Genomic DNA, 118,214 nt, shown 5'->3' with positions numbered 1-118,214 from the left:
ACAGATGGTCACGTTTATTTGTTCCTGGAAAATACAGTAGTCATTGTCAGGCCACATGCACCTATATACTCAATTGGTGCACAAAATCCTATGCTGAAACGTTGCAGGGCAGCACCCTTCTATAAGGTCTTATATTCTTTGATGTTACCACCGTTCTCCTACAATTTTTTAACTTATTCCCGATTTTGCCGTTTAATGGATTCATTAGTGCTATGATCAATTGAATATGATATTTTTGCAAATTACAATCAGATAACACTGATGTTTTCCAGCTTTGCAGTACTAATGATATGGAGGGAGCCTACAGACCACGGAATGGAACGTTTCATCGCCGCCGGTTCATCGCCAGTCCATTTCATCGCCGGCCGTTTCATCGACAGTTAGTCAGTCAGTTGATCTTGTATTATGAGAGATGACACGACACGACGTTAAATTCACTTCAAAACTTATGACAAATAAATAGATAAAAAATATTATATTAATTTACTGTTCTATTTCTACTTCCCCTAAATTTGATACTAAACAGTATTAAATTTGTAGTGATAAATTATATTTTATATTGTAAAAGTTTAAAAGTCTAATAAAAGATTAAGTATGGCAACGGGAATGGTCATATCTCGCATTTCCTAGAATTTCTAATTAATACTAAAAATAAATAATAAATGTAACTGTCGAAAATTGGTCAAAAATTCGGAAATGTATCAGTTAGCGACTGGCGATGAACCGGCGGCATCGAAACGGCCGGCGATGAACTGGCGGCATCGAAACGGCGGCGATGAAACGTCCTAGACCCTACAGACCATGTTATAGATTGTTACTTTTGTCTCAACCAGATTCAGAGCATTCGACCGAAGTCCAAGCATAATGTGCAGCATTCCAATTTACCATCAGCTATCCGTCCCGTCGAATATAGCAAAAATCTTTATATCCCAAAACCACCAAAGACTCAGTAAAGATGAAGAAGAACCTGAAAGTGTCGAGGTTGACTTAGTTCGAGATTTAAAAATAGCTAAATCACAGTCGGAACTTATCGCGTCAAGATTAAGAGGATGGAATATCCTTGAAGATAAAAAGAGTACTCGAAGTTAGTCCGGCCCTGAAATAAGAACACATACGGAAAGAATCGATTAAAGCCCTTGCTCTCCCAATGGCTTGCACGTTAACACAGTTTGTAGATAAAAATAAGTATTACTTTGCAGTGCGGCCGGTAGATGTTCTTAAGCGAATAGGGTTGTTTAGCGATCCAGAAGAAATCATTTTGTAAAATATAGTTCTTAAATTATTATTATATATATTTCCTGACTATTAAATTAGAGAATTAATTATAAGAAAATGCTTTTTTTATTTATGTCGAATAAATGATTTTAAAGAAATAAGTTTTTTATTCAAATAAGCATACAGCTCGCAAAGGCAAAACACATATGAAATGAATAGAAATCTGCTGAAAAGCAAGACTCTACCCGTTGATTGATAAATATACCCCTATATTTATCAATCAACGCTCTACCATTGATAGCTCACCTCGTGGTAACCGAAAGACGTATCAACAACTAGATGGCGCTTCTGGAAAACGTATCGAGATTTCTCTTTATGACTTGCGAGTAGGTAGGATCAGTAGTGTCAGGGCCGAACTTACCCTATAGGTGTATTATCTGTGACAAGTTATAGCGGAATTCTATATAAAAAAAGACTCATATTTTAGATAAAATGGTCTCTGTAACGCATAAGTGTGTTTACTACCCACTAACCTAGACGTGTTACGTATGGGATGGAAACAATGACGATTAACAAGAAAGAGGAGGATAGCCTTCTGAAATTTGAAAGAAAAATAAGAACGATACTGGGTCACAATGTAACAAGAGAAGGAGAAATAACAATGAAAACAAATGCCGAAATTGAAGAACAATCCAAGGAAGAAAATATAGTCAGATAATTAAAATCTCTACGCTTATAATGGATAGGACATATACAGATACGCCCATATGTTCTAAGGAGTAACTAACTGGACGCCATTATGGCCCAGGTATAGAGGAAGACCTAAAAGAAGATGGCTGCATGATGTAGAAGAAGATAAAAGAGCAATTAATGTTTTTAATTTTATTGCAATCTATTTTATACAAAATAATAAACAATACATATGAGTGTTACGAAAGTGACACAATCAGTATTTACCCAGTGGTGAATACCCAAAAGAGTACAATAATAATTGAATTACATAATACAGTTATTAATAATTAATTAAATTAATTTGAATAGTATAATAGTAATAAGTTTGAATGATTAGTTAGTGTTGAGGTCAAGAATGTCTGTTCTGTAGGGGTGTCGGAAGATTGGTGACCAATATGTTTGGGTGAGCAATGAATGTTGAAGACTGGAAAGTTCAGTGCAAGGGCAGCAAGAAATAAAAAAGTCACAACACCAGCAAAGACACACAGCAAGCTATAAATGACAGAGAAATAATCCACCTCTACCAAGAATAGGATTTTGAACGCCATGGCGTTGGCTATAATCCCTAGGGATTGCAATACTTTATGAATGAATGAATACAGCTCGAATGACCATTTGGAAAAGATGTTCAAAAACTTTTGTTAGCGAGACAGGAACAAGGTGGCTATAGTCCTTTTCATGACCATTTTTCAGTGCGTAACAGTTTTTCGATTTCTCTCTAACGCATTAAATTGTATGTGACAGAAAATGCACGTCTGTGATTACCGACATTTATAACATTTATTCTAGTTGTCGATAGATGGCGTCATAATCAAAAAAGAATTATTTATTAAATAAAATAATAATATCAATATAATCTGTACAATTTATAAGACTATACAAATCAAAGAAAATACAATTTTATAAATGCAATAGACACAATTGATTTGTTTTTATTCCAAATTGAAAATAAAATGTGACAACTGTCAGATTTAACTAAAATGTCATGTTAGAATAAATGTGTATTATCACGGACTTACCTTTTTTTCCATAATTTGTGACGCACTGAAAAATGGTCATGAAAAGGAGAATAGCAGGTCTATTTAATATAATTATGGAAGTTGGAAAAATGCCAGACGAATGGAGAAGCAGTATACTGGTACCTGTTTACAAAAACAAGGGAGATTTACAACAATGTACAAACTACAGGACTATAAAACTGCTTAGCCACACCATGAAAATATGGGAAAGAGTAATTGATAGACGGATACGTGAAGAGACCGAAATATCCGAGAATCAATTTGGCTTTATGCAGGGCAGATCCAGAGCCTATTTTACTTTAAATCAGGCCCGAGGCACTACTTAATTTTCGGGACCCTAACAAAAATTTATATAAATGGTAATAATAATAATAACTTTTTTAAATGTATTAATCATTTAATAGAAATATAGTTGCACCAAAAATTTAAATTTTTAAGATTGCAATTTTTAATTAATAAAATTTTTAATATTTAATATTGCAATAAATAAAATTTATATTTCAATAATTAAACATTGTTTGAAGTGCAAAACTACGGTGGAGTTTCTCTATACTATGTATAGCATATAAAGTCCTCACGTAAGTATATTATAAACCAGCGGCTCCAACCACTAGCAGAAAATATTATTGGAGCGTTTCAGACGGGGAAGATCGACAATATGGACCAAATATTTACAGTTAAGCAGATCTTTAGCAAATCATGAGAATACGACATTGATGTTCACAACGTGTTTGTAGACGTCAAACGGGTATACGACTTAGTCGAAAGGAAGAGACTATACTTTGGCTGAATTCGCAATACCACACAAGCTAATTAGGCTCATTAAAGATACAATGGATTTAACTCAGGCATGTGTATGAGCACAAAACCACCTGACAGACTTTTTCAAAATCTCGCAGCGATTGAAGCAAGGAGATGGGCTGGCCCCAACATTGTTTAATCTGGCACTGGAGTATGCGGTTAGGCAAATGCAGACTGGACGAGGAAACCTACTGACAGGTAGACCTACTGACATTAATATTAGGAGTAGAACATCAACAGGAGCACAGGAAACATACGCAGAGTTAAAAACGCAAACGAAAAGGCTAGGAAATTAACACAGAAAAAAACAAAAATAATGATACAGACGAGAAGAAATATAGTCCCACAAAACATTATACATGAAGATGACATTGAAACGGTTGGAAAGTTTGCATACCTGAGAAGAGAAATATATGCCGATGGATTAGAAGATAGAGAAATGCGGAGGAGAATAATACAGGAAAACAGACCTTTTTTTGCCCTATCCCATATATTTCGGTTTAAAAGTGTCCACCGAAATACAAGGATGAGAATCTATAAAACCTTAATTCGACCAATAGCGTGATATGGCAGTGAAGCATGGGTTTTGAAAGAGAACTCCAAAAACAAACTCGACACATTCGAAGGTAAAGTACTGAGGAGAAAACTAGGATCTGTGAATACGATACAACAACCAGCTTTATCAACTTTATAAGGAAACACCCCTGTCAAACTTCATCAGAATATAAAGGTTGCAATGGGCCGGACATGTGATAAGAATGGGAGAGGTTAGGCTACCAAAAAGAGCACTGAACGCTTGGATGCAGGGAAAGAGACCGGTTGGAAAGCAAAGAAAGCGCTGGGAAGACACAGTAAGCAGCGATGCACAAGCATTTTTAGGAGTCCATGTATGGAGAGGAGCAGCGACAGATAAACAAGGCTGGAGGCGAAAAATAAAGGAGGCCAAGGCTCAATTTGGACTGTAGTGCCGTAGAAGAAGAAGAACAGGATGGGAGGACGAACTTCCTTTTTGCACACTGTTGTGGGTTGTAAAATATGATAATATTGCATCCTTTTGTGCATGCCGTTCCTGTTCTCTTGATTTTTGGTTTTTATCGTTTTTCACTGCCACTTAAATGTTTGTAACTCATGATAATAACGAAACGATTACTTAGTTAAGAAAAATAAGTGTTCAAAGAAATTTAATAAAACGACTAGGTACTGATTAAGTAATAGATTAGTAATGATTAATGAATTGGGCAGGTCACATAGCGCGACTGAAAGACTCACGATGGACCAGAAAACTAATTGACTGGCGCCCAAGAGAAGACAAACGCAGCAGAGGACGACCACCAACACGCTGGATGGACGACATTAAACGAATATCCAAGAAATGGCAACAAGAAGCACAGAACCGTGAAGAGTGGCGAAGAATGGGAGAGACCTATGTCCAGCAGTGGACAGAAGAGGTTGTATGATGATGATGATGATGATTAATGAATAGATTAGTTGAGCTAACTTAAAAAGAACAGGACTGAAAACTAATACAAGCAAGCAATACTTTATCTTTGCAAAAGACGGCATCTAACATCAAACTATATATTAAATTTAAAAGTGCATTTTGAATAAATATTATGACAAATACGTGACTATACCTCTTTTGTAAATCGTATCTCTTGTTAATATTTCGGAGGGGTGTATAAATTTTGCTTATTTTTAAAATGCCGACAAGGCAATATGCCTACTCTTATTGCAGTTTTATGATAAGAATGGTTAATGGTTTATGAATATAACTCTAACCAAATTTGTTATCCTTTCCTATTCGGAAAATTAAATAATTTTGAAAATTTAATTTGTTTTTGCAATAAAAATATTCTTTTGGTGATCTTTTCGGACCCCATTAAAATGCGGGCCCGAGGCAGGAGCCTCATGGGCCTAGTGGTAAAATAGGCCCTGGGCAGATCAACAACAGATGCAATTTTCATTGTAAGGCAACTGATGGAAAAATACAGAAATAAAGAGACCAACGCTCATATGGTATTCATTGATCTTGAGAAAGCATATGATAGAGTTCCTCGAGAGGTTCTGTGGTGGGCACTCAATAAGAAAGGAGTCCCTGGCGAATATGTAAAGATTGTGAGAGATATGTATGAGGGAGTAACAACTAGTGTTAGGACAGATGTGGAGAGACTGATAAATTTCAGGTGAAAGTAGGATTGCACCAAGGCTCGGTGCTTAGTCCTTATTTATTCTCATTAGTTTTGGACCACATAGCAGCGAAACTACAGAGTAGTATTCCATGGTGCCTAATGTATGCTGATGATGTAGTGTTAATAGGAAATGGTGAAAGAGATTTAGAACAAAAACTGGAACAGTGGAGACAAGCTTTGGAGGAAAAAGGTTTAAAACTCAGTAGGACAAAAACAGAGTATTATATTTGGAATGTTCATTTAAAGATGGAGTTACTACAAATAAAATGGTATCTTTGGATGGTGAAATGATTGTGAAAAGTAATAGTTTTAAGTACCTAGGATCGGTATTACAGAGTAATTTAGAAATAGATGAAGATGCATGCAGTAGAATTAGGGCTGGATGGATGAAGTGGAAAGAAGCGAGTGGTGTGTTGTGTGACAGAAAAACTCCAATGAAGCTGAAGGGAAAATTCTATAAAACAGCCATGAGACCGGCTATGATACACGGAAATGTTGGGCAGTGAAAAAGAAAGAGGAACAACGAATGCGTGTGGCGGAAATGAGAATGCTTAGATGGATGAGTGGAGTGACAAAGAAGGATAAAATTAAAAATGAGTATATTAGGGGAAGTCTAGGTGTGGCACCAATTGATGCCAAAATGAGAGAGCCTAGGTTAAGATGGTTTGGTCATGTTCAACGTAGAGACGTTAATCACCCAATACGAAGAATGGCTGAAGTGCAGATTCCTGGAAGGAGTAGGAGAGGAAGACCAAAGAAGACCTGGGGGAGACGATAAGGCAGGACATGTTGGTAAAGGGGATTAACATTGATATGACCCAAGAGAAAATTGTGTGGAGAAATTCAATTAGGGAAGCCGACCCCGCATAGGGATAAGGCAAAGAGAATGATGATGATGATGTTCAAAAACTTTTGAACCGTTACTTAAAGATGATGCTGCTACCGTTCCCTTAAAGTTTTTTAACTTATTCCTGATTTCGCCGTTTATTGGATTCATTGGTGCAAAGATCAAGCGAGTATGGTGTTTTTGCAAATTATAACTCATCAGATAATACTGATGTTTCAAGCTTTGTAGTACTAATGATATGCAGGGAGCCTACAGACCATGTTATAGATTGTTACTATTGTCTCCCCAAGATTCAGCTCATTGGACCGAAGTCCAAGCATAAACTAGCCAAATCACAGTCAGAACTTCTAGCGTCAAGGTTACGAGGATGGTATATCTCCTCGAAGATAAGAACAGTCTATATAATCGTTCAAAAAATTTGAGAAAAATCTTGGTCTGCAATATTTTGCCGTCAACTAACCGCAAAACCAATCAGTGGTTGGGTTTAAATTGAAGACTACATACTTAAAACTATTATACGAGATAATGGGTCTATTGAACAAAAAGAAGTATTTGCTTTGACTTCCTCGTATTTAGGTATTTACTTAATAGTAATTAAATAAAGCATTAAGAAAATGACTTTATTCAATTACTATTAAGTAATTAGGTGCTTAAATACTTGTAAGTAAAATCAAATACTTCTTTTTATTCAATAGACCCAATGCAGACGAATATGGATGTAACTATCTGGGAGCAGTATGTCCCTACTCGAAATAGCACTTGCATCAGTCTTGGGCTGCAATAGCCTACGGGAAAATATCCCATTTTAAGTTTTACGCGCGATGAAGCCATACAGTGGGCTGTGTGTTGACTCTCTATATAATAGTCGACACGGAATTGTCTTGGTCTCGAGACTAAAGTCAGCGATTCTCCCATGCCGATCTCTAGACCGCATGTGATATCAAATAGACAATGTCTTGAAACTAATCTCGAGATTTATATGTGGACAGTTAGGCGTTAGTATTATATTATTAAACTATAATGGAAACATGGATAGTGTAAACTAGATACTTTTTCCCTTTAATTGTTGACACCCTTTTGTAAAAAATGTAGCATATTTTTAACAAAATATCTGTTAAACTTTACTTTGGTATGAATTAGCCTAAAAATTGAATATTCAAAAATACAAGACAAAAAAGGTTTCGGCTCTATGAATGTGTGAATAAACCAACCCAGACACTCTTTCCCCTCAATCACAATGGTGGGGAACATTGATTTTTCAAAATACCAAAAGGCTAGGCTCTTTTAAGGGGATGGGTACGTATTTTCGGCTGCAATGCTATTCAAATGGGGATTCATTTTTTTCGAATCCTGAGAAAACTAATAAGTATTTTTGAAAAATTTAAACGCAGAATGAAAGATTACGTTATTAGTGAGGGCCGAAAGTCCCTGAGAACTTCTATGTTGAGTCCGCAAATCTTTACCAGTGCGTCATCATTTAAAGCATACGAAATAAGTCGAAAATTGAAATTTACTAAACGCAACAGCAAGTGACAGTAAGTGACTTGCTGTTGCGTTTAGTAAATTTTAATTTCCGACTTATCGTCGACTTATTTTGTATACTTTAAATGATGACGCACGGGTAAAGATTCGCGGACTGAACTGTAATGTTTATTTTAATAAGTTACAGAAATGAAAAACTAAGAGAAAATTTAGTGTGATTTTTAATTTCAAATATCTCATCCAAAATAAACTTTTTATTTATTCTAAGGGACTTTCCGCCCTCGGTAATAATTTAGTCTTTCATTCTGCGTTTAAATTTTTTAAAAGTATTTAAGTATTAGTTTTTTCAGGATTCGAAAAAAAATGGACCCATGTCGGACCATGTCCGTGCGGTAATATTTTCCAAATCTATCTTTGTCTTACAACGCACTCAGCCAAATAGAATATTGTCAGTCAGTGACAATCAGTGACAATTTTAAATATTTGACATGGCATCGGGAATATTTTGAGTTGTTGATTAGATAATATTGATATATAGTGTATTTGATAAATAATTGATTTAAGACGTGAACTTAATAAAACGTTATTTTTTATTGTGTATTATTTCTGGAAGATCCAAGCAGAGAATACATCAGGATAATATATTCTGTGATCCAAGTATTTTGTTGTTAAAGATGTTCAACATTGTAAGCGTTCCATAGTAACAATATATATATTGTTATGATCTGCTTCTTATTATTTTTATATTAATTATTATTTATTTGATTATTTATTTAATTGTCGCAAATCATACATAAAAATGAATAAAAAAAATCTCAGGGTGCCTTTTTATAATATCAAGAAAATGTCTAAATTATCTTACGTTATACTTATCTTCTCTCGTGGGTTCAGTATCTCTTAGTTGATCCTAATCGGGATAAAATAGGGAAAAGAAATAAAGCCAAATATAAAATAAACATACAGAATTGTCTTTTATTTATCAAAATCGATACTCTAAAATCTATCAAATCTAAAACCTGTGGACACAGATGTCCGAATGAAATTTCTACCATTTAAATTTATTCTAGTTAAAAAAATATTTATCGGTTTGTTCCCGATGACTTTGGTACAACAAAATAAACAAAACCAAGTTATGTATTCGCAAGATTAGCTATACTCCCTATTTACTTTCTGAAATATTGGAATTTTAATTCCTACGCTTTTTACTCAAAATTTTAGTTTCCGAACATAAAAATATCTTTCACATAAGTTGACTGACCTTTTGTTTCAAACACTCTGATGTCTTCTCGTGACCCAAAAACAGCTCTCCCTCGTTGACTATGTTAAAGGCTCTCCGTTCATATATCAAAGCCCTCTCCGTTCTCCAGCTTCAAAACTATCAGCATACCAGTACCAATTCTCCAACAAGCCGGGCCTCTTTTGACACGTACTCGATTCAAACAAAACTCCAAAAATTCTCTGCTCTCCTTCTCACAATAATACAGAATCAAAGAGGTATTTCGTCTCAATTTGATCTGTCTCTCGTTCCACTTTTCAGCACTATTCTCCACTATCAAACAACCACTGGTACTTGCTAACTATCTATTCACGAAAACGTCGAACTGCTTCTCAGCGATGCCAAAAACATAATGCCTTCTTTTTCAAACTCACTCAATCATTCAATCCACTTTTCCCCTTCCAAGTTGCCAAGAATCAGAAACATCGACTTTTCCATTCGACAAACAAACAGTCATTTTCAAAATTATTCCGACCATCTTAATTACTTTCGGGGAACTATACAACATTTACTCGTGTTGAAACAAAGATATTAAAATTCCAAACTTTCTTTTAAACCACTTTCCCAGAAAGTGATAATTACATCTACCTGTGGATTCTACAGTTCCCGTAGTAAACAATCTTTTTCCATTATAAACCTAAATACATCGTTATTTTCACTTTAATTATTCACAAAAGTCTTTAATGGTTCATCGGAAAGCTCATTAAAAAAAGAAATCCACTTACATCCAAACTAAATTCTAATAAATATTTACAGATCAATATACAGGGTGTATCAAATTTATGTGCCCGCGTTATTAAAAAAAAAATTTAATTTAGTTTTTATTTTGCCTTTGATCGATAAAATTGAAAACACAATAATATATTATTAAAAAATCACTTTAACACTTTTCCTCTTTTCTCGATTGAGTATTAGTTTTTGTTGTACATATAAATTATTACAATTACTGAATACATAGTTAGTAAAAAAATTATCATCACATTTATTAACTGAATTAATAATTTGCAATTATACAAATAACAGTTATCCAAGGACATTCAATATCCATCTCTTTAAGTTAATGATGACATTTTCAAGTAGAATGACATTCTAGTAATGTTTACATATCCATACCAGCTTGAATTTTACTACAGGTAATTTTTCGTAAGACAGAAAAAGTAGGGATAGCTGTAAAATATTTGCGAGTTATGTACCGATGGCCTTAAGTTCAACTGGAGTTATTCTAAAACAATAACTAAGATATATTCTGTCATTAATAATAAAAATATGTTGTCGTTAAATACTGGTTTAAAGTCTGGCTCCTAGCTATCCAATGCCATCAATACCAAGAGAGAAAAAAGTACTGTTTTACGCCCAAAATGTGATGGTACACGCATTTTCTGAAAGTATTTTTAAGGGTTGGTTCTGGTACAATAAATAAGCAGTCTCCCTCCTTTTTTTCTACCATCATAGGTAATTGGCTTTAAGTATTTTTTGAAGACTTTCGGCCGAATAGGACAAACCGCCGTTTTCGCCTAGGCATCTAAAATAAAATTTCAAAATTTAGTAGGTATGTATTAGATTCCTATTACTATTAATTCTATTAAATTACTTAAAATAATACTTTTCACACTCTATTCATTTAATGGTACGGAATGTCCTAATGGTACGGAAGCCCAAGCGAAGATTTTGTGCGTTACAGGGCGTGCGTGCAACTCTTAATACAGGGCGTTGGGGACAGTCCGTAGAAATAAATATACTTATCCTTAAAAAACTCGAAAACGTCAAACGAAAGGTAAGTTAAATACATAAAGAACATTGTAGATTTAAAAAATCTGACGAAGTGGGGCTTCAGGAAATTGGTGAGTCACAAAGTTTCACAAAAAAGCGAATATTTCGCGAAATGAACATCAGATCGAAAAACTGAAAAATGCGTCTTCAATATTTTTCAAAAATCTATGGTACGATACCAAACATGACCATCGCGGGGGGGGGGGGGTTACTTTAAAATTTTAAATAAGAACCCCGCAATATTTCTCGAAATGAACATCAGATCGAAAAACTAAAAAATCCGTGTTCAATATTTTTCAAAAATCTATCGAATGACACCAAACACAACCCCTCACGGAGGCGGGGTAGGGGAGTTACTTTAAAATATTACCAATCTTATAGATAGGAAACCTGATTTTTTTATTGCAGATTTGGATTCCTTACGTAAAAATAATAAGTAACTTTTATCACAGACATTTTTTCGAATTATGGATAGATGGCGTTATATAATCGAAAAAAAAACACGATTTTTTTAAATGGAACATTAAATTAAAAAATCGAAAACTTAACTTTTTTTGAAAAAATTAGAATATCTAGGACACATAATGAGAAATCAAGAACGTTATGGCCTTCTCCAACTGATTCTCCAAGGGAACGTAAATGGTAAAAGGACAGGAAAGAAGATGCATTTTCTAGATTCAAAATTTATGAAAGTGGTATAACTATAATTGTGGTTCCGCGCTGCGGTGAACAAAGTCAATCTAGCCATGATGATCGCCAACATCCAGAACCAGAACGGATAGGCACTTTAAGCAGAAGACCACGGTATTTAGGAAAAAATTAATCGATTTTTAAATACAGCACCAATCGGCTTATTGCAACAGTTTGCATTGTGTTAGGTATGACGTCAGAAAAAAAGCCTACAATAGAAAAATGAGTGGAAATGCATAATAGGGAACTTGCATAAATTTTTAAATATTAAAATGATATTAAAAAACATAATGTAACATGATCTTAAAACGCTTTCATGCGAAAAAAACAAATATTTTTAACCCGTACGCTAATTACGACGCTTTGAAAATGCTATAAAATTCAAATATCTTAGGAGGCTCTTGAACGTCCTTCTATTGGTCCGACGTCACGGGCCACGGGCTAGCAGTCGGAAACAACGCGATTAGGGTAGGTATCACGGGTATATTACATTTTAATCGTCTTTAATGGAAAATTCCTAGGTATTATTTATGTTCATCTTATATATTGTAATAAGTAGTTCCCCAATCAGCTTAGTTTTAAACTGAAATTGATAAAGTTGAGTGCTATTTTGTAAAGAGTTTAAAACGCATAATATGACGGATGAGGGTAAGTCTGACAACTTACCTACCGTTGATGTCTTCATGGTGGCAACTTTTATAAAAAGTAGTGAAAGCTATTCTATTGGAGAAATGCGAGGTGTCAAGGCAAATAAGTAAGAGTTATTAATAAGCATGTTTAAACCGTTTATAACAATAGTTTGGTACCATTATGTTATAGTATACGGTTTACCCCGTGGGTTTGATCTACCTACCTCTAATCGAAGGATTTCGTATATCCTGGAAAAGATTACGGTGTAATTTGCATTATAATAAAGATTATATTTTATTGTAATGTTTATTAGTACCTACTGGAGCCTTTCATTATTGTGTTCAAAGCCTTCTGAGAAAAGATTATGGTGATTCGCAGACGTACCGATAGAACATGTACATAGCCAACAAAATCCTTCTTTACAAAGTTAATAATACGCATAAATAAGAACAATCATTATTGTAATTTTACAAGTTATTATCTTTATCATCTCAGCTTATACTTACACCGCATCCCTCGGTAGACCGCAAGCTATAGTAGAAACCCGACTGTAGATCGCATACTATAGTAGCACCAATATTTTTTAGTTACTCTTACTTTTATTTCTAAAAGCTTTGTTTATTTTTAAGTTACTTGTTTCTTCTTTGTTCTTCAACACAAGAAACGACAAAAGTAATTTCATAAAAAAGAACTTTTTGATACATGTCAACAGAGATAAAAAGTTAATATTTTGCCTCTCACAGAAAAAATCATTTTTGCCACAGAATAAAACAAGATATTTCAACTATATTATTTATCTATGGGCAAACTCCATTAAAATGCAATAGTCCACCGAACGAGCAAACGATACGAGTGGCCTATGACGTCAGACCCATCTCTTGCTTTTGAAGTTGTTTGAAACGGAAATTTTAGGCGCAGAACTTTGATCAGATGTTGTACGTACACTATTCATTGTTAAGACGTAATATTTTGAATATAACATTTTAAAACATAAATTAACAATTTTATGCAAAAAAATTTTTTAGTGCAAGTTCCCTATTGCATTTATAGTGCATAACATCCATTAAAATGTGCGTAAACATGCCAAAATCAGTATATTAGCCAGATTTTGTTACTGGGGGGTTTTGAGGTCGCTGAACATGAATACGCAATCAGGACCGATCTCTGGAGCACCTGGTGCCCAGGGTTACTGCTAAGCCACGTCATTTAGAGTTTCGAAGGTTTTGTCACTTAATCGATGTAGACAGATTACTCGATGGTCTCTCGCTGAACACGAATACGTCATTAGGACCGACACCTGGATCACCTGGTTCCCAGGGTCACTGCTAAGGTACGTCATCTTTTAGAGTTTCGAGGGTTTTCGGCACTAAAATGATGCAAACAGATTACTCGGAGGTTTTTGGGGTTGCTGACCATGAATATGACAGCAGAAGCGACCCTCGAAGCACCCAGTGCCAGGGATGAGTGATATGCCCGTTATCCTCCGGAATTTCGAGGCTTTCCGACACTCAATTAGTACAAATAGATTACTAGGGGATTTTTGGGGTTGCTCCATCCTCCTAGATTACTAGGGGATTTTTGGGGTTATCCATCAGAACCGTAACCGACCTCCGAGAACCTTCGAAATACCAGAAGATGACGTGCATATCAATCATTCTGAGCACTGGGTACTCCGAGGGTCAGTTTTGATGTCATATTCGCGTTCAGCAAACCCAAAAACCTCCGAGTAATCTATTTGTATCAATGTAGTGCCGAAATCACTCGAAACTCCAAGATGATGTGCCTCATGGGCACCAGGTGCTCCAAGGGTCGGATTTGATGACGTATTCGTGTTTAGCGATCCCATCAACCTCCGAGTAATCTGTTTGCATGAATTTAGTGCCGAAAACCCTCAAAACTCCAGGTGGGCAATCTGGGCCCTCCTGTAGCAATCTGGGACCAAATGTTTCTAGGGTCGGTTCTGATTGCGTATTCGCCCTGGTCCCTGGTCGTGAGCGAATGGATGCTTACTATGCTCTCTAATAAAACAATAAGCATAAATGTACAAGACCTTTCGGTTGGAGGCATAGACAGGGACGATGCTGTCATCACTCCTCTAGAACATAGTTCTAGACTACACACTTTGGTTGACCAACTCAGCAGCAACGGGTTGTAGGTACACAATAGTCTATGCAGACGACATAGCTATCCTGCAAAGCGGTAAGTTTGAGAACATACTATGAAAGAGATTACAAGTTGCTTTCAGACTAATAGAAAAAGGTGTAAGAAAAATTTACAATCTACAAATCCTAAGATAGAGATAGTCGGTCTTCTTCACCAGACACTGAAGGATATAAGACAGAAAAAATCGCGTTTTTTGCACTGAATTGTTAATAATTATAAAACGGCGCTGAACTCTAGGCAGAAAACAGGCAGGTTTTCTTTCTATAGGTTTATAATAATTACACATGTTGTCAGATACCTGGATAATTAAGTGTTCCGAACATGGTCTATTCTTTGCTTACATCCTTGGAGTAAATCTGATTTACATTGTACATAAATTCCACAAATATTTGTAACCGATGATTTTGCGATCAACCGTTTCGTGATTGGCACTTGCAAAAAAAACATACAATTTCCTTAAATACACACATTAAGATTTACCAGAGGAAATGAATATTACAAATTGCGTCTCAACCGATTACAACGTCCATGCAGCAATTTTCCAAATAATGCACATCCTTTTCAATTGTCATCTTGGATTTTTAATTTGTTATTACTCACGGTGAAGCAAGTAAGTCAGTATGAAAATATTATTTTTGGTAGGCTTTTTGATTGCAACAGTAACAGCCGAAGAAAAATATACTAGCAAATACGATTCTATCGATTATCATTCGATATTGGCTAGCGAGAGGTTGTTGAAACATTATTATGATTGTTTGATGGATGCAGGACCGTGTACACCCGATGGAAAAGAATTGAAAAGTAAGTTTTTTTCTTCTTTTTATTTTATATAAGCAGTAGGCACTGCCTGTTTTTCTTCAACGGTGCCTTTCATTATGTCCCTAAATTGTCATTCCATCTTTTCGTTGGGCGTCCTATACTTCTTGTCCCTAGCTTTTCTTACTACTGATTCAGATATTCTGCTTATGTGTTGATTCCACTCTTCTTTTCTGGTCTTTACCCAGATATTTATATTGTCTACCACACATGTGCGTCTGATTTCCTCACTTCTTACCTTGTCCTGTAGTCCTTTTCCGGCAATCCTTCTTAAGATCTTCATTTCGTTGGTCTCCAGATGTCTTTACGTTTTGCTTGTATCTGGTCTTGTTTCGGCAGTGTAAGTCATAACTGGTCTAATAACTGACATATATATTGTTTCCACTCTTAGGTGTTTGTTTTTCCAAATTATGTCGTTTAGGCATCCGGCCGTTCTACTGGTAAACCAGTGCAGATAGCTCTAAAATGGACCAAAAAAATAAAAAATTAATAGCAAGATGAGACCAATTCCAAATGAAAGTACACATATTAGATAACATGTGGAACATTTTTTACCAAATCTGGATGAGGGGAACATGGGTTGGGGGAGCGTTTTTAGGGGTGAAAACGGTTAATTACGATTTGCGGCAAAACGGCACATGCTTTCGAAAAAAGTTAAATCGCAAAGTTGTAGGCAATAAAAAGATCTACAACTTTTGTAAATAAACATTTTTCACATAACCTCAAAGTATCCGAGAAAATTAGAAAATTCGATGTTTTTGATTTTATTTTTTTTTCTCACTGAAAAAAAAATTTTTTTTTACCAAATATGGTGCAAACTTACCTCTTTCTGTCCCAAACACGCTGTAATTTTTCTGTATAAAAATATTTTTTAAAACTCTTGTTTTTTATGTTTAAGGGAAAATTTTTCAATTGAAAAATCTCCCGAAATTTTTTTAGCTTTTTTAAAGAAGTTGGCATTTTTTTTGTTTATTGAAACCTCTATTTGCTGATGGTGTAAAAAATATATACGTTTCTGTGGAAAATTTTGTCACAAAAGGCAAAAATCGGAAATTTATTTTCAACCTCTCACCATTTTCAGATTCTCAGACGTAATATAAGTTGCATAGCGAGCAGGAACCAACGAACCTCTGTTAAAAATTTACTACACTAATGCCGTTGTCTGTGATTTTTAATTTTGTGAATAAATTATAGTTAAAAAAATTAAAAAACACGCTTTTAAAGCACTAACAATTTAAAAATAAAATATTACTAGCTTTAATTTTAAAAGTTATTTTTAAATTTTTAGTGCTTTAAAAGCGTGTTTTTTATTTTTTTTAAACTATATTTTTTTTAAAGTCGGCCTACTTACCTATAAGCTACATTTTTTAAAACTCTTTTCTCATGAATCAAATTAAAAGTCGCAACAACTTTTTTAACGAAAAAGTTTATTTAATACAAAAGAAAGTAATTATTATAATTTTAATGGCCAATTTTTCATCAATTAATTAAGTTTTTGTTTCTTTGATGGCATTTCTTCATCACATTCGATAATGCTTATTGATTCTGCAGTTTCCTCTATGCAGCTTTCCGCAGCTATGCAACTTACATTACGTCTGAGAATCTGAAAATGGTGAGAGGTTGAAAATAAATTTCCGATTTTTGCCTTTTGTGACAAAATTTTCCACAGAAACGTATATATTTTTTTACACCATCAGCAAATAGAGGTTTCAATAAACAAAAAAAATGCCAACTTCTTTAAAAAAGCTAAAAAAATTTCGGGAGATTTTTCAATTGAAAAAATGCTTACATTTTCCCTTAAACATAAAAAACAAGAGTTTTAAATAATATTTTTATACAAAAAAATTACACCGTGTTTGGGACATAAAGAGGTAAGTTTCCACCATATTTGGTAAAAAAAAAATTTTTTTTCAGTGAGAAAAAAAAATAAAATCAAAAACATCGAATTTTCCAATTTTCTCGGATATTTTGAGGTTATGTAAAAAATGCTTATTTATAAAAGTTGTAGATATTCTTATAGCCTACAACTTTGCGATTTAACTTTTTTCGATAGGATGTGCCGTTTTGCCGCAAATCGTAATTAACCGTTTTCACCCCTAAAAGCGCTCCCCCAACCAATGTTCCCCTCATCCAGATTTGGTGAAAAATGTTCCACATGTTATCTAATATATGTACTTTCATTTGGAATTGGTCTCATCCTGCTATTAATTTTTTATTGTTTTTTTGCTATTTGCACTGGTCTATGGCTTTAATTATTTGGTCTTTTTCCTCTTCTTCGACAAGCGCGGATCCAGGGAGGGGGCCATGGCCCCCTCCGAGAAAAAAAAACTATAAATTTAAATATTTGTAGTTCAAAAGTTTTTAGTTTAAAACACATATACATATATATACAAAACAGGGGATAAATGTATCTTTTGGACTAGAATTGAACAAAAGCAGTAACGGAAGCTTCAATAATGACATAGGATGTTGTGTAAATCAAAATGTTGCATCAAAATCGTATCAATTTTTATACTCTGTACACACAAATAAAAAAGAAATGAAGCTTTACTTCGGTCAACAGGTTTCTTCACCAGGTTTTTGGGGTCACCAGGTTTTTTTCAGGTCAAATTTTTCTAATGACAAATATGATCATAATAAAGATAATGACAGCCAAAAGCCTTGTCACGAAACCTTTAACATCTTTCGCCAAACTAATGCGGTCATACAATCCCATGAAAAAACATCAGAATACATGGAGTGCGTTCAGGTTGAGCTATATTTTCTACAAAGTTATCGCAACCCGCAAAAGTCAGTCATTAACCAGATAGACTCTCAGAGGTCTAAACAGATACAACAAAATAGAGAAAGACTAAAGACTATGACCATTAGTAGTGTTCTTAGGTCGACAAAATATTGCTCTAACAGGCCATGGTGTAGATGGCCTTCTGCTTCTAGACTAAGATGCTGGATCTAGCATTGATGGGAATTGTGAAGGTTTAAAATCGCATCAGGAGATAAGACTCTTGAACAACACCAATCCACAGTATCTTCCCGAGCAACATACCCGTAGCAGCAGTAAAAATTAATTGATCAACATGATGTGATGAAAAAATAATTGAACAAAAATAATGAATCATTTGACGAAATGACCGACGTATCTCACGTGAAATAGCTTTCTCTAAATGTAAGATACATACACAATATCAACATTCGTCAAGATTTTTCAAGTCCATTGACGCTATGAGAACGTAAACATAATTAGTGAAAATCAAGAAAGAGGGGAAGAACAAGGCAGAGAAGGCGAGAAGCATTGGGAAAAATAGTATTAAACTTGTTGAAAGAACTGCACTTGGATCTGAAGAAATGCACTAGGAGTCGCGGTACTGACTTTAATAATACTTTAATAAAGATAAGTTTTGAATGACTTTATGGCAATTAAAAGTGTGTGAAAAGTGCCTTAAAACTCACAAATGTATCCCTAATTTTTAAAAATTACCCCCAGACCACCCGGTACCCCCTCACAAAAAAAGTTCATGGCCCCTCCCGAAAATTGGTCCTGGATCCGCCCTTGTTCTTCGATATTGTTGTCGGCGGATAGATTAATTCCCAGGTATATGTACACACACCCAAACTTATATGGAATCATCTGATATTTCTTACAATTCCGTGCGAATTTAAAAAACGAACACATGAAGTTAAACAATATTTATTTTAAAGCAATTTAGTAACAAATACATAACAATTAAATAAAACAATAAAGTATTTAACAAATAAATTGAAAGTAGTTATTTTAAAGTCAATAGCATACAAAATTTCAATGTAAAACGAATAATGTTTAAATTGTTTTTATTTATTTTTTTTTTGTATTTTGTGGTAGTCAGTGTTATCACCTCTAGTCCTTATGCAAGCTTCAGTTTGCGTGGGCACGCTCCTAATCAAATTATCAACATTTTGTTGTGGTAGGTTGCTTCATCCTTTAAAAGCAGCTTGTACTAGTCGTGCGGTGTTTTGTGGATTATCCCGGCGAGCTCTAATTTTTCTTTTAAGCATATCCCACAAATACTCTATAGGATTAAACTCGGGTGAGCAAGCAGGCCACCCCAAACAAGGGATACCTTTTGCTTCAATGGTGTCTGTAGTCACTCTAATGGTATGTCTTCATTTTCTTCTTCATGTGCTGTGCTCGATTATCGAACGTTGGCTATCAAATTAGCTATAGCAATTTTGTTAACGGCAGCTCGGAAAAGGAATGCAGAGGATCTGTTATACCATTCTCTCAGGTTTTTAAGCCATGACGTTCTTCTTCGACCTGGCCCTCTTCTTCCGTCTACCTTGCCTTGTATTATTAAATGGAGTATATTATATCTCTCTGGGTGTCGCATAACATGGCCAAAATATTCAAGTTTTCGATTTTTAACTGTTCTGACGACTTCTGTGACTTTTCCCATCCGGTGCAAAACAACTTCGTTACGAACTCTATCCACCCAACATATTCGTAGGATTCTTCGGTATACCCAAATTTGAAAGGCTTCCAATTTCTTGAGAAGAGTATCTGTTAAAGTCCAACCTTCGACACCGTACAAAAGAGTAGAGAACACATAACATCTCACTAATCTAATTTTAAGATTCAAAGTAATGTTGTTTCCACATAAAAGTTTCTTTATCTTAAAGAATACAGCTCTGGCCTTCTCTATACGTATTCTAATTTCTTTGCTCATGTCCCAGTTCTCATTTAGATTACAACCAAGGTAGGTGATACTGTTAGTTCTCTCTAATTGTTCACCATAAGCTGTTACTACTTCCGGTTGTATTGGCGTCTTACTGACAACCATCACCTTGGTCTTTGCGGTGTTTAGCTTGAGTCCATATTCATCACACGTTGTGGTAATCCTATTAATCAGATGTTGAAGTTCTTCATAATTGCTCGCAATTAACACCGTGCCATCCGCATATCTCAAATTATTAATATTGACGCCATTCATTTTGATACCACATTGAGCATTATCCACTGCTTTATTGAAAACAAACTCAGAATAAATGTTAAATATTAGTGGGGACAAAATGCAGCCCTGCCTTACTCCTCTTCGTATTTGAAGTTCTTCAGACGTGTCCCAGCCAATCCTGATGTTTGCACGTTGATGCCAGTAAAGATTTTTGATAATGCGTAGGTCTTTATCATCAATACCCACTTTCTGAAGAATAGCAATCATTTCCGTATGTTTTACCCGATCAAAGGCCTTCTCAAAGTCAATGAAACACATATAAACCGGATGTCCGACATCTCTGCATCTCTGTACCATAACCTGAATACTAAACAGTGCTTCTCTGGTCCCAAGGTTATTGCGGAATCCAAACTGTGTATCACCAAGCTGTTCTTCTATTTTTTGGTACATCCTAGAGTGCAAAATTCGTAGAAATATCTTTAAAACATGACTCATCAAGCTAATGGTTCGGTAGTCACTACATCTTTTCGCGTTTGCTTTTTTAGGTATCGTCACAAAAGTCGACAGCAGCCAATCCGTTGGTATATAGCCAGTTTGATAAACTTTATTAAAAAGATGAAGCAGAGATCTTTTACCTGAATTTTCGAAGAGCTTTATTATTTCATTTGGTATTTCGTCTGGTCCCGTCGCTTTTCCGGTCTTTGCTAATCTTATTGCTTGTTCAATTTCGTCCATAGTTATGTCAGGTCCTGTAACTACTTCGTTAATTTCAAGCTCGGGCCTTTCATCATTAAACAGTTCCTCAATGTATTCTTTCCATCTGTCTATTTTATCCAAATCAGTGATAATCAGTTTTCCGTCTCTATCAACGATGTTATTTGCATGTTTTTTGTTCTGACCGGTGAGTTCTTTTATTTTTTTATACATATTAAAATGAATCATGTTTTCTCTGCAACTATTCAATTTCTAAACATTTTTTTTCAAAGTGTGTTTCTTTTGCCGCTCGTATTTTAGTCCTTGTCTCTTTATTAATCCGCCACCTGCCACGTGGCTTTGCAAGGCGCCAACTGCCACGTGGGGTGCTCACAGCACCCCTTAAAAATTTTCTGTGATCTACTTGTTTAAAAAATAAAATAATGTGTCGAGTAACACAAGAATATAAAAAAAACATGTTTTATTAACTTATTAGCCACTAATATGTTATAAAAGTTAAAAAATAAAATGAAAAAGATGTTATAAGCAAATTAGCAAGTACCAAGCCACAATAAATGAAGTCAAGTAAAATATCTAAAAAAATTAAGATTTAGTGAGTGTAGAGTCTATATTAATAATTTAAATCAGTTATTTCAATAAAAAAATGTAAATTTGACCTGTTTATCAAAAATACAAAAAAAAAAAAATTAAAACTTAAAGTGCCAGATAATGACACAACAATTCGACTTTAGAGCTATAAGTTCAGAATGACACTAAATAAACACTTCAAACACTAACACATCTATGCTATATAATATTATAGAAAGCTACTATGACGCACAGCTCGGTTACCAAACTTGAAATACCAAATATTTGATAAAAATTTGTTATGGGGTGCTGGCAGCACCCCACGTGGCAGGTGGCGGGTTAATGCGGTTATACATTTCGATGTTTTGATTCTTAAATTTGCGTCTTTTTTCCATCAAATTCAAAATCTCATCGTTCATCCACTGTTGCTTCTTTTGATTTTTCTCTTTGAAATTTGGAGTTGAGTTGCTTATAATCGTTTTGATTTGGTTCCAATGATCCTCGATGGATTCTTGTTGTTCACTATTCTCAAAATTGCTCTCTAAATTGTTTGAAATCCCCTGACTGTTGTTTCTAATAAAATCGGTATCCAGTTTGTTAGAGGATCGTTGTTGTTTTATCCGTTTAAGTTTTAATTTTATTTCGGCTAACAATAGATTGTGATCAGATGGCACATCGGCGCCAGGATAGGTTTTTACAGACTTTACTGCATTTCTGTAACGCTCACTGATGGTTATGTAGTCTACATGGTATGTAGAGGTCCATTATTATGCAAAAAAATTACATTTTCTCCTGTTACACCTCTCCAGAGCCTGACTACAGGTTATCAACATACCTGTGAGCAGTTAAAGTTGATTGGATGAAAATTAAAGGAGTTTTTTTACGGATCACAATTCCTCTCCAGAACATTACATTTCCCCTTGTATATTTGTGAACAGATCTGACAGTTTTCGTTCTTGTTTGTCTTCCTCGACCTCTGAGTACACTATTTCATGGGTCATCTGATTTTCCATCTGATTACATTAAATCTTGACTGTTTTTAATAATAGCATATTTTGTCAATTCCCAATGTTCCAGTTTTGGTGGTGAAGACACCAATTTAGGCGATCAATCTTCCGCTGCCTGGATAACTCGGGAACCCATAACTGTCTCCTGCTGTATACTTCTTGGTACGAGCTCTTCTTCTTATCGTTTCAACTGAAACAGTGCAAAAAAAAACAGGTGCTTCAACTGAAACAGTGCTTTCAAAAGCTGCCTTTGGAGCTGCAGGTGAGAAATGGTTGGATGTCTTCCAGCTAATTGGACAACTAAATGATCGTGGAGAGCCGTTATTACTTTTGGCGACTTTCCCTTATTTTATTTTTGAGCTTTCCTATTATTACGCCTAGCTCTGCAGCTATGTCCATCTGAGAACATTACTTTCTCCACAATACCAATAATCTTTCCTCATTGTAAGTTTTATAATCCCACATGAGGCATATTTTCGTTTTCGGACGCAAAAGTTAGTTTATTTATTTTCGTTCAACTTGCAACTCAAGCAAATAATCTATACCGTACCGGGCTGTACTATCCGATTGTCTTATATATTTGTTTATTTTCAATAAAAACCTTTAATCTTCGCAACAATAACAAGTTTTTTCAAAAGAAATAAATATTACTTTGAAATACATGGTGATTCCATATAAGTTTGGGTGTGTGTAAGTCATTGCTTGTTGTATAATTTGATTGTCTAACTCCAATTTGCATCTTATTGGCTCTTTGGCTATAACTAAGCTTTTTGTTTTTTGGGCTAATATTTTCATATTCATTTCTTTTGCGTTAATGTTGAATTTGTGCAGTAATCTTTGTAGGTCGTCTTCGCACTCTGCTACTAACACGGTGTCATCAGCATCACTAATTTCCAGCGGCGGCTCGTGGGTCAATCTTCAGGGGGGTCATTTTGGTTTGAAAACTTCAAACTGTTGATTTTTTAAAGTATTTAAAAGATCTTTTAGCATTTATATTTTAGATAAAAAATACAGACTTAGATAAAACTCAATACTATTTACCCTAGTTTTCCGAAAATTAAATTTGTCTTTTTTTAGAGTAAATCTTTTAAAAAATATAGGAAAAATGGTATGAACAGGTTATTGACTGATATATAGATAGGAATATTTATAGTATAATAAATTGTAAATTTATTAAAACGAAACTTACTTTAAATATTTTTATATTTTAAGTCAATTCTTCTATCCTTTAGTTCTGCAAAATAGTCTATGACCTTCTCATTGAAATTTGGAATGCTCTTGACAAGCGTTTTCTCGATGCTCAGCATAGACAAGGCACTAAGTCTAGGTTGTCCCATCGTATTACGCAGGAATGTTTTTACTCTTTTTAAAGTAGAAAAACATCTCTCACTTTCCACGGTTGTCATAGGGAGTGTGCACAAAATATTTAATAACTTCACTGCTTCAGAAAATGTTTCAGACAAATTCATGTTAATAAAAAGCTGAAGTATGGCTACTGCACCAGCACTATTGCGAAAATCCTCACGACAATATAAGACTTCAAGTTCCGATTTTAGTTTGGAAATATTCACTGTGGGATAATTAGCCGTCACCATTTTTAAAATATTTTGCGGAAAGTTGGTAGTGTATGCTTCAAATTTCTCTATGTAGAATAACTGTGAAATCATGAGATGATCATTGAAACTAAACCTGTGATTTATTTCAGATATAATAATATCACAAATTTCAAGTGCAGTTCGTCGCTTTGGATCCTCTGCAGTAGTTTTTCTTTTTTTTGCTGTTGATGTGCTTGGTACTTCTGATTCCAAAATAGTATTTCTAATTATTTGGATATTGTTGTTAAAAGACAGGATACAATTTTTGACAGATATAACATCAATGTCTCGCATTTGCAATTGTTTAAACAATATATCAACATGGGGCATTATTTTATGGAAAAAATTTAACCAAAATAAAAAATGCTCATCTTCCAAATGTCTTTTTAAACCAGTTGCTTGATTTATATTGTTACCATCTTGCTCCTCATCAATAATTTCCTCTAAGCAAGATTTTAAATCATCTTTATAAGTGTATACAATTTCAACACATTTTGTATTGAAAGCCCATCGAGTAGGCGCAGCTTTAGGTAGCCACTAACTAAACGTGAGGCCGTCGACTCTACTAGAGGTATACGACGGAAAGGTCACTCCCACTCTCGCCCACGAAATTGCTATCTGCCGTCTCTTTTCTATTTTACATGCATTTGTCCATAAGCCATAAGAACTGTATATAGACAATTTAAAATACGGCCCAGCCACGGGCTTGTGTATAGCGCGAGGCGCGACGTTATTATATCTATTATATTTGTTTTGCCAATGCAGACTGTGAGAGAGAATTTTATATTTCAGAGTGAAGTTTTAGATAAAAGATATTTTTAATAAAATTGGTATTTTTATGAGATTATTTTAGGGGGGTCATTGACCAATTGACCCTAAGGAGGAGCCGCGCTTGCTAATTTCACCTTACACTAGGAGCCTTGGATGTCTCATATTTCGCACCTCTGGTAATGTGGCCTAAATATTCCAGCCTTCTTGTTTTGATGTTCTTTATGACCTCGCAATCCTTCTGTTTCCTTTTTAACAATTCGGCATTTTTTGTAATTCGTTGGATCCATGCTATTTTCAAAATCCTTCTAAAGCATCACATCTCAAATGCTTCCAAATTCTTTATATTATTTACTTTTTGTGTCCAGCTTTCTATTCCATACAACAAAGTCGAGAACGCGTAGCATCTTAAAGCAAGAAACCCATTATGAACGGCCAGCACGGCACAGCACAGGCCGGCCCGTCCAAAAACCCATTTGTAACGACCAGCGCGGCACGGCACCGGAAAAATGATCATTTGCCATAAATGATAATGTAGTTTTATTAATTAAATATATACAGAGAGGGGCTAAATTATCGAATAAATTCATTTTCTCTAAAATGGACGGCTTTGGAAGAAAATACCAAAACAGGTCGATTTTTACTTTTAAATTACAATTTTTTGGCATATACAGTGGAACCTCGATTATCCGTCACCTCTGTTAACCGTCAGGGTCCATTAAGTTATATTGTATACACAAGTAAAAATTGAGTCATCAATTCATTTTGTTTGAGCATTGAGATAAGCCAAACGAAATTCATTGAAATGTACACGTGCAGTTATGCCATCACCGCATTTTTTTATGTAAATAATTTTTGTTCTTATTCAGGGCTCTGGATTAAATTTCAATTTAAATAGGTAATGATAAATGATACCATACTTTTAGAGTTCTATTTTTAGAATCGCAAGCCGAAAATAAAAATGTACATCACACAAATTATTAGTTAATATCTGTGTGTCACCATAACAGTATGATTTTTATTTTTTTAATGTTCTGTTAACCGTCTTCTCGATTATCCGTCATACCCTTGGTCCGGTGCCCTGACGGATAATCGAGGTTCCACTGTATTTCATACTAGAGACGTCATTCATCTGAGCTTAATGATGTAATCGATGATTTTTTTAAATGGGAATAGGGGTTGTGTGGCATCTCATTTGAAAGGGTGTTCAATCCTCTATTCAGTAATATAAACAATAACATCATTATTTATACAGGGTGGCCAAAACAATAATTTTTAAATTACATTAATTGACGCAAAAAGAAGAATGTATGTAATTTATTTAACTCAAAATACATTGTACTGCTGTCAGTAAATAGAAAAAAATGTTTATTTCACAAATAAACATTCCGTTTCACTTAAATTAAATCACAAACAGCCTCCCACCTACCTCTTGACAGTTTGAACATTTAATTTAAGCGAAAAGCAATGTTTTTTTGCCAAATAAACATTTTTTTCTATTTTCTGACATCATTAGAAAGTATTTTGAGTTAAATAAATTGCATACATTCTTCTTTTTTCGTCAATTAATTTAATTAAAAAAGTATTTTTTGGCCACAAATGAGATGCCACACGACCCATATTCCCATTTAAAATAATCATAGATTACGTCATCACGCTCAGATGGATGATAATGTCACTAGTATGAAATATATGCCAAAAAATTGTAATTTAAAAATAAAAATCGACGTGTTTCGGGATTTTTCTCCAAAGCCGTCCATTTTAGAGAAAATGAATTTATTCCATAATTTAGCCCATCTCTATATACGAGAAAAATGTTATGTATTGTTTTAATTTTATTTTAGAAACGCATCATGTCATCTATGATATATTTTAAAAATTATCGTAAAATAAAAGTTTTTAAAAGACATAAACTACACAAATGAATATGCATCATGTTAAAAAAACGAATTCATGGTTAAAAGATAATGTACGTACCTGTCCATTGATCAAAATGTTCGGATATTTGTACCCATGCATTGTCCTTTTTCTTGCTATCGTGATAACCTGGGTCCGATGCATCATACAAAAATGGGTATTCTCTGACACTCTCAATTAAAAGTTCGTCCATATTATTTCAAAAGAAACAACGCGCTTTCAATTAAAAAATCAACAATATAATATTTTATAACAATTATGACACACTGGCGCCGACTGGCCGTTCGACTCCAACGGATTTTATTCTACTCGGAGAATTTCGGCCGTTCCGTTTGCGTGCTGGCCTGTGCCGGGCCGGGCTGGCTGCTCATAATGGGTTACGTTGCATTTAAAACTATACAAATGAATTTGGACTGTCCTGTGCCGTGCTGGCTGTTCATAATGGGTTTCTTGCTTAAGGCTCTTTCAGCTCCAGAGAAAGGTCTCGATTAACAAATATTTTTTTCATTTTTATGAATGCTTGCATTGCAATCTCTGTGTCATGATTTCTCTACCTTGGCCATTATTTTCATTTATCCAGGTTCCTAGATATTTGCAGTTTTTCACTGTTTTTACTTTTTTCCCTCGATATCTAGCCTAGAAATAATCATGAACTTTTCATTTGTAGTCCATATTTTATACTGACTTGATGTAATCTATTTACTAATCATTGCAGTGCTTCTAGACTGTCTGCAAAAATAGCGATGTCGTCTGCGAATCTTATGTTGTTCAAGATGTTTCCGTTTATTGATATACCTACCCTGTTCTTCTTCTGATATTGCTTCCTTAAAAATAGTTTCGCTGTACAGATTCAATAACAATGGCGACAACACGCAACATCAGTAACATCTCTTTTGATTTCTATAGTTTCTGTTTCGAAATTTTCGATTCTAACTTGTGCTTTTTGATTTCAGTAGGTACAGATTGACAATAACCGAATAACCCATATATCTCGACTGGCTATGAGTATCTGTTCCTGTCTCGCTCTTTCTAGCGTCTCCTTTTTCTTGATTATATGCGTAATTAGGTCGACAGTAACATCATTGGATTCTTTGTTCTGCAATGCTTTTTGTATCAAATTGTTGGGCGTTATCGCTTCTAACCTTGATACTAGCTTGTTCCGTTCTCTTTGAAAAGTAGTGCAGGCAAAAATGTTGTGTTCTGGGTCGTCTAGGATGCAACAATCTATACACAAAAATAATTTGTGGTCTTCTTTATTTTGTACGTGTACGACCTAAAGGAGCCATGACCGGTGAGAAATGGCGTCAAAAATATTAATTTAGTCTTCTGAACCTGCATTTGGACCACGTTACCGCATCAGGGATTAATATTTTCGTCTATTGAGCCTTCGCAGTTTGTACCTCCCATTCATTTTGCCATATTTGGAGCATATGTGATCTTACATCGAATCTTATTTCTGGTAGATGGCCGTTTTCTCTGTGATATAGTACGTATTTCTCTTTCTTTGGCTAGTAGGTGAATGGGGAGTGTGCCCGTTATGGTTATGACCTGTAGGGCAGTCGTAGAAGTGGTCCGGTACACGCTTGCTACCTTTAGTAGGAGCTTTGTTTGTGCCATTGTAAGCAGTTCTTTTCTATTTAGCCATTCTCAAGGCTTCGTACCATATGGGGGCGCCGTATAGGAGGGGAGAATGTACCTACAACCTGAAGGTACATTCTTCTCTTGAGGGATCTTGGGCCGCCAATATTTGGCATAATTTTTATTAATGATGCGGTTCTCTCTTCTGCTCTATGGACTACTTTCATTAAGTGCTTTGTGAATCTTAGACCTGTATCTAGTTGGATGCCTATTATGTTACTACCTGTTACTCTATCCTGTTACTACCTGTTACAAAATTCAGATTTGGACGCGCTCTAGAGTCTTTTAAGATCACAATGTCTGTTTTTTTTTGTCTTGTTTCACCATCCACCTGTTAACTTTTCTGCAGCTTCTGTTGACTAGCCTTTCTAGGTCGAAGTTGTTGTTATATATTGAATGAGTAGTGCTAGATCGTCTAGATATTATGAGACGTGAGAGATTTTGCACATCCTACTTTCGTTTGAAAATAGCGCACTTTTCCAATTTCCTATGTTCCAGGTTTGGTGTTGAAGACACCAATTCACGTGATCAACCTTGTGTTGCCTGGTTAACTCGGGATCCCGTAACTTTCTCCTGTTTTATAGTCCTTGGGCACGGGAACTCCTCTTCTTATCGTTTCAACTAATATATTTATACCTATAGCTTCCAAAAGCTTCAGGTTTCAAATACATAGTGATTCCATATAAATTTGGTTGAGTGTAGATATATGGGCAGACTATTATGGGAAAACCGATGATTACTGCTGAACCTGCATAGGTATTCACGTTGTTTATTTGTGTTTGTATGCAAATTGCGTTGCCTATATTGAAGCATATACAGTGAGCACGTAAAGGTTGGAATTAATTCATTTTCTCAAGAATGGACGATTTTGGAAAAAAATACCGAAACAGGTCAATTTTTGTTTTTAAATTACGACTTTTTGGCGTATATATCATACTAGTGACGTCACCCATCTGGGCGTGATGACGTCATCGATGATTTTTTTAAATGAGAATAGGGGTCGTGTGATAGCTTATTTGAAAGTTAATTCAATTCTCTATTCAGTAGTATAAACAATAGGTACCATAATTATTTATACAGGGTGTCCAAGAAAAATTGATTTAATTAAATTTATTGACATTGACATAAAAAGAAGAATGTATGTAAATTATTTAGTTCAAAATACATTTTACTGCTCTCAGAAAACAGAAAAAAATGTTTATTTGAAAAATAATCGTCGCGTTTCGTTTAAATTAAACGTTGGGTGGCTGCATTAATATTGAATTTAAGCAAAAAGCAATATATATTTGTTAAATAAACATTTTTTCTGTTTTCTGAGAGCAGTAAAATGTATTTTTAATTAAATAAATTACATACATTCTTCTTTTTATGTCAATATATTTAATCCAAAAATTTTTTTGGACGCCCTGTATAAATAATATTATCTACTAAATAGAGAATTGAATTACCTTTCAAATGATCTATCACACGACCCCTATTGTCATTTAAAAAAATAATTGATGACGTCATTGATTTTTTTCCAAAATCGTCCATTCTCGAGAGAATGAATTTATTCCAACCTTTACGTGCTCTCTGTATAATAGTTAAAACATGTTATTAATTAATTACTAAAATACAATGTAAACAAAGCTAATAACGATTGAGACTATTTTTATAGACAACGCAATTTGCACACAAAATCAAATAAACAACGTGCATGTAGGGGAGACTGGGTAACAGTGAGATATGGGTAACAGTGAGACACTTGAAATATTTTCCCTCCTTTTCGCCACGTGGAGATATTATTACTTATGCATGCCTGCTGTATTTACTGGTTACTGATTACTAATATGTTCGGCGGCCGTGCAGTTTCAGTTTAGGATTTATCGTGATAAAGTGTGTTTGGTGGGCACTAAGTAAAATAATACAGGGATTTTGAGAATTTTTTATAAAAGCATGTTAATTATTAAGATTTTTCTAGTATTACTATGACATTGTGTGTAGATTAGTAAACATGATGCCACAGTTTAGCAATGCAAACTAAGTTTTATAATAACAAAAATAATATTTTTTAAATTTTATCGCAAATGGGTAACAGTGAGACGGGGTACATTGAGACATGTCTCACTGTTACGCAGATGTTATAAAAAATTACATTTTGTATTTTTTTCTAAAATTTGTAGTAAAAGGCATTAAGATGATATTGCCAAGGCCAGTTTGTTAACGTCATACTAAACGGCAATTTTTTTTTTCATTAGAGACAAATTTCAATTTAATAAATGTACGTTATTTCCGATCCCTATTTTTTTAATAAATAAGTACTTTGTAACTTGAATTTGTTTTTTTATTTGTTTTATTTTTCATATAAATAAATATTTTGTAATTTAAATGTTTTTTTATGTTTTCTTTCCTATAAATATTATACTGTCTCACTGTTACCCATGCATGGGTAACACTGAGACAAATGACAACTTGACTTTATGTGTCGAATACAAACTAAACAAACCGAACTATTTTCAAATTTGACTTTTTATTGTATAATGAACACATGTGAGAATACAATCCTGAAGAAATTTTGTTTATACATGTCACAGTAGTGGGCTTATGGTTAAATGAAAAAAAAGTGTCTCACTGTTACCCAGTCTCCCCTACTTTAATTAGGTTAAATTGCATTAGGTTAAATACCTGCTAATCATCGGGTTTTCCCACAGTGGCCTATAAATTATACAGACATTAAAAATGATGGTAGCTACCAAGCGGTGATTTTTGCAGTTACTCGAGCGCGTCAGATTATCACATGGGGAGCAACCTTGTACCCTGTAAATGTACCCTATAAATATACCTTGTAGCTCTTAATACAGGCGAGTTCGTTAAGGGGGGTCCGAAAAAAAATATATCCTTAGAAAAACTCGAAATCGTTAGATTAAGATAAGGTAAGTTAAGTACGACAGGCAAAACAGTGCATATTTCAAAAATATGACGATTTGAGCGGGGCGTAAGGAAATGAGCGAATCACAAATTTTCACACAAAAAAGCGAATATTTAGCGAAATGAACGTCAGATCGAAAAACTAAAAAATACGCCGAAAAATACATATTTTTCAAAAATCTATCGAATGATATCAAACACGACCCCCACGGAGAAGGGTGGGGAGTAAATTTAAAATTTTAAATACGAACCCCGCGATATTTCGCGAAATGAACTTCAGGTCGAAAACTGCCAAATACACGTATTCAATATTTTTACAAAATCTATCGAATGGCAACAAACACGACCCCCCACGGAGGTGGGGTGGGGGTTACTTTAAAATGTTAAATAGAAGCCCCCAATTTTTATTGCAGATTTGGATTCTTAACGTAAAAATAAGCAGCTTCTATTTGATACATTTTTTCGAATTATGTATAGACGGCGCTATAATCGGAAAAAACGATTGTTGGAAATGGAAAATTAAATTAAAAAATGGAAAGTCCCCCACTGTATGGAAAACTTAACTGAACTTTTTTTGGTTTTGGGACCTACTCTTCACAACCCAATTGGTCCCCATAACGCTCGAGTAACTGCAAATTTAGCATACTTTCCTCCCCTACTATGAGAGAAGATGCGTAAATAATCATCAAATAATTTTGAGACTGATCGGTAGATAAGGAAAATAGGTGGAGGTGTCGTAAAGCTCGCAACAATTATTACTGTTCTCTTCTTCTTCTTCTTTACGTGCCATCTCCGCGACAAAAGTTGACAATCATCAATTATCTAAAATTCTTTGTATATCTGTAATATTTTCTGCTATTAGTTCTGTATCATCAGCATATCTAATTTCACATATGGGTTGGTCATTTATTTTTATGACTGCTACTTCATCTTCTAATGTTTTTTTTAATATTTCCTCTGAGTATGCATTTAACAGAGATGGCGAAAACGACAAAACACAACTCCGCCTAACACCTCTTTTGATTTTTATTTTATTAGTTTTTAAATTATTTATTCTTATGGCAGCTTGTTTATATATATATATATATATATATATATATATATACATATATATATATATATATATATATATATATATATATATATATATATATATCAAACAAATGAAATAGAGAATGTGGAAAAATCCCCTTACGAATAACTCACACATCCACTATTTCTGTATATATTATTACACACACTATATTATTCGTAAGGGGATTTTTCCACATTCTCTATTTCATTTGTTTGATTTCGTACGAGTGGTCGTTAAACCAGTACCTGTGGATCTTTTGATCACTGAGTGTGTTTTAAAGATCTACATCTTTTGTTTTTTCATATATATATATATAAAATGAATAATTTTGGGGAATGCAGTCAATGTGTTTTGGGCTGATTAAAAGAGAAACACTTTGAACTTTTGTCGAGCTTTCGGACAATTTATTTCCTTTATCAAGACAATCTAAAAATACAAATGTTTAAATTTAGATGAAAACTAGAAAAATAACAACTTACTGCTCGTGGTTTACAAAATAACTAACATACTTATTAAAAACATAAAAATTCTTTCTAAAAAATATAAATTGTAAACGTAAATTAATTTTGAAATATGTCAAAAGGACATTAATCAAATGTAGTTAGACTACTTTAATAACTCGATAGATTGGGAAAGAAGTTAGCTAACAGTGTATAAAATAATGATATAAAGATATAAGCAAATTTGAAGTTATAATTATTAGTAAAAAAAACTGATAGTAATGTAAAACAAGTTGATTTAGAATGTTATAAATATTTTTCTTTTGATACTATTTAGTGAAATTTTAAAAATTAATAAGATCAAATTGTTTATAAAATGCATAAATTAGTAATATCAGATCTCAAAATTAAAGTCAAAGTTAGTAAATTACAGTCAAAGTTAGTTAGTCAAAGCCAAAATGTTATTATAAATAATGCTTAGATTATTGATATCAGATCTCTTATTAATACAATTTGATTTTTTTATCCAAACCATTTCTTTAAATTCTCTTTTACGTAAATTTACTTCTCTTTCCAAAATTGTTGCTTCTTGAAAAATGAAAACATGATCCTTATTAATAACATGCTCTGCCAATGCACAAGAAGGGATATTTCTCTTGATATCACTTTTATGAGACGTTAGTCTAAGAGATAGGTTACGTGAAGTTTGTCCGATGTAACATTTACCACAAGTACTACAAGGTATGGAGTAAATAACATTAGAACTCTCCATAATTTTTAGCGGAGTCTTAGTTCTGGTATAAAGACTGTTCAAAGTTTTGACATTTTTAGTAGGTATTATTATATATATATATATATATATATATATATATATATATATATATATATATATATATATTATTATAGCTACATTCATTACCTTTCACATCATCCTTATAAAATGAAAATTAACTTGATCTTAGGTCTAAAAAACAGAATATGTAAACTATCACATAGGGATTTTATTAATAGTGACCTCACAAAATTAAGAGAAATTTTACTAGAAAATGGATATCCTAGGGGTTTATTAAATAAATTAATTTTTAGCACTAATTATAATAGAACACTGCAGGCAGATATCAATGAACAAGGAACAGAGATAGAAAGTATACCTACCTTATCTTATTTTTCTTTACCATATCTACCATCTTTAACACCAAAATTAATTAAGTTATTTAAACAAAACAAAAACATTAAAATTGCTAAACTTCACTTAACCTATCTCTTAGACTAACGTCTCATAAAAGTGATATCAAGAGAAATATCCCTTCTTGTGCATTGGCAGAGCATGTTATTAATAAGGATCATGTTTTCATTTTTCAAGAAGCAACAATTTTGGAAAGAGAAGTAAATTTACGTAAAAGAGAATTTAAAGAAATGGTTTGGATAAAAAAATCAAATTGTATTAATAAGAGATCTGATATCAATAATCTAAGCATTATTTATAATAACATTTTGGCTTTGACTAACTAACTTTGACTGTAATTTACTAACTTTGACTTTAATTTTGAGATCTGATATTACTAATTTATGCATTTTATAAACAATTTGATCTTATTAATTTTTAAAATTTCACTAAATAGTATCAAAAGAAAAATATTTATAACATTCTAAATCAACTTGTTTTACATTACTATCAGTTTTTTTTTACTAATAATTATAACTTCAAATTTGCTTATATCTTTATATCATTATTTTATACACTGTTAGCTAACTTCTTTCCCAATCTATCGAGTTATTAAAGTAGTCTAACTACATTTGATTAATGTCCTTTTGACATATTTCAAAATTAATTTACGTTTACAATTTATATTTTTTAGAAAGAATTTTTATGTTTTTAATAAGTATGTTAGTTATTTTGTAAACCACGAGCAGTAAGTTGTTATTTTTCTAGTTTTCATCTAAATTTAAACATTTGTATTTTTAGATTGTCTTGATAAAGGAAATAAATTGTCCGAAAGCTCGACAAAAGTTCAAAGTGTTTCTCTTTTAATCAGCCCAAAACACATTGACTGCATTCCCCAAAATTATTCATTTTGTATTATTAACAGTCACTACATATTAATAATTATATATATATATATATATATATATATATATATATATATATATATATATATATATATATATATATATATTTAAAAACATAAGATGTAGATCTTTGAAACACACTCAGTGAACCAAAGATCCAAGGTTATTGGTTTAACGACCACTCGTACGAAATCAAACAGATGAAATAGAGAATGTGGAAAAATCCCCTTACGAACAATTCACACATCCACCATTTCGGGCTGGGAAAAATTTTTCGAATAGAATCAAAGATCCAAACACCAGTTCTTAGAAATGTGTTTCGCCCTCTTCAACCTCTCTGGGCTCGTCGGTAAAGACAAGAGGTTGAATATCTTTAGACACATTCTAATCAAAAAACAACATTCGAGACCTAGACATAGAAGGTGCGTAAGTCTACGGCAAATCCGACAATGACACATTTTCCACATTCTCTATTTCATCTGTTTGATTTCGTACGAGTGGTCGTTAAACCAATAACCTTGGATCTTTGGTTCACTGAGTGTGTTTCAAAGATCTACATCTTATGTTTTTAAACATATATTTTACTTACTTTAAGTAATTAGGGAATTAAAACTTGAGACTGTCATTGTCGGATTTGCCGTAGACTTACGCACCTTCTATGTCTAGGTCTCGAATGTTGTTTTTTGATTAGAATGTGTCTAAAGATATTCAACCTCTTGTCTTTACCGACGAGCCCAGAGAGGTTGAAGAGGGCGAAACACATTTCTAAGAACTGGTGTTTGGATCTTTGATTCTATTCGAAAAATTTTTCCCAGCCCGAAATGGTGGATGTGTGAATTGTTCGTAAGGGGATTTTTCCACATTCTCTATTTCATCTGTTTGATTTCGTACGAGTGGTCGTTAAACCAATAACCTTGGATCTTTGGTTCACTGAGTGTGTTTCAAAGATCTACATCTTATGTTTTTAAACATATATTTTACTTACTTTAAGTAATTAGGGAATTAAAACTTGAGACTGTCATTGTCGGATTTGCCGTAGACTTACGCACCTTCTATGTCTAGGTCTCGAATGTTGTTTTTTGATTAGAATGTGTCTAAAGATATTCAACCTCTTGTCTTTACCGACGAGCCCAGAGAGGTTGAAGAGGGCGAAACACATTTCTAAGAACTGGTGTTTGGATCTTTGATTCTATTCGAAAAATTTTTCCCAGCCCGAAATGGTGGATGTGTGAATTGTTCGTAAGGGGATTTTTCCACATTCTCTATTTCATCTGTTTTATATATATATATATATATATATATATATATATATATATATATATATATATATATATATATATATATATATGTATAAATAGGCTAATACTCGTAAAGTGAATGCGAATTTAGTTGGAAATATATAAAATGATGAAGGGTCATCATTCCATACATTTCTGTGCAACTATATACACCGGTGTTTCGGCCTGTTTGGGCTTCGTCAGTATAGTGTAGCAAGTTAAAAAAGTTGTTTGTTAACTTTTAAAAGGATTACTACAGGAGCAAGGTTACCAATTTTGGTCAGGTTGTTAGAAGACCCGCAGTCGCAAGGCTACAACTAACATTGCCAAGGAGGTAAAGCTACCTGAGGAAATGAAAAGCCATAACATTATTAAATAAAATGATGTTGGATAATCGAGTACAAATATAAAAATAAATAAGCAAAATCATTGGCTAATACTCGTAAAGTGAATGCGAATTTAGTTGGAAATATATAAAATGATGAAGGGTCATCATTCCATACATCTTCTAACAACCTGACCAAAATTGGTAACCTTGCTCCTGTAGTAATCCTTTTACAAGTTAACAAACAACTTTTTTAACTTGCTACACTATACTGACGAAGCCCAAATAGGCCGAAACACCGATGTATATAGTTGCACAGAAATGTATGGAATGATGACCCTTCATCATTTTATATATTTCCAACTAAATTCGCATTCACTTTACGAGTATTAGCCAATGATTTTGCTTATTTATTTTTATATTTGTACTCGATTATCCAACATCATTTTATTTAATAATGTTATGGCTTTTCATTTCCTCAGGTAGCTTTACCTCCTTGGCAATGTTAGTTGTAGCCTTGCGACTGCGGGTCTTCTAACAACCTGACCAAAATTGGTAACCTTGCTCCTGTAGTAATCCTTTTACAAGTTAACAAACAACTTTTTTAACTTGCTACACTATACTGACGAAGCCCAAATAGGCCGAAACACCGGTGTATATAGTTGCACAGAAATGTATGGAATGATGACCCTTCATCATTTTATATATTTCCAACTAAATTCGCATTCACTTTACGAGTATTAGCCAATGATTTTGCTTATTTATTTTTATATTTGTACTCGATTATCCAACATCATTATATATATATATATATATATATATATATATATATATATATATATAATGTTCTTGAACTCCTAAGTGGAGCATAGAGCTTCAGTGAAAACGCGCCATCGGGTTCTATTTTGCGCTAGGGCCTTCACCTCATTCCAAGACTTTCCTTGACTTCTTATCTCGTCCATGATGGATCTTCTCCAAGTTTGTGCTGGGCGACCTCTTTTTCTCTTTCCTTGGGGATTCCACTCTAGGGCATTTTTTGCAATACTGGAACTATGTTTTCGGAGTGTGTGACCTATCCACCCCCACTTTCTGTATTTTATTTCATTTTCTACCCTCTTTTGTTGGGTCAGGTGTAGCAGATCTTCGTTTCTGATGGTGTTTGGCCAGAAAATACGAACAATTCTTCGTAGACATTTGTTAACAAAGACCTGCAATTTGTCTGTAAGGTATTTTGTCACTTTCCAGGTTTCACATCCATAGAGTAGAACAGACATAACATTTGACTGGAATATTCGGATCTTTGTCCTTGTAGTATATTCTCCAGACCTCCAAACAGGGTTAAGCATGCTGAAAGCTTGTTGAGCTTTTCGTATCCTCATACGAATATCGTCTTCTTGTTCATAATACAGATTATTTATTATTCTTATATCCCGAGTGTCGATGTTCTTTGTTCACAGTAGTTTTATTAACGGATTATGTAATGTTTCACCGTATCGAATGCCTTGTTATAATCTAGGAAGCAGACATAGATGTCCTGGTTTACATCTGAACATCTCTGTATTAGCACATTCGTTGCATATAATGCTTCTCTGGTTCCTTGAGCATTTCTAAATCGGAACTGAGTTTGTCCAATGTCTTGTTCTAAATTTTTTATATAGGTATTCTACTACTAAATATTTTAAACAATACCTAAAAGATTAATATTTTCAAATATTTGAATAAAGCTTTTGAAACATTTGTTAGTAATATTTTATTCATATTTTATTTATTTGACGTTACAAGGTATGTACTCCTCTAATTGTACTCTAATTGTTCCAATAGTGGTAGTGTCCAAAAATCGATTTATTTTTATAATTCTGCTTAAATGAACAGTTTGGTTTTGTTTCGATGTATATTAAGCCAGATCATCCATTTCATAAGTCCATATTTGGAATAGTTTCATATTTTTTTGCTAATTTTTTGCTAATTTATTATCACAAAAACAAATTTTTTGCTCCACCCCTAACCGAGAAACAATGGTTGATGTAGCTTAATATTATGTCACATCATCGATAGCCATATCTCGCGAACCTAAAGAGCTGGAAAATCGTACGACGCGGCATATTTTTTTGCTAATTTATTGCTGTCGATCTGCATATGCAACATACCCCAAAACCACCCCTGCTTCCCTTACAGCTAAACAACACCCCCAAAAAACAACGAAAAATCTTGAAAAATGATTTTTGTGATATAGTTGACGGTTGATATTTAATTGCTAATTTTTTGCTGTCATTAGCCGTAAAAAACAAATTTTTTGCTCCACCCCTAACCGAGAAACAATGGTTGATGTAGCTTAATATTATGTCACATCATCGATAGCCATATCTTACGAACCAAAAGAGCTAGAAAATCGTACGACGCGGCATATTTTTTGCTAATTTATTGCTGTCGATCTGCATAATATGCAACATACCCCAAAACCACCCCTGCTTCCCTTACAGCTAAACAACACCCCCCAAAAAACAACGAAAAATCCTAAAAAATGATTCTCATGATATGGTTGACAGTTGATGTTCAATAACAAATTTTTTTCTATGATAAGTTCTATCGATCCAAAGCTTATTTTAAATGGTTTTTAATGATACTTATGCACGTATTATAAAAATTGAGTTATCCATCGCATTTTTTCGGTATGTCAAAAAAAAGTGTTTCATTTTTTGTTTATTACATTTTCTGTTATATCTCGAAAACTGCTCGATGGATTTTAATGATCCTCATCTCTTTTTATTTTGTTAAACGTGCAAAAATATGAATTTTTCATTTTACCATATCAATGTATATCGAACCATATCTCCGAGATTTATCGATCGATTTTTGACTATTATTAAATATAAGTCACTTCGATACCACTCCGGCTACACTCATAAGAAAAGTAGTTAAGTACCGATCTTAGAAAAAGCGTTCTTGAACGAAGAAAGGCTGTTTTCTAGAGCCAAGAGTAAAATAAATTACAACCAAGAATTTTTTTTCAATACATTCTTATGAAGAATAAGTTCTTGGCTATAGTTTATTTTACTCTTTGCTGTAGAAAACAGCCTTTCTTCGTTCAAGAACGCTTTTTCTAAGATCGGATAGCTATACTTTTTTTATAAATGTATGAAAACTCTTTCATGGTCCCCCGGACTAAAATGAATCAGCTATCAAATAATTATTTATTTTTCTTGAAAGTGATTCTTAGAAGTTTCTTTAATAACTGCATCAAATGCCGCGCCGCTATTTTATGTTTACAATGCTTAACGATGTATAAGTATATCCATGTACTAATGTACATAATGTTTATTTATGTGTAATTCAATCCCATAATTAGTCTAAAAGTGTTTTATTAAAATATTTCACTCCGACGCGATTTATAAGGGCAGTTCAATATCTCATTTACCGGTAATCAATTTAAATTATAAATAACACGCCTCAATGTTTCAAACCTATTTGAACAACCCCCGTACTTCGTAGAAGAGATATGGAAGAAACAGACAATTAACGTACATCCCATCAAATATTTATTAATTGGACATTGATGTTATTTAAAATCATCAATAATTTACATGCTGCTTGGAAATTTGTTATCGCTCGGACTGTCGATGGGTGTGTATTACATGTCATGTAGAGATAGAAACGCTGTTTAGAAGAAGTCTTGAGTCATACCAGTGCTCTTACAGCTAAATATTTGCGCTGATTGACTTCGGATATTCAATCAACGATATTTGTTTAGTATTTTACAATATAAATATGGCCTGCAATATGGCCTCTTGGCGACCATTTGAAAATGAGGAAAATATTAACCCAGAATCGAGTTGTGTTGAAAGCAGTTTAGAGTTTAAAAACAAAGACCTACATGTGCATTGTCAACGTTGTTTTCAACATATACGAGTGCTTAAAAAAAGAAAATGATCAAAACTCCGATAGAACTATTCTAAATAAAATAAGTGAACTTACCAAACTATCAGCATCGACAATTTATCGTATAAGGGAAGGAAACGTTATAAATCACGGTTTAAAACGAATACGAACGAATCAAAAATTCAGAAAAATAGACGATGTCGATAAAAATATTCGAAAGACTGTGTATAATTTCTACAAGGAAAACAAGGTGCCTACATTACATATGATCCAATATGCACTAATAGAATATCCTAGTTACTATGCTTACAAATGTTTAGCAACATTGCGAAACATTTTGATAGACTGTGGGTTTAGATATAAGAAAATAAATGACAGAATGGTAATAATGGAGTGGCAGCGAATAGTCCAACTTAGGCAGAAATATTTACGCAAAATCAAAGAATATCGACAGTCTAACAGATTAATAATATATCTAGACGAGACCTGGTTTGACACACATGACGTCGTTAAGTATGGTTGGGTATAGATAACTCTCAGAGCTGCAGTTTAAATACACCATGTTCAAGGGGGAAACGTATAATAATCTTGCATGCAGGTAGTGAACAGGGATTTGTACGAAATGCATTGTTACTGTCTGCCAAAAACATCAACGAATCATCTGCCGATTATCATGAAGACATGACCGCAAAAGTCCACAAAAAGATTAAGTCCACAGCCGTATTTTGATCCAAGAAAAACGAAGTTTACAGAAACCAAAAATGCAAACGGTTTAAGACGGCAAACATTTAGGATTTTTAATTATTTATTAAAAGTGCTCTTCAGATGTTAGGGTAGCAGGGGACGTTTTGGGGTATGTTGCCTATGTAGATCGACAGCATGTGACATAATATTAAGCTACATCAACCATTGTTTCTCGGTTAGGGGTGGAGCAAAAAATTTGTTTTTTACGGCTAATGACAGCAAAAAATTAGCAATTAAATATCAACCGTCAACTATATCACAAAAATCATTTTTCAAGATTTTTCGTTGTTTTTTGGGGGTGTTGTTTAGCTGTAAGGGAAGCAGGGGTGGTTTTGGGGTATGTTGCATATGCAGATCGACAGCAATAAATTAGCAAAAAAATATGCCGCGTCGTACGATTTTCTAGCTCTTTAGGTTCGGGAGATATGGCTATTTTGTTTCGATTCAGAGCAGATCATATAGCCCCTCTGATGATCGCTGGAGAGAGTGAAACGTACATGCTGAGCAACATGAGAGCCAACGATCGGCAAGCGGTCTCGACACCTTAAGAAGAAGAGAAGAACCGAAATCAAACATAAGCTGGCTTTCACTTTCAATTTGTTTTACTTTAAACACATCCAAGTTCAAAACGAATATATTATATATTAATGTATAAGTAGATATTGAGATCTTTAAAACACGCTCGAAATACAGGGTGATTTATTAGTACGGTAAAGCTTAATAGCTCTGCTATAGTAATAGATAGCAATAAAAGTTAATAACAAAAATTTTAGCCACCTTTGAGCTTCACATTGCAAAATTAGTTACAATTTTACAGGGTGTTCGATAACACAGTGGCAGACCTAACTTATGTTTTTTTAAATGGAACACCCTATATTTTATTTTATATTCGAAATGCTGTTAACTTCTCCATCACAAAAATATAAAGGTTTGTAATGTTATACAGGGTATTTACAAAGGTATAACCAATTTTGTATGAAAATCGTAACAAGTTCAACTCCCTGTATAAATAAAAATAAGCAAAACAACAATGGTTTATTAATGACATATTTTTTAACGTATTGTCAAAATTTTCAAGAATGGTCGATATTGCTAATTTTCTTTATAGATATCAAATACTCTTCTTCTTAAAGTGCCGAGACCGCTTGTCGATCGTTGGCTCTCATGTTGCCCAGCATATTAACAATCATTGTCTTATTTACAGCCGCACGAAATAGTTCAGTGCTAGTTTTCCCAAACCATTGGCGTAGGGTTTTAAGCCAAGAAGTTGTACGGCGGCCCACACTTCTTTTACCCATTATTTTACCTAGCATGACAAGGTGAAGTATGTCATATTTTTCTGGGTGACGCATTATATAAACAAAGTATTCCAATTTGCGCCTTTTAACCGTGTTCACTACTTCGCAACTTTTATTCAAACGTTGCAAAACCCTTTCGTTTGTGACTCTTTCTACCCAACTGATCTTCAGAATACGGCGGTAGACCCACATCTCAAATGCTTCTAGGTTTTTTAAAAGCGATTCTGTCAGGGTCCATGCTTCAACCCCGTAAAGTAGTACTGGGCATATATAACATTCTTATGCGAAGTTCCAAATTTAGATCATGACTGCACAGGATTTTCCTAAATTTCATAAAACTTGTTCTTGCTTTGGCAATTCTACTTTTTATTTCTGTACTAGGGTTCCAGCTTTCATTAATATGAGTACCCAGATATACAAGATTACTTACTCGTTCAATTGAGTCATTACCGATTGTTACGTTATAGTTATTATTATTTACGGCTGCCTGTTTACTAATAACCATAAACTTTGTTTTTCTTGCGTTGACTTTGAGTCCATATATCGCGCAGAATGCCACCATTCGGTTCAATAACACTTGAAGATGTTCAATTGATCCAGTCAGCAACAAGGTGTCATCTGCGTATCTGATATTGTTCATAAGCATACCATTAATGAGTATTCCCTCTTTTGCGTTCTCCAACACTTCATTTAAGATTGTTTCAGCGTAAAGATTAAACAACATTGGTGACAATATACAGCCTTGTCGAACTCCACGCTTCATTTTTACTTCTTCAGAGCACTGATTCGCAACCCTAACACATGCAGCCTGGCTCCAATACAAATTTGCGATTATTCTAATGTCCCTACAGTCCAGACCGATAGTTTTGAGAATATGTAGCATTTTCTCATGGCGAACTTTATCAAAGGCCTTTTCAAAATCAATCGCGCACATGAAAACGTCATGATTTACATCTCTGCATCTTTGAATTAAAACTTGGGTTGCGAATAGTGCATCACGCGTTCCAAGGTCACAGCGAAAACCGAATTGAGTACTTGAGATTCTTATATATCAAATACAGGGTGAGTCAAAACGCAAGTACATTATTTTCTCAGTAATTTTAAATGGAACACCCTGTATTTTATATCACTATTGAAAAGTACCATTACCGTACTTTAATTTTTAGATAACATTCCCTATGTCTAAATTTATTAGTTTTCGAGATATTTTCATTTTTCAATGGACCAGTAGCGTGGCCACTCAAATCACCAGAATTTAATAAGCTGGACTGATTTTTTTGGGGTTACGTTAATAATGAAGTTTATAAAATACCTCCAACAACAAGGGATGAGATGAAAAATAGAATACAAAGTGTATTTCGATGTGTTAATTTACAAATGCCCCGTAGAGTAAGTAGCTCATTCAATGATCGTTTTTAGGCGTACATAAATGTGTTAGGAGATAATTTTGAACACCTTATGTAATTAAATATTAAAAATATTTTATTAAAAGTAGCTTCTAATTTTTTCAAACATGTTTTTTGCAAAATGTATTACTGATAAATTATGTTTTGTTCTTTATTTGTTACATTGTTACATTTACATACAAAAGTAGTGTTTGTCTTCACAAAATATTGTATTTTGTGTTTATGTGTTTTTTTGTAAAATTTGTTACTAATTTTCTTTGTTTATTTGTTGCATTTACATAAAAAGACAGTTTTTAATTGTTTCAAAAATGTTGCATGTAGTGGTTGTGTTTTTGTTTGTAAAATGTATTACTAATAAATTATTTTTATGTTTATTTGCTACAGTGTTAGATTGATTACCGGATTGATAATCGGTAATCTTCAATTGTCAATTCAGTCATGGCTTACTTAAAATTTAGATAAATTTAAACACCTAAAATAACTTGCTCTAAAAAATGAAAATATCTCGAAAACTAATAAATTTGGGCATAGGGAATGTTATATAAAAATTAAAGTACGTTAATGTTACTTTTCAATAATGATATAAAATACAGGGTGTTCTATTTAACATTACTGAAAAAATAATGTACTTGCGTTTTGACTCCTGTATTTGATATAAAGAAAATTAGCAATATCAATAATTCTTAAAAATTTTGACAATAAATAAAAAATATGGCATTAATAAACCATTGCTGTTGTGCTTATTTTTATTTATACATGGAGTTGAACTTGTTACGATTTTCATACAAAATTGGTTATAACTTTGTAAATACCCTGTATAACACAACAAACCGTTATATTTTTGTGATGGAGAAGTTAACAGGATTTTGAATTTAAAATCAAATATAGGGTGTTCCATTTAAAAAAAAACATAAGTTTGGTCTGCCATTGTGTTATCGAACACCCTGTAACATTGTAACTAATTTTGTAATGTGAAGCTCAAAGGTGGCTAACATTTTTGTTATTAACTTTTATTGTATACTATAGCGGAGCTATTGAGCTTTACCCTACTAATCAATCACCCTGTAAAGCAAGTGTTTTAAAGACCAGTTATCCACTAATACATTACGCTATTTTTCTTATTGGTACACTTTGAAATCATGTATTATTACCACAAAAAAATTAAAATAAGAGCTAATAATGTAAAATGGTTGAGTTTGTGATGTAGGTATATCAGTTTACCTTTCGTTGTTATGGAAATGAGAAAAATAAAAATTAAATTAAAATCTGTCACATTCTTTACAATGTCAACATTGATTACTTAAATAGTAAAGCAGAATCGCGGCTAATACTGCAAAAATCGGAAGACGCTTATAAAAAAGGATACAAGTTCATTAAATAGATGGAAAAGCAAAAGGTAATAGATACAAATAAACGAGTTGTGCTTTCTTACAGGCGGAGGGGGCGGTCCGCCCCGGGTGTCACCCTTTCGGGGGTGACACCCGAGAGACCCGCTCACAAAAGAATGAATCGTTAATTTGTAACTCTACCCACTTTATAATCAAAATACAATTTGATATTATTTTGTAAACACACGAAACCGAGAAAAGTCGAGGTAAAAGAGGCATTTCTTTGATTTTTCCGTTAAAAGGGAAAAAGCAGTTGTTGATCTAAATAACGAAATTCTCAAGATGCTTGAAATTGATGATTGAATCTTGATATATGAAGTGCCGTTCACAGGGATACAATAATGCAGCTGTGAAGAGCGGCGTACATGGAGGAATACAAGCTATTATTAAGGGCGTAGGCGCAAAATTTCGCGCAAATTTGTTTTAAATGTTTTAAAAAACATTTTGTTTCGAGTCCTGAGAAAACGAATAAGTATTTTTGGAAAATTTACACGCAGAATGAAAGATTGCATTATTTCCCGGGGCCGAAAGTCCCTGAAAACTTCTATAATGTTTATTTTAATAAGTTACAGGGGTGAAAAAAAAAAGAGAAAATTTAGTGTGATTTTTAATTTTAAATATCTCATTCAAAAGAAACTTTTTGGTTATTTCGAGAGACTTTCGGCCCTAGGTACCTAATAATGTAATCTTTGATTATGTGTTTAAATTTTTCAAAAATACTTATTAGTTTTCTCAGGATTCGAAAAAAATGAATTCATTTAAAACACATTGGCGCGAAAATTTGCGCCTAGACCCTTAAAGCAAAAAACAAAAAGAACATTTTCGTTGGATGTATTGATCATTATACCAATGATTTTTTTGGCCAGCACTCTTTTGCGAACAATACATCCTGAGTAACTTTTTTCAGAACTGTAGAGGAAATTTTTAATTTTTTTTCTGCTTCCACTAGCTGCTGGGATGGGAAGTGCTTATTAAACACAGCAAAGCATCTGTTAAACGACTTTCTACAACGCGTTTTAGTACTCACTATGCTGCAGTTAAAGTGTTGGGAGAACATTTTGATAGTTTTATTGCTGCAATTGAGGAACTATGTCATCAAAAAGAAAATTCAGACACCAGAAGTGCATATAGACATATCCTATTGATGCCCGACGTATGTAACTTCACATTTCTTTGTCATCTTTTCTTTTGGAATGATATTCTAAGAGAAACCAGTTTTTGTCAGAGTGAATTTCAAAGTAAAGGCATAACCGTTGGTCAATCTGCGACCAAAATAGGTGGACTTTACATTGAAGAAAAATGTGAGAATATTATAGATGAAGCAATAGGTGTTGCCACGAAAAAATATGAGAACGACGACATTCCCACCGAAAAACGAATTCGACGTCAAAAAACGAATGGATGGTGACCTAACTACCGATACAGGACTGACACTTCGAGTCGTACTTCAACAGGATATGTTGGACTGTTTTGACCTATTCAATTTTGAACCCGAAACCTGATCAAAGTCTATTCATAATGTGGCTTCATTGTTCAATGTTGTGCAGACACACACTTTGCTTTTCACGAACAGTTAGCAATTGAAGTTAGCTGTTTCAACATTTTTTGACTTTACCATGAAGAGGTATCAGAAGCAGAGCTTGTGCTAGAAATATCAAGGCTCAGAAGACATTTACAAGCGACCATTATCACAGCATCTAAATGGTTAGTTGTAGACTTTTTAAGATTCATTGTGGAGTGGGTTTTCATGGAATATCTCCCAAACTTAATGGTCGCATTAAAATTAATATAACCATTTGTGTATCGGTTACTTCATGTAAGAGATGTTTTAGTAAGCTAAAATTAATCAAGAAATACTTGCGAGCAAAACTGGCGCAAACAAGGCTAAATAACCTCGGTTTATTAACTATAATTCTTAATTTTTTCATTATTCAAAACATACGTTTATCGTATTTTCGTTGATTTTAACAATCTTTAGATATTTTTAGGATTTGGGGTGACACCATGGATTACCGCCCCGGGTGTCACCCATGCTAGCTACGCCACTGCTTTCGTACCTTCAGAAAAATGTCGGAAAAGTACAAGCCATAGAGAAATAAAAAGAAGAGAGTGGTTAAAGGATAGGCAATAACTGGCACAATCTTTCTGCGCAGGTAAGTAGCACATAGGGGCGCTGCTGTTTCTGAAACTAAAATTTACCCATGGTACAATAAAGTATTTTGATTGTACCGTGAAGAAAATTTACATTTTTGACAATTGACATTGACTTGTTTTTATTTCTCTATGGTACAAGCCATTGACTATGTGGGCTATCCATTCGAAATTACAAATTATGAGGAAAACAAAGGGGTCGCTTTAAAATCGTTTGTGAAGACAATTAGCAAGAAGAATGACGTGACCAAGAAAGCGTATGTATTCAAGGAAGTCGATTGCATTACGTATTGCACCGGGCATTACGAATTTATTTTTGAAGGTGGTAGCCATTTGCGGTATCTGTGTCTCTTGCAGAATTGTGAATTGTGCGATTTACGCTTAGCCACAAGACATTAAGGAAGAAGGAAGCGTATTACTTATTACTATCCGACCATCTAATACTGTGATGGCTCACATTTTACAGTTACTGATAGCGATGAAATTAATTATGTGCGTTTGGTGAAGCAGAATTTATTATTGCATCCCAAAAATGTAAGTACAGATCGAGTTTGTTTACGGTATGATAAAGGGAAGTGCACTAATCAAGTAGTTAATATTAATACATCTGGATCATGTTCCTTGCAAATTGCACGTTATCTAAAATTGGACGATCCTGAGAAATACACGGGGCATGCGTTTCGACGTATCCACGTCCACTACAATTATGGCGAACAATGGCATGGCAATAGATCAAATACAACGACAAGTAGGATGGAAATCGGCAGCTGTGGCAACTGCTTACGTTGAAGAGAGTATTACCAATAAGAAGATTGTTTCAAACATTATTGGGAGAGCCATTAATGGAAGTACAACCTCATTGGCTTCCGAGAAAGCCAGTAGTATTAATTTGAACAGTATTTCCTCTAATTTAAAAAACGAAAGTAAAAACAATACCAACTGTACTTTTCAAGAAAGAAAAGAGAAAAGTTCCAGATACAAAATTCATTATTAAAATAATAATAAATAATTATTTAAATCTGAAAACTTTTCTTATTGGAACTCCATTCTGGTAACATCCTGAATTTCTGACTTTTACAATTTATCAATTTGCCCTATAGATAAAAGTGAAAATGAAATGACCTGTGACCTGCTTTTTCCTGTTTCCTTTCGATTCAGAGACGATGCACAATCTCCAGACAGCTGTCTCTGTCTTACGATGTCCTTAGTGGACGTCTTTCTGTCTTTTGTACTTTTTACATTCATTTAAAAGATTAACATTTTCAAATATTTGAATAAAGCTTTTGAAACATTTGTTAGTAATATTTTATTCATATTTATTTGACTTTACAAGGTATGCACTCCTGTCAGGTGAGATCAATATTTAAAACTGTTGATGTTACCATGGTAACTTTAAAACACGCGCGTTTTTGAAAGTTGGATTTAAACACGCTGAGGCGTACTTTAAATAAGCTAAATGGGGTATCAATAAAAAAAATTGTTTTAGGTGTTATATCGGATGCATTGGAAACGGAATGTACAAAATGCACAGAAAAACAAAAAGACGGAGCGAAAGAAGTAATCGAATATATGGTTAAGAATAAAGTTGACTGGTGGAAAAATTTGATGAATAAATACGATCCTGATGGAATTTACAAGGAAAAATATCAAGATGAATGGAGAAAGCTGGGCTATCCATTCTAAAGATATGTAATTTAGACCAGGGCAAATCTGTACAAATATTTGTACATTTGGATGTTGAGAAGTGACTCATATTTTTTTGAAGAAATTGCTTGAAAATAACTCATATAATAATATTTGAGTTTTCCTTCCACTGAAAAAGGTCCGGAACATTGTTTAAATAATCAAAATGTGAAAAAATGAAGGAAAAATTAGTTTTTTTCTTCGTTTTTTGATTATAACTTGAAAAGTCCGTATTTCCATGAAAAGTTGCACTGACATAAAAGTTGCGTAATTAAATTTCCTATAATATAGGATTGCTTAAATTTTTAAAAATTGTCACCCTTGTTGCAAAATAGCAATAATAGCGAAAAACCATAAAAAAACAAGTATTCGCATTTTACGTTTTTCAACCATTTATGCTACACTATGCTACACTTAGGACCTTTATATTTCACTCAGAAAAACTTGATGATACAATAAAACAACACTGTAAATTTCATTCACATCGGTTAAATAGATTTTGCAAAATAAATATTGCAATCCAGCTTTTGCAAAAAAATTGTATTTTTTCAAAATATTGCAGGACTAAAAGCAAAGCAGACAGCAAATTAAATTTATTTTAACTTATTGAATAATAAAGTATCTTTCATTTGCAATTTGCATAATTAAAATCGGTTAACTACCACGGCGTCAGGAATTTTTTTAAATAAACATGAATTTTTGGTGCTACGCGCAGGCTGGCGGATACATTTGCTCTGATTGGGCATTCCAATGACCTTTGATAATGATTGATAAATTTTAATTTTTAGTACATTTCGATATAAATAAATAATTTTTTTATTGCAAAGTAAAAACACATACTCTGTCCTTTGAAATAATACTTTTTTTAGCAAAAACTTTCTTTGTTCATATATTTTAACTTAGAGAATAAAAGTTTACTTTTAAACATAGACAATTGTTTAAACAATATTTCACAAACAATAATCAAATTAGTTTGATTGTTGTGGAATTAAAACACAACATACAACAAGATACAACAAGATATAGAGTAAGAAAATAATATATTAGATAAAGATTGGTAGAAATTTTGGTGGAAATCAATTTGTGTGAATCGAACATTTTCCAAATAGAATATACAATTTTTCATTACAATGCTACAATATTTGTTACACTTAAGTAGGTACCTGTTGCTTTTATAAATTATTTAAAAAGTCACTACAAGTATCAACTACTTTTGTCTCTGTTCTCAAAACAATAAAAACTAAAACACGAACTTAACCATCATTAACAACAACACATTTGTTTGTCTACAGCCGCAATATTCGATAATTTTTGACAGGTCATTGAAATGCCCAATCAGAGCAAACGTATCCGCTGTCCTTCGCGTAGCACCAAAAATTAATTTTTATTTAAAAAAAAATTCCTGACGCCGTGGTAGTTAACTGATTTTAATTTTGCAAATTGCAAATGAAAGGTACAGCATTCTTCTGTATGTAAAAAAAAATAACTTGCCATCTGCTTTATTTTCAGTCCTGCAACATTTTGAGAAAATGCATTTTTTGGGAAAGCTGAATTGCAAAATTTATTTTGCAAAATAAATTTTGCAAAATCTATTAAACCGATCTTAATGAAATTTACAGTATTGTTTTATTATAAAGTTTTTATGGATGAAAGTTAAAGATCGCAATTGTAACATAAATGGTTGAAAAACGTAAAATACGAATACTTGTTTTTATGTTTTTTTTGCAATTATTACTATTTTGCAACAAGGGTGACAATTTTTTAAAGTTTCACCCAATCCTATATTGTAGGAAATTTAATTACGCAACTTTTATGTCAGTCCAACTTTTCTCGAAAATGAATACTTTTAAATTTATAATCAAAAAACGAAGAAAAAATCGACTTTCCCTTCATTTTTTGACATTTTGATTATTTAAACAATTTTCCGGAGCTTTTTGAGTGGAAGGATAACTTAATTATTATTATATGAGTTAATTCCAAGCCAAGCAATTTCTGCAAAAAATATGACTCACCTCTCAACGTCCATCTAAAAACAGATGCGCTCTGGACTAATTGTAATAAAGTTGGAACGTGAGGTTTATGTATTATTTTTTATTGTGTGGGGTTGCTCAAATTAATGTAATTCTTATGTAATATACTTAATCTAATAAAAGTCTTGGGAAAATTATAGCAAATAGTAGAAATTTATTAAAGTATTTCTAAAGTATGTAAAAGAAAAATTTCACACTACTATTCCGGATAGTGTTTTGAAGCTGTTTCTTTGTTGGAGCTTATGCAATTTACTATTTTATTGGGAAATAAGCCACAATTTAAGTTAAAAATGAAATTTATTGACGTTTCGACTTCCACTTCGGAAGCCGCTATCGAAATTGTTTATAACTTTTAAAAAATTCCAGAGGCCGCCCAAATAGTCCAATTTCAACGTGGAATGAAGTAAACACTTCTGTTGTATGTATGTAGGTATATGAATTATTTCGTATACCTACATACAACAGAAGTGTTTACTTCATTCCACGTTGTTTTAAAGAAGGTATACAGCCAACTACAGGGTTTGCCCTCTTTAAAGTTTTAGTCCAATTTCAATTCTGTAAAGTATAAAGTATGTTAGATATATGTATAGTATACGAAATTCATAGTTATTCTGGTTTATCATAATTATTATGGTTATTATTGCGACGTAAATTGTTAATTAACAATTTAATTGTTGCCAAACTATTTGTTCAATTTCCACCGGCTTCTGGAAATATAATCTATACCAAAAAAGCTTTCATAGTTATTTAATTATTGATAAATAATTACTTAAACTTTTAGTTGAAAATTAAACATTTTGTTGAGAAATCCCGAATTTTCCGAGGAAATTTTTCGTCGAAGCAAATCGGGAAAAATATGCCTCTATGCAGAATTTAACTACGGTGAATTTTTATTAGGGTGTTTTGGTGTAAGGTTAAAATATTCGGAGTTATAGAGCATCATCATCATCATTCTCTTTGCCTTATCCCTATGCGAGGTCGGCTAACCTAATTGCATTTCTGCACACCATTCTAGCTTGGGTCATATCAATGTTAATCCCCTTTACCAACATGTCCTGCCTTATCGTCTTCCCCCAGGCCTTCTTTGGTCTTCCTATCCTACTCCTTCCAGGAATCTGCACTTCAGCTATTCTTCGTATTGGGTGATTAATACATATCTCGACGTTGAACATGACCAAACCATCTTAACCTATGCTCTCTCATTTTGGCATCAATTGGTGCCACACCTAGACTTCCTCTAATATACTCATTCCTAATTTTATCCTTCTTTGTCACTCAACTCATCCATCTAAGCATTCTCATTTCCGCCACATGCATTTGTTGTTCCTCTTTCTTTTTCACTGCCAAACATTCAGTTCCGTACATCATAGCCGGTCTTATTGCTATTTTATAGAATTTTCCCTTCAGCTTCATTGGAATTTTTCTGTCACACCACAACACACCACTCGCTTCATTCCACTTCATCCATACAGCCCTAATTCTACTGCATGCATCTCCATCTCTTTCTCCATTACTCTGTAATACCGATCCCAGGTACTTAAAACTATTGCTTTTTACAATCAGTTCACCATCCAAAGATACCATTTTATTTGTAGTAACTCCATCTTTAAATGAACACTCCAAATACTCTCTTTTTGTCCTACTAAGTTTTAAACCTTTTCCTCCAGAGCTTGCCTCCACTGTTCCAGTTTTTGTTCGAAGTCTCTTTCACTATTTCCTACTAACACGACACATCAGCAGCATACATTAAGCACCATGGAATGTTACCCTGTAGTTTCGCTGTTATCTGGTCCAAAAATAATGAGAATAAATACGGACTAAGTACCGAGCCTTGGTGCAATTCTACTTTCACATGAAATTTATCAGTCTCTCCCACACCTGTCCTAACACTAGTCGTTACTCCATCATACATATCCCTCACAATCTTTACATATTCACCAGGGACTCCTTTCTTATTGAGTGCCCACCACAGAATCTCTCGAGAAACTCTATCATATGCTTTCTCAAGATCAATGAATACCATATGAGCGTTTATTTCTTTACTCCTGTATTTTCCATCAACTGCCTTATAATGAAAATTGCATCTGTTGTTGATCTATTGTTGTATATCTCCCTTGTTTTTGTAAATAGGTACTAGTATACTGCTTCTCCATTCGTCTGGCATTTGTCCAACTTCCATAATTCTATTAAATAGACCTGCTAGCCACCTTGTTCCTGTCTCTCACAATGCTCTCCATACTTCCCCAGGAATATCATCTGGTCCTACCGCTTTTCCTTTCTTTATTTTTTGAAGCGCTTCCCCGTTTGTTAATTGTGACCATTGCTGCTACTGTCTCCGTTGACTCTACAGGCTGTCTGTCAAATGCTTCATTTAATAAGCTGTCAAAGTACTTTCTCCATATCTTTTTGACATCCCTTTCGTGAACTAGTATTTTATTATTTTCATCTCGGATACATCTAATCTGATTATTATTAAATTCGGAGTTATAGAGCAATAATTGAACAAAAACACGAGTTTGGGGCGGCATTTTGTTTATAAAAAATAGCACACTATCTACTGACTTTGCATACCTATATTATTAATGTATACAATCATAAGATACGATTCCAGCAATAAAATTGCTGGTATATACCTATTTTTTCCTTGTATTTTGCTAATTTGCCCAGAGTATAAAGGAGCTTGGCCACCCCTGAATAATATATTAATTTAAAAGGTATGTTTAATATATAAAAACGTTCAACCTTCATGTCGATTCTAATAATTTAGAAACCTAAATCGGCGCAATGCAACAATTTGTATGCAGATCATACCACCTTGAGTAATAAGTATAAGAAATGATGTACTATTAGTTGTCATTTGATTATTTACGTCATAGTAATCGCAGAAGGTGAGACTATATAAGTACCACTTTAAGAAATAATAGTTCTAAATGAATGTTAGTGGTAGGTACTTCTAAATCTAAGTGATAAAAGATAAAGGATTGAAAATGGGATATCTGTCGTTAATTTTCTTACTTGCTGTCGCATCTTGCGGTGCTTTAGCCCAAACATATAACACAAGATATGATAACATTGATATTGATCAAATTTTGTCCAACAAAAGGGTATTAGACAATTATATAAAATGCATATTGGATGATGAAACCAGAAGGTGTTCACCAGAAGGGCGAGAGTTTAAAAGTAAGTTTATTTTTATTTATTTAATCACTTAAAAAACCCATTCGTACCTAGGTACCCTACCTTTCGGTGTTGGGCTATTCTGCCGTGATAAGGCCAAAAGCAGTAAGTGCCAAAATAATGATTTTGAGTTATTTGTAATTTAAGATTTTTTTTCACACAATTTATTATTTCTTTAATTTTAAGCAGAAAAACTTTAAAAAACATTAAAAAATATGCATTAATTTTTGACAAATCAAACAATTGTGTTACTTGTTTTTTGGCTGAAAATTCAGCAGTTACTGCTTTTTGTCCTAATAATGAAGTTGTTTTCTTAAGCAAAAATGTAGAATTGTCAGCTTTATTTAAATATCGGTTTTAAAAATAAAACAAAAATGCAGAATAAAGCGGTAGTGTAATCAAATGTAATTCACATTAGAAAAAGAAAATAGTTATTTTTCTAACAAGTGCAGAAAGTCATACATTTCCGCACGCGACTGCAGTTTGCCGAACGACGCGAAGCGGGAGTTCGGCAAGCAGTCGAGTGCGGAAAAGAGACTTTCTGCAAGAGTTAGGAACAATATTTTTTCTACGAGTCTTTAAAAAATGACCAAATCTTAATCAATTAATTTAATTAATACGAAAATACATACACAAATTAATTCTTTGACAAGGTTGTCAAAACCAAACTTTCAATATAATTAGTTAGCATGACGACGATCTTGGTTTCCATGACGATGATTTAAAACGACCCAAAAAATAATTTTATTTCATCGAATAATCAGTAGTAATTGCACAAGAGCTCTGAAATTATTGAATTTTTCCCGAGTGACACTTTGACAGTTTTAATTTCACGAGCCGAACGCGAGTGAAATTATGTCAAAGTGTCACGAGAGCAAAAATTCTATATTAATTTCAGAGATCGTGTGCAATTTGTTGCGATTATTTCATGAATAAACAGGGTTGGCATAGAATTTCCCCATCTTATAAAACCCAGCGGGTTTTTTCGGGTTTTTTCAATTGATAAAACCCACTATTATTTTTTTGTTTTTTCAAAAATAGCAAATTTTCAGTTGAATGAACGTCATATTTATTTCTGAATAAAAACAAAAACTAGCATAAATACCATGAAGTAAGTAGTAGGTGAATACAAAACGAGAGAAACTGAAACTAAACTAATAAAACACTTATTTTAAACATGGTATATAGACAAATAAAAAAATAAACAAGTTTCTTGTTAAACAAAGCATCAGCAAAGCATATTAGTTATCAGAAAAATCAAAATCTGTATTTTTGTCACATTCCCAATTCCCATTCGTTATTCGTTAGACTCGGTCGAGGACGAGGACTCGGTTCTTAAATGATTATATATTTTTACCAAGTTTGCAGCTCTATCGGCACCTAATCTGTTGCGAAGCTTAGTCCATATTAATCCATATGAAGAAAAAATCCGCTCAATAGATGCAGATGAAGCTGGACATGAGAAGAAAGATAACATATAAATACAAAATTCATATGGTATTTTATTTGTTTTTTTATTTTTTATTGATATCAGCTTCCACCATTTCTTTGTAGAGAATTTTTTTTTAATATTTTTAATAATAAAAGTAAATAAATTTTAAGTTCACTCAAATTACTCAAATTCGATTACTGCCATCGACCACTTACATTCAATCTTGGTTAATTTGATTAATCGCGGCAGGTAAAGTAAAATTCTTCTTTCAGTACAATAAAGTGTTACTTTACTGCCGCAAATGAGGACAAATGAGTACAATAATGAATGACTTTAGTGACGGTTGGCGATAAAAACTTTTAAATGGAAAGTTGTAGTAAATTAAAAAAACCTACAGTTTGAGCTATGCCAAGTTTAATTTTGCTGCTAAAGGTCCAAAATAGCCGTTTTTTGCAACTGCATTATTTATTGTAAAAATAACTTTTTTATTATTTAAGGCTTTAAAATAAAGACCTTTCAATTCCAAACATAAAAAAAATTGTAAAGCCCGATTGCTGAACTTGTTGCTTAGATATTATAAATTGTTTATCTCGAGAGGTCAAACGTCGAAGGCTATAACTTTTTGAAAAAAAAAATCGTAGAGAGTTAATCCAAGATCCACTCTCCTTCTAAATATGTGCTTATATTTTCATATTCTGATGTAGTATAGTATAGTTGATCCAAAAGATGGCATAACCCAGACATCCAAAGTGAAAGTTATCCTTCAACACCAAATTGTTCTATATGGTCCACACAATGTCCAGAAAAAAGTCACACCATTTTGAGCGTCGGGTTTGGGGGGGGGGAGAGGGGGGAGAAATCGGTAAATTCGTAGTTTTTTAAGTTTTTCGCCAATATTTCTAAAACTATGCGGTTTACCATGAACAACCTTCTATACAAAATTGTTCTACATTAAATTTGAAATAAAAAAGGCCCTATGCATAATCTTTCTAAAATGAATGGTTCCAAAGTTACGGAGGTAGTATAGTATAACTGGTCCAAAAAAAGGCCTAACCCAAACATCCAAAGTAAAAGTTTTCCTCTAACACCAAAATGTTCTATATGGTCCACATATTGTTCAGTAAAAAGTTACACCATTTTGAGCGTCCGGATTGGGAGGGAGACGGGAGAGAAGCCGGTAGATTAGTAGTTTTTTTACGTTTTTCGTCAATATTTCTATAACTATTCTCTAGCGTAAACAATGTTATATACAAAAATGTTCTACATGAAATTTAAAACAAAAAATGTTCTATACATAATTGTTCTAAAATCAACGGTTCCAGAGTTACGGATGGTGAAAAGTCGAGGTTTTCGATACTTTTTATATTTTTTGGGCAATATTTATGATATAACTATACCAAAAACCCAGACATCCAAAGTGAAAGTTATCCTCCAACACCAAATTGTTCTATATGGTCCACATAATGTTCAGAAAAAAGTCACACCATTTTGAGAGTCGGGTTTGGGGGGGAAGAGGGGGGAGAAATCGGTAAATATAAAAAGTATCGAAAACCTCCAATTTTCACCCTCCGGAACTCTGGAACCGTTGATTTTATAACAATAGGGATGTTCACAAAAAATTAAAAAGTCATTTCAAACATGTAAAACGATTAAGAAACACCCTAGGAATAATTGTCCAAAATTTCAACAAAATTGAAAAAGCCTTTCTATAAAAAATGTTTATTAGAAATCTAGCATTATTTTAAATTTCAAGAACGCTTCTCTATTGGCCTGACGTCACTAGTTGCATATCCCAAGCGCGCGCCATTCTCATAGTGTTACTGTTTACGTGTTTGACGTTTCAGGTCATTTTATTTTGTTCTCTTCTTGTTTTATCAGGGTTAAAGTGGAGTTTTATAGTGAATTTGTTTAGTTTAAAGTGGATAGACTGTTTGTAAGGACATATTTTGGGTTTTACAAAAATAAACAAATAAAATGGAAGAAGGTTTTCAGAAAGCCGATTCGTATAAACTACCGACTGTAGTGTAGATGTAACAATGGTGTATGATTTATTGGCATCTTGTAAAAAAATAAATCTACCACAGCTTTACTGAGTGTATATTCCATATAATTTTCCATGTCTTCTTTAAGCTAAAAAAATAAATGCTTAATACTCCACAAAAAAAAATAGAGAAAGTTGTATGCATGCATTGTACGCATGCATATTGTATACATACATTGGCTGGTTATTACTTTACCTTGGTTAGGTGTATTAAAAATATTTTTATTCTTCTTCGTGTGCCTTGTCCGTTGTGGACGTTGGCTATCATCATGGCAATTTTAATTTCATTTGAGGCGTTTCTGAATAACTCGATCGATTTTTGTCCAAATCATTGGCGTAAGTTTTTAAGTCATGAGTGTCTTTTCTTCCGGGTCCGCGTTTGCCTCTGTTTTACCTTGTGTTATCAGTTGGAGTATACGATATTTATCATGCCTCATGATATGACCGAAATATTTAAGATTTCGTTTCTTAATTGTAAAAGAGATTTCTTTTTGTTTTCCCATTCGACGCAATACCTGTACGTTGGTGTGGGTCGCCCAGGATATTTTGCTTAGAATGGCCCAAAAAATCGCTGTTATGTGATTAAGTTCTTTGTCTATAACAATCTTATCGACATCCGGATCGACTGTTACCCAAAAAATTCGTGTTCTACGGGTAAAAATACATAAAAAAACTTGAATTAGTCCATCTGAATTAAGGAGGCCGTTGTACCCCCACTGGCGACAGGACTATTAGGAATAGATAGTTGAAATTGTCTATTATTATATAAGAAAAAGTTTACAATTCTACATCCCCTCCATTTTACAAAAATTGGGAAATACGGGATGAAAAATATTTTCTTGGGGGTGAAAAAATATACGTTCAAAATAAGTCCGAAATTGGATAAAGTGACCAATTCTAAGTAACTTTTGTTCACTAAGTTAATACTTTTCGAGTTATTTGCGAGTGAATACGTTAATTTTTAATAAAAAATAAAACATGCTTTTGGGCGGTTTTTCGCAGATAACTCAAAAAGTAAGTATTTTAGCGAAAAATATATTCTTAGAAAAATAGTAGAAGCAGAGTTGTAGCTAATGAAAAGTAGGTTATTCTTCGTCAAATTCCAAATTGAATATTTCAATATGAAATAACCCAAAAACGGAGCATTTTACGGGGAAAATTCATTACAACTTTTTTAAAGTGTTTAAAAGAATGTTTATTTTTGTTTTTTTTTTTTAACTTCTAAGAATCCAACATTAAAAGTAAGTGAGTTGCGCTCAAAATATTGTTGGTCCTTTTTATTTTTTGGTAAAAAAATCGCGAAAATCACCCTCTAATTAGCTTCTCAAATAAAATTAATCGTCACCGCTTCACAAGTTACTTTACTTATGTATTCTTTATATTATGTATAAGTTTCATTTGTTCAAAGTGCTCATTTTTGAAAAAAATTGGGTTTAGAATAAAACATTTTTTTGTTAATTTTGAAAAAAATGGAATTTTTATGGAATTATCTTAAAAAATTATTACTAATACCAAAAATCTCAGAGTAATAAAATGTACGTTTTGCTTTTCTGAATATTTTTGATTTTTTGTTTTCTTGGACAAAAATTAGTTATGCTATGGCTGTTCAAAATTTGCCCAAACTCGCGATTAATTACTCGTTCAAGCCATGTAACTACAGCTTTTTCAAAAATAAGCACTTTAAACTGATGAAACTTACAGATCATATAAATAATACATAAGCAAAGTAACTTGTCAAGTGGTAATGATAAAATTTATTTGTGGTGCTAATTAGGGGGTGATTTTCGCGATTTTTTTACCAAAAAATAAAAGGGACCAACAATATTTTGAGCGTAACTCACTTACCTTTAATGTTAGAAGTTTTTTTAAAAAACATAAATAAACCTGTTTTTAAACACTTTAAAAAAGCTGACATGAATTTTCCCCGAAAATTGCTCCGTTTTTGAGTTATTTCACATTGAAATATTCCATTTGGAATCTGACGAAGCATAACCTACTCTTCATTAGCTACAACTCTGCTTCTACTGGGTCTACAGACCTCATGCATAACCATTTTTTCAATTTTTTATAAGCTATATTTTTGCTAAGAATATTTTTTTCGATAAAATACTTTCTTTTTGAGTTATCTCCGAAAAACCGTCCAAAAACATGTTTTTTTTTTGTTAAAAATGAATATATTCATTCGCAAATAACTCGAAAAGTATTGACTTAGTGAAAAAACTCTATGGATCAAAAGTTGTTTAGAATTAGTCATTTTATCCAATTCCGGTCTTATTTTGAATGTATATTTTCCACCTTCGAGAGGGGGTATTTTGTAAAATGGAGGGGATGTAGAATTGTAAACTTTTCTTATATAATAATAGACAACTTCGACTACCTATTCCTAAATTTTCATCCTTCCTTTATTTTTTTTGGGGTAAGATTGTTCTTTAATCGGGCTATTTATTTATAACAATTAAGAAATTATTTCATGTCAATCCGCTTGGATTGTACAGGATGTTCAGAAACTCTCCTGAAAAACGAAGACCGGAGATTCCTCAGATAATTTTGAGACAGTTTAACCCATTTCACGTAGTCCGAAAATGCTTCCTACAGAAGCTAGAGCTCTTTGAAGATGGCACCTTGTAATTAGGTTTGTTTAAATACCCCCAGGACACTTCTACGCAGTGACGGACCTACGGAGAGGGAAATGGGGATATTTCCCCCTAAGAAGGTCCAAAATTATAGAAAAAAATTTGTTGAAAATAAAAATATATTAGTTGAGATGAAACTTAAAACACAGTCAGACAAATTCAATCTAATAAAACCGCTAGTTAGGAAAATAAAGGGTCAAATTAATTAGATCATAGTGATGCATGAACTTAATGCATGTAAGATGTTATTTATGTGAACAGCCGTAGCGCAGCGGCATGATACTCTCCTCGTGTGTAGTGTACATCGACACTAATTACTTGAAACAGAGTTAAGGATGTAATTGGCACCGGAACAATCCAAAAGGATCTCCTTGGCAAAAATGCCATACGATACGATATTGTTATTATTGTCTTTTATGTAGTTTAGGTGTTATCTTTTTATGTTTTTTGGTTGGTGTTCTATCAATTGCGAATTTCTAGTACGGGCCATAGGCGTCCATTTCGAGTAGGCCAACGATTTTTTTATTTCATATTTTAGTTTTTAATCATCTGGATTATTAAATTGTGATGTATTTTAGTACCTACTAAAAGGTCCTCTTGCTTGAAGTCAGTAGGTACACCGTTTTCTAGAAAAATCGATTTGAAAATTTTTCGTTTTTGAATTTGAAAGATATTTAAAGAGATATTAAAAAAAGAACAGTGTATTTTACCGACCAAAAGCAAGAGTAACTTTTAGTACTAAAACAGGTACCTCATAATTCATTTAGTGTCAAAAATGCTTAAAAATTAAAGACAATATACACTCACCGGCAGAGAAAACGGGCACCCCAAAAAATGGGTCATTTTTAATGTCTTGTATTTCCTAAACCTGATGTCCGATTTAAGTAATTTTTTTAATATGTTATAGCCTTATTCTTTATCAATATCGCTGTAATAATATTGTTGCTAGACAGGTACATTGTCATTGTATACAGGGTGTACGAATCAAACTGTGTTTTTTTCTCAAACTTTGGAACACCCTGTGGAATGTTCTAGCTTTTATAAAATACTGAAATTATAACCAAACTATAGCCTCAGGTTTTCTTAGGATTCTGTTTTTTGATTCATTCGCTTATGTTGGATAATAAAAAAGTTAAGCACTTTAACAACTACCCCTGTTTTTCGTTAATACAGGGTGTTTTTAAATAAGTACGGCAAACTTTAAGGGGTCATTCTGCATGATAAAATAATGACAGTTTGCTTTATAAACGTATGTCCGCAAATGCTTCGTTTCCGAGATAGGGGGTGTTGAAATTGTTCTTACAAACTGACATTTATTTCTCTAAAGCGGTTTGTGATATGCAAATGAAATTTGGTAGATTTTAAGAGGTAGTTATTGCGCATTTTTTGGCATACAATTAAGAATTTTATATTCACCATTGGCGTGCATACGGGTATAAATATTTTAGATATATCCCGTATGCACGCCAATGGTGAATATAAAATTCTCAATTGTATGCCAAAAAATGCGCAATAACTAGCTCTTAAAATCTACCAAATTTCATTTGCATATCGCAAACCGTTTTAGAGCAATAAATAAATCGTCAGTTTGTAAGAACAATTTCAACACCCCCTATCTCAGAAACGAAGTATTTGCGGGCATAAGTTTATAAAGCAAACTGTCATTATTTTATCATGCAGAATTACCCCTTAAAGCTTGCCGTACTTATTGAAAAACACCCTGTATTGACGAAAAACAGGGGTAGTTGTTAAAGTGCCTAACTTTTTTATTATCCAACATAAGCGAATGAATAAAAAAACAGAATGTTAAGAAAATCTGTGGCTATAGTTGGGTTTTAATTTTAGTATTTTATAAAAGCTAGAACATTCCACAGGGTGTTCCAAAGTTTGAGAAAAAAACACAGTTTGATTCGTACACCCTGTATACAATGACAATGTACCTGTCTAGCAACAATATTATTACAGCGATATTGATAAAGAATAAGGCTATAACATATTAAAAAAATTACTTAAATCGGACATCAGGTTTAGGAAATACAAGACATTAAAAATGACCCATTTTTTGGTGTGCCCGTTTTCTCTGCCGGTGAGTGTATTATGTGATAAAATACCCAAGACGCATATGACCGGTAAGTACTAGAAATTCGCAATTGATGAAATCGATTCATCTTTGGACGATAAATAAACGTACCACTATTCGTTTTTCTAAATGTAAATATTTTTTAATTTTTTTTCAAATTGATTTTTCTAGTAAACTTTTTTGTCCTACCGACTTAAAACAAGAGTATCTTTTAGTACTAGAATACCTCACCATTAAAAACGTTATGCGTTAAAATAACCGTTCCCACATAACAATGATGTTCGCATCATGTTCAAAGCATATACTACCAACATTCGACAGAGTATAATCTTTTTAGTACATGCGTAGTACAAGCATAGCATTTACCATAAAAAACATTTTAAATTTCATGTTCTTTGCATATACTTTAAAGAATATTCTCGTGCCGAATATACTGAAGGTATATTCCACTTCTTGGAATATACCTTCATGGAATATAATTTAAAAGTATGTGCTTAATATATACTTGTACGTATGTACTTTTAAAATATCTTAAAAATAATATGTATGTATAGGAAGAATAATGTTAGCCTTATAGATTATCAGCTTATTATTTTTAGAATAATTTAAAATATTTAAATTTATGTATGTAGGTATCTCGGACGAATTCATTTCTTAAAATTGTTTTAATTGTAGGTATGGTATAAAAATTTAAAAATTAATTTGTATGAAAAAAAATTCGTTTTCATAATTGAAATGAATTTACCATTTTCATTTTATCATGAGTATTTTTACATTGTTGGAATTTATTAGATACATTCAATTTTTATAAAAGAATACACCATAACCAGATCGTAAAAGATCGGAATAATGCAAACGGAATAACGGAAATGACCCTTCTCATTCTACCTGAATAGGAATTAACAAAGGTTTTATGAAAATGAAAACTCAAACACAAACACTAAACAGACACAGGGCACAGTGCACGGGCATTTTTATTTGTATCCAATCTATACTTGATGCTGTGTTAGGAGGAAGACGAACGACAAAGTAGACTAGGAACTAGGACTAGGAACATACATAATCTCTTTATTTTGTTTGTGGTACTTGAAAATATTAAATTCAATTTGGTAACTCAACATTACTTAAATAGTACTAATAGTAGGTAAGTACACAATATATAAATTTTAGTTATAGTGTAGTTTCAATAAATATTATATAATATTCATATCTTCTAGGTATTATATTTATATATTCAGCATGTTTATTCTGATATGCACATAATACCTAAATTGTATATACTTACCTACAGTAGGAAAAATGAAAGAATACCCATGAACGAACATATAAAACACGCTGTATTTTCCTGTCACCGTGTCACAAAAAAAATTGGCCAGCGCAAGTACATGTAATAATTATTGTTACATGTACTTGCACTGGACAATTTTCTTTGTGACACGGTGACATGAAAATACAGCGTGTTTTATATGTTCGTTCATGGGTATTCTTTCATTTTTCCGACTGTATATAATATTTATATGAATAACAAAAATTTATATGTACCTACTTACTTTTTAAGTAATATTGTAAAATGTACTAATTACATTCTCGTATGCAATTTGAATATGTAAATATGATAGTTGGTAGAACCTAGGATGAGATTATGTGATGCTGAAAACATATTTCTCAGCAATATAGCACTTGCTTGGAATATTTTTAAAAGTATATTCTTCCCACATGCTAAAAAGATGTGCGATAGTATATTCTAAGTATATAAATAGAAGGTTTATAGCACTTGCTTGGAATGTTTTAAAAAGTATATTCTTGGTATATACTGAAAAGAAGTGCGGTAGTACATTCTAAGTATATACATAGAACGTTTAAGTACTGTAATGTAGTATATACTAAGCATCTGCTCTGCACATTCGTAATGGTAATTACGCATAATCTCAGTATATACTTTTTCTGAAAAGTATGTTCTATGAATCTACTAAGAACATGAAATTATGTGGGTTATTACAAGACGCCATCTTTCAAGAGCTCAATCTCCTTTAGGAAGCATTATCGGACTAGGTGAATTGGGTTAAATTGTCGTAAAATTATCTCAGCAATTTTCGGTCTTCGTTTGTCAGGAGAGTTTATGAGTATACCTAATAAATAACTATTTTTTTATTATGTTTTTATCTCGTGATAAAATTATGATAAAAAGAAGCTATTGTGTTTTCAGGTAAAGATACGCTTCATAATCACAAAAAGCACGAGATTGGAGTGTAAATTGATGTATATATATATATGTACACGTAAAGGTTGCACTGGCAATTTACATTTCAGGTCATGTACACATTCAATGCCGGCCAGTGCAAAATAAATTGTTGCACTTAGCATAAGCCATGGCTTTTACAGCGAGAGGAAGGGTCAGATAGCTCCTTTAGCTATTTTGGAAGAGAAGAAAAAAATTAAAATATATTAATTAAAAATTTGATCTTTCCACACATAGTCCAATCATTTGATAGTTTTACCTGGAAAGTTTTCCGGGAGTTTTGAAAATTGGTCATTTTATGGATTTCGTATGCTGCCATCTTGAAAAGATGGCGCCTAATAACAGTTTTTTGGGAATATCTCCTTCCCGACGCATTTTACAAAAAAAAACATTTATGTACAAAATTAAACTAGAAAAAATTGCCTACAATTTATGTATGTACATATTTATAATTTTTTTCATAAAATCAATAGTTTTTGGCGTACGAGCGCCGCAAAGTACAAACACCGGCAAAATTAGCCTTAAAAATGGGACACGTTTGAGGTCTCGAATTTCCTAAACCTGTTGTCCGATTTGAGTGATTCTTTTAGTATGTTATAGCCTTATTATTTAAGAATATCGGTGTAATATGATTGTTACTAGACAGGTAAATTGAATGTCATTTTATACCGGGTGTAAAAATCATATTGTGTTTTTTTCTTAAAGTTCGGAACACCCTGTGGAATATTCTAGCATATATGAAATATTGAAATTAAAACTCAGTTATAGCCTTAGGCTTTCTTAACATTTTCTTTTTTGATTCATTTACCTATGTTGGAAAATAAAAAAGTTATGTGCTTTAACCACCTTTAACAACTAGCCATGTTTTTCATCAATAAATCCTCATAGTTGGGGAGGAAAGTATGCTAAATTTGCAGTTACTCGAGTGTTATGGGGACCTATTGGATTGTGAAGAGTGGGTGCTAAAACCAAAAAAGGAAAGTTAAGTTTTCCATAAAGTGTGGGACTCCCCATATTTTAATTTAATTTTCCATTTCCACCAATCGTTTTTTTCGATTATAACGCCATCTATCCATAATTGGAAAAAATGTTGCGAATAAAAGTTGCTTATTTTTACGTCAAGTATCCAAATCTGCAATAAAAATTGGAAGCTCCTATTTAAGATTTTAAAATAACCCCCCACCCCACCTTCGTGAGGGGTCGTGTTTGGTGCCATTCGATAGATTTTTCAAAAATATTGATTGAACATCAGATCGTAAAACTGCAAAATACACGTATTCAATATTTTTCAAAAATCTATCGAATGGCACCAAACACGAGCTCCCACGGAGGTGGGCTGAGGGATTTAATTTAAAATCTTAAATAGGAGCCCCCGATTTTTATTGCAGATTTGGATTCTTTACGTAAAAATAAGCAACTTTAATTCGATACATTTTTTCGAATTATGGATAGATAGCGCTATAATCGGAATAACGATTATTTCAAATGGAAAATTAAATTAAAAATGAAAAGTCCCCCACTTTATGGAAAACCTAACTTGACATGTTTCTGGTTTTAGCACATACTCTTCACAATCCAATAGGTCCCCATAACGCTCGAGTAACTGCAAATTTAGCATACTTTCCTCCCCTACTGAAATGAGGATTTATTGATGAAAAACATGGATAGTTTTTCAACACACCAACTGGAAGTAGACTAAGCTGCGCGTTTTTTTATTGTGGTTTGCCCTGTAGAATCCACATATTTAATATTTATGATGCATTTATTAATTTAGAAATTTAGCGCAATCTCCTTCGTTGTGCTGTTCCTGACGGACCAGGTTGTTAACGCACATAACTTTTTTATTATCACACATAAGTAAATGAATCAAAAAGGAGACTGTTAAGAAAGCCTAAGTCTACAATCGAGTTTTAATTTTAATATTTTACATATGCTAGAATACTCCACAGGGTGTTAAAAACTTTAAAAGAAAAAACACAGTGTGATTGGTACACCCGGTATAAAACGATATTTACCTGTCTAGCAACAATATTATTACAACGATATTTTTAAATAATAAGGCTATAACATACTAAAAGAATCACTCATATCGGACCACTGGTTTAGGAAATTCGAGACCTCAAACATGTCCCATTTTTAAGATGTTCGGCTAATTTTGCCGGTGTGTGTATGTATATTTCAACAAGAATAAAAAACCGCTAAACGCCGTAAAAATGAGTAGCGCATACAATATTCCAGCTACAAAAGATCTGATATGAATATTACGTGGGGCGAAAATGTATTTTCATTTTGATTCAAAACAAAATTCTAGTTTTATTTTAAAAGATTTTTCCAATATTTGCCCAATTTGAAGTAAAACGCGCCACAAAAGAGTAACTTTGATACAGTTTGAATTTTGAAACTCTTTTGTGGCGCGTTTACTTCAAATTTAGCAAATATTATGAAAACATCTTTTAAAATAAAACTAGAATTTTGTTTTGCATCAAAATGAAAATACATTTTCGCGCCAAGGTAACATTCATGTCAGATCTTTTGTAGATGTAATATTTTATGCGCCACTCATTTTTACGGCGTTTAGCGGTTTTTATTCTTGTATCAGGAGTTTTTCAAAGTTATTTATAAATTAAATGTATAAAGTTGAATACAATGTTTCTCGATTACACGTTAAGCTTTATAAATGGTCGCCTTTGTCGCATTATCTCCCAAATGATCTAGTGTCCATCGAATGTACACTAGATTTTTTTTATGTTCGAAATACATTGAAAAAAATATTGGGATGACCGGTAAATGAACTTGGATTGCCCGTTGCCAGATCAAATTAGCGTCGTAACCACTATAACTACATAAACCATTTAGGGAATAATCCTTAATTGGATTATACTTTTGTAGCTTAATAACTTCTAAACGGCTTAACCGATTTTGTTCACTAAACATGAGTTTGAAACGTATTGACAAGTAGTATCTTATGCATCTAAGGTCAAGTATGATAACTGAAGCTATTACAGGAATTATTGAGCTTGAAAACCCGTTTTTTCCATAAGAAATAGATTTGATCATACTTATGAAGCCTATAACTTAAAAATTCGAATTTTCCCGGATATAAAGTATACACCGTTAGATTCGTCTAGAGTTCTTCTACAAACGCTCAGTTATGGGCGTAATTCGTAAGTTGAAATTTTGAGTAATTGTCGAAAAACCAAAATTTTCGAAGTTTAGTTTTTCAGTTTTTCGGCTATACTGAGCCGTATGTATGTCTAATCCTGACAACTTAGACACCATTTGAAAGCTTAACTCAACGCTATTGATTTGGTGTATTTACTGTTCTCCCGTCTCTTCTTGAACCGAAGATATATACCGCCAAAATATATGCCGTTTTGTACCTACCAAGTCCTATAGCTGGTTTATGGGTAGTCAAAACTCACAAACTACACCGGTTCTGAATCGGCCCTCACCCCCTCTTCAAACACAGAAAAAATAATTCAGATCGGTTTAACTTTTCCATACATACCTATACATACATACATACATACATACATACATACATACATATCCACAAACATTTTCCCTTTTTTAAATAAAAATTGACTCATATTTCTGAGCTCGGTAACTTTTGAACGGTATAACCGATTTTCAAAATTAGACATGCGTTGGAAAGGTAATGATCAGTACTATTAGAAGCCGCAAAGGTCGGAGTTAAATTTTCGAAGTTTTTGGGAGTTTTGGGGACGAGAACGAAAAACAGACCCTAAATAGGAAGGGCCGTAAAATCCACACCCTTGGACCAAAATGGATGGTTGATATATGAATGGGTGAGTCTTTTCCTGAAATTTAAGATGGAAGTTGGCCCAATTTTCAATTCAGTCAGATTTAGAAAATCGAAAATTTCGTGTATATATAGTGTCGCGTGTAGGGGGTGTAGGTATGCGCCACTGGCGAGAACTGCCGTTCTCTGGTAATAAAGGTTAAAAAAAACTCATTTCCACACCAACTGGAAGTAGACTAAGCTGCGCGATTTTTATTGTGGTTTGCCGTGTAGGATCCACATATGTATGATGCAATCTCCTTCCTTGTGCTGTTCCTGATGGACCAGGTGACTTCGTCCTAAGGCTACGGCTTCACGGGCGACAAATTTACGGTAGCAGTAGCCGTAAAACGAACTTAAGGTTCCGCGGAACGGAATAGGAATAGCCGAACTGAACCGACTACAGGACTTGTGTGCAGTCGGTTCTACGACTACGTAGAACAAGAAAGAACTACGTAGAATACAAAAAAGTTATTCAAACGTCATGATTTGTCGATGCCCATAAAAATCAGGTTACTACGATGTTATATCTTTCCTATACTGTTGTACGGAGTTGAGTCGTGGACTCTCACAGACGCCGCGCCACCTGCAAGAAAATTGAGGCTTTTGAAATGAGGCTTTATCGTCGAATCCTGGAGATATCTTATACCGACCACCTTAATAATCAGGGTGTTTTGCTGAGAGTGAGAATGTAAAAAGAAAAAGAGCTGTTAATCACAATAAAAACAGCCAAAATCGAATACCTCGGTCACATCATGAGGAACAGTGAAAGCTATGGACTGCTGCAACTAGGAAAAGACCGCAAGAAAAAGTAGAAGGAAAGCTAGGACCAAGTAGGCAAAAGATTTCCTGGCTGAAAAATCTACGTACGTGGTTCAACACAACAACCACAAATCTTTTTAGAGCAGCTGTGTACAAAGTACAGATTGCCATGATGGTCGCCAATATCCGAAATGGTTAGGTACTACAAGAAGAAGAATTCACTCTTTCTACTTGTTTTCCCTCGACATCTAGCCTTCCGCCTTCCTACTGTATGTTGCTTACAAATCATGAACTTGGTTTTCTTAACGTTTATTTGTAGTCCATATTTTATACTATGGATCTGCCCCACACGAAATTTACAGTCAACTAAGTAAAACAAACAATAATAGATGAAATCAACATCAAAAAAGCCCCTGGATTTGACCTAATCTCTGGCAAGATTCTAAAAGAAGTCTCGGATAAGTGCATAAAACTAATCACCTTTATATTTAATGCAATTCTGCGCCTAAACTACTTCCCTAGTTCATGGAAAGTGGCACAAATCCTAATGATCCTTAAACCAGGAAAAAGACCGGAAAATGCATCTTCATACCGGCCTATAAGCCTTTTGCCTATGATTAGCAAAGTCTTTGAAAAAATGTACGTAAAAAGGTTGAAAACGATAATAGACGAAAATAAAATAATTCCAGAACACCAATTCGGTTTCCGAGACAAATACGGAACCATAGAACAAGTGCATAGGCTAGTCAACCAAATACACAAGGATTTTAACTCCAAAAGATACTGTTCTGCTGCTTTCCTTGACATATCTCAGGCTTTTGACAAGGTATGGCACATAGGGCTACAAATAAAATTAAAGAAGCTCCTACCTTATCCTCACTTCCAGCTCTTAAAATCCTACATAGAAAATAGACACTTCCTTGTGAAGCACGGTACCGAGCACACTAAGATATATCCTATTCACTCAGGCATCCCACAAGGCAGCGTTCTCGGCCCAATTCTGTATCTTTTATACACAGCGGACATTCCAACATCTAGTACAACTACAGTTGCAACGTATGCAGATGACACTGCTATCCCGGCATCCCACACAGATCCAACAACAGCATCAAGGAATCTTCAATCAAACCTAAATAGGATTCAGCAATGGATGAAAGTATGGCGCATCAAATCTAATGGAACTAAATCATTACATGTAACATTCACGCTACGCAGAGAAACATGCCCCCCTGTATATATTGATAATTGTCTAATTCCTCAATCCGAGGACGCCAAATATCTTGGCATGCACTTGGACCGCCGCCTTACTTGGAAAAAACATATTTTTACAAAAGCTTGGACTTAAATCGAGAAATATGTATTGGCTCATTGGATGCAATTCCAAACTATCTCTGGATAACAAAATTTTACTCTACAAGTCCATCCTCAAGCCCATATGGACTTATGGGATTCAGCTATGGGGCACTGCTAGCGTCTCCAATACAAACATCAGAGATTTCAAAACAAGGTGCTGCGTTCCATAGTCAATGCGCCATACTATGTATCCAACGAGGTGATTCAACACGACATCCCCCTAGAATCCGTGAAAGAAGCCATACAACGTTTTAGTGTTAAATACTTTGAACGAGTGTTAGTGCATCCTAATGCGTTTGCCAGACAATTAAATGTGCGGGACGTCTTTGAAGTGCGTAGACTAAAACGGCAACTGCCGTCCGACTTAAACAACTGAATGTAATCAAAAGTGTATTCAGACTGATAAAATCTTAGTTTTAGAATTGTAAAGAGGTTACTCACTGGAGTAACTCTCTACATGTCTGTATTTTTTACCATAACAAATGCTTAATGCCCAATGGGCAGATTGTTGTACTCAATGGAGTTAATAAAAAAAAAATATTTTATACTGAGTTGATGTAATCTCTTTACTAATCGTTTCAGTGCTTTTAGACTGTCTGCAAAAATAGCGGTGTCGTCTGCGAAGCTTATGCTGTTCAAGATTTTTCCATTTATTGATATAACCAGGGCTGCTTTATCCATTAGGCAATATAGGCAGTTGCCTAGGGCGGCACATTATGAGAGGGCCGCAAAAATACTGTACAAAAAATATTTGTATAATATAAACATTAAAATCGAATAACATTTAAGTACATAGTACATCCATCAATCGAATATAAGTGGGCATTCATTTCTAGAAAATAAATTGCATTTTCTTAATACTATTCATTCAAAAAGAACAGAAGTCGTAAGATTTGGGTTATTCGTGGTTGAAAATTTGCGATTTTCATTGAAAAATGTCGCCGTTTCGGACGGTTTTTTGCGAATACCTTAAAAATTATGCATCTAACGAAAAAAACTATATAAAACATTTTTGTAGCTTATAAAAAATCAAAGAGATTCGTTCCTTCATAAGTCTTCTAGTTATAACATAAAAAGAGATATGGTAGGTGAAAAGAATTTTTTTTGTGCATGCTCAAATGGGTGTGTTCAACTTAATAACAGAGAAATGGTCGATTTTAAGGATATAATGCTATCAATATCTTTTGTAAGTACTGCCTGAAAAGACCTTTAAAACGACCGCACTGTTAAATTTCGATTACATTCAAACTAAGCGAGATATGGTGCAACAAAAAAGGATGACTAATTTATTTTAAGATAAAATGCGAAGTATGTATGTATATTTTAACTCCTCATTAACCAGATTTAAATGCATCGTTTTGCTTCTACAATACCTTTTACTATAGTGTTATTTCTATGTTCAACAAGTTGGACGGGTTTAAAATTTATGGTTTTTGAAAAAAATAAGATCAAATTATAGAGAGCATTTTTAATTTTTTTTTAAATCTTCCTTTTTCTCCATGTTATTCGAAAATGATAATGAGATACAGTAATGAAAGAAAAATAAAATTGTTGTCCAAAAGAAAACCAACATTTTTGTAAGGTATTTTTTTACGTATCTCTTGTCACTTTCGAATTACATGGAGAAAAGGAAGATTTTTAAGAAAATTTAAAAATACGCTCTATAATTTGATCTTATTCTTTTCAAAAACCATTCATTTTAAACCCGTTTAACTTTTTGAATATAGAAATAACACTATAGTAGAAGGTATTCTGGAGAAAAACGATGCATTTAAATTCTGCTGGATGAGGGGTTAAATATATTTCTCATTTTTCCTTAAAATACATTAGTCATAAGTTTTTTTGCACCATATCTCGCTTAGTTTGAATGTAACCGACATCACATTTAACAGTTCTCGTTTTAAAGGTCTTTTCAATCACTACAAAAGGTATTCGTAGCATTATATCCCTAAACTCGACAATTTCTCTGTTATTTTAAGTTGAATACACTGATTTGAGCCTGCACCAAAAAAAATCTTTTTTCAGCTACCATCTCTTTTTTACTAAAACTAGAAGATTTATGAAAAAATGAATCTCTCTGATTTTTCATAAACTACAAAAATGTGTTATATAGTTTTTTTCGTTAGGTGCACAATTTTTATGGTATTCCCAAAAAAACAGTCTCCGAAAAGTGTCATTTTTCAATGAAAATGGAAACTTTTTAACCACGAACAACTCAAAAAGTATTGAGTTTCAAAAAAATTTATAAAATTTATTGCTTAGAATTAGGTTCTCTGGCCACTTCCGGTGTTAGTTTGATAAAAAAATTTCCACCCCCGGGAACGGGTGGGAACCACCCCTAAGTTCACAGCGGCATAAGATATAGCGTAGACTTTGTTTCTTGAGCTATTCCCTACTTACAGTGAAAATATGAAGTAAATTGATGCAGTAGGATGGAATTCGGAGCAGAATACCCTCACTGACTGCACTAATAGATACCTACATCATTCATACATGAATGCATTCACTTAAAAGTTCATTTGGACACCACAATAAAATCACCAATCACCAATAATTGACATATCTAAATATTTAAAGAAGAGTGGATTGAAAAATATTTTCCCTAATTTTGATATTGCTTTGCGCATTTATTTGTGCCTCCCAGTTGCCAACCAACGTGTCCGCTGAAAGGTCATTTTCGAAAATGTCAAGAACTTAAAATAGTCATGAAAATAATTTCCGATCAAGTATGACGCAAGAACGTCTTAACAATTTGTCGATTTTGTCCATAGAAAGTGACGTAACAAAGGCGATAAGTTATGACGACATTATAGATAATTTTTCCAAAGAAAAATCAGGAAAGAAATCTGATGTGATCGAACTGGAATGACAATTTTTATGTATTCTGATTTAAATAAAAAAATCTGCTTGCAATTTTTTTTCGCAAAAATGGTACATGCTTGAAGGGCGGCTACTAGAGAATTGCCTAGGGCGTCAATTGGCCTAAACGCGGCCCTGGATATAACATGTTCTTCCTCTGATATTGCTTCCTTAAAAATAGCTTTGCTGTACAGATTTAACAACAATGGAGACAACACGCAACCTTATCTAACACCTCTTTTGATTTCTATAGTTTCTGTTTCGACATTTTTGATTCCAGTACAGATTGGCAATAACCTGTATTAGTCGAGGAAATGAAGCATTTTGGCTCGCAATTTTTTCGTTCAGCATGGATTTACTTGAAATTTTCACAGAAGGTAGGGAATAGTCCAAGGATCATTTTCTATATCACGCTGATGTACGCTAAAACCTTGGGGGTAGTTGCCACCCCATCTCGGGGGTGGGAATTTTTTAAAAAAAGTAATTTTAAGAAAAAAATATTTTTTACATTTTCTTCGTAAAATTAATATTTTTCGAGTTATTCGTGGTTGAAAGTAACAGTTTTTCGACGGAAAAATCGACTTTTTAGAGGGTTTTTTGAGAATAACTCGAAAAATATGCATTTAATCAAAAAAACTGTAGATATCAAAATTGTATCTTTTAGTAACACAAACGAAACTGTTTTTCTATAATATTTTTACGACCAATACAAACCGAGATACGGCATGTTAAAGGTTAGCTTTTTTCGTCAAATGCATTATTTGAAATAATCAAAGCCAAATAACGGGAAAAATTTGCATTTTTCCAGGAAAACTTACATGATGTTTTTTCAAGCATACAATAAGATCTTTCAAAAAAAAATAATAAAAAGTTTCTAGCATAAAAATTGAGCAACTAATGACAAAAAAAAGTCGGTACATATTTTTCTCTACGAAATAAACAGTGAAAACAACCCCCTAACTACCCTTGTAACTAAAAATTGGTCTTCGCCTTTCTGTAATTCCTTTTATAGTTATATTATCCATACACCCAAGAAGTTTGACCTATTTAAAAGGCCTAATTTTAGAAAAATTGGAGTTTAAAGATAAATTGATTTTTTGCAATTTTGCATTTTTTAACATTGTCTTCAAAATATCTCCGAAAATACTGGAGATACGAAAAAAATGATACACCAATAATTGTAGCTTTTTTAATAGCTTCAATTTCCTTATGCATATATTTTCATTACAGTGAACAGTTAGCGAGATATAGCTGTTTAAAACATCAATTTACGAGCAAACATCCCCTTATTCGAGCCCTTTAAATCCACCTCAATTAAAAATTAAGGGATCTTACGGAATTTAATTCACACACTCTTATTACTATTCAAAAATCCTACAAAACTATTATTGAAAAAACTTTTTATCGTCAAAAATGAAGGAGCTATATTTATAAAACTAATTTTTTTTCGAAAAATTCGAATAGTCCCCTTATACATAGAGCATTTTTAATGTACCTATATAATACCACATAGCCGGTTCGTATACTGGATGACTAAGAAACTATTTGTATGTGTATTTTTATATATTTGTAAATTCGTATTTTTGTGTAAATAAATGTTTTTGTAATTCTTTAATTCTACTTTTTTTCTGTATAGATCTATTAAATTGTCTACTTATAAAAATTGCAATGTTATTAAGGGTGGTTTTTAAGGGTTGAAATATTATATTATATCCTAAAGCATAAAACAATCATTATTTAACCAGTCAAAACCAAATTTTACCTATAATAAAGTTTACAATGTTTTTATATAATTTTTGTCAATAAGGGTAGTTTACACCCCTAAAAATAATCAACGCCCTTGAGCATGATATAGAATATGAAGTACAGGGTAAGATGATCCTAACCCCAAATTTTTATGTAAATCGGTGCAAGCCAAAATTATTATTTTAGGATAAGTAAACTTTTCATATTATAGCTCCAACAAGGGTGGTTTTAAGAGTTGAAATATTGTGATATTATATCTTAAAGCACAAAACAATCATTATGTAACTAATAAGAAGCAAATGTTGACAATAATAAAGTTTAAAATGTTATTTTATAATTTTTTACAATTAGGGGTGGTTTTCACCCTTAAAAAAAACCAAATGCGTACAACGGCTCAATATAGAAAATGAACTAGAGGGTGAAATGAGCCTAATCCCAAATTTTCGTACAAATCGATGCTGGACGAAAAAATTGCGAGGTTTTGCTATTTTTCCAGCTTCATTTCCTCGACTATATATCTCGACTGTCCATATTCTTTTCTTTTAAAAGTTATACGAGTTTCTGATGTCGTACTCTATCAAAAGAGTAAAATGTGTTCAAAATTTCAATATACAGGGTGTTGTTTCAAGGTCACAATTACTTTATTTTTTGTTAATCCGGACCTGGATTTTTCTTGTAACTAGTAATTGGGTCGTTCCAATGTCGTAAATAAGTTTTAATTATTTTTTAAATGAGTATTTCAATAACTTTAATAAATTTATAATTAAAAGTTAAAAATACCTGCTTTATAATATCAGAGTTCTTAAAAAATTCAATCTTCTTTTTAACGTGCCCTATCAAGTCCCCTTGACGTTGGCGAAACTGTCTCTGTCTCGAGCTATTCTAAATAGTTGTTCGGCTTTCTTTACTCTTGTCCACTCCCGGATATTCTTTAACCAAGAGGCTCGCTTTCTACCAATTCCTCTGCGTCCTTCGATTTTACCCATCAAAATAAGTTGAAGAATATTATACCGGTCTCCCCTTACTACGTGTCCAATAAAGTCATAAAATTGTCTGGCCGAAAAATTGAAGCAAACCATTAAATTTTTTTATTAAGTTTTTTGTGCTCTTTTCAAATATGCAAACAGATTTTCAAAATTTGAATATACAGGGTGTTGTTTTAAGGTCACAATTACTTTATAATTTTTTGTTAATGTGGTTAGTATGTCGGTAGTTTGCGTTTTAAATGAGACATATGTGTACCAAATATCAAAAAAATCTACAGGGTGGTTCTAAAGTTATGGCTTCGGAAAGAAATGGGCAAAATCGATAAAACACCCTGTAACTCGGATATAAAAGTCGGTAGGGCAGAAAATGTGATATATCTGGAACCGCCTCGGTGACCTCTACTCACCATTAAAGTATTTCCGTTTCCCAATGAAACACCCTGTATATCTAATTATGTAAATGTTATCGTTTGTCTGTCTTTCTGGTCGCTGATTGTTCTTCTCCTAGTTCTTTCCTACCTCTTATCTACTATTTTCGTGTATATGTATTTTAAAACCAGTGACAAACATATTGCTCTGTAATTTTCATAGTTGACGTGTTCTTTTTTGTGTATTGGCACTATAAGGTTAACATATTTTGCCAGTTTTTTCGGATTTGTTGCTTTTTCCATGCCTCTTTGTTCTCTTGGAATTGCTCTTCATTTGTTCTTAGTTTAAAGGCATCTATCTGCAATGTTTCTTTAAATATCTTTTTTTCTTTTATCTTAATATTTATTTTTGCTCTAACTATACGATGGTCACTATCCGTTGTTACTTGTTTATTGTTGTGACGTCTTTAAATATACTTTTGGTGTTTGACAAACATAACTTAAATTTTATTTCTATTTGACTTTTCAGAATATATACCAGAGGCCATACGAACAAACTGCGCTAAATGTTCGGATGCCCAAAAGAGGATAACTAAAAAGGCTTCTATCTACATTATGCAACATAGACCGCAGGATTGGGATAAAATAAGAAAGAAGTTCGATCCCCAAGGAAAATATCAAGACAGTTTCGCTGCATTTCTTAAGAGTGTAGCTTAAAATAATATTTAAGTGTTTTATCTTCTATTAGACTATCTTCTTTATGTGTTATTTATTTTAACAACTAAAAATAAAACCAAAAATCTATTTTTGTTTTTTTACGTAAAATCATTTCTTAGTATTATAGAAATACTGTTCTAAAACTTTGTTTGTTAAGAAATTCGGAATAGAAACGATATAGCTGCGTTATAACGGGACCTACCTGAGCTAAACCTTGTTTGTGTACAACACTGCACCCACACCTCACCTGGGCACATGCAACTCGACAGGTGCTTTCTAAAGTTGTAGTTACACTGTGGATACCAACCAGCTGGGATAAAAATGATTAGTAATAGTTAACATCTGCACTTGAACCGTTTTACCAGTATATTTATCAATATCAAACCATGTACCGATTCAAGTACATTTTTTTAATAATTGAAAAAAAGGAAGGATATGGTAAGAATAATAATATACCCTTATATTTTTATCATTTTATAGAACATTGTACACTAGACATATTTTATTTTAATAACTCCTAGAATTTATAAAACTCAAACAACTTTGAAGCTCATTAAATCTCAAAACCATCAAAACTGCACTTAAACCCTTTTACGTCTGGGCCCGTCACTTCCCACATAACAATTTCATGTTCTTAGTAGATTCATAGAACATACTTTTCAGAAAAAGTATATACTGATAATGTGCGTAATTACTGTAGAATTATTGAGACAATCTTTATTTAGCACTTTATTACAATTATATTTCAAAGCGACAATCCCTCTCTCCCACATCACTGGACAATCCATATCATTAACCTAACTTCTACTCCTATCTTGACATCCTGTCCTTCTCCCCAAAGAGGTTCTGTCGCAAGTACCGACTACGTTTCTGAAGGAAACGTATAAGTGGTTGCATACTGAGCTGACTCTACATTCTCCTCTTTTTAAATGAGGTAAGCCACAGAGCTCTCTATGAGAATTCCAGGACCCCAGCAAATATAGAATGAATACATAACTTAACAACTATAGTCGGACAAGTAAATTGGCTTTTTAATGTTCCTTTTAGGCCTCAATAACAGATCAGGTTCCTGTACAGGTAAGTGTTCACTTTGGACATCACTTTTATTTGGTGAAGCATCGACTCCACAACTCTGACTCCCATGTATAGTCTCTAAAGTATCAGAGGAATTATTTATATTCTCATTCTCCTTTTCTTTGTGGGAGAAGCCTGGAGTTGCTAAGTCGCTGCCGTCAACAAATTTCTTAGGAACTAACTGGTTACTGGTATCAGGAGTATAGTAAGGTGCCTGGACCAAATGCCATCTGTTACGTCTGAATTGACCACTATTAGTTTGAACAACATAAGAGCGTGGTTCTTCACAAATTTCAATTACCTTTCCATATTGCCTAATATCAATAATCCAGACAGAATCGCCCACATATAAAGGTTGCATATCCTTGGCTCGGTGTCTACTATTATAATTATCTGCTTGTTTTTCCTTATTTTCCCTTTCTCTTAATGACACTCCCCCCTTAACAACCGATTGTTCCAAATTTAATGACAACTGTGGTAGATTAGTTCTTAATTTTCTAGAGAAAAACAGCTCTGCTGGTGAAAGTCCACACCTTAAAGGTGTAGCCCTATAGGCTAAGAGCGCTAAAAATATATCTTCACTATTCTTTTTGATTAGTTCTTTAGCAGTCTTAACTGCCCGTTCAACTAATCCATTGCTCTGTGCAAAGTATGGGCTACTAGTTACATGAATAAAATTATAATTTGAAGCAAATTTCTTAAATAATGTTGAAAATTGTGGTCCATTGTCACTACGCACAATATTGGGAATACCATATCTAGAGAATAAACCTTTCAAGTGATTTATAATAACAATTTCACAAAATGATATATCATATCTGAATTGAAAATATGGCAAAACATGCACGGGAATTTTAGACTTTTCTGGCCATGAAGTCAACGTATATTGTTTTATTATTTGTTAAACAGGGTCATTGCTTTGTTCCTCGATTATTTGCTTTATAAACCGATCTTTTATGGGTAAATTACAGATTTAACATACCCCTCGACTTCAATACCTGTCAACTCATCATTACTAGGTACAGAATTTTTTATGGGACTTCGACTTAGTGCGTCTGACACAACCAACTGTTTTCCTGGGATGTAAACTACTTTATAATTGTAACGCATTAATCTCATCCGAAACCGCTGCAACCTAGGAGATAATTCATCCACATTTTTCGTCTGTAAAATTTGAACAAGGGGTTTTGAGTCTGTTTCAAAAATCAAATCTTTGACCCCTGTTATATAATCAGCAAACTTTTCAGCTGCCCACGTAATTGCCACGGCTTCTTTTTCTATCTGCGCGTATCGACCCTCTACTTGACTTAATAATCGAGATGAAAATGCCACTATTTCGCGAGATTTATCTAGATTTTCTTGCATCAGACAAGTTCCTATACCAAAACAACTAGAGTCTGAATTTACAACAATAGTTTTGTTCGCATCAAAATATGATAAATTTGGGGAACTTTCTAAACATTTTTTTAGAGTATTTAGAGCTTGAATTTGAGCAGGTCCCCATAAGAATACTGTGTCCTTTTTTAGAAGAGATGTTAAAGGTTCTAAAATTTCAGATTTGTTTTTAATATATTTACCAGCAAAATTAATCATACCTAATAATCTTAAAAGTTCTGTTTTATTTTCTGGTTCTGGGAATTCTCTAATTGCTCTGACCCGTTCAGGATCTATTTTAACCCCAGAAGTAGTGATGATATGCCCCAAGTACTTGACTGACTTAGCAGCAATGACACATTTGTTTTTATTAAGGGTTATACCTTCACTGTGTAATTTTATTAGAACTTGGTTTAAAATTTCGTCATGTTCTTTGACTGAATTAGCATGGATTAAAATATCATCCATATAAAAGACTACCCCTTTCATACCTGAAAGAATCTTAGAAAACCTAAGTGCAAAATATTCTGGAGAACATGAAATTCCAAAGGGAAGACGTGTAAAAAAGTATCGACCAAATGGTGTGATGAATGTTGTTAGCAATTGGCTTTCTGGTTTCAGTTTAATTTGGAAGTAACCACTAGTTGTGTCGAGCTTAGAAAATATTATTGAATTTTTCAGTTGAGCCAAAGTATGCTCTATTTTTGGAAGTGGGAAATAAGCTCTTAATACACTTTGGTTAAGTTTTGTGTAATCTCCGCACAACCTAACAGAGTCACCCTTTGGTACACAAACAATAGGACTTACCCACCTGGTATGTTCTTCAATTGGTTTTATTATACTCAACTGAAGTAGACGGTCTAACTCAACTTTTAACTTGGGCATGAGTGGTAATGGAACTACTCGTGGTACTGACTGAGCAAATGGCTGAACATTAGATTTTAGCTCAAGTTTCATTTCTGTTTTAAATTCCCCAATATCATCAAATATTCCTTGAAATGACTCAGCTATCGTTTCTAATGAGTACTTGCTAGCACTGTAGGTCTCTGATTCTGCCCCAAATGCATTTATATTTTTAGATACTAAGTTATTAATATAACGTGAACTATTTTTATTAATATTAAGCATTTTTAATTTTATAATTCCAGGCCGACCAAGGATAGGCACCTTTAGATTTTTTACAACATATAAAGATTCTGAACACATATTGTCATTATAAGTCAAATTAACATCAATTTTACCCTCAATTTCTAGTTTTTTATTATCAGGGCCCCCTATGGACTCCTGGCAAACATACATTTTATTTTTGTAGAAATCAGACAACATATTTCTGGAAACACAACTTACATCAGCACTGTATCAACAAGAAAAGGCATAACATATTTATTGTCAACTAAAACTTTTGCAAACCACTGATCTTTATCATTAGTGTAAATGTGTCCTAGATGAAAATCAAAGTTATTTACCTGTAAGTTTTCCATTTCATTTTCTATTCCTACCTCACTTTCAGCACAGTTTTGACCTTCAACTACTCTTACATTCCTGCCGGATCTACATCTAGCTTGCCAATGTCCTTTCTTTCCACATAATCGACAACGACTATCTTTTGCTGGACATCTTTCTCGGCTGTTGCAGCTTGGTACACTACAGTATGTACATTTGTAGTTTTTGTTGGATTTCCCCTGTGTGTTCTGTTGTCCATATTTATTTGGTTCTGCTTGTGATTGTGACCAGTAGTTACCTCTGTGTGCATTGACCGTAGCTACTTCTTGTACTCGTTCTTGCCTAAGAATCCTGTTTTGAGAATTCTGCAGCTCGGCTTGACGTACTGTTAATACAGCTTCCCCTAATGTTAGGTTCTTTTGGAGTTGTAACCTCTCACTTACTTTTACATCTAAAACTCCTACTACTATGCGGTCTCTTATTAACTCATCTTTTAGAGCCCCATAACTACAATGCTCTGCCAGGCTATGGAGTGCAGTGATATATGCATCCACTGACTCCCCTGGCTGTTGACTACGTGTGTTGAACTTGAATCGTTCAAATATTACGTTCTTTTGGGGTATAAAATGAGCGTCAAACTTCTCGATAATAATACTATATACTTGCTGTGAGGGTGTTAGATTAAATTGAGTTATAATTTCCTCTGCTTCTGCCCCCATTAGATACAGTAACATATCATTTTTTTCAGCTTCTGGTTTGTTTATAAAACCACTAACCGACATATATCTTTGTAACCTCTTTTTCCACTGATTCCATGATCCTGGAAGGGAGAAATTAAACTCAGAAGGAGCTGATACTGTTGCCATGTTGGCAAGCACATGGCTCGCTGCTTGATTCTCTGCCATCCCTGGAATTATTTCACTCTATTTCTGCTCTTCGAAGAAGGTTCTACTTGCCAAATATTCCTCGGAGTATTTGCAAGTTCGCTGCCACCATGTAGAATTATTGAGACAATCTTTATTTAGCACTTTATTACAATTATATTTCAAAGCGACAATCCATATCATTAACCTAACTTCTACTCCTATCTTGACATCCTGTCCTTCTCCCCAAAGAGGTTCTGTCGCAAGTACCGACTACGTTTCTGAAGGAAACGTATAAGTGGTTGCATACTGAGCTGACTCTACAATTACCATTGCGAATGTGCAGAGCAGATACTGAGTATATACTACATTACAGTACTTAAACGTTCTATGTATATACTTAGAATGTACTACCAAACTTCTTTTCAGTATATACCAAGAATGTTCTTTTTAGAACATTCCAAGGATGTGCTATAAACCTTCTATGTGTATACTTAGAACATACTACCGCACATCTTTTTAGTTTATACCAAGAAGGTACTTTTTAGAATATTCCAAGGAAGTGCTATAAACCTTCTATTTATATACTAAGAACGTACTACCGCACATCTTTGTATGGGAAGAATATTATATTTTTAAGAATATTCTAAGAAAGTGCTATCAAGTGCTATATTGCTTAGAAGTATGTTTTCAGCATCACCTAATCTCATCTTAGGTTCTACTGGTTCTACCAAATATCTATTTACATATTTTAATTGCAAATGAGAATGTAGTTAGTACCTACATTCTACAATATTACTTAAAAAGTAAGTACATTTTTATAAATTCATATTTAGCTAAACTAAACTATGCATAATAAGTAACTAAAATTTATATAATACTTATATGTACTTACCTATTTAAGTAATATTGAGTTATCAAAATAGATTATGTATATGTATTTTGAAGCACCGCAAACAAAATAAACAGATTATGTATGTTCTTTAGTCCTAGTACTACATCATTCGCCTTCATCCTTAACACTGCATAGATCCATAGATGATACAAATAATGAAATAATGCCTGTTTTCTTTTTCATATTTTACGGTTTTTTCCTATCCCTGATCCATTCAGGTAGTAAGAATAGAAATGGTCAGAATATGATGGGGGGCGGGGGGGGGGGGGGGGGGGTTATGAATGTATTGTGGAATAACAAAATCGGTGGTCAGTGTTGCCAAACGGAGAGAAATTTCCCTTTTTGCGGGAATTTTCAACATAAAAGGTGATAAAGGGAAAAAGTTAACTCAAAAGGGAATTATTGTTTCAGTCCAAATTGTAAAATATTAAGAAAAAATCAAAATATTTGAAAATAATTCAACATATCTTCTCAGATTTTGTAAACAGGAGGGAAGTTTTTTTTTATAAAAGTGGGAATTTTTAAGGTAAGTTGACGGAAAAAGCTTACTCGACGGTTGGCAACGCCAAAGCCTTTGGTTGCTTTGGTTGTGCAGTTTGGCACGTTTTGGTTCTGCGAAATGGCCTATTGAATTGAATGTACCTAAATTCAAATTCCAAGGATGTAAAAATACTAATGATTCATGATAAACTCGAAATGGTAAAGTCATTTCAATTATGAAAACGAATTTTTAATAGTATCTATGTAAACGTTAATACAATTAATGTTTAAACTTTTTTACCCTACAACAATTTTGAAATGAAATTCGTCCAATACTACCTACATACATAAATTTTATTAATTATGTATTCTAAAAAATAACGAAGTTGATAATCTATAAGGCTAATATTATACTTCCTATACATACAAATTATTTTTAAGATATTTTAAAAGTATCTACTTATAAGTATGTGTTAAGAATGTACTTATAAGTATGTGTTAAGAATATTCGATAAAGGTATATTCTAAGAATAAACTTTTACGAATATTCCGAGATCCTACGTACACGAATATACTTAGTATATTCGGTACGAGAATATACTTTGAAGTATATGCAAAGAACATGAAATTTAGAATGTTTTTTAAGGTAGATGCTATGCTTGTACTACACATATACTAAAAAGAATATACTCCGACGAATGTTGGTAGTATATGCTTAGAACATGATGCGAACATCATTGTTATGTGGGTTATAAGATTTTTCTTGAGTGTGCAATCTCAAATGTATTTTCAAAGAAATTGCTTAGCTAAACCGCAAACAACAAATTTGACACCTTTAAGGTTTTTCTGCAGAGTGCGATCTCAAATGTGTTTTTAAATTACTTTTAATTCTGAACTGATTTATACAAATTTCACACTTGTAAGGTTTTTCTCCAGTGTGCACTCTCGAATGATTTTTTAAATTACCTACCCGCTTCACTAAACTGCTGAAAACAGATGTCACACTTGTGAGTTTTTCTCCAGTGTGCACTCTCAAATGTGTTTTTAAAGTACCTGCTTGACTAAATCGCTTAAAACAGATTTCATACTTGTGAGGTTTTTCTCCAGTGTGCACCCTCAACCGTGTCTTCAAATGATCTGCTACACTAAACTGCTTAAAACAGATTTTACACTTGTGAGGTTTTTCTCTAGTGTGCACTCTCAAATGTGTTTTCAAATCACCTGATTGACTAAATTGCTTAAAACAGATTTCACACTTGTGAGGTTTTTCTCCAGTGTGCACTCTCAAATTATGTATTTTTAAAGTACCTGCTGCACTAAATTGTTTAAAACAAATTTCGCACTTGTAAGGTCTTTGCTCGGTCATAACTTTCATTATTCTCATTTAATGTTTTTCCTGCAGCAAGTGGACTCATAAATTCCTTCGTTAGATGAATGTCCAATTGGTGTTTCAGTAATTTCCATTTTATTTTCCTCTTAAAGATATCCTAAAATACAAACTAATTATACAGTAAAACCTCGATAGAACGGACCCCTATTTAACGGACTTCGGATAAAACGGACAAAAAATCCGATCAAATGTAAAAAAAATTGAATGTAAAAAAATATGAAAAGTCGAATTTTGGACGAAAAATCAACAGGGACAGGATTTCGGCACTGCTTTGTACTAACGCCGATGGATCGCATGGATTGACTGCTATAATTGTTAGCATATCTCATCAACATAAGAGTTGTCTGCGTTTCTCTTTTTGATAGTAATAGTCAGTCTCCTTGCAAAGCAGATCTCAATTCATTCAGGATAGTGGCGGCTCGTGGTTTTTTACAATAGGGGAGGCTATGCCTAACTGTAAAATATCTAGACAAATTTGCACTAGCAAAAAAGTGCGCCAAAAAATGTAATTTAAGGCCCCATTTTTTGACCATATTTTATTTACATTTCATAATATCATCATAATTCATAATTTCATAATGCCATATCATTTTAAAAATACTCTAATTCTATAAGTGTAATACCAAAGTTTGCGTAGTTTATTAATTTGTTAACAATTCCATCTTTGTAAGTAGACATGCATATTAAAATAAATACAGATTTTGCCAGAGCCTATTTTACTTCAAATCAGGCCCGAGACACTACACCATTTTCGGGCCCCTAAATATGATTTAATAATAATAATAATAACTTTTTTAAATAAATTAAATATTTAATAGAAATATAGTCGCACCCGAAATTTAAATTTTTACTGACAATAAATAAAATTTATATTTAAACAATTTTGAAGGTTTACATTTTTTAAGATACTCAGCTGAAATTTAAATTTTAATCGAGGCCTATTGCAAATCCCCAAACAGGGTAAGTTTTTAATATTTTGCATCGCGTTACAGATCGGAAAAAGTTATTTGAACAAGTTGTTCCAAATCTTATTCTAACCTCATACCAAATTGCATGACAAAATTCACACTTTTAGTTTTTTCAGTATTTGTAGTCAGGACCCTAAAATTCGTCTGTCCCGAGATGTATTGCCAATTTTAAGTTTTAGGATCCTGACTACAAATAATGAAAAAACTAAAAGTGCAAATTTTGTCATGATATTTGGTATGTGGGGTTAGGATAATATTTGGAACATCTTTTTCAAATAACGTTTTCCGATATCTCTTACGCGAAGCAAAATATAGAAAATTTCCTCAATTTTTAATTTAAAAATACTCAAAATTTACTGTTTGCGAAGGCGCAGTAGGCTGAGTTTAAAATTTAAATTTCAGTTAAGTACCTATCTTAAAAAATGTGAACATTCAACCTGTATGACTTTGCAAAACTTTAAATCTGTATTTATTTTAATAGCCAAAATGTCTTCATCTTAAATGAGACACACTGTATAATACGTCTTTTAATAGCCCAAATATCCTTTTAGTTTGTTTTAGTTATTGAACCATAAAAGGATATATCTACCGTTCTTGGACAAAAATTTAATGGTTGCTATTATTCGCTGAAGAACGTTTCTCCAATTCTCCTGGTTCTTGTAAATAACTTTGTTCCATTAATGTTACGATTTGTCCTGCTGTACATAGATACTACTTCTCTTGACTACGTACCAATTGATGAAATATGTCCAGGAGATCGCTCATGTTGAATAACTGTCCTATTGATATTTTTCCAGTCATTATACGCATCGACAGTTAGAAAAACAATAATTTTCGTGGAAATCAGTTTACAAACGTAACAATAAACACGACTACATTTAGGACTGTAGGTACACGCACACTAACCACTCGCGAAGAATTTTTCCCCATTAGCTTTCATTTTATAAAAAAATTGCACTTTGCAAATGACTGGTTTCATTATACCAGTTTTGCAACACATTCACTAATTTTAACAGTACATATATTGATTCGGTCGATTATTTATAAGATTTTAGGTCTGGATCCCGCGTATGAAAAAAAAGTTGATTAATAGCAAGCTGAAAATTTGTTAATAGCTTAAGGGTGTCTAGTCGGATAAACTTTGATTAATGGGAACACTGGAACAGGGGCAGTTTTAATTGTGGAACAGTTTAAAAATTTGGAACGGTCACACCACGAAAACGGCACATTTATTTTGTCCGACAGAACAGACTTAAACTCTCCGAACAGAGATTAAACTCTCATGCAAAAATCAGACTGCTATTTGTCACCTGTCATAATTCCTGTCATTTGACATATTCTACATGTTCCACTCATTAAAACGCCCATTTGGTGATAAATAGCGGTCTGATTTTTGCATGAGAGTTTAATCTCTGTTCGGAGAGTTTAAGTCTGTTCTGTCGGACAAAATAAATGTGCCGTTTTCGTGGTGTGACCGTTCCAAATTTTTAACCTGTTCCACAATTAAAACTGCCCCTGTTCCAGTGTTCCCATATATCAAAGTTTATCCGACTGGACACCCTTAAGCTATTAACAAATTTTCAGCTTGCTATTAATCAACTTTTTTTTCATACGCGGGATCCAGACCTATTTGTTGAAATTCCATATTTAAATGTTTTGGCAAATTCCCTATATCGCTAGAAAAAGAGTTATTGACATTGTCGTTTTCTGTAGGACATGATGGAGATGTACTTGTGACAGGTGAAGTCGCTTCACGAAGACGTGAAGCACTGTTGTCACAGGTGAAGAATTTTGAAAATTTATTTTGTTATTGCAATAAAAAAATTTTTTGGTGATCTTTCCGGGCCCCATTAAAATGCGGGCCCGAGGCATGTGCCTCACGGGCCTAGTGGTAAAATAGGCCCTGGATTTTGCAGTCCATACAGGTTGAAGGTTCACATTTTTTTAAAATACTCAACTGAAATTTTTTAATACTAAACGCGGCCCACTGCGAATCCAAAAACCACATCGAAAAAATCAAATTTGTCTATTTGGCGTGCTCCCACTACAGGACCCTAAAATTGGTGGTCCAGAGATGCACGCAACGGAGGCTAGAAGCCGGCCAGCCTCCCTTGCAAAATCTCAGGGCAGCGTATGATGGCACTGTTAGGAGACCGGCTCTCCTTAAGCGCTGCTGCACTGCGCGATTTCTTGTCATTTTTCCCTCAAATTGATTGTTGTCGAGTTATATGCGGTTTAAAATGTGAAAAACGCTGTCTAGTTACACGCTAACGTGTACGCAAATAAAAAAGTTAGGTACACGCTTAAACGTCATCAAGTCAGTGACGTCATTATTTAGCGTGTATTATGACTGGTTTTTTTTATGGTACACGCTAATTTGAGCCGCTTATATTTACAAAGTTATAACCATTAATATTAGAAAATATTAATTATTAATAATTTGAATAATAAGAAAATAATTCTATTTCAAAATCTGGAAAAAAAATTAAAAATACAGCATCACTACGATGTATTTATCAAAAAATAACAGCAACAAATGAGAAAAAAAAAACACAATTAGGTACAACAACTATGAGTCCAATATTCAAACACTTGTTTTATTTTCTAACTTCAATTAAATCATGTATAACTGAAAGAGGCGTATCTATAATATTATTCTTGACATTCTGAACATTTATAGGTAAAACGTTAAACGACCTAGGTCCTAGGTAAGTGAAACAAGGCTGTCCAATTGTTTTTTCACTTTTCGGGGGTATGGCTTTATTCCTGTTTCTGGTGGAATATTCATGCAAGGGAAACTGTAGTGTTTGTCTATTTTTATATTGATATACAGTAACCGCTTTAAAATAAAGTTGCCTAATATCAAAAATACTAGTTTCCTTGTATAGTAATTCAGTGGAGTAACCTTGGGCTTGCGATAAATTGATTTTAAAATTTTTCTTTGGACGACATTTAGTTGTTACAAATGATTGCCATACGCCCCGCCCCACCCAAGAATCCCATAGCATAATCTAGATTCTACTAAGGCAAAGTACATAGTTTTTAAAAGGCGCTGTTCTAAAATATTGCTTAAGTATTTAAATTTATAGAGTAAACTTCGAAGGTTTTTTGTTACATTCGCAATACGTAGGTTCCATTTTAAATGACTATCAATCACGGGCGTAGCCAGGGGGGTTTTGGGGGTTCAAACCCCCCCCCCCCCGAAAAGTTAAGATATTAACATGTTTCAAATTTTTATCATGAATATAAAGGTTATTTTATGTAGTTTTAGTCGTTTTATTTTTTTGAACACCCTCCGAAACTAAAACCTGGCTACGCCCGTGCTATCAATTGTAATTCCCAAATACTTTACAGAATGAGCAGACAGAATATGTTGATCCTTATGTCCTTCATTGGATATTATTAGTGTTTCGTAGTTAGGCAGACTTGTTTTGTAAGATCCAAAAGGCAAAAAAAAAGTTTTTGTGAAGTTAACAGTTAGTTGCTTGTGTGCAAACCAATCAAAACAATTTTTGAAGTTATACTTCTTTAGGCGCGATTGAGATTGAGGGTGAATTTATATTGATCTGCGCGCATGCGCACACCGACAGTATGGTATTAGTCGTTATACGGGCTCTGATTGGGTGTTGAAATGATCTGTCAATAATAAATAATTATTCAATATGAAGGTAAACAAATGTATAATATATTAGTTTTATTGTTGTGAGGACAGAAACAAAAAAGTTTATAATTGTAGTGACATTTAAATAGTTTTTTAAAGCAACAGGTACGTAATAATTATTGTAAATGTATCATAGGTACCTACCTATTTGAACCTACCAAAATACATAGTATGTAATACTTTTATTTACATAATTTGATTACCATCAAAATTTTTATCAATGTTCACCTAATATATTGTTTTCTTACTCTATGTTTTGTTGTATTTTTTCAATTCTAAATCATTTCAATTCAAAATCAAAATAATTTAATTTAATTCAAAAATGTCAAAAGCTTAATCCGTTTAGGTAGTCGATCTTCGCACATAATGACACATTGCCTCCGTGGCGAAGCGTTTAAGGCGAATGAACCCCAATATACCAACCGCGCTGATAGCTAGTTCGAATCCCAATAAAAACTTTTATTTTTTTATTTTTTTTATACATTTTATGATTGTAAGTATATTTATTATATAATTTTATTTTCAGAAAATACGTATTTAGTTAAAAAAATTTCCGAAAATTAATGTTCAGAAATCATTTGTGGCATTTTTAATGTGTTTGTGTGTGTTTTATTCTTTTATTATTTTAATTTTTGTCACTGTTTTAATAAAAATGTTTGAGAAGTAGTAAGTATAAATTAGTTTAATATTTAAATAAAATATAAATAAATAGTATATTAATTTCGTTTAAATCATATAATAGAAGTATAACTTCTTACGTGCGTACAAAGTACACACACATTCTTTTTTAAATCTTCTTCAGCCAATAATTTTAGATTCTCCCAATTATCTGCAGTATACAGTACAGCTGGGTCATATGCATAACTAATAATTTTACCTTTTAATTTGATTGACAATAAATTATTAACATAAATTATAAACAACAATAGACCAAGAATCGTTCCTTGCGGAACGCCGTACTTCACCACATTTCCCTCACTCACACTTTCATTTCTTTTTACCCTTTGTACCCTATTGTCTAGATAACTTTCAAAAAATCTTAATACGTTGCCTCTGAAACCTACATCAGCCAAAGTTTCCAAGAGTTGCTTATGGCTTACTGTGTCGAAAGCTTTAGCCAAGTCTAAAAATACACATAATGTGGGCTTACCTCTATCAACTAAATCATAAATGCAACCCATTAGTGAAGCAATTGCATCATGGAAGAACTGGAAGAAATTATGAATAGGCTAGGAACAGTGAGTACGGAATATGGTTTGAAAATAAATACATATACAGAAAACCAAAGTAATGATCATCGATAGAATAAAAAAATATATTTATCAACGGGAGAACCCACATACTGGATTACGGACCCCAACAAAATCCCAGATTTGGTAGATTTTTGTGTAACAAAAGGGATATCTGACATACATAGTGCAATAGAGTCAAACTTCGATTTAATATCAGATCACAGCACAATAATAATAACTTTAAGCACACACATAATATGGAGAAGATTACCACCCAAACTGTCAACTAAAGAAACAAACTGGGATATTTTCCACAATTCTGTAAATACAAATATTAAACTTTATATTAGGATAAAAGAAAACCAAGAGGTAGAGGAAGCAGTAAACTATTTAACAACAGTTTTACAAACAGAGCAGGGTGGGAAGCAACACCACAGCGTCAAAGAAGTGTGCAAGAAAACCATAATATTCCCCTCTATATAAGAGAACTTGTAGCAGAAAAAAGAAGAGCTCGACGCATATGGCAACAAACGAGAAATCCATTAAATAAAACGTATCTTAATAGGATAAGTCATAGACTAAATAGACCACTACATGAGGAAAAAAACGACTCCTTCCAGTTTTATGTTACGAACCTCTCACGTGAAGATCACTCTATGGAAAGCTACAAAAAAATTTAAACGACTGACAATAACAAATTCACTTTAAGAAAAAAAGATATGACCTGGGCCCGCGCAAATGAAGAAAAAACCACAGTATTCGCAGAGCATCTTGCAACTGTATTCTCAGCAGCAGAAAACAATGACGATGAAGATATAAAAAGGTACCTCGAAACTCCATGTCAACTATTTCTTCCTCTGACAGCATTTACTCCGACAGAGGTTCGACAACAAATGAAAATGCTAAATCCTCAGAAAGCGCCTGGCTATGATTTGATAACAGGCAGTGGCGGCTCGTGACATCTGCTATAGGGTGTGCTGCATGAACCACGGCCAATATAAAATAATAGAAATAGAATAACATACGAAAACAAAAACAATAAAATTAGCTTTAATACTAATTAATAGTAACTAATAACGACATGCTATAAAAATCTGATTAACTTACATTTATTGCATTTTTCTAAATTGGAAATTAATACGCCGGTCCTTTTTTGTCGCAAACTTTTCGATTACTTTATCGTTAAAGTTCGGTATTGAAGCGATGAACTTTTTTTCTATCGAGAGTGTGGAAAGGGCTGTTAATCTGTCTTCGCGCATTGAATTTCTTAAAAATGTTTTGATCCGTTTTAAAGTTGAAAAACTACGTTCAGCTTCTGCTGTGGTCATTGGCGTAGTCACCAGAATTTGTATCAACTTTTTGGTTTCTGTTAATGTGTCCTCTAAATTATTAGAAATTATAAATTTTAGTAAAGGCACTGCACCTTTTAATGTTCTACACTCGATATTGGAATACAAAACTGACAGTTCTGTTCGCAAACGGTTTTTATCAAAGAAGTTATAAGCTGTACAAGTTAAATCCAATTCATTTTCAGGAAACTTATTATTATATTTTTCGAAATGTTCTGAAGATAAAAGTGTTGCGGCAACTAGATGATTTGTATATGCAAACCGTTCTTTTGCATTGTTTATAATAACATCACAAACTTCTAGACAGGCAATACGGTGATCCTGTTGGCTGTTATTTGGGCGTTTCCTTTTTTGGACACTAGGCGCCGCATTTAAATTTGAAGCTTGATGTATGATAGGGTCTATTTTATTTCGGACATTGTTAATACTTTGCTCAAAAACATGTATAGCTTTCTGTGCTTCGGTTGGGTCCATGTTCTTTTTTTGAAGATTATTGTACAAAACGTCAACATGTGGCATAATATAATGAAAAACAGTCAGCCAGAAAGTAAAATTTTGATCTTCCAGAATACGTCTAAGTCCTCTTGCTTCCTTGGAAGTAATAGCATTTGACTCTTCTTCTAGTTGCTCCATACACTCAATAATAAAGTCTCTATATTCGTAAACGACATTTACTGTACGAATATTGAAATTCCAGCGTGTAGGGATTGAACGAGGAATATTTTTTCCAACTATTTGATTTAAGACAGCTATTCTTTGAGGTGAATGACTAAAAAATCCAGGTATATCATGTAAATCTCCAAAAAATACGCGTACTTGGGAATTAATAGAACATGCTCTTGACATTATTAGATTCAATTGATGGGCGTAACAGTGCACAAAATGAGCAGTTTCATATTTTCTCTTAATTATTGTTTGCACTCCGCCATGTATCCCACTCATAACAGCTGCTCCGTCATAACTTTCTGCAATGAGCTTATTTTTGTTATTCTTTAATATTGGGTCTAAAACATTCAAAATTGTGTTAGCTAAGGTTTCAGCATCATGTTTTTCTGGAAGCAAAAAAGTCCAAAACCTTTCAACTGGAGCACCGTTTTTTACATAACGAAAAACAATGACCATTTGAAATTTCATAGAAACATCCGTTGTCTCATCAGCTATCACTGCTAAAAATGGGGCTTCATTGATTTCGTTTAAAATCTCCTCAGCGTATACTTCTAGCATGCAATCCAAAATATCATTTTGTATTGTTTTTGAGGTACCTTTGAAAATTGTCGCATTTGTAAGGTGTTCACTAAGTGTTTTATCAAGTTCAGCAGAAAAATTCACTAAACCACGAAAAATTCCAGGGTTATCTGATGTTTCAGATTCATCGTGTCCTCGTAAGGCGAGCTCAAAAGCCCCACAGAATTTTATACAGTCAATTATTTTTGACAAAACATACCTGTTTTTCGTCACCTCTTCATTGTGTTTTTGTATATTTATCCAATAAGCAGAGTCAAGTTGGGCCTGTATATTAAGTTTCCCAAATAATGCAAATCGCATTTCATTGTTCATATGAGTTTGCGTGTTTTCATGCTTCTTTATTTTTTCACTTAAATGCACTAGATCCCGCACTCCTGTCTCGCGCCACAATTTTTCCTCTTTATCTGCGCCGAATAATGCACACGGAAAACAGAAAAAAGCATTTTTTTCGGAACATCCACAAATCCACTGATTTCGTAGATACATGTCTTTATTAAATTTACGCGTATATGTTTTTCCACGGCTTTTACCGGACACTTCAATATTAAGATCAGGCATAGGACGGCCACGTTCTTTTATAATCAACTGTTGTTGATAGTGAAGTTTTTGAAATTTATTTACACCTAATTTAAATTGAAACTCCATTGTTTTAAACACGCTCGAACAAAACAAATTAAACAAAATTGTAACCTAAGAATTTCTAAACACGGCACAGATGCAACGGTCACGAATAACTGTCGTGAATTGCAGCTCGCAAACACATTTCCGAGGCCGTTAATCAGCCGATTGCCGAAGCACATCGGCTAAGATCGCCGTTTGCCTAATAAATGCATTTTACCGCTGCCAGTGTTTCGGTTGTTATCGACGCGGCTTCACTGGAGCAGCAAATACGTAAAAAGATTGCTTCACTGGAGCACCAAATACGTAAAAAAATTATACGGTTTCACTAGAGGAGTAAATACGTAAAAAAAATAATATTAATCATCGTTGTTGGTGAATTATTATTAACAGTTGATGTTTAATATGATAATATGGCAGATTTGAAATAAAACTATATTAATTATTCTTTAATAATTAAGATTTGCTATGGTTGTTTGGTAGTTCTGCAGCTCAGCAGCACATAAAGAAAAGCCGCCACTGATAACAGGACAATTACTTCAGAAGCTACCGAGAAAACCAGTGGTGTTATTAATAGTAATATACAACAGCATACTACGTCTTCGCTACTTTCCAATACAATGGAAATTAGCTCAAGTTACTATGATTCCGAAACCTGGTAAACCCACAACACAAACAAATTCATATCGCCCTATAAGCCTACTCCCAATAATGTCGAAAGTATTAGAACGGCTGCTATTACATAAAATCGAGCAAGTTGTCCCCATACCTAAACGAAATTATACCACAACACCAATTCGGATTTAGACGTGAACACTCAACCATCCAACAATGCCACAGAATATTAAATATAATTAAAACAACTCTTGAAGAGAAAAAGTTTTGCGCTGGAGTGTTTCTCGATATACAACAGGCATTTGATAGGGTATGGCATCAAGGTCTCCTCTATAAACTGGAATTACACCTAACAGACCAACTATACTTTATTCTAAAATCGTATCTTACTGACCGATACTTTCAAGTCAAAATTGAAGATAACTTCTCAAATTACCACATCATCCAATCTGGCGTACCACAGGGTAGCGTTCTCGGCCCATTTCTGTATCTAATATTTACAGCCGACGTTCCAATCAGAAATGATACCTTCAACCTTCTTAGCTACTTTTGCCGATGATACGGAATCTTAGCAGTGGATGTCGACCCTAATGTAGCATCACAAAAAGTACAAAATCATTTAGACCAATTACAAAACTGGCTCAAGCGATGGAAAATAAATGTTAATGCCAGCAAATCAGTACAAATTGCTTTTACAACCAGAAAATCTGCATGTCCTCAAGTTTCTATAAATAATACTCCGATTCCCATCAAACCAGTTGTCAAATACTTGGGATTGCATCTGGATGAAAAACTCATATGGAAAACGCACATTAAAACTAAACGTAAACAATTAGATCTTAAGCTAAAAAATATGAACTGGCTATTTAACAAGAGGTCTCAGTTATCTCTTGAAAATAAACTGCTTCTGTACAAATCTATACTTACCCAAGTTTGGTCATACGGAATAGAACTATGGAGATGCAGGAAACCTTCAAATACGAAGATACTCCAAACATTCCAGTCCAAAATACTCCGTATTATGATAAGTAAAGCTCCATGGTACGTATCCAACCAGACACTTCACAATGATCTGGACATCCCACTAATCAAGGACTTAATAAAGAATCATTCAATAAAATATAAAAATCGCACCACTGACCACACCAACGAATTGATAAATAATTTATTCACCCAACCAATTGCTGAAAGAAGACTGAATGCACCAAGAGCTAGAAACGTCGAAAAAAAAATCATTTTAAGACGGCTGATTCTTTCATATATTGTTCCCTATGCTTCCTCGAACACCGTACCGGCCATCTGGCTACTGATACAGGTTGCGTTCATTACTGCGCAGTACACTTGTACAGGTAAACATATTGAATTTAAAATTATTGTAAGACGAAAAAATTTTTTTGTCATTACTTTTTAAACATTATTAGAAATATGAACTGTAATTGCCAGACATTTCTGTGGTTTAAAAAGTAATGAAAAAAAAAAATTTTCGTCCTAAAATAATTTAAATTCAATATACAGGGTGATTGATGAGTGTGATAAAGCTCAGTAGATCCGCTATAGTAATAGATAGCAATAAAAGTTAATAATAAAAATTGTGGCCAACTTTCAGCTTCACATTACGAAATTAGTTAGATTGTTACGTGTTCGATAACACAGTGGCAGACCAAACTTATGCTTTTTTAAATGGAACACCCTATATTTTATTTTATATTCGAAATCCTCTTAACTTCCCCATCACAAAAATATAAAGGTTTGTTATGTTATATAGGGCTTTTACAAAGTTATCACCAATTTTTTATGAAAATCGTAACAAGTTCAGCTCCCTGTATAAATAAAAAAAAGCACAACAGCGATGGTTTATTGGTGCCATATTTTTTTGCTGATTGTGAAAATTTTTAAGAATTATTGATATTGCTAATTTTCCTTATATCGAATACAGGGTGAGTCAAAACGCAAGTACATTCTTTTCTCAGAAATTTTAAATGGAACACCCTGTATTTTATATTACTATCGAACAATATCATTACCGTACTTTAATTTTTGTATAATATTCCCTAAATTCCCTAAATTTGTCAGTTTTCGAGATATTTACATTTTTAAGAGCAAGTTATTAATTAGGGTGTTCTATTTAAAATTACTGTGAAAATAATGTACTTGCGTTTTGACTCTCTGTATTCGATATAAAGAAAATTAGCAATATCAACCATTTTTATAAATTTTGACAATCAACAAAAAAATATGGCACCAATAAACCATTGCTGTTGTGCTTATTTTTATTTATACAGGGAGCTGAACTTATTACGATTTTCATAGAACATTGGTTATAACTTTGTAAATACCCAGTATAACATAACAAACCTTTATATTTTTGTGATAGGGAAGTTAAGAAGATTTCGAATATAAAATAAAATATGGGGTGTTCCATTTAAAAAAACAAAAGTTTGGTCTACCACTGTGTTATCGAACACCCTGTAACATTCTAACTAATTTTGTAATGTGAAGCGCAAAGTTAGCTACAATTTTTGTTATTAACTTTTATTGCTATCTATTACTACAGCGGATCTACTAAGCTTTTTCACACTAATTAATCACCCTGATTTTGTGTTTACCTGTACAGGTATGCTGCGCAGTACCTAATGAACGCAACCTGTATCAGCAGCCAGATGGCCGGTACGGTGTTCGAGGAAGCATAGGGAACAATATATGAAAGAATCAACCGTCTTAAAATGATTTCTCGAAAACGTTGCTAGCTCTTAGACCAGAAGAGAATATGGCCAGACGATCTACCACAATAATGCTTAGAGAACCGTCACTGGACGGTACCTAACTCATGTTAATTGACTTACATACCATTTACTTATTACAGTGGAACCTCGATAACTCGGAATGATCGGTACCGCGGCCGATCCGGGTTATCGAAAATCCGGGTTAGCCGGAGAATATGGTAAAAATTAATCAAATACGATATACTTACAGATAAACTCCGTTAGAATTGAAATAACATGAAATTTAATATATAAATATGCACAGTACCTACACATCTAAATTACTAAAAACACCCAAACACAAACCTAAGCAAACGTAAGCGAACAATACAATACTGTATTCATACAGTCACAAGCGAACGGATGTTTTGTTATTATGTATTAAGAACAGTGAAAACTAAGACCATCGATTAAAAAAGAATTTGTTAAATAGTCTTTCTTAAACAATGCTAACACAGTTTGAAATAAAAAATAAAGGAGTACTACGGACAGGCGCCTGTTGTTTCTTCCGGCTTGTGCCATGAGTCATTTTTACTATCGTATAGTTCAAATTACACAAATACACATTATCTCTCAAATATTATATTACATACATACATTTTTATTGTTGAAATGTTTATCTGATAATTAACTATTTTGATATTATAATTAACTCGGGCAGTTCAATTATTATTTGTTGGGTTAGAGGACATTCTGGAATATTTGGAAATGAAGAAGTCGACAAATTAGCTAAATCTGCAGCTTTAACCAAACGAAACATAAACAACATACTTCTACCAGTAACCGATATAGATAATATCAGTAAAAACCATTGCAAACAAAATTGGCAACGTGTATATAACCAAAGTACAACGGGAATAAATTTTAGAAATTGCCAACCACTAATTCCCAATGAGAGATGGTTTAAACAAGAATCAAATAGGCTATTTATAAAAACAATAAACAGAATGAGGTCAAATCACGCACTAACCCCAGCATACAAACACTGCATAGGTATCAGTGATAACCCATATTGCGCCTGTGGTGGAATGGGAGATCTACAGCACCTCATATTGGAGTGTGGACAGTACAGACAAAATATTAAAGTAATGTATGAAAAGTTAATTGATCTAAATTGTCCTTTACCTGTCAATTTAAACGATATTCTTTTTCCAAAAAATAAGCAGACGTTACAATGTCTTTACGAATATTTAACGTCCTGTAAATTTAAATTTTAAATAGGCTTAGATAATAAAATTAAAAATTGTAAAAATATCACACAAAATTGAAAAATATATCCATTAATATAAATATTATAACACCCTGTAAATTTAGATAATAAGTAGGCTTAGATATTAACTTAAAATTGTTATTGTAATACCATACAAAAAAAAAACAAATAGTCTGGCTAATTGGCTATGTCAAAGCCATTAATAAAAAAAAACTATTTTGATGGGAAATAAGCCACAATTAAATTGAAAAAATAATTTTGTTAACATTTCGACGCCCAGAACTGGTGTCATTGTCAAAATACAAAATATGTACTGAAAATCAAAATGTTTATCTGATGAAAATCGGTCCGGGTTAGCCGGACTTTCGGGTTATCGGGGGCCGATTTATCGGGGTTCCACTGTACTTTGTATATAGAGTAGATTGTAAAAATGCAGTGTATCAAATAAAAAAAAGGGCTGTAACTTTGTGTCCACTATTGTATATAGGTAAGTGACGTTGAATCAACCTATTTTCGACCCCAGAATCTGTGGTATAATTTATGACCAATCTTTTCGGGACACCCTGGTATATATAGTGAACATAAATATTATGCGTCAAGTTTTTGGGAAATGGCAAGGTGGAGCAACTATAGGAGGAAGAAAAATCAAAAACCTACGTTATGCTGATGACACTGCTATATTGGCGTCTTCACCAGAAGGACTGGAAGAAATTATGAATAGGCTAGGAACAGTGAGTGCGGAATATGGTTTGAAAATAAATATACAGAAAACCAAAGTAATGATCATCGATAGAATCAGAAACAACCAAACGGAGATAAGAAACTTGGAAGGTTACGAAGTGGTCAGTCAATTTAATTACTCTAACTCCGTTAGTACTAACAGTGGAGGATGCGAAGACGAGATCCGTGGACGCATCATAATGGCCAGATCGGCAACAGCCAAACTCAGAAAAATATGGAAGAATAACGACATTACAAAAAACACAAAATTACGCCTTGTCCGGGCGTTATTATTTCCTATCGCCACCTACGCTTCAGAGACTTGGACCATCAAAAAAGCAGATTCAAAACGTATAATGGCATTTGAACAGTGGCGTGCTGGAACTTTTCAAGCGGCCCGGTGATTTTATAGAAAAGCGGCCTCCCATCCTCACTTTACCTTCTATTATCAAGATATTTTATTCGTTATTTATAAAATCAAAAAGACAAAAATATAAATTATTTTTAAATCAAACATAAAACTTTGAACTCAATGAAATTTTTTTAAACTTGCTATATTTTTTATTTAAGAATAAGCCATCTTACAAATAATAAATGACATTTATGACAATATTGTATGCAGTAAGGTAGAAACCATAATTTCCTTAATAAATTTACAGTAATCGCTACGCTAGTAGATACACGGATACTTAATTTCTAGGCGTGGGTTAATCCGGCCCGTTCTCACCTGTGACTTTTATGTCTGTCATGTCATGTGACTATCAGAAAACTATTCAAAATAATTGTTTTTCCATACGAAAAAGAATGTGTGTCTACTTTATACGCACTTAAGAAGTTATACTTCTATTACCTATATGATTTTAACGAAATAAAATACTTTAAACAGATTATTTTTATTTTATTTAAATATTAAATTAATTTTTATAATAACCACTTTCCAAAAATCCAAAAATAAAAAAAGACAGCAATTGTCCGCATTGCAACCCGGTACCTCTTGATCTGTAGTCGAATGCTCTACCAATGACTCACGACCTCACTGTTTATACGGTTTCTCGGACATTATGACAAATCACCGTAACAAATAGACGAAGTGAAGTATTAAATATAAAAATGTATTAATAATACTCCCGAGGAAGACAAAACCAAAGACACAAAAATTATAATAAATATATTTACTAAAAACACTAATATTTTCTTTCCACACCTTTTCTGAACTGATGCATACATAACTTAAAAGATTTAACAACGAACTCCATACTGTATGTGTGCGCATGCTTGCAGAATAATAAAAATTCACTCCCAATCGCGTCTAAAGAAGTATAACTTTAAAAATATATTAATTAATACCATTGTTGCTCTGCTTTAAAAAAAATATTCAAACACCAAAAATATTACAATACTTTATAACGTTTACAACTTTAATACAATGACAACTATAAACGTCAAATACATCTGTTCTATAATCTGTCGACTTTATATGTAAACAGCAAGCTATACAATCTTTACACTTTATAAGTACCACACGGAGGGAAAGTTTTCTATCAACAAAGTTGTCATTTGTCACTTTATGTTCATTATTACTTAGATTTTAGATTAATAATATCATCCTTCATATTTTCTGTAGACTGAATATATTCATCATTAACTACATCTTCTGTAATTTCAGTATTTTGCAAAATTCTATTTTTTAATATAATCCATTTATCAGAAAATCCACGAGTTCTTCTCTAATTGCAGTTGCAGATAACATGGTAGGATAATTTGTTTTTCATTTTTCAGTAATCAGTTTTCAGTATAATGATCTAAATACCGTTAAAGGTATACAATTTTTTATTGAATCAAAATTTCTAGGATGTAGAGTGCTTATATAATCATAAAACGATTTGTCTTGATCAAATCGTTTTTCGATACTTCCAATAATTCGGTCAAAAATGTGCGTTTCTCCATTTTTTTATTCTGCAGAGTACATGTCATATTAGATGTTTGAAGGAAGTTGGAAATCCATAAATATACTTGTATGTATGAAAATAACTATTATCTGTAGCAAGAATTTATGTATATAAGTAGAGTCTTATTCGTTTACTTAAACTGTATTTTACAATTTAAAAAAAAATTTTACATTTAATTTACAAATTAAATGTTTTTGAAATTAAAAAAATATTTTTTTTGTTACATCTAAATTTTTTCTGAAAAAAACCTATTTGACCGGCCTCAAGCGGCCGCGGCCTCTCGGTGATTGCACCGATTCATTTATATGGCCAGCACGCCACTGCATTTGAAATGTGGGTCTACCGGAGAATGTTGCGCATACCATGGACCGCACATCGCACAAATAATTCAATATTAGCCGAACTTAACATAAAAACTAGACTCACCACACTATCAACCAAAATACACACAATCAAACTTATATGGAATCACCAGGTATTTCAAAGTAATATTTATTTCTTTTGAAAAAACTTGTTATTGTTGCGAAGAACAAATATATAAGACAATCGGATATAATACAGCTCGGTACTGTATAGGTTATTTGCTTGCGTTGCAAATTGAACGAAAATTAATAAACTAGCTTTTGCATCCAAAAACGAAAATATGCCTCATGTGGGTAGTAGTAAAAAGGGGTAGTTCCCTGGGTTGGCTGTATACCATATAGTTAAACAAACTTCAACATGAAGTAAAACCACTTCTACGTAATAGGTATATTTACTAAAATTCTAAAAAATCCCAATGGATTGAATAAAATGTGTTCATTCAGAACGTTTTCGGACCTATCAGTTCATCATCAGTGAATTCGAATACTTGCTAAATAGCCCCAGAACCAAACAATGGTTGTAATTATAATTCAATCTACACCGAGAGAACAATTTCTTTTCTCCTAAAACACCGATTTCTTTGAGCAATATTTCTTAAAAGTTAACATATCCTATTAACTTAAACATACCGGTTCACATATAAAGAAACGAGTTTTTTAAACACAACTCAATAATTTCTTACAGATAATTTCTTCAATACTAAGAAATGCATTAACGGTTACATTTAATTTTCTTATCCTAAAGTTTTTATTTCTTAAATTGAAAACTACAAATATTTTGCAGTATAAGAAATATAATGTTAAGTTAATCCATATTTATATTTGTGAACAAGAAATTTTCTTGTAATCAAATAAATATTTTAAACCACAAGAAATAATTCTTCAGAAATACCCTCTGTAGTAACTGTGGTTATAAAATAAAAACTTTGTCATTAATGCCGAAATCTTACTTGCAAAGAGATTTTCTTCCACAAAAGAATTGCGCAGATTAACTATTTATGATTTAGTCGTCAGTGTTTGTCAAGATGGCGTGATATGTTCATGTTCATATAGATGGATGTTGGATTTATTGGTGTACTTTAAAAATTAACGGATATTTTGAAGGTACGTACATATATAGGTATTAAATAAAAGTAAATTGAGTAATTTAAGATGTAATAATAATATTGTTGCGTATCCGAATGGTTAAAAAAGAAACATAATAGTATCTTTATATGTTTTTAGGTATAATGATGGACGACTCTGAAATAAAGGAGCTTATTATTCTAACTGGGAAATATGCCACAATTTAAAGCTGGGACAGAATGATATAATATATAGCTTCAGAACAATATTAAGAAAGGAGTTATTAACCAACTGCTGGGCCTTCCAGAAATGGTAGAACTTCATACATTTAGATAAGTACCTTTTTAAAAATGTGTATACTTATGTATCAACTATAATACGTTTCTTCAATGTATCGTCTTCTATAAAAATATACAATACAACGCTATATCAAACATGGCGGGTGCAACGCTGAGGATTTGTTCTGTTAATTTATTTGAGATAAAGAAATCAGTTAGTCTAAAAGAAATATATGTTTATGGCTAAGAAATGTTATTTCCGAAAAAAGTGAATTAGTTAATATGTATTAAATGACTTAGATGTAACCTAATAATACTTTCCCGTAATAAAATTTCTTAATGATTAGGTATGCTGTCTCTTTCTGATTATAAAAATTAAGAAAATTACATTTTAGTATGTTTGCTTCAATGTTTTACATTGGTTGTATTTTCCCTCTTCTTTTAGCTAAACAATGTTTATTGTGTGACTTAATATTATACAGATAAATAATTAATATTTATCAATTTATCAATATAATAAATAATGCCATGTTTAAACTAAATGTGATTGATTATTATTAGTATTAATAGTTCTTATGTGGGGCCGTGTATTTGTTTTTTTTTTTGTATTTCCTAAATTTGTCAAAATAAATATCTATATCATTATAAAATTTTTTTATTAAAGTAAGTTTACTCTTTCTACATAACGATTTTGTTTTAGTGAATTGCTGATATACAAAGTGCTATTAACAAAAGAAGGAACATTTGAGGAAGTTGGATTTGCCTCTCCATCCTTTTATTGTTGTGTAGAAGATGGTAGAAGCCAGTGGTTTAAGAGTGGAGAAAATATTTGTATGTAATAATAACGTTTTATATCTTGTTTTATTAATAAATAATGATTTTACCTTAACACAATGATTTATTTCGCCGTATGTAATATCACTTTATTTTTAAGAAATATTAACTTAACTCTAAATATACGTTTATCTCTGCGAAATATATTTCTGAACATTAAATAAAATAATTATTAATAGTAAAATAACAATAATCCTTACTAAGAAATATTATTGCTCAGAAAGAATAGTTTTCTAATATGTAAAAAATATATTTTTATGACTAATAAAATTAATTAACATCAAGTGTAATTTCTTTCTGATAAATAGGTTTGAAATTTGCCAGAAAGTGATAGTTCAATCATGTTTAATAGACCAGGGCGCATCTGTAAAAATATTAGTACATTTGGACGTTGAGAGGTGACTCAAATTTATTTGCAGAAATTGCTTGAAAATAAATCAAATAATAATATTTGAGTTATCCTCCCTCTCAAAAAGGTCCGGAACATTGTTTAAATAATCAAAATGTCAAAAAATTAAGGAAAAATTCGATTTTTTTCTTGGTTTTTTGATTATAACTTTAAAAGTATTCATTTCCGAGAAAAGTTGTACTAACATAAAAGTTGCGTAATTAAATTTCCTACAATATAGAATTGGTTAAAAATTTAAGAAATAGTCACCCTTGTTGCAAAATAGCAATAATTGTGAAAAAAACATACAAAAACAAGTATTCGCATTTTACGTTTTTCAACCATTTATGCTACACTTAGGACCTTCATATTTCACCCTGAAAAATTTTATGATACAGTAAAATAATACTGTAAATTTCATTAAGATCGGTTCAATAGATTTTGCAAAATAAATTTTGCAATCCAGCTTTCGTAAAAAAATTCATTTTTTCAAAATGTTACAGGACTGAAAATAAAGCAGATAGCAAGTTGAAAATTTTTTTGCATATAGAAGTGTACTGTACCTTTCATTTGCAATTTTGTAAAATTAAAATCGCTTAACACCACGGCGTCAGGAATTTTTTTAAATAAACATTAATTATTGGTGCTACGCGCAGGACAGCGGATAGGTTGCTCTGATTGGGCATTCCAATGACCTTTGATAATGATTGATACATTTTAATTTTTATGACATTTCGGTATAAATAAATAAATTTGTTTATTGCAAAATAAAAACACATACTCTATCCTTTGAAATAACACTTTTATTAGCAAAAACTTTCTTTGTTCATATATTTTAACTTAAACAATAAAAGTTTATTATTTTTAAACATATGCAATTGTTTAAACAATATTTCACAAACAATAATAAAATTAGTTTGATTTTTGTGGAATTAAAAAATTAAAATACAACAAAATATAGAGTAAGAAAATAATATATTAGATAAAGATTGGAAGAAATTTTGGTGGAAATCAACCTGTGTGAATCGAACACCGCTGTCCTGCGCGTAGCACCAAAAATTATTGTTTATTTCAAAAATTTTCTGACGCCGTGTTAATTAATCGATTATAATTTTGAAAATTGCAAATGAAAGGTACAGTACACTTCTATAAGCAAAAAAAAATTTAACTTGCTATCTGCTTTATTTTCAGTCCTGTAACATTTTGAAAAAATGAATTTTTTTTGCGAAAGCTGTATTGAAAAATTTATTTTGCAAAATCTATTGAACCGATCTTAATAAAATTTACAGTATTGTTTTACTGTATCATAAAGTTTTTCTGAGTGAAATATCAAGGTCCTAAGGGTAGCATAAATGGTTGAAAACCGTAAAATGCCAATACTTGTTTTTGTATGGTTTTTTCGCAATTATTGCTATTTTGCCACTAGGGTGACAATTTTTTAAATTTTTAACCAATTATGTATTGTAGTAAATTGAATTACGCAACTTTTATGTCAGTACAACTTTTCTCAGAAATGAATACTTTTAAAGTTATAATCAAAAAACGAAGAAAAAAATCGAATTTTTCCTTCAATTCTTGACATTTTGATTATTTAAACAATGTTCCGGACCTTTTTGAGAGAGAGGATAACTCAAATATTATTATTTGATTTATTTTCAAGCCATTTCTGCAAAAAAATTTGAGTCACCTCTCAACGTCCATGTCAAAACAGATCCGCCCTGGACTATAAGATATATTTCTTTGGCTATAGTAGAATTTATTTGAAATATTTTAGAAAATTTTATCTTACATACAAAGATATATTTCTTAGGCAATATGCCAAGTCGATCTTTCTTAAATATTAATAAAGTTTCTTTATGTCAAGAAATTTTTTCTCTCGGTGTACATTATGTTGTTGAAATATTAAAAAGGCTAAACGCCGATGTTAATAGATATAACCTCTGGGAACATGGTGAAACTCTACACGAGAACCCTAACCAACCATCTTAGGTCAACGATGACTACCAAGTCAAAGGTAAGCGAGGACCCGGTAGAAGGAGAATATCATGGCTGCGGAATTTGAGAACATGGCTTAAAAAAACTTCAACGGAACTGTTTCGAGTCGCGGCGAGCAAGGTTATGATTGCCAATATGATTTCCAACATCCGAAATGGATAGGAACCAGAAGAATAAGAAGAAGGGGTTATAGAACTTACAACGGGGAAAGATTATTGGTCTTGTGGAGAAAGTAATGTTCTCAGAGGGACATAGCTGTAGAGCTAGGCGTAGCACAGGGCGTTCTGTCCAAAACCTATGCTAGGCAACAGAAACTAGGGGAAAGCTCAAAAATAAAGCAAAGGAAAGTCGCCAAAAAGTAATAACGGCTTGCCACGATCGTTTAATTGTCCAATCAGCTGGAAGACACCCAACCATTTCACACCTGCAGCTCCAAAGGCAGCTTTTGGAAGCTACAGGTGTAACTGTTTCAGTTAAAACGATGAGAATAAGAGTTCATGCCAATAAGTATACAGCAGGAAACAGTAATGGGTTCCCGAGTTATCCAGGCAGCACAAGATTGATCGCCTAAATTGGTGTCTTCACCACCAAAACTGGAACATTGGGAATTGACAAAATGTGCTATTTTCAGAAAGTCAGGATTTGTGTAAAATCAGATGACCCACGAAATCTTGTACTTAGAGGTCGAGGAAGACAAGCAAGAACGAAAAGTGTCAGATCTGTTTACAAATATACAAGGGGAAGTGTAATGTTCTGGAGAGGAATTGTGATCCGTAAAATACTCCTTTAAATTTCATCCAATCAACTTTAACTGCACACAGGTATGTTGATAACCTGTAGTCAGGCTCTGGAGAGGTGCAACAGGAGAAAATTTAATTTTATTGCATGATAATGGACCTCCACATACCATTAGATTGACTAGAGACATCATTGAAGCAGAAGGTATCCCTTGTTTGGAGTTGCCTGCTTGCTCACCCGAGCTTAACCCTATAGAGTATTTGTGGGATATGCTTAAAAGAAAAATTAGAGCTCGCCGGGATAATCCACAAAACACTGCACGGCTAGTACAAGCTGCTCACGAAGGATGGAGCAACGTACCACAACAAAATGTTGATAATTTTATTAGAAGCGTGCCCGTGGAAACTGAAGGTTGCATAAGGACTAGAGGTGATAACACTGACCACCACAAAACACAAAAAAAAAATAAAAACAATTTAAACATTATTCGTTTTACATTGAAATTATTTATGCTATTGACTTTAAAACAACTACTTTTAATTTCTTTGTTAAGCACATTATTGTTTTATTTAATTGTTATGTGTCTGTTACTAAATTGCTCTAAAATAAACATTGTTTGACATCGTGTGCTCGTTTTTTTAAATTCGCACGAAATTCCATATAAGTTTGGTTGTGTGTATACTGAGATATTTTGGACTATACTGAGATATAACGAATGAATGATAGTTGAAGGCAATGCAGAGGGCAGAAGATCCAGAGGAAGATCTCCATTACGATGGTCGGTACGGAAGGTACTCATTCTCCGAAGCAAAACAACACGCGCAGGAGAGAATTGGACAGAAATAGTCAAATGACTAACATGACGCCACTACATCCTTACGAAGAAGAAAAGATAGAGGAGGAAGGGTTTTCTCCAGTGTGCAATTTTAAATGGGTTTTTAAATGACTTGATTGGTTAAACTGCTTAAAACAGATTTCACACTTGTGAGGTTTTTCTCCAGTATGTACTCTCAAATATATTTTCAAATGACCTGCTGTAATAAACTGCTTAAAACAAATTTCACACTTGCGAGGTTTTTCTCCAGTGTGCACTCCCAAATGTCTTTTTAAAGTACCTGCTTCACTAAACTGCTTAAAACAGATTTCACACTTGTGGGGTTTCTCTCCAGTGTGCACTCTCAAATGTCTTTTCAAATGAACTGCTTGACTAAACTGCTGAAAACAAATTTCACACTTGTGAGGTTTTCTCCAGTGTGCACTCTCAAATGAACTTTCAAATGACCTGCTGTAAAAAACTGCTTAAAACAAATTTCACACTTGTGAGGTTTTTCTCCAGTGTGCACTTTCAAATGTGCTTGTAAAGTACTTGCTACACTAAACTGCTTAAAACAGATTTCACACTTGAGGTTTTTCTCCAGTGTGCACTCTCAAATGTTTTTTTTAAAGTACCTGCTTCACTAAACTGCTTAAAACAAATTTCACACTTGTGAAGTTTTTCACCAGTATGCACTCTTAAATGTGTTTTTAAAGAAACTGCTCGACTAAACTGCTTAAAACAGATTTCACACGTGTGAGGTTTTTCTCCAGTGTGAACTCTCAAATGTGTTTTTAAAGTACCTGCTTCACTAAGTTGTTTAAAATAAATTTCACACTTGTAAGGTTTTTCTCCAGTGTGCACTCTCAAATGTTTTTTTAAAGTACCTGCTTCACTAAATTGTTTAAAACAAATTTCACACTTGTAAGGTTTCTCTCCAGTGTGCACTCTCAAATGTCTTTTCAAATGAACTGCTTGACTAAACTGCTGAAAACAAATTTCACACTTGTGAGGTTTTTCTCCAGTGTGCACACACAAATGTCTTTGTAAAGTACTTGCTACACTAAACTCCTTAAAACAGATTTCACACTTGTAAGGCTTTTCTCCAGTGTGAACTCTCAAATGTGTTTTTAAAGTACCTGCTTCACTAAATTGTTTAAAACAAATTTCACACTTGTAATGCTTTTCTCCAGTGTGAACACTCAAATGTTTTTTTAAAGTACCTGCTTCCCTAAATTGTTTAAAACAAATTTCACACTTGTAAGGCTTTTCTCCAGTGTGAACTCTCAAATGTGTTTTTAAAGTACGTGCTTCACTAAATTGTTTAAAACAAATTTCACACTTGTAAGGTTTTTCTCCAGTGTGCACTCTCAAATGTTTTTTTTAAATTACGGTCATCATTAAACTGTTTTAAACAGATTTCACACTTGTGAGGTTTTTCTCCAGTGTGAACTCTCAAATGTGTTTTTAAAGTACGTGCTTCACTAAATTGTTTAAAACAAATTTCACACTTGTAAGGTTTTTCTCCAGTGTGCAATCTCATATGTCTTTTCAAATAATATATTCTAGTAAACTGCTTAAAACAAATGTCACACTTGTAAGGCTTTTCTCCAGTGTGAACACTCAAATGTGTTTTTAAAGTACCTGCTTCACTAAATTGTTTAAAACAAATTTCACACTTGTAAGGTTTTTCTCCAGTGTGCACTCTCAAATGTATTTTTAAATTACGCTCATTATTAAACTGTTTTAAACAGATTTCACACTTGTGAGGTTTTTCTCCAGTGTGAACTCTCAAATGTGTTTTTAAAGTACGTGCTTCACTAAATTGTTTAAAACAAATTTCACACTTGTAAGGTTTTTCTCCAGTGTGCAATCTCATATGTCTTTTCAAATAATATATTCTAGTAAACTGCTTAAAACAAATGTCACACTTGTAAGGTTTTTCTCCAGTGTGAACTCTCAAGTGTGTTTTTAAAGTACATGCTTGACTAAATTGTTTACAACAAATTTCACACTTGTAAGGCTTTTCTCCAGTGTGAACTCTCAAATGTGTTTTTAAAGTACCTGCTTCACTAAGTTGTTTAAAACAAATTTCACACTTGTAAGGCTTTTCTCCAGTGTGAACACTCAAATGATTTTTTAAAGTACCTGCTTCCCTAAATTGTTTAAAACAAATTTCACACTTGTAAGGCTTTTCTCCAGTGTGAACTCTCAAATGTGTTTTTAAAGTACGTGCTTCACTAAATTGTTTAAAACAAATTTCACACTTGTAAGGTTTTTCTCCAGTGTGCACTCTCAAATGTTTTTTTTAAATTACGGTCATCATTAAACTGTTTTAAACAGATTTCACACTTGTAAGGTTTTTCTCCAGTGTGAACTCTCAAATGTGTTTTTAAAGTACCTGCTTCACTAAATTGTTTAAAACAAATTTCACACTTGTAAGGTTTTTCTCCAGTGTGCACTCTCAAATGTATTTTTAAATTACGCTCATTATTAAACTGTTTTAAACAGATTTCACACTTGTGAGGTTTTTCTCCAGTGTGAACTCTCAAATGTGTTTTTAAAGTACCTGCTTCACTAAGTTGTTTAAAACAAATTTCACACTTGTAAGGCTTTTCTCCAGTGTGAACTCTCAAATGTGTTTTTAAAGTACGTGCTTCACTAAATTGTTTAAAACAAATTTCACACTTGTAAGGCTTTTCTCCAGTGTGAACACTCAAATGTTTTTTTAAAGTACCTGCTTCACTAAATTGTTTAAAACAAATTTCACACTTGTAAGGCTTTTCTCGAGTGTGAACTCTCAAATGTGTTTTTAAAGTACGTGCTTCACTAAATTGTTTAAAACAAATTTCACACTTGTAAGGCTTTTCTCCAGTGTGAACACTCAAATGTTTTTTTAAAGTACCTGCTTCACTAAATTGTTTAAAACAAATTTCACACTTGTAAGGCTTTTCTCGAGTGTGAACTCTCAAATGTGTTTTTAAAGTACCTGCTTCACTAAGTTGTTTAAAACAAATTTCACACTTGTAAGGCTTTTCTCCAGTGTGAACTCTCAAATGTGTTTTTAAAGTACGTGCTTCACTAAATTGTTTAAAACAAATTTCACACTTGTAAGGTTTCTCTCCAGTGTGCACTCTCAAATGTCTTTTCAAATGAACTGCTTGACTAAACTGCTGAAAACAAATTTCACACTTGTGAGGTTTTTCTCCAGTATGCACACACAAATGTCTTTGTAAAGTACTTGCTACACTAAACTCCTTAAAACAGATTTCACACTTGTAAGGCTTTTCTCCAGTGTGAACTCTCAAATGTGTTTTTAAAGTACCTGCTTCACTAAATTGTTTAAAACAAATTTCACACTTGTAAGGCTTTTCTCCAGTGTGAACACTCAAATGTTTTTTTAAAGTACCTGCTTCACTAAATTGTTTAAAACAAATTTCACACTTGTAAGGCTTTTCTCCAGTGTGAACACTCAAATGTTTTTTTAAAGTACCTGCTTCACTAAATTGTTTAAAACAAATTTCACACTTGTAAGGCTTTTGTCCAGTGTGCACTCTCAAATGTTTTTTTAAAGTATCTGCTTCGCTAAATTGTTTAAAACAAATTTCACACTTGTAAGGTTTTTCTCCAGTGTGCACTCTCAAATGTTTTTTTAAAGTACCTGCTTCACTAAATTGTTTAAAACAAATTTCACACTTGTAAGGTTTCTCTCCAGTGTGCACTCTCAAATGTCTTTTCAAATGAACTGCTTGACTAAACTGCTGAAAACAAATTTCACACTTGTGAGGTTTTTCTCCAGTATGCACACACAAATGTCTTTGTAAAGTACTTGCTACACTAAACTCCTTAAAACAGATTTCACACTTGTAAGGCTTTTCTCCAGTGTGAACTCTCAAATGTGTTTTTAAAGTACCTGCTTCACTAAATTGTTTAAAACAAATTTCACACTTGTAAGGCTTTTCTCCAGTGTGAACACTCAAATGTTTTTTTAAAGTACCTGCTTCCCTAAATTGTTTAAAACAAATTTCACACTTGTAAGGCTTTTCTCCAGTGTGAACTCTCAAATGTGTTTTTAAAGTACGTGCTTCACTAAATTGTTTAAAACAAATTTCACACTTGTAAGGTTTTTCTCCAGTGTGCACTCTCAAATGTTTTTTTTAAATTACGGTCATCATTAAACTGTTTTAAACAGATTTCACACTTGTAAGGTTTTTCTCCAGTGTGAACTCTCAAATGTGTTTTTAAAGTACCTGCTTCACTAAATTGTTTAAAACAAATTTCACACTTGTAAGGTTTTTCTCCAGTGTGCACTCTCAAATGTATTTTTAAATTACGCTCATTATTAAACTGTTTTAAACAGATTTCACACTTGTGAGGTTTTTCTCCAGTGTGAACTCTCAAATGTGTTTTTAAAGTACCTGCTTCACTAAGTTGTTTAAAACAAATTTCACACTTGTAAGGCTTTTCTCCAGTGTGAACTCTCAAATGTGTTTTTAAAGTACGTGCTTCACTAAATTGTTTAAAACAAATTTCACACTTGTAAGGCTTTTCTCCAGTGTGAACACTCAAATGTTTTTTTAAAGTACCTGCTTCACTAAATTGTTTAAAACAAATTTCACACTTGTAAGGCTTTTCTCGAGTGTGAACTCTCAAATGTGTTTTTAAAGTACGTGCTTCACTAAATTGTTTAAAACAAATTTCACACTTGTAAGGTTTTTCTCCAGTGTGCAATCTCATATGTCTTTTCAAATAATATATTCTAGTAAACTGCTTAAAACAAATGTCACACTTGTAAGGCTTTTCTCCAGTGTGAACTCTCAAATGTGTTTTTAAAGTACATGCTTGACTAAATTGTTTAAAACAAATTTCACACTTGTAAGGTTTTTCTCCAGTGTGCACTCTCAAATGTATTTTTAAATTACGCTCATAATTAAACTGTTTTAAACAGATTTCACACTTGTGAGGTTTTTCTCCAGTGTGAACTCTCAAATGTGTTTTTAAAGTACCTGCTTCACTAAATTGTTTAAAACAAATTTCACACTTGTAAGGCTTTTCTCCAGTGTGAACTCTCAAATGTGTTTTTAAAGTACCTGCTTCACTAAATTGTTTAAAACAAATTTCACACTTGTAAGGCTTTTCTCGAGTGTGAACTCTCAAATGTGTTTTTAAAGTACGTGCTTCACTAAATTGTTTAAAACAAATTTCACACTTGTAAGGTTTTTCTCCAGTGTGCACTCTCAAATGTTTTTTTAAATTACGCTCATCATTAAACTGTTTTAAACAGATTTCACACTTGTGAGGTTTTTCTCCAGTGTGCACTCTCAAATGCCTTTTCAAATCACCTGCTTGACTGAACTGCTTACAACAGATTTCACACTTATGAGGTTTTTCTCCAACGTGCACTCTTAAATGTGTTTTTAAATTACCTGCTTTATTAAATTGTTTAAAGCAAATTTCGCACTTGTAAGGTCCTTGTCCAGTCGTAACTTTCACATTCTCATTTAATGTTGTTCCTTCAGCATGTGGGCTCATATAACCTCCTTCGTTAGATGAATGTCCAATTGGTGTCTCCGTAATTTCCATTTTGTTTTCCTCTTGGAGATATCCTAAAATTCAAACTAACCATAATATAAATATTCGAGAATAAGTGAAAATGAAAGTATAAACAAAGAAATGCAATATAGTCCAAGTAATGAAGCTTAAAATAGGATAAAAACCAGGACATTTACCGGGTATACCAATTCCCTGAGTTACTGGTTACTGGCAACATGTAGAAGTTTGGATTAAATAAAAGTACTAGTGTAATATCTTGGAAATGATACTATAATTATGGTAAAATACTTTTATTCCCGCGAAAAGGGTAAATAACAATCAAATACAACCTTTTTGTTTTACAGAATTTTACAAGTGTTCTTTTTAGGTTGACAGCTGACGGTTAGCTGGCAGCCCGTCAGCTATCACCCTAAGGTCTGGCTCACACTATCTAAAGCTACGACACTACAATACCTCCCCTCACAAATTCAAGCGCTGGGGTGGTTTAATATTACGCTTTGGTCGTTCGCTTATATTAACCTGACCCTTTTTAGCTGTAACTTCAGATGCAGCCTGAGGATAAGGTTGATCAGCTAAATCTTCGTCGATTTTAATTTCTTCCTGTCCCTGACTCTCATTTGTTTGAGCATAGGGCTCGTTTACCGATTCATTTAATAGCAATTTTGGTTGGACATTCAAATCTAACTTCGGAAAATGTATAGCACTTGGCCCCTGTTCCCCACTTAAGCACTTATTTTCAGGACCTTCCCTATCCACTTTTTCAACCTGATCCTCCACTATATCTGATTGATTCCGTCGAATTTGATTCAAATGTCTCTTCCAAATCAAATTCTCATGAATCAGTTTACACAAATAAATTCTATCATTTAAAACTTCGTCTATTACACTCTCGACCCATATTTTTCTATTTGGATTTCGATAGTCCCTGCACCAAACTTTATCCCCTTCTACAAAGCAATCTTCTCTTTTTCCTTTATAATTTAGAATTTGATTTTCCGCTTTTTCTTTGGATAAAACCCCTTTTAGTGACAATAAATCCAAACGTGTACGTACTTTAGTTTTAAACATCATACTGCTAGGTGACATACCAGTAGTAGCATGTATAGAATTTCGATATGAAAATAAATATCTGTAAATTAAAGTTTCAAGTTGAACATTTCTATTTTTTTCATCTAAAAGAGCTTTTTTTAATCCTAATTTAACCGATTTAACACAATTTTCTGCAAATCCATTGGTTGAGGGATGAGCAGGTGGAGATGTTACAAACTTAACTCCGTTATTACTCAAAAAATCAATAAAATTTTCAGATGTAAATTGGGTCCCATTATCCGTTTCTACTATACGCGGTATTCCAAAACGTGAAAAACATTCCCTAAATTTACTAATAGTATTTTCCGAATCCGGAGTGTTCATTATAAAAACCTCTGGCCATTTAGTGTATGTGTCTACAATAATTAAAATCATCTTTGCCCTAATAGGCCCTAGAAAATAAGCATGTATTTTTTCATAGATGTAGTTAGACTCCTGTGACTTTATCAACTTGGCCTTAGGCGGATCTGGCCGCACTTGGCAACAAACCCTACAATTATTTACCTGTTGTTCAATCTCGTTGTCTAGCGATGGCCACCAAAAATATGAACGGGCACTGGATTTCATCTTAGTCATACCTTCGTGATTACTGTGTAATTCTTTAAGTAACTGCCCTCTCAGTGCAACCGGAATTACCGCTCGATATCCCCACATTATAATTCCTTGCTCAATAGAAAGCTCCTGCCTCCTAGCTATAAACGGTTTCAAAAGTTCATTTTCAGTGTGCTTCGGAAATCCATATCTAATAAAATTAAACACTGTGCCCAAAATTGGATCTTTTCTTGATTCTGACCGCAGTTTTATAGAATCTATAGGTATTAAGCTCTCCACCATATTTAAATAATCAGATTCGGGCTCATCATTTTCGTAATAGTCCTGTAAAGGTAATCGTGACAAAGCATCTGCTTTTGAGTTTTCCACTCCTCTGATAAACCTAAAAGTATAATCAAAACTAGCTAGAAACAAAGACCATCTTTGAATTCGACCAGCCGCCATTTTCGGTAAGCTTTTATATTCACCAAAGATCGATTTCAATGGTTTGTGATCACTTAAAATTTCGAACTTCCGTCCTGCCAAATATTGGTACAATTTAGATACTGACCAGTAGACAGCCAGAGCTTCCTTCATAATTTGAGAGTAATTTCGCTCTGCTTTGTTTAATACCCTCGAGATATAGCATATAGGCCTCTCACTCCCATCTGGTAACACATGCGACAGAACTCCCCCGATTCCGTAATCACTCGCATCACACGCTAAACGAATTGGTTTATCTGGGTCATAATGTACTAAAATTTTTTGTGAAGCTAATTCAGTCTTTGCATATTGAAAAGCATTTTCACATTGTTTTGTCCATTTAAATTTTTTTATTTTTCCTACTAACTCATATAACGGTTTTAATTTCCCTTGTAAATTTTCACAAAAACGAGAATAATAATTTATCATACCCGCAAAAGCCCTAACCTCTGTAACATTCTTGGGTCTAGGAGCACTTATGATTGCCCTTACCTTTTCTTCGTCTTTTTCCAACCCCTTTTGTGATATTTTGTGTCCTAAATAATGAATGTTTTCTTTGAAAAATTCACATTTTTTCTCATTTAATCTAAACCCTGCCCTTTCTAGTCGCTTTAACACTTCCTCTAAATTTTTTAAATGCTCTCTTTCGTCTTTCCCTGTTACAACTACATCGTCCAGAAAATTTACCGTGGCCTGACACCCCTGCAAAACCTTTTCAATTACATTTTGAAAAATAGAACAGGCTGGCTTCGTACCATATGGTAACCGCTTTATTCTATATATACCTAGAGGTGTGCTCCATGATAATAACTCACTAGTTTTATCATCTAGTACTAACTGATTATAAGCATTGAGAAAATCGAGTTTTGAATATGTTTTTCCACCCTGTAACGCGACAAAAATGTCCTCAATACGGGGCAATGGATGGTTGAAATCTTTTAAATATTTATTAACTGTGATTTTATAGTTAGCACAAACACGGATGTCTTTGCCATTGGGTTTCATAACTGGTACTAATGGTGTTCCCCACAGAGAATTATCTGCCCGTTCAATAGCACCCTCTGATTCTAACCGCTTTAGTTCCACCTCCACCTTTTCACGAAAAGCAAATGGTAATGGATGAGGTTTGTGGAAAACTGGTTTTACATTTTCATCTATTTCTAAAGTAACTTTTTCCCCATTGTACGTACCCAACTCCCTTTGAAATAATTTTGAATATTTTGACAACATTTTATTCAATTCATTGTTTTTATTTTGAATAGCTACTTCATTAATTGTAATTTCAGAATTTTTTAATGACAAGTTAAATTTATTAATTAGATCACGACCTAACAACATTTTAGTAGCTTTCTTCACTATTGTAAAATTACAAATTTTTGAAATATTCTGTATAGAAATTTTTACACTAATTTTCCCTTCTGGATTAACAATTTCTCCAGAGTAGGTTTTTAATTTAATACCTGTTTTATTCAAAGGAATGTAGCTTAAATGATCTAAGTAAAACTTATATGGCATGCAAGAAATACCTGCTCCAGTATCCAATTCCATCTGCGTGGACACCTTATTATCTATTACCACTGGAATACATAGTGGCCTTATGAAGTTAACTTGTTGGACATTTGTTAAGTTGTACAATGAAAGTATGTTCTCCTGTTCTTCCTCTTCCACCAAATGATTACGATCTAATTTGCATGCTGCCATAATATGGCCCTTTCTCCCACATTTTTTACAAATAAATGTTCGGTACTTACATTTACTAAAATTGTGCTTGGTCTTATTACAGAAATTACACCTTAAGTCTTCTGGATCTTCTTCTCTATCACCATGTCTCTCCACTCTTTTCTCACCATTTCTTGAAATATTACTACTAGAGGTAGAAGTACTACTTGATTTTTGTTTAACTACTTGCAGCTTATTAACTTCAGCATTATTTCTGGACTGCTCTCTCAAGGCTGCTTCTTTGTTCAACGCTATCTCTAACATGTCTTGAAACTTTTTGGATGGACTCTCCTCACACAAACGATCCAATATTTGACCTGGCCTCATGCCAGTTACAAATTAATCTTGGACTCTATACATTAGTTTGTCTGTAAAATCACATTGTGTAGCTGCATTTTTAACCCTTAAATACCAATCATTAACTGACTCTTGGCCCTGTTTTAGCGAATCAAAAACAATCCTTCTGCGATATACAGACACTCTTGGTTTAAAATGTAGTCTTAATAACTCTATTAAAGTATCAAAGTCTTTACCATTCGGCTTCTCCGGGCTGCATAGGTCTCTCAAGATCTTGTATACCTCTTCACTTAATAAGGTAAGTAAAACAGCAACCTTTCGTGTACCCTCTATTATATTTGCGGTAAACAATTGGTCTAGACGTTCTTCGAACACTTCGAAATCATCGCCTTGTTTGAAAACTGCTAATGCCGAAATGTTCCCAGTATTAACCACTGTAACTGTAACAGTCGGTTGGATCGGCAAAGCCACGTTTTCTGAAATAATGTCGTTCAAGGACATGACTTGCAAATTCTAAATTCAACTTTTTCTAGGAAAAATGCAATATTTCGTGTTTTACCCAAACTTCCACAATTTTTCTCGTCGCCAAATAAT

At 33.1% G+C, this 118,214-nt stretch overlaps 3 protein-coding genes across 3 annotated transcripts; 1 reads left to right on the top strand and 2 right to left on the bottom strand.

Annotated features, from left to right (window-relative positions):
- The first annotated feature begins 15,371 nt into the window (after positions 1-15,371).
- LOC114335173 (uncharacterized) lies at positions 15,372-77,713 on the top strand. Its single transcript, XM_028285356.2, has 4 exons — positions 15,372-15,615; positions 49,205-49,399; positions 54,396-54,611; positions 77,439-77,713. Exons 1-4 carry the CDS (start codon positions 15,435-15,437, stop codon positions 77,624-77,626), a joined length of 780 nt encoding a protein of 259 aa, XP_028141157.2. The 5' UTR covers positions 15,372-15,434; the 3' UTR covers positions 77,627-77,713.
- A 3,704-nt stretch (positions 77,714-81,417) lies between these two features.
- LOC126886051 (uncharacterized) lies at positions 81,418-82,422 on the bottom strand. The gene has a single exon (XM_050652891.1). The coding sequence runs from the start codon at positions 82,420-82,422 to the stop codon at positions 81,418-81,420; it is 1,005 nt and encodes a 334-aa protein (XP_050508848.1).
- An 18-nt stretch (positions 82,423-82,440) lies between these two features.
- On the bottom strand, positions 82,441-117,650 carry LOC126886050 (zinc finger protein 493-like). Its single transcript, XM_050652890.1, has 7 exons — positions 117,009-117,650; positions 113,996-114,317; positions 113,442-113,554; positions 112,169-112,841; positions 111,787-111,793; positions 110,320-111,641; positions 82,441-82,637 (listed from the first exon to the last, which is right to left on the bottom strand). The coding sequence occupies exons 1-7, from the start codon at positions 117,648-117,650 to the stop codon at positions 82,441-82,443; spliced, it is 3,276 nt and encodes a 1,091-aa protein (XP_050508847.1).
- Positions 117,651-118,214: the final 564 nt, after the last annotated feature.

The sequence above is a fragment of the Diabrotica virgifera genome, chromosome 6, assembly GCF_917563875.1.
Source record: "Diabrotica virgifera virgifera chromosome 6, PGI_DIABVI_V3a".
Classification (NCBI taxonomy): Eukaryota; Metazoa; Arthropoda; class Insecta; order Coleoptera; family Chrysomelidae; genus Diabrotica; species Diabrotica virgifera.
The sequence above is the reverse complement of the archived record's forward strand: the minus strand, read 5'-3'. Positions and strand labels throughout refer to the sequence as shown.

Bases quoted from the DNA above. Each gene is read 5' to 3' on its own strand.
- LOC114335173 (XM_028285356.2), top strand. From the start codon at position 15,435: ATGAAAATATTATTTTTGGTAGGCTTTTTGATTGCAACAGTAACAGCC. The intron at 15,616-49,204 runs GTAAGTTTTTTT...AAATTGTTTTAG, and splicing joins CGATGGAAAAGAATTGAAAA to GTGTTATATCGGATGCATTG. The intron at 49,400-54,395 runs AAAGATATGTAA...TCTAAATCTAAG, and splicing joins AAAGCTGGGCTATCCATTCT to TGATAAAAGATAAAGGATTG.
- LOC126886051 (XM_050652891.1), bottom strand. From the start codon at position 82,422: ATGGCAGAGAATCAAGCAGCGAGCCATGTGCTTGCCAACATGGCAACA.
- LOC126886050 (XM_050652890.1), bottom strand. From the start codon at position 117,650: ATGAGGCCAGGTCAAATATTGGATCGTTTGTGTGAGGAGAGTCCATCC. The intron at 112,842-113,441 runs GTGAAAGTTACG...TTGAGAGTGCAC, and splicing joins GAACAACATTAAATGAGAAT to ACTGGAGAAAAACCTTACAA. The intron at 82,638-110,319 runs CTGGAGAAAAAC...TACTTGCGACAG, and splicing joins AACACATTTGAGAGTTCACA to AACCTCTTTGGGGAGAAGGA.